Here is a 144,179-nt window from a genome sequence, read left to right as displayed (position 1 = left end):
TTGGGATCAAGGTTGTGTTTCTTGAGTAAAGGTTGGACAATTGCATGTTTGAGGCAGGCTGGGACAGAACCAAATGTCAGACAAGAGTTAATAATGAGTTGTAGGGAGGGGCCAACAACGTCAAAGGCTTCCTTTAAAATGGGACATGGAACCTCATCACCTGGGGATGAGGTGGTTTTCATATGGAGGACAATGTCCTTTGAGTCGACCAGGGAGACAGGGTTAAAGTGACAGAAAGTAGCTATAGGGTGTGGGGGTATGTGAGGAGATGGATCAGGAGGAGGGAACAGAGCTCTGATGTTCTCAATTTTCTCAATAAAAAAATGTAGGAAGTTCTCGCAGATATCTGAATTTATAATGGGGGCTGGAGAAAGAGGTGGGTTCAAACTTAAACTGAACTGAAACTGAACTTCATGGTAGAGTTTATTGTGTTAAACAAAATTTTAGGTCTATTGGAATGCCGGTTAATGATATCTGAAAAATATCTGGCTCTGGCTTCTTTGGCAGCTGCCTGAAAGGATGATGAAGCAGATTTGAAGATTTGAAAGTAGTCAGTCTTTCTTCCATCTCCTTTCAGCTCTGTGACAGGCCTGCCTGAGTGAGCGAGTATGGTCATCGAGCCTCACTTTAGGTTTAAAATTGGGATATTTATATCTGAGAGGGGCCACTAAATCCAAGATCTCTGAGCAGGATGAGTTAAATAAAACAATTAAATCATCAGAACTACATGAGGCATCAGCAGCTGCAGTCATAGCTGAGGCAACATCTTTACTTAAACAGTCCGTGAACTGGGCTATAGCCTGTGGGTTTAAACGACTGAAATAATGTCCAGGGGCTTTGACTATCTGAACAGGATGAGCAATGTTGATGTTAAAGACGGGCTTATGATCAGAAAAAGTAGCATCGGCAACTGAGATGTTCTCAACAGAAAAACCATAAGAAAGGACAAGGTCCAGAGTATGACCCAGTATATGGGTGGCTTGGTCAATGTGTTGGGTGAGCCCAAACGCATCCAATACGTCGCACAACTTCTTGACCATGGGCTTATCCGGACAGCATACGTGGATATTAAAATCGCCCAGCAACAGCAGACGATCATACATCGACACACAATCAGACAAAAAAGATAAATTCTGCAATAAAATCTTTATCTGGCTTGGGAGGTCTATAAATCAATACACACAACAGTGGATTGCGTTTTGATTCCACAGTAACGCATTGGAGTTCAAAGGTGGAAAAAGTTCTCACGGAAAGCGGCTGGATTTTTAAAACATTATTATAAAAAAGAGCTACTCCACCACCACGTCCGGAGCGCCTTGGGGTGCTAATGAATGAGCAGTTTGTAGGGCACAGTTCACCAAAGGCAGAGGACTCACCAACTCCGGCAGAAATCCAGGTCTCAGTTAAAAATAATAAATCCAGATCATGACGGAAGAAAAGGTCATTCAGTATGAATGTCTTATTTAACACTGATCTGCTGTTGACAAGCGCCACTTTTGCCTCTGTGTGTGTCGCGACCTGCACACAACGAGAGAATTCCAACAGTCGAATGTTATCTGGGTTTACCCCACCGCTGCAAATGCGGGGTCACAGTCGGATGGGAATGACGGGTACCGAGGGAAGCCGTAGGACAATGGGTACATGGCAGGAGTAGTTCAGGTCCCAGGATCGCTGTGTCGGGAAGAAATCAACCCAACTTGTGTGGAGTAAGCGGCGACAGCGGGAGCCTGACCATGGCTGTGAAACAGCGAGACGGGCCCAGGCCTTGACCTTCACTCGGAGACCTCCACGTTTACCCCGCCGCTTCTGACGTTTCTTGCAGTGAGCAGAGCAGCAGGGGAGCCGGAGAACGCACTCCACAGGCAGGTGAGAGAATGTCGGATGGTGTCTGAAACTGACAGCAGGATTTCCACTCGTGTACTGCTCGAAACAGTCCTTGATATGCAGCAGAGACTGGCGATCATAAGTATGAAAAGCCTCGGAGTGTTCACAGAGCAGCAGAAAAATTAGCAGAGAGAGACACAACAAACGAACAGGTAGGAGCTCATGGAGCAGACGGCAGGCCGACAAACACACTGGTGCCATCTTGCTGTCATTGTGACCAACCTCCTTCTAAAATGTGAGCGTATGAATGTCAGTGCACATTTTTTGTCTTTATCGTCATTACTAACAAGTTCGGACTATCGTTACTATTTACTGCAACAATTACAATGACTTACCGCGGTATGTTGGGCCTTCTATTTCTCATCACTTTCTTCTGTCACCTACTGAGTGGATTATGTGACCACCAAGGGCCTTTCCAATATGGCCGCGATTTCCTGCTGCTTCTACGGGACAACAACCCTGGCAGTGTGGATCCCTCATCCACCTTCCCTGTGGAGATCATCCGTCCAGTATACATCAGCGGTAGCCAGGGCTGGGGTCCCAGGCCATTGAGGAAGAGGGGGAGACGGGGTAGTGTGTGCCAGAGACTGAAGAGGCAAGGTCACCGCCGGATTCCTCTGCCCACTGTCATCTTAGCCAATGTCCAGTCACTTCACAACAAGATTGACGAGCTCCAGGCAAACGTCAAGTTTTCACATGAGTATAAGAACGCTTGTCTCCTTGCCTTGACTGAGACATGGCTCAAAGATCATGACCCCCAGTCCGATTTGGGGATCGACAGCTTTGAGGAGCCTGTTCGCTTGGACAGAGATCCCTCGGTCACAGGTAAATCACTGGGGGGAGGCTTATGTCTCTAGGTTAATAAGAACTGGTGCAGCATGGTGATAATCAGAGAGTCACTATGTACCCCCGACATTGAATTGTTGTCTGTGTCCCTTCGTCCATTTTATTTACCAAGGGAATTTCCACAGTTATTTGTAACACTTGTCTACATTCACCTGAAAGCTAATGCAGAGTTAGCAACCCAGGTTATAGTCAAGGTGCTGCAGTGGCTACAAGGGATTTCCCCGGATGCGCCGGTCCTTGTCATGGACGATTTTAACCATTGTAAACCAGGGAAGTCCCTGTGTAATTTTTACCAGTATGTGACTTGTCCGACTCGCCCTGGAAAATGTCTGGACCTCTGTTACGGTTCTGTGAAGGGTGCTTACAAGTCCTTGCGCAGAGCCCCACTTGGTTTGTCGGATCACAGCGCCGTGTATTTACTTCCGTCCTATAAACCAGTCCTGAAGGAACACAAGCCAGTGAAACGTTTGGTTCCGGTTTGGTCAGAGGAATCAATCCAAAGTCTACAGGACTGCTACAGCTGTACAGACTGGGCCTTGTTTAAGGAGGTCTGTACTGATCTAGATGATCTCACAGAGACTGTGTCAGCACATGTAATCTTCTGTGAGGACTTGGTTATTCCACTCAAACAGGTTTCTTTCTTTCCGAACAACAAACCATGGATTTCAAAATCAGTTCAAAACTTAATAAATCAGCATAACATTTGTTTTTATCAGGGGGACACTACTAAGTATAGAGAGCTACAAAAACAAGTTAAGAAAGAACTTAAGCTTGCCAAGTGTAGCTATAGAGTGGAGAACCTGCTTTGCGCCGGTCGCTCCCGCCCTGCATGGGAAGGGGTGAAATCCATGATGGGTATGAAAACCAAAAAATGTCTTATTTCCCATGGCAACATGTCTGACCATGAACTTTCAAATGAACTGAATGTTTTTTATAACCGTTTTAATACACACAACTTTGCAGTGGAACAATCCCATTTTAAGGCTGTGACAGCGGACCAAAATCCCGTCCACATTGAGGAGGGTATGGTCCGGAGACTTTTCCAGGGTGTGAAGGAGAGGAAAAGTCCAGGACCTGATGGTATCAGTGACCGCTTACTCAAGAATCGTGCAGATCAGTTGTCTGATATTTTTTGCTATATTTTTAGACGCTCCCTCCATCTCAATAAGGTCCCTTGCTCATGGAAAGATTCCATTATTGTCCCTGTCCCTAAAAACAGAGCTCCAAAACAGCTGAATGACTACAGGCCCATTGCCCTTACATCCCTTGTTATGAAGTCATTTGAGAAGATAGTTAAGAATGCACTATTATCCACTGTGAAAACCGGCTTGGACCCATTGGAATTCACCTATAGGCCAGGTAGAGGGGTGGACGATGCCATATGCACTTTACTGAACTTGGTGCTCTCACACCTTGAGGCAGCTAACACCTTTGCATGTCTTTTTATTGATTTTTCCTCTGCTTTTAACTGTATCCAGCCACATATTTTAGCTAATAGGTTAAAGAACACACATAACATTGACCCTGGTCTTATTTCTTGGTTGATGGATTTTTAACCGCCAGATCCCAACGTGTCAGGGTCAACGATGTTTTATCTGATGCTCTGCTCTCCTCCACTGGTTCACCGCAGGGTTGTATTCTCTCCCCCCTTTTATTTGTTTTATACACAAATTTGTGTCAAAGCCAGCACACAGGACGACATATTTTAAAGTTTGCTGACAACTCTGTTATTGTGTCTCTTTTAAAGTCAGATGATCCTGATTATGGCTCAGTGGTGTCTGATTTTATTAACTGGTGCAAGTCGTCCTTTTTAGACATAAATGTCAGCAAAACTAAAGAAATGATCATTGATTTTAGAAAAAACAAATGTCATCTCCCCTGTATATATTAGTGATCAGGTAGTTGAAGTTGTGGAGGAGTATAAATACTTGGGTACCATAATCGACTACAGATTTACTTTTGACAAACATGTGGACACTGTATGCAAGAAAGCTCACCAACGTATGCATTTTTATCTTAAACTGAGGAATTTTAACATGGATGGCAGTTTTATGAGAATGTTTTACAGTTGTTTTATTGAATCTGTTCTTACTTTTTATCTGCTGGTTTGGGTTGCTGACACAGAAAAACAAGAACCGTATTTTTAACATCAGTCTCTGTAGCAAAATTGCCAATACTCCCCTGAACAAGATCTCCACTCTCCATAAAATCAGGTCACTCGAAAAAGCACAGGCAATTTTAGCTGACCCCAGTCACCCCCTGTTCTCAGAGTTCTCCCTTTTACCATCCAGACGCAGATTTCTTTTAAAAGGTTGTAGAACCAACAGATTCAAAAACTCATTTTTACCTGCTGTAACCGTCCTTTTAAAACACTTCTTGATGAATGTTTTTATTGTTCTAATTATTTATGGTTGGTTTATGTCTCAATTGTGACTGTATTTATTGTTGGTGCGTGTTTTTTCTGCTGGCTGCAAAGTTAATTGCCCTCAGGGGACATTAAAAATACCTTGAACCTTTCACCACCACGTCCATGAATGGATATTTGTACTCACAGGTAGCTTGAATATTTAAGGTCAAGGTCAACTTTATTATCAAATCAAGTTTATTTGTACAGCGCTTTTAACAATAAACATTGTCGCAAAGCAGCTTTACAGAATTTGAATGACTTAAAACATGAGCTAATTTTATCCCTAATCTATCCCCAATGAGCAAGCCTGTGGCGACGGTGGCAAGGAAAAACTCCCTCAGACGACATGAGGAAGAAACCTCGAGAGGAACCAGACTCAAAAGGGAACCCATCCTCATTTGGGCAACAACAGACAGCCTGACTATAATATTAACAGTTTTAACAGGTATAACCCTCAACTGTCCTCATGGGGCCGTCCTTCACAGGAGTGGGGCGATAAAACTCCGACCAGACACAGGGCACCAGGATGGATCAAGCAGGTCCGAGGGGCAGAAGAGGCCAGCATCTCAATCCCAGGATCAACATGTAACTCAGAGGGACAGATGGGGGGGGGAGAGAGAAAGAAAACATGTTGTTAGGTATGCCCTAAAAATGACAAGTATTAAATCTGTGTGGTAGGCTCGCAGAGACGAGAGTCTTTACATCAGGCATGACACACAATGGCATGTTAATATGGTAAAAAAAATATATCATGACCTGCTCTGGCTGGATGCTTGATTGGGTGATGGGAGCACACTCCTCAGCAATGATGAGATGCAGATGGGACCCTTAGGCCTGGCCAAGACAATTCAGTTACATTTCACCGGGTCTGGGACATGCGACAGAATGTCTGACGGCCGATTCCCTGCAGGCTACGATAGCCAGTCGAGGTCCCCACCGTCTCCACCAAAAGATTTCCTGTTGACTCCATGTAACTCAGAGGGACAGATTTGGAGTGGGGGGGGGAAGAAAACACAGGTGGTTAGGTATGCCCAATGTCACCTGAATAAGTAGGAACAGTATACATATTGCACCGAGTACAAGCAGGGACTCCGGCAACTAACTATGACAGCATAACTAAAAGGAGAGAGCCAGAAGGTAACACAGGCATGAGGGAGCCCCGGGACATAAAGCAGCCAGCCACTGCACCGTCAAAAAACTTGAGTGAGCAAGCGAGTGGGGACTGACAGCATCCATACATCCCAGTTTACCAAAACACTCTATGTCTGAGGACCCTCCAGATCTACTCCTTTACCTCATAAACACCATTAACAAAAGGCTTGACTAAACAGATATGTTTTCAGCCTAGACTTAAATGCTGAGACTGTGTCTGATTCCCGAACATTACTTGGAAGGCTGTTCCATAACAGTGGGGCTTTGTAAGAAAAGGCTCTGCCCCCTGATGTAGCCTTCACTATAGGAGGTACCAGCAGATAGCCTGCACCTTTTGATCTAAGTAGGCGTGGCGGGTCATAGAGGAGCAGAAGTTCACTCAGGTACTGTGGTGCGAGACCATTTAGTGCTTTAAAGGTCAATAGTAGTATTTTATAATCAATACGAAATTTGATTGGGAGCCAATGCAGTGTGGATAAGACAGGCGTGATGTGGTCATATTTTCTAGTTCTAGTAAGGACTCTTGCTGCGGCATTTTGAACTAACTGGAGCTTGTTTATGCACTTATTGGAACATCCAGACAGTAAGGCATTACAATAATCCAACCTGGAGGTAACGAAAGCATGGACTAGTTTTTCTGCATCATGCAATGACATTAAATTTCTTATCTTTGCAATATTTCTGAGATGAAAGAAAGCTATCCGGGTGATGTTATCAATGTGAGTTTCGAATGAAAGACTGGGGTCAATAATCATTCCGAGGTCTTTTACTGCTGCACGTGAAGAAACAGAAAGGCCATCCAGAGTTACTGTGTAATCAGAAAACTTACTTCTAGCTGTATGTGGTCTTAGCACAAGTACTTCAGTCTTGCCAGAGTTAAGCAGAAGGAAATTTATAAGCATCCAGTGTCTAATGTCCTTAACACATTCCTCAATTTTATTAAGCTGGTGTCTCTCATCAGGTTTTGCAGAGACATACAACTGTGTGTCATCAGCATAACAGTGGAAACTAATACAATGTTTACGAATAATATCGCCCAGAGGTAACATATATAGAGAAAAAAGCAGTGGACCCAAGACAGAACCTTGTGGAACACCAAACTTTACCTCGGTACGTCTAGAAATATCACCATTTATATCAACATACTGATAACGATCAGTTAGATAAGACCTGAGCCAGGAGAGGGCCATTCCCTTAACTCCCACAACATTTTCTAGTCTATCCAGAAGAATGGAATGATCAATGGTATCAAATGCTGCACTAAGGTCAAGCAACACAAGTAGCAAGACACAGCCCTGATCAGACGCCAACAGTAGGTCGTTTACTACTTTAACCAGAGCTGTCTCTGTGCTATGATGAGGTCTAAATCCTGACTGATACATTTCATGGATGTTATTCCTATGTAAATATGAGCATAACTGCTGTGCCACAGCTTTTTCAAGGATCTTGGAGATAAAGGGGAGGTTTGATATTGGCCGATAATTGGACAGCTGACAGGGATCAAGGTCAGGTTTTTTAATCAGGGGTTTGATAACTGCTAGTTTAAAGGATTTGGGTACATAGCCAATCATAAGAGAAGAATTTATTATTTTTAGAAGCGGTTCAATTTCTCCAGGCATTATCTGTTTGAATAGATGTGTCGGTAAGGTATCTAGTACGCAAGTTGAGGCTTTTGATGTAGAGATTAATGAAAGTAATTCAGTTTCTTTTAGGGGAGTAAAACATTCTAACTGATGATCTGATACAGTTATATTGTTAACTACAAGGTCACTTTCATTGTCTAACCTTAAATTAGTAGTTTGAATTTTTTGTCGGATATTCTCAATTTTGTCATTAAAAAAATTCATGAAGTCGTTGCTACTACATACTGCAGGTGTGCATGTGTTGATAGTGGACTTATTCCTGGTTAATTTTGCTACAGTATTAAATAGGAATCTAGGATTATTTTTGTTATCTTCTATTAGGGAGGAGAAATATGTTGATCTCGCAGCACTAAGAGCTTTTCTATACTTCAGGAAGCTCTCCTTCCACGCCAATTTGAACACTACCAATTTTGTTTGACGCCATTTACGTTCCAATTTTCGAGTGGTCTGTTTTAATGTGCGAGTGTCATCATTATACCAGGGTGCTAATTTTTTGTCTCTGACCATTTTCCTTTTTAGAGGAGCTACATTATCTAAAGTATGGCGGAATGTTGACTCTAAGCATTCAGTTGCCTGATCGAGTTCTGCAGGGGCTGACAGTGACCCAATCAAAGTTGATAACTCTGGGAGATCATTTATAAAGCTCTGTGCAGTAGTTGACGTGAAAGTACGTTTAATACAGTAGCGTGGTGAGGTGCATATATTATTACTCAGACATATTTTGAATGAGATGAGACAATGATCTGAGATAACTTCAGACTGTGGAAGTATGAGTATATTGTCTACGTTTAATCTGAATGTTAGTATTAGATCAAGGGTGTGACCACCATTATGGGTCGGTCCTATGACATTCTGCTTAATCCCGACTGAATCTAAGATGGACACAAACGCTGTTTTTAAAGGGTCTTCTGGGTTATCAAAGTGAATATTAAAATCTCCGACAACTAAAGCTTTGTCTAAGGAAATAACCCAATCTGAGATAAAATCTGCAAATTCAGAAAGAAATTCAGAATATGGCCCCGGGGGCCTGTAAATAATAAGCAATGGAATTAACTGGGTAGACTTATTTTTCGAGGCTACATACATTATATGAGTATGAAGAACTTCAAATGTATTAAATTTATAACCAGGTTTGTGTGTTACACCTAGATAATCGTTATAAATAACCGCGACGCCTCCTCCTCTGCCAGTTAGACGAGGCTGGTGTATATAACTGTATCCAGGAGGACTCGCTTCATTTAATGCTATATATTCATTTGGCTTAATCCATGTTTCTGTTAAACACAGTACATTAAACTCCTGATCAGTAATGAGTTCATTAACCATTAGCGCTTTAGATGTAAGAGATCTAATATTTAATAGCCCCATCTTTAGATCAAAGGTGCTGGCAGCAGCTGTACAGTCAGTCTGATCTAATTTTATATTGATTAGGTTACTGGAACAAACTCTCTGAAAATTTCTACCTTTTTGTTGAGCTCGGGGAACAGACACAGTCTCGATGTAGTGGGCCCTGAGTGACGACTCTGTGCAGCTAGCAGACAGTCGGTTTAGCCTGTTCGTCTGCTCCCTGGCCTTGGCTCTGGATTGTCAGAAATTAACTAGGCCTGTTCTGAGACTATGACCTATGCTGCAGGAAATGAGAGCAGCACCTTCCCGAGTGGGATGGATACCGTCCCGCCCTAACAGGCCAGCAGTGCCCTCAAAATTAGCCCAATTATCTATAAAGCCCACACTGTTTTCAGAGCACCACCTGGACAGCCAGCAGTTCAGCGACCATAACCTGCTGTAAGCTACATCGCCACGCCGCATTGGGATGGGGCCAGAGCATACTACAGCATCGGACATCGCCTTCGCTAATTTAAACACCTCTACAAAGTTACTCTTAGTAACCTCAGACTGACGAAGGCGTATATCATTAGCTCCTGCGTGGATAACTATCTTTGAGAACCTGTGCTTGCCTAGGACCCTAAGATTACCTGCTATGTCCGGCGCCCTGGCTCCCGGTATACACCTGACTAAAGCTGCTGGTGCCCCTAAAGGCTGAGCTAATTTCACGTGCCGTATGATAGAGTCCCCTATAACCAGAGCTCTTTCAGGTTTCTCAGTGGGTGCATCACTAAGGAGAGCAAACCTGTTCGACACGTGACGCGGAGAGGAGTGGTGCTCCCGTGGGCGAGCCTCTGCGGTAGCTTTGGCTCTACGCTTATGCCGTCGAGCCGTCACCCATTCGCCCCGCTGTAAGGGCTCTAATGCCGGAGTTGGGGGATTGCTAACTCCACCTAGGGCGTCCAGACTTTCCCTAACAGAAACTACACTGTTCTCACGCTCACTAACCTGCTCTAAAGCCTGGACACGCGCTTCTAGCACTGAAATCTTCTCCGTCAGAGAGCTAACTAATCTGCACTTATCACAAGTAAAGCTAATAGAGCTATCGCTAGTGACGGAGGAAGAATGACTAAACATCCTGCACTCAGCACACTGAACAGGCTGAAGGTGTGCCATGATGAAAAGATTCACGTACCTTAAATGAAGATCTGTTGATATTAAAGCAGCATGATCTGTTGATCTGTTGATATTAAGATCTGTTGATATTAAAGTGCCATGATGAAAAGATTCACGTACCTTAAATGAAGATCTGTTGATATTATCCCCAGGGGGAAACTCAAGTGGTCCCTATTGCACATCTCCTCAAAACATACCAAAGACATATAGACAGACAGACAATAGACATACCACATTAAAATAAATCTATGATAAAAAGTATGAATGTAAGATAAAAATGAGATAAAAACTGTGCGCTACAGGGTCATTCCATGTCAAGTCACACAAATGCCCAAAACCTCCCCAGTGACACCTCTTCAATTTGCCTTATTTTTATTTTCTTAGTGCCTTATGATGTCAAATGAAAGAATCCAAAATTTTAGCTTCCTAGCTCAAAAGTTTTTTGAGTTATGGCCCTTCAAAGTTTGGGTGCCATGCCCACTTTTGGGGTCCGGGAATTGCACACTTAATTTGCAAGCATTTTTGGAGGCCCATATTTTTTATTTCGATTACGTTCATTATGTCTATATTAAATATAGTTAGTTTTTTTTTTTCTTTTTTATCAGACTGTGAGGGAACCGATCAGTAAGGCATAAGGACACAAGGAGGTTTAGTTCAAAGTAAAGGGTTTTTATTACCCAGAAAATGATTCAAAGATAAATAAAAGCCACAAACTGAAAATTAGGCCTATAAAATAAATCAACAAAAGTATGAAGACATAAGACACAAAACTAACGTGACTTTAACTAAACAAAGACTGACTTAACACAATGAGACAAAAGGGAAGATATATCGGCTTGGCCAAACCAAAAAGACACAAAAAGGGGATAAACTAAATACATAAGCTTAAATCATAACACAGAACAAAGCAACTAAGGCCAAATTCCCCCCTCAGGCACACGGGAGATATAGTACGGCCCAATTCGTCGGCGCCGAGACTTAGGTTTTCTCAGCCCTCAGCCACGCCTTTGCCCAAACAGGAAGGGACCGCCCCCAACACTCAACCAGGTAACTCAAGACAAAAAAACCACATGATTAGTGCCAAACAAATAATATAACCTTACAGTGTTAAAATGTGTGCACCCATATAAAACAGTGTAAGGCTAAAGAAAGTAAACTAATAAAATAAATAAATAAAACAAAATGTGAACTGAGTTATTTAAGCATGATAGCACATGTGACTGCAAACAACAAAATGTGCAGCAAATCTATAATGTACCAAAAGAAATTAATAATGTGCATTGGAAGAGTGAGGGCTGATGTTACCATGTGTGGCTGGAGCCATCACACAGACATCTAGTTTTTGGGTTTGTTTACCTGACATGTTTCGACGTACGACTGTCGTCTTCCTCAGAGTGTCACCGGATGTTAATTGGTGACGCATCTTTTATCAGCTGATGTTTCTGAAGGAAGGAAGAAGGAAGGTTTCGCTATGGGAGACCCACTATCAGCCATCATGTGCGGCTTTTTCATGGAAGATCTGGAGCAGAAAGCACTCACTACAATACCAGCAGAATACAGGCCAACACTCTGGAAACGTTACGTGGATGACATACTAGAAAAAGTGAAGAGGGGACACACTCAACAACTCACCGACCATCTCAACACCATAGACAATACCAGCAATATAAAATTCACGCATGAAGAAGAAACGGAGCAGTCAATAGCATTTTTGGACTTAAAAATACATCACACAGAAGATGGGGACATCAAAATAAAAGTACACAGAAAACCCACACACACCGACCAATATTTAAACTGGACTTCCGAACACCCCATAATGCACAAAATATCAGTAGTCAGAACATTACATGAACGCACAGCAATAATTACAGATCCACAGGACAAAGAACAGGAGAAACAACATATACAACACGCACTGAAGGCATGTCAATATCCACAATGGGCAATATCAAAAGGGGCGGAACAGGTTAAGAACAACAAAACACAGAAGAAAGAGAAAAAACAAACCAACAAACAAGAACACGGGAGTAGTTGCATTACCATACATTAGGGGAATAACTGAACGCATTCAAAGAGCAATGAGGAAACACAACATTAACACACCTGTCAAACCATACACAACACTCCGTCAGATCCTGGTTCATCCCAAAGACAGAATACATCCGGACAACAGATGCAACACCATATATGAGATTCCATGTCAATTATGCAATAAAACTTACATTGGGGAGACAGGAAGGAGTTTCAACACAAGAAAAAATGAACATAAGAAAGAGTGCGAAAAGGAGACAGCTACAAGACAAACCCGAACAATAAAAGAAAAGGCACAACAGGAAAATTATAAGTCAGCTATAACAGATCACTGCAAAAGGGAAAATCATATTATGGACTGGGGGAATGCCAGAGTCATCCGCACAGAAGATAACAAACATCAGCGCTGGATCAGGGAGGCCATGGAGATCCGTAAGCGAAGCCCGAAGACCATCAACCGGGATGAGGGAGCATACATGCTCTCCCACACCTGGAGTGCCATCTTGCAGCGGACGAACAGACAGTAGAAGGCGTGACCGACCTGTCAATCCAGACAGGAAGGCCACGCCTTCAGAAACATCAGCTGATAAAAGATGCGTCACCAATTAACATCCGGTGACACTCTGAGGAAGACGACAGTCGTACGTCGAAACATGTCAGGTAAACAAACCCAAAAACTAGATGTCTGATAAAAAAGAAAAAAAAACCTGGCCCATATTTTTTGTTCTAAGGGGGATATAGACCTGTAAATTGCTATATCTATGTATTCTGGCCCTGTCTATCAGATTCTGCACCTAAAAATAGCACAAGTTTACTAACTTTAGAGATATTAACCCCTTAAAAGTGGATTTTTTAATGACAATTTTTTTGACATTCTGGGGGTCCATATCTTGGAAAGTTTTTATGTTGATGGGGTTTCAACTGATTTATCATCATATTTGGGAACTCTACTGTGTACTTAGAGAGTTTCAGGGCACTCAGAGCTTTGGTGGGGGTACAGGAGGGCCCCAAATATGGCTTTGGGACAAATTACCATTTGGTACGCCCTACTTCAGGCCATTAGTTGGCCATGTGGGCACATGATGACTGGAATGAACCTTTAACCCTATCAACAGACACCTTTTATCAAACTTTTAAGCCAATAAAAACTTTGATTATCCAACTCCTTCAATATAAACTAAGCATTTGTATATGGTACTATTTTTGCATATTTTCTGAAAAATCCTAAGTCCGGAAAGTAGGTCAACTGTTGTTTTGACTGCCTATTCATGTTTAAGGTAGTAAAAGCACACCCATATAGTGATTTTAATCTATGGGAAGATTATTTATCCCCAATACCCCATTAGTTATATTGACAATTACAAGGGATAAACCCTTTCCCGGCTGTTTCACGATGCTGTTTTTTTTTTTTTTACATTTGACACCTTTCCCTGTATCCAACCAAACTCTGACCACTATACACTTAATAGTTAAACGCATCTTTTAAACAGGAAAGGGAAAGATGCAAACAAGGGGATGATCCCAAGAAAAACATCCTGGTTGCTTTACTACATTTGTTCTGACATCCGATCTGGAAGTTAAACCTAGACTCATCAGGTTTTTTTTTTTTCAAGAAAAGGGGAAGGGGCCCCTAGCCACTCATGTGGGGAAAATTTAGGGCCCCTTCCCCTTTTCTTGAAAAAAAAAAAACCTGATGAGTCTAGGTTTAACTTCCAGATGAGATGTCAGAACAAATGTAGTAAAGCAACCAGGATGTTTTTCTTGGGATCATCCCCTTGTTTGCATCTTTCCCTTTCCTGTTTGAAAGACGCATTTAACTATTAAGTGTATAGTGGTCAGAGTTTGGTTGGATACAGGGAAAGGTGTCAAATGTAAAAAAAAAACAGCATCGTGAAACAGCCGGGAAAGGGCTTATCCCTTGTAATTGTCAATATAACTAATGGGGTATTGGGTATAAATAATCTTCCCATAGATTAAAATCACTATATGGGTGTGCTTTTACTACCTTAAACATGAATAAGCAGTCAAAACAACAGTTGACCTACTTTCCGGACTTAGGATTTTTCAGAAAATATGCAAAAATAGTACCATATGCAAATGCTTAGTTTATATTGAAGGAGTTGGATAATCAAAGTTTTTATTGGCTTAAAAGTTTGATAAAAGATGTCTGTTGATAGGGTTAAAGGTTCATTCCAGTCATCATGTGGCCACATGGCCAACTAATGGCCTGAATTAGGGCGTACCAAATGGTACTTTTGTCCCGAAGCCATATTTGGGGCCCTCCTGTACCCCCACCAAAGCTCTGAGTGCCCTGAAACTCTCTAAGTACACAGTAGAGTTCCCAAATATGATGATAAATCAGTTGAAACCCCATCAACATAAAAACTTTCCAAGATATGGACCCCTGAAATGTCAAAAAAAATTGTCATTAAAAAAATCCATTTTTAAGGGGTTAATATCTCTAAAGTTAGTAAACTTGTGCTATTTTTAGGTGCAGAATCAGATAGACAGGGTCAGAATACATAGATATAGCAATTTACAGGTCTATATTCCCCTTAGAACAAAAGATATGGGCCTCCAAAAATGCTTGCAAATCAAGTGTACAATTCCCGGACCCCAAAAGTGGGTGTGGCACCCAAACTTTGAAGGGCCAAAATTCAAAAACCATTCGAGCTAGGAAGCTAAAATTTTGGATTCTTTCATTTGACATCATAAGGCACTAAGAAAATAAATATCAGGCAAATTGAAGAGGTGTCACTGGGGAGGGTGTGTGAATTGACATGGAATGACCCTACATAAAATAAATAAAATTCATAAAAGGAAATTTGTACAGATGAGTGAACTAAAGTGCAACAGATGCTTTTGGTTTGTTATTGTGTAGTCTTATTGCTGTGGGTACAAATGATTTGTGGTACCTCGCTGTCCTGATTGGCCTCTGCAGAAATCTGTTATTAGACCTGGTGCTTCTTAAAAACTTTGGAAACAGAGGATGTGTTGGGTCAGTTAAAATTTGATCCATCTTTCTTAAAATAAGCTCATTGTACAGCTCAACTGCAGATGTCTGGTCCACACCAATAACCCGGCTGGCTGATTTAATGATACGCTGCAATTTTTTGTGGTCCTGTACGTGCATATTTCCATAGAGGTAGATTAGCCCAAATGATAATACTCTGTAAAAGTGATTTATAAAACAATTGGAGAATACTGCAGTCTAATCTAAAATCTTTGAGTTTCCTAAGAAAGAACATCCTCTGTTGTAGCTTCTTACATTTGGTCTGTGCACACTGGTTAAAACACAATCTATCGTCTATCTCTATTCCCAAATACTTGTAAGATGAGACCCGTTCTATCTGTTTGCCATTAATCTTGGATGGGGAGACAAGTATTCCTTTTTTTGCTAAAATCTATCACCATTTCCTTTGTCTTTTTAACATTGACCAATAAAAAGTTGTCTGTACACCACCTAATAAAACCCTGAACTTCCCTTTCAAAACCTTCAACGGATAAGGTGTCAGAATGTAGGAAGTCCACCAGTGCTGTATCGTCGGCGTACTTAAAAAGGGCATGAGCTGGGGAGGATGCCTGGCAGTCATTGGTGTACAGTGTGTATAAAATTGGTGAGAGAACGCAACCTTGCGGTGCTCCAGTATTAATTGTTTTCAGTGAGGAGATGTGGGAGTTAAATCTTACTTGCTGACTGCGTTCAGTTAAAAAAGCATTAATCCACAGTATGAGTCTGGGATTTACTCCTAGGTGTAGAAGCTTTCTCACCATCAAATGTGGTTGTATTGTGTTAAAAGCACTGCTAAAATCAATAAAAACAATTTTTACCAGACTCCTTGGGTGTTCAAGATGCTCATACACGTTGTTGGTCAAGGTAAGGAGCGCATCTTCGACCCCCCTCTTGGCACGGTAAGCAAACTGATTGGGGTCTAGAGAATGTGATACCTCAGAGAGAGAAGTTGGTTTAGAACGATTTTTTCAAAACACTTCATTACAGTGGATGTGAGTGCAACAGGGCGCAAGCCATTAAGTTCCCTGGGTCTGTTGTTTTTAGGCACTGGCACTATTAACGATCGTTTCCAAAGACTGGGGACCACACCAATGTCAAGGGACCATTGGAAGAGCCTTTGGAAGGGCTGTGCCAGCTCATTTGCACACATTTTTAAGGTTCCGTTGCTGATACCATCAGGCCCAGTAGCCTTACGTGGGTTTGTGCATCTAAAAAAGGATTTTACCTCATCAACAGAAATGTCCATACTTGCACCCTCAATACCCCTCACTTCCATACTAATCAAATGCTGCTCTGTTTTAAAATCATGTGTGTCAAACCTACAATAAGAATCATTTAACTCATTGGCCATGTCGAGCTCATTGTCTACTGCCATCAGATGGTTCTTAGGCTTGTAACCTGTAATTGTCTGTACCCCCCGCCATGCTCTTCTAGGGTCACTGTTGAAAAAAACCTTCAAGTTTGCATTTATACGTGGATTTACAGTCTTTAATCAGGTTTTTGATCTTTTTCTGTACATTTTTTTTTTGTCTTCTGTAGTTCCACCCGATTTAAATAGACTCTTCTTCTGATTGAGAAGTTGCTTTAATTCCGGAGTCACCCAGGGTTTATTGTTGGGGAACATTTTAATAGTCTTTTTGGGTATGATTGTGTCCTCGCAGAATTGTATATATCCGGCAATGGCAAACGCCGCATCGTTGACGTCATCTGTTATTACATTCCAATCCGTGCTCGCAAAGCAATCCTGAAGTGCGCCAGTCACGGTAGCAGTCCAGCATTTAACGTCCACGCGCCTGAGCCTGGGCACATAGGCAGGGCTTAATTTAATCATATTATGGTCCGAGTTCCCTAGACCGGGTAGTGCTTTAGAGTAAAAGGCATCCGATATGTTACCATAACAGTGGTCAAGGCAGGCTTTATCGCGAGTGGGACAAGTGACATATTGCTGGTACGTGGGTAAAAGTTCCTTTAGACTGCAAAGGTTGAAGTCTCCCATTATGAAATTAGCCGCATCAGGAGCCTCTGTCTCTGCCTGTGACACCAGTTCATGAAGCAGAGTGGCAGCAGCCTGTGTGTCGACTGAGGGTGAAATATACACAAGAAAAAGTCTGATTTGGTGTATTTCCCGAGGCAAGTGATAGGGCCTTAGGCACAGCAAAAGCAATTCAATGTCCTTTGTGCAAACTTTGTGCTTCATTGTTGTGTGCAGGGTAACAGTACTTATTGCTCACAAACACACATGCCCCCACCTCTCTTTTTCCCAGAGTTTTGATTGCGGTCCATTCTCACCAGCGTGAAGCCCTCCAGGTCAACTGATGAGTCGGGATCCGTGTCCGTGAGCCAGCTCTCGGTCAAGCAGATGAGGCAGGACTGCCGGTAGTCCGAAAGGTATTGGCTGCTGGCTTGCAGCTCATCCACCTTGTTCCTTAAACTTTGGACATTGCCCAGCATGATCGATGGAAGTGGTTGTCAGTAGGGTTGCCTTTTAATCCGCTCCCGGATCCCACCTTTCCTTCCGTGTTTCCTTGCTTTAGAGTTCTTACTTTTGACACAATCGAGTGATAGCAGGGGCGGCACGGTGGTGTAGTGGTTAGCGCTGTCGCCTCACAGCAAGAAGGTCCTGGGTTCGAGCCCCGTGGCCGGCGAGGGCCTTTCTGTGCGGAGTTTGCATGTTCTCCCCGTGTCCGCGTGGGTTTCCTCCGGGTGCTCCGGTTTCCCCCACAGTCCAAAGACATGCAGGTTAGGTTAACTGGTGACTCTAAATTGACCGTAGGTGTGAATGTGAGTGTGAATGGTTGTCTGTGTCTATGTGTCAGCCCTGTGATGACCTGGCGACTTGTCCAGGGTGTACCCCGCCTTTCGCCCGTAGTCAGCTGGGATAGGCTCCAGCTTGCCTGCGACCCTGTAGAAGGATAAAGCGGCTAGAGATAATGAGATGAGATGAGATGAGTGATAGCAGCGATGTGTCATCCAAGCAAGGGAATGCAGGAGATGGTCAGACATTCAGCAGAAATTCCCTTGTGTAGGTGATGCGATTTGCTCGGCAATCATACATATTAGAGTTGTAGCCAACTGCATGTCTGACAAGATCAACTAGAAAAGTGATCAAGATCACCAGTAGAATGACTGAGTTCAGTTTCATTTTGTAGCTTACACGCTGACGATTCAGGAACTTAAATGGTTGCTGTTTTTGTTGTGTATAAAAAGACACGATTTAAAACAAACAAAACAGGTAAGGAGACACACAACAGACCGTGTCGCCGCTCGCGCATGCGCCACATATTTAAAAAGTATACCTGCCTTTCCTGTTAATGTAATCTGTGGAATTGGCTGAAGGTTGTTTTATCTCTGTGTGTGTGCACCACCTACAGCACCTAGACACTGGGGGAGGCCATGCGCTTGCTGAAATCCGTGCACAAGCTGTTGGACAGCAGTTTCTGTTGTCGGCAGTCGTATGTACTTAGGACCAAGATGCACAGTAATCGCTTTACACACTTGTCTGATTATTATGAAAACCATCGACCTAGAGAGCCCGAATGTATTTGCCATTTTCCGTATTCTACCCTCATCAGCTAAATAATATAGGGTGCAGGCTACTTTTGTCAATACACTGACTGGGTTCCGCAGTCATCTGGCCTTCAATGTAGGGATGCAGTAACTCCACAAGCGAGAGCAGCAATGACTGCAACATTCGGAAGTTCTCGTGCCATTCCTCTGGGAGAACAACTTCATTTGTGAAGTTTAGCCACCAGGCAGCAGTTCGCCCGGGTCGGATCCAAAAGCGGCGGTGACGTTGGTAAGCAGCAAGCCTTTGTCTTGGCGGGAGGAAAAGCGCCTGAAAAACTGCAACCCTGTTAGGTTTATATAAGTATTATTCTTGACCAAGAAGGCAGTAATTTATTAAAATGGTGACAAAATTAAGGATCAACTTCGGTTCAGTTAAAAATGACCTTCTGTCTTGGCTGGACATTGTTTGGGAACATTTTGTTTATTTTGGTATGAAATGTGTATTTTTGATCAGAGATGTGTCTGAACGACGCCAAGGTCTGTTTTGATGTCAGATCGACCCACACACACTTTAATGTTGGATGTAATGGTAGCCTTATTGCTGAACAAAGAGTTAAGACTTTATATTTTTGGATTATTGCATATACTATGGCAGTGATTTAAATTTAATTGTTAGATCTAAGATGCATTCAATGATTTTAGTTTTATAGTTTTAAGTTAGTTTTATAATTACAGAATATAATTTGGGGCTGTTAAGACCTAATGTTAAGACTTCATGAGTTTAATCCTGAATCCTGTTTGACCTTTCTCTGGTGAAGTAACATTTCTTTGCTTTGCCAGACATATTCTTATTTTTCGTATGACTGTCTTTTAGGTTTGTTCTTATTTACTTATAACAGAAGGATAAAGCGGCTAGAGATAATGAGATGAGATATCTTTGTTGAAAGATTCCGTATGTGTGTAAGCAATGACCTTGTTATGATTATTTGACCTGCCCCAAGATCAAGCTGCTCACTTGCTCGCAAGTCAACCACACACACACACACACACACACATACATCTGAACACTCCATCAGAACAGTGATGTAATTAAAATGTGACCTGCTCTCTCACACACACACACACACAGATATCAAAATGATGTCACTCACTCACACCCTCCCATAGACACATACACACACACACCCCTCTCTGAGGTCACATACAAACACACACACATTCGACAGACACAATAGCCGTTTGGAGAGATTATGATTTGTTATAAAAGGTGTTTGTAATCTTTCATCTTTGGCGAGAATACTGCGATTAAACAGCAGTTAAACCGATCTCTGGTTCTCTTTTTTTGCGGTGTTCCGTCCCAGACGTCTGGGTGGTACGAGGGCGGGGGTCCCGAGAAATAAGTTGACCGATTGACCATTTCAGACTGGGTTGAACCCCAACAATTTGGTGGCCCGTACGGGGACCTCCCAATCAGGTAAGGTTTAATTGATTAGTTTGATTGGTTGGACTTCCGCCTGGTTGGAGGTCTCAGAAAAAAAAAAAACCCAGTTGTTTATTATTTTGGTTATGTTATTGGTAATCCGTGGTAGAGGCATGGGACGTTTTTATTTTGGGGATCCTCGTGGACTTTTGTTTACGGGAAGAGCCACGGGAAGATTGGTTAAACCTCGTGTAAAAGCACGGGAAGGCTATCCTCGTAATTTGTTTACGGGAAGGTGACCCTCGTGAAGTGAAGGAGCTGTCACGGGAAGAGCGCGCTTTTTATGTTAAACCCATAATAATTACCCTAATTAATCTTGGGACTGATTCCTTCGTGCCACCATGGGGGGGAAAAATTGTATTATATTAATTGTATTATTGTATTAAGGTACCCGGACCCCGAGAAAAAACCCACGGGATTGGATGAATTGCTGTGGTTTAGCATTCTACACAAATTCTAGACAATTTGGCTGGCTCAGTTTGATTTATTCTTATTCAGGTATTTGCAATCTCTAGGAGCTGTGTAATGTATCTTTAATTGTTATAGCATTTATATAAGGCATTACTGGATATGCACAGAATAATGAAACAACAAATCAGTACTCTGGACATGAACTGTGTTCCTGGTGTGCATAAATGTTAAACCTTTGGTCAATCAAACCTGTATAACCAACTTCCAAAATACTTATAAGATGCAAATTAAAATGATTTACCTAAAATTTGAATGATAATTAACAATGATATATCCCAGGTACTTTTTATTCAATATCAAATCAAGTTTATTTGTATAGCACTTTTAACAATAAACATTGTCGCAAAGCAGCTTTACAGAATTTGAACAACTTAAAACATGAGCTAATTTTATCCCTAATCTATCCCCAATGAGCAAGCCTGTGGCGACGGTGGCAAGGAAAAACTCCCTCAGACGACATGAGGAAGAAACCTCGAGAGGAACCAGACTCAAAAGGGAACCCATCCTCATTTGGGCAACAACAGACAGCCTGACTATAATATTAACAGTTTTAACAGGTATAACCCTCAACTGTCCTCATGGGGCCGTCCTTCACAGGAGCGGTGTGATAAAACTCCGACCAGACACAGGGCACCAGGATGGATCAAGCAGGTCCGAGGGGAAGAAGAGGCCAGCATCTCAATCCGAGGATCAACATGTAACTCAGAGGGACAGATTGGGGGGGGGAGAGAGAGAAAGAAAACACAGGTTGTTAGGTATGCCCTAAAAATGACAAGTATTAAATCTGTGTGGTAGGCTCGCAGAGACGAGAGTCTTTACATCAGGCATAACACACAACAATGGCATGTTAATATGGTAAAAAATATCATGACCTGCTCTGGCTGGATGCTTGATTGGGTGATGGGAGCACACTCCTCAGCAATGATGAGATGCAGATGGGACCCTTAGGGCTGGCCAAGACAATTCAGTTACATTTCACCGGGTCTGGGACATGCGACAGAATGTCTGACGGCCGATTCCCTGCAGGCTACGATAGCCAGTCGAGGTCTCCACCGTCTCCACCAAAAGATTTCCTGTTGACTCCATGTAACTCAGAGGGACAGATTTGGGGTGGGGGGAGAGAAAGAAAACACAGGTTGTTAGGTATGCCCAATGTCACCTGAATAAGTAGGAGCAGTATGCATATTGCACCGAGTACACGCAGGGACTCTGGCAACTAACTATGACAGCATAACTAAAAGGAGAGAGCCAGAAGGTAACACAGGCATGAGGGAGCCCCAGGACATAAAGCAGCCAGCCACTACACTGTCAACAAACTCGAGTGAGCAAGCGAGTGGGGACTGACAGCATCCATACATCCCAGTTTACCAAAACACTCTATGTCTGAGGACCCTCCAGATCTACTCCTTTACCTCATAAACACCATTAACAAAAGGCTTGACTAAACAGATATGTTTTCAGCCTAGACTTAAATGCTGAGACTGTGTCTGATTCCCGAACACTACTTGGAAGGCTGTTCCATAACTCTGGGGCTTTGTAAGAAAAGGCTCTGCCCCCTGATGTAGCCTTCACTATACGAGGTACCAGCAGATAGCCTGCACCTTTTGATCTAAGTAGGCGTGGCGGGTCATAGAGGAGCAGAAGTTCACTCAGGTACTGTGGTGCAAGACCATTTAGTGCTTTAAAGGTCAATAGTAGTATTTTATAATCAGTACGAAATTTGATTGGGAGCCAATGCAGTGTGGATAAAACAGGCGTGATGTGGTCATATTTTCTAGTTCTAGTAAGGACTCTTGCTGCTGCATTTTGAACTAACTGGAGCTTGTTTATGCACTTATTGGAACATCCAGACAGTAAGGCATTACAATAATCCAACCTGTAGGTAACGAAAGCATGGACTAATTTTTCTGCATCATGCAATGACATTAAATTTCTTATCTTTGCAATATTTCTGAGATGAAAGAAAGCTATCCGGGTAATGTTATCAATGTGAGTTTCGAATGAAAGACTGGGGTCAATAATCACTCCGAGGTCTTTTACTGCTGCACGTGAAGAAACAGAAAGGCCATCCAGAGTCACTGTGTAATCAGAAAACTTACTTCTAGCTGTATGTGGTCCTAGCACAAGTACTTCAGTCTTGTCAGAGTTAAGCAGAAGGAAATTAATAAGCATCCAGTGTCTAATGTCCTTAACACATTCCTCAATTCTATTAAGCTGGTGTCTCTCATCAGGTTTTGCAGAGACATACAACTGTGTGTCATCAGCATAACAGTGGAAACTAATACAATGTTTACGAATAATATCGCCCAGAGGTAACATGTATAGAGAAAAAAGCAGTGGACCCAAGACAGAACTTTGTGGAACACCAAACTTTACCTCGGTACGTCTAGAAATATCACCATTTATATCAACATACTGATAACGATCAGTTAGATAAGACCTGAGCCAGGAGAGGGCCATTCCCTTAACTCCCACAACATTTTCTAGTCTATCCAGAAGAATGGAATGATCAATGGTATCAAATGCTGCACTAAGGTCAAGCAACACAAGCAGCGAGACACAGCCCTGATCAGATGCCAACAGTAGGTCGTTTACTACTTTAACCAGTGCTGTCTCTGTGCTATGATGAGGTCTAAATCCTGACTGATACATTTCATGGATGTTATTCCTATGTAAATATGAGCATAACTGCTGTGCCACAGCTTTTTCAAGGATCTTGGAGATAAAGGGGAGGTTTGATATTGGCCGATAATTGGACAGCTGACAGGGATCAAGGTCAGGTTTTTTAATCAGGGGTTTGATAACTGCTAGTTTAAAGGATTTGGGTACATAGCCAATCATAAGAGAAGAATTTATTATTTTTAGAAGCGGTTCAATTACTCCAGGCATTATCTGTTTGAATAGATGTGTCGGTAAGGGATCTAGTACGCAAGTTGAGGCTTTTGATGTAGAGATTAATGAAAGTAATTCAGTTTCTTTTAGGGGAGTAAAACATTCTTACTGATGATCTGATACAGTTATATTAACTACAAGGTCACTTTCATTGTCTAACCTTAAAATTAGTAGTTTGAATTTTTTGTCGGATATTCTCAATTTTGTCATTAAACAAATTCATGAAGTCGTTGCTACTCCATACTGCAGGTGTGCATGTGTTGATAGTGGACTTATTCCTGGTTAATTTTGCTACAGTATTAAATAGGAATCTAGGATTATTTTTGTTATCTTCTATTAGGGAGGAGAGATATGTTGATCTCGCAGCACTAAGAGCTTTTCTATACTTCAGGAAGCTCTCCTTCCACGCCAATTTGAACACTACCAATTTTGTTTGACGCCATTTACGTTCCAATTTTCGAGTGGTCTGTTTTAATGTGCGAGTGTCATCATTATACCAGGGTGCTAATTTTTTTTTGTCTCTGACCATTTTCCTTTTAAGAGGAGCTACATTATCTAAAGTATGGCGGAATGTTGACTCTAAGCATTCAGTTGCCTGATCAAGTTCTGCAGGGGCTGACAGTGACCCAATCAAAGTTGATAACTCTGGGAGATCATTTATAAAGCTCTGTGCAGTAGTTGACGTGAATGTACGTTTAATACAGTAGCGTGGTGAGGTGCATATATTATTACTCAGACATAGTTTGAATGAGATGAGATAATGATCTGAGAACTTCAGACTGTGGAAGTATGACTATATTGTCTACGTTTAATCTAAATGTTCGTATTAGATCGAGGGTGTGACCACCATTATGGGTCGGTCCTATGACATTCTGCTTAATCCCGACTGAATCTAAGATGGACACAAACGCTGTTTTTAAAGGGTCTTCTGGGTTATCGAAGTGAATATTAAAATCTCCGACAACTAAAGCTTTGTCAAAGTCAATATTAATAATAATAAACTTTAAGAATGAATATACGGCTTCAATGTTTGACAATGTTATGTGCTCTTTTATCATCGTGGGAATTGATTATAGCTCTAAATAAACATTGAAGGGTTTTTTGTTAAAAAGAATCCGTATAACTTTATTTGTACGCCCGTATACTATGTTTATTGAATCAAATCCGTATAAAATACGGACATTCTGTATATTGTGCATTTTAATCTCAACGAAAGCTTCACTGAATCGATTCTTTAGAACAAACTCGCATGCGTGTGAATCAATTTACTTGATTCACTCTTGATTCTTGACTCAGAAACTACGGTCCTTATTTGTATTCCTGTTTTCAAATTGTAAACAATAATCACACTCTCATGCTGCATTAAATTAAAGTATGAACTTTCCTCAAACCATTACGTGTGCATGAACTCAACAAATGCAGTCCATGCGTCTGTATCGATTCGCTCGATCGAGTCATTTTTATGTTTCGTCCCGAAAAAGATCCGAATCGTTTGTGAATCTCATCACTGTTAGAGATCCTCTTCCCTTAACACAGAATGGAATCATCAGAGGAAAAATCTGCTTCTTAATCAATTAGTTTCAGCGTTTGGTGAGTAGATCATCTGCATTTTATTTTTATATTCCTTGTGTGTTGATAGTCCGAAACTTGTAACTGGAAAGTTATCAGGAAAGTCCAGAGTGGTCCGCGAGCACTCTACAGGACTATTAATGTGTTTTAATAATTAATAGTGCAGCTATTAATGCAGTTTCATGTCTAGATCTTATAAATGATGAATACGAAGTTTTCAAAATTGTGATGAACTCCAGTTCCCATGATGCTTGTGAACTGGGCATGCGCACTGGATAAAAGAAAAAGCAGCTCTTTAGGGCAAAACTCTCGTCTCATTAGATTCGGGCAGTAATTCTATGCGGTCAGACCTTAAATAATGAAATAACTGTACAAGCAAATACAACACAAAAACCATTTTTAAAAACATTTCACTTAAATTAAACAGACATGGTAAAAACAGAAGAAATATATTTAAGGCTTAGAGTTTGATTAATTCAGCCAAATCAAATATCACTTTCAGATTTGAAGATATTTATCAGGAATCATTTTTAAAATATTGAGTATTATACCACTTCCTGTTTAAAGGCATAATAAAAGGCATCAAATATATTTACCCTACATGTGAATGGAAATGCCGAAAAGTTTAATGTTTAACCTAATGTTTAATGTTGATCTAAAACATTTTAAAACTGATAGTGTAGTGGTATTTTTATTAATCATATGTAATTCTAACCTTTAAATATCCTATATACTCCTGTTTCGAACACGTTTTAGCGAAATGTGGACTTGTCTTGTAAGCATGAAATTAGTTCAACAGCAAGCTAACCCGCTCTTTACTTCATTTTTGACATTTTTTGAATAATTGTCGTCCTATTATAAATAATTTTTTGAATAATTGTTCCGTCTCTATAGTCTCTCTGTCTCTTTCTCAGTCAGCATTGAGATAAGACTCCCAGACTGTTACAGATAGCTATAATATAAACAAACAACTCATGCAAGCATGGCAGGCAAGGACAGCCACAGATATCTGCAATGGGCAGAGAAAATCATTATTTTTGGCACTTTCTCACAATAATAAATTTAATAAGCAATCTCTTTATATTAATAAGTAAATTCCATATACATAAAGTCAAAATGTCCAAGACAACCAATTCTCATTAATACTGTTAATTGAATTAAAAATGTATTTTCAGTCTCTGTCACATATCAAATCCAACAGAGAGTGCTTATCAGCTATTCAATTTTATTCAAATTACATTCAGTGAAATTGTTTGTCATTTCAATTTGCCCTGTTTTTATCTCCTTTTCTTTCTTTAAACTTATTGCTCCTTATGAGGCCAAGCTTAAACATGTTCCTCCTAATTTCGAACTATTGATATGAAATGCTTTGATTAACTGTTTGCTGAGTTTTAAACCTCCATACTTTTGCCTTTAAAAACCACAGAGGATATGGAATGGATAGGCTTTTAATGCATTTAGTTAACCATAATTTTTTCCAGCAAGAAACAGAGTTAACAAACGTTTACTTGAAAACTTTTTGTTTATAAATCGGAGACTTGGGTTTATCTTTGTTTAACCATTAAGAAAAAAACTTCATAAATTATCATGATTATGATACATTGGCTTGTATAAGTATTCATTGTCCTTGAACCTTTCCGCATTCTGTTGCACTGCAACCTGGAACTTAAATTGACATGAAACTACACAAAATATGATTTAATAAGCAGTACCTCTCTCTCTGGATGTCATCCTACAGTCTCTTCTCGAGCAAGGCGTGGTGAGACACTTTACACAAGATTTACGTAAGATTAATGAATTGATTGTTTCTTCTGTAATATCACAGGTTCCTGCCATTAATGATCTCTGTTCTGCCTTTTTTTTCACGCACATGAGGGGATAGCGTTTGGACTCAGGTTTCATTTGACTCTCCTGCTGTTTTTTTTTTTTTCAGCTGTAATTCATAACGCGCTCTGTGACCTTCTCCCTCCCTCAGGACTCAGTGGTCTGTGTTCTGGTATCTGCTGAATCACCAGAAATCTGCCAAGACACTGACGCTTGCGCCTGCTTGAACATCTGGCGCATAAGGGCTTTAAGGTTTCCAGAACCAAGGTGCAGTATTGCATGGACACTTAAGTATTTGAACTTTTGAAGTTTTGAACTTTCAAGGCTGTCATTCTAGACACAAAACGCCCTGCAGTTAAACATGCACTGATGTCTTTTCTGGGTCAGAAAATGGATCCCTGACTGCTCTTTATATGATGAGCTTCTCCGTTCTGCAATCTCTCATCACGATCCACTGCAACATCCTTTGACCTGGACTGACGCTATGGTGGTCGCTTATCACTCCCTCAAAAGCACCCTTCGTTCCGCCCCTGGGGTTACCTGCTCACTTCAAGCCCTTCCACCTCTATGCCTGTGGACACCAAGGCACAGCCTCTGGGGAGCATGGGGGGGGGAATGCATCATTGTGCGTTTTTATCCAAAACATTAGACATTGTTGCTCTAGGCTTACCTGCGTGTCTGGGGGCTGTCTCCGCATGTGCTTTGATGGTTTAAGATGCGGAAAAATTGGATTTGTCTCACCCACTGATCTTGCACTCGTCACATCAAGTTAAACAGGTGTTGCAAAATTTACAGACCCATTAAATTAACTTAAGCAGTAATTTAATAGATAATTAAATTAACATATGACTGTTTATTCTCTGTTCTACTAACAATCTCAAAATACATGTCACATCCTCTTTTGATAATGTAGGTCGCGCTCTCGCACGCCTCCTTAATTCTCGGGATGATACTTGGGATGACATTGATATTGTCTGTCTAAAAATCGTACATACTACTAGTATCAGGTCTGATCTCTCCTCCAGCCCTCTAGGGATGGGGGAAGTACTCTTTGTTTTGATGGTTCTTGTTCTAAACGGTTCTTGTTTTATAATTTATGATATTTATCAATACCTCTGTGGTTACCCTGATATTCTGCATGAGGCATACGCTCTCTCATTTGATTTGTCATCTTGATTGTGGACAAATTCTCTAAATGGGTAGAAGTTTTTCCCTGTTCTTGAGAGAACACGAAGGTAGTTCACTCGTACTCTGGCAAAAGAAATAATACCTAGTTATAATAATGATATATTTTATTTATAAGTGCCTTTCAAGGTACCTAAGAACACTGGACAGTAAAAAAAGAAAAACAAACAAAAGCAGAACAATAACAATAAAATAATAAGAAATCAATAATAATTATTGTTATAGTTATGGGGTTTCAAATGCCATAGACTCAGACAAGGGTACCCCTTTCACCTCAAAAGTCACACAAAAACTTTGTAAGTATCTCTAAACTAAACTGGTGTTTTCACATTCCTCAATCCTCTGGTATCGTAGAACGTACTAATCGAACATTGAAAGACAAATTAAGGTCAAGCAGGACACAGGTTTGGTTTTGTAATCCATAATTCATTCTGGCTGAAATTCGTGTGACACCAAGAAACTATTTTTTGGAAGAAATTATTCTCCCCTGGAAGAAGGGAACTCCGGCTCCGGGTACCTCTGATTTGAAAATGCATATGGATGAGTATTCTGCAGCCCTTATAGATAAGTTGCATAAAATTTGTACCAAGGTCAATAGTACAATATTATCTCCTCCACACACCCCTTTCACATGGGAGACAAGTGCTGGTGTGACTTTTTAGAGTAATGATTTGGACAATTGGGAAAACCTAAATATAGTGGGCCTGCAGACATAGTCGCCATTACTTTTACTGCTGTTTTAACTGATCTTTTTCCACAGTGGATCCATGCCACACGATTGAAGAAGGCTCCATAACAAAGTTGTGTTACAATAACAAGTTTGCTGCTATTAACGCTTTTTGTGTCCCTATCTAGTCTCCCTCTGGCTAGTTTTCTCTCTCTCTCTGTCTCTCTATTTCTGAGCTCTACACAGATTCGACTGAGAATCTTCAAGACGTTGTGAACAACGAGGGGAAGAGATCTTGCGCCCCGTTTGGAACCAATCATCCTCACTATAACCATGACAGTCCTCATCATGGGTTTCGTGACTTCATTGTTGCTCGGGGCAGGGCTACCCGCCCGAGCCTTCGTGACTGCTTCATCTTCGCTCGGGGCAGGGTTACCCGCACGAGCCTTCTGGACCACTTCATTGCTCGGAGCAGGGCTACCCGCTCGAGCTGGACTTCGAGACAACATCTTCTGGACTAACTTCGCTAACTGGACTGCACAAGCGCACACCACACGAATGTGTTATGTCTTTCATCTGATGCCGTCTTCTACTATTATTACACATCTCTATGCTCTGAAACTCTGTATTCTTACAGGACTCTGTTCTCACTATAGGTCGATATGCCCTATAATTCCCTTATAGTACCCTTCTAATTTCATTTTTCCCCTCACTGTTTTAGAACAAATTACTCTGAAGGAAGTAGCGTGTATTTGGGACGAATTAAGAGGTTTTGAGTTTCTCCAAGTTCTGATGAGGTGGGACGAGGGCTGATCGGGCATGCCCGCCCTCTGAGCACCAATATACGTCAAGAAGGGCAAAGATTAACTCAAGATTAATTCTCGATGTAATCACATATATGATCATGAGGTGATAATATATGGTCCTAGGATTTGATAATAGTGATACTATTATCAAAAGGGGGGGATTGTTAGGTTTATATAAGTATTATTCTTGACCAAGAAGGCAGTAATTTATTAAAATGGTGACAAAATTAAGGATTAACTTCAGTTCAGTTAAAAATGACCTTCTGTCTTGGCTGGACATTGTTTGGGAACATTTTGTTTATTTTGATATGAAATGTGTATTTTTGATCAGAGATGTGTCTGAATGACGCCAAGGTCTGTTTTGATGTCAGATCGACCCACACACACTTTAATGTTGGATGTAATGGTAGCCTTATTGCTGAACAAAGAGTTAAGACTTTATATTTTTGGATTATTGCATATGCTATGGCAGTGATTTAAATTTAATTGTTAGATCTAAGATGCATTCAATGATTTAAGTTAGTTTAAAGTTTTATAATTACAGAATATAATTTAGGGTTGCTAAGACCTAATGTTAAGACTTCATGAGTTTAATCCTGAATCCTGTTTGACCTTTCTCTGTTGAAGTAGCATTTCTTTGCTTTGCCAGACATATTCTTATTTTTCGTATGACTGTCTTTTAGGTTTGTTCTTATTTACTTATATCTTTGTTGCAGTGGCGGCTCCTGAATTTTTCAGGGGGGGCAATTTTCCCCCGTTATGTCTACACGGACCATAAATGTCCACAGGACTGAAGTAAATTGACCTAGGTAGCAAATCAATTTGCCGAACTTGTTTTTGCTTGGTAAATTCAGATATCAATATAGACAATATCTCTTCTCTCCACTAGGTGGCAACACTGAACAAGTTAAAGGTGGCAAACTAAGGTAGCCTAGTAAACTAGACCCACCCGCCTAGCGGCCAAAAATATTTTTGCCTACGAGTGGCAAATATTCACATTTAGTCTGGCTTGCCAGGCTAAAACTAAGGAAGATTCATTGTGAAGCCTCCAAAGCAAAACATTTGGCATCACGATCAATTAATATTACATTACTCATTTATTTTCTCATATTATTCCAGTATTCTATAATAAGTAGACACAAATTCTTAAGTATAAACATATTCTAATTTCTTCATTCTAAAGAATGCAATTAAAGTGGCAGGATATAAATCCAAAACAAGTGTTTATTTAAGTTTTGAAAAAGATGAAGAAAAGCATAACCATCAAACAAACGTGCAGCTTAATTGTGCGTGTGTTTTTTTTATATATGGAACTGCACCATTTTAACAACAAATAATAATTCTAAATAAATTCTGCAGTTTTTTTCCCAAGAATTCTTCCAGAAAGCCATGCCTTAAAAGGAAATTTAAAGTATTACAAGCATGTCAATGAACACAAAAGGCTTTAGTTATTTAGCTATATACACACAAGGTTACACAAGGTTTTGTAGTCAGTGCAACTTGGCTTAACAAGTTGGAAAAAGGTAAGGTGCTGCTGGCTCCAATGAACACATACTGTACAATATATAAAAACTGAAAATATACTTAATTTACACCAAGTCAGAGAGAACTTGAGGCTACTGAAATATTCCAAGCATGGCAATGTTAAACTGCCATTGGTAACACACACACACACAAACACAACTTTTACCTAGTAAATTCAAATATCAGATATCACTGTACCGTCTGCTGTGCTACTTCCAGGGTGGAAGAGAACGCAAGGGTAGCAAAAACGAGCATTGACTACATCACAGCCAGCTAGCCAAGTTTTCTGGTGGTACCAGTTCTTGTTAAAACCTCTTGAGTAGGTCTTCTCCCCCTTCGTAGACACTTGTTTGATGTTTAAATTCGGTCTAGGAGGTCCTAGCTGTTTGATTGCCGTTTTCTCCTCATTGGTATGACAACTAAAGGGAACTTCTTTCAGAGACGCTATCGTATTGTTGCACTCAACACTCGCCATCTTCTTCATAGAATGTTCACACATTTCCCACGCAAGTTGCGTTTTCCAGCCCAAAATTATGTTCAAAACCCGCTAAAATGCACTTAAAACCCCCAATCTGGCAACACTTGGGCGGCGCAACAGGCGTATGACGTAAGCACGCTGCTTGTGCGAGCACATAAAACCTAATAGAAAATGCATTGGGAGCATGATTTTCGAAAAAAACGTACGTACCATTAGTGTCAATGGGAGATTTTGGGGCAAATCTGAACCTGACAGAAATCGCCCCAAAAGGGCGTGGCTACACCAGGCGCGACCTTAGCCTGATTGGACAATGACATTACTGTTGCCGTGGTAGTAGGAGTAGATAAAAAAAAAAAAAAATCTCCCTCCCTGTTTGGGAGTGCGTCGCCCAAATCGCCCCTATTGACGAGCCGCCAGTGCTTTGTTGAAAGATTCCGTATGTGTGTAAGCAATGACCTTATGATTATTTGACCTGCCCCAAGATCAAGCTGCTCACTTGCTCGCAAGTCAACCACACACACACATACATCTGAACAGTGATGTAATTAAAACGTGACCTGCTCTCACACACAGATATCAAAATGTCGTCACTCACTCACACCCTCCCATAGACACACACACACACACACACACACCCCTCTCTGAGGTCACATACAAACACACACACATTCGACAGACACAATAGCCGTTTGGAGAGATTATGATTTGTTATAAAAGGTGTTTGTAATCTTTCATCTTTGGCGAGAATACTGTGAATAAACAGCAGTTAAACCGATCTCTGGTTCTCTGTTTTTTTGCGGTGTTCCGTCCCAGACGTCTGGGTGGTACGAGGGCGGGGGTCCCGAGAAATAAGTTGACCGATTGACCGTTTCAGACTGGGTTGAACCCCAACAGACCCTCCTCGCAGTCCTTCTCCTCTGCTCCTCATAAAGCAGTTGTAGTCCTATTTGCAAATGCAAACAAACCAAAAAAAAGTGTTTGCAAATATGTAAAAAGGACGACCACCCGTGTTGCATCCATGAGACCATCAAACCAAAATATTGAGCGCCTGACGCAAATATTGTTCTGTGACGCATATCGTGACGTCGGGAAAACCTAAAACTCCATTTTCCACTATTTACACGCAGGCATGAAAACTGTTTTCAAAGATATCCGTTTTCAGTGAACGAAACCTCCGTTTACGTGTAAATGAGAGGTGCAACCGCATAAATAAACATGCGTCTTCATAGATATCCGGCTACGTGTAAACGCACCATGAGAACGCGTGTCGCTTTATAGCTCTGCGGAACACTGGGAGCTGTTTGAGATGCACTATCTTGGGGTTTAATATTGAAGGCACGTTCACGCTGTCCCTCTTCTTCCTCGTCACCCGCTTCCTCCTTTTCATCACTTTGTTCGCACTGAACCCATTTTATAACGCCATCCAAGAAGTCTTTGTAAAACTGAAATTTTGGTTCGTACCAGTCTGTATGATCGGCCTCTCTTTCATAGTCCTCTTTTATCAATCTCTGTACTGATGCTTGCAAGTTATTAAACTCAATGAAAAATCCCTCAAATAACTTAATTTGTTTCTCAACAGTTTCTTTATCTTGGCCAGATTCAATAAGGCTGTTGATTTCGTTACGTTTATGTGTTAGAACACCAAGCTTCCCTCTGCGTGTTGCAATTAACTTACAGTTCTCATTCATTTGAGAAATCCTGGTCTTCAGTCTCTTCCTCAGTCATATTGAAACTTAACTCAAAAGCTTTAAACACAAGTTCGTTACTAACTTAAAAAGGTTGAACACAGTACAGTAGGAAAGGCAGCGCACGCACAGGCCGGTTCAGTTTGTAAAGTGCGCGCGATGGCTCAAGTTCAAATGCGAGCACGGTGGCCCGTTCAGCCTTATTGTCACCAACCAGAAAAGTTAGTCAATCCTACAAGCATGTAAATCCACATCCACAAACTCCCGACAAGTAATCCACAAGCTTGCAACAACGCATCTTCCAATCTTCCAAAACCGTGTGCCTGCTGGCGTCTCCAAGCTTCTAAACTTTCCATACACCCTTGAACACTCACACGCGCTCCGCTAATTAGCGCAGGTGAACCAATTAACCCTTTCATGTACCAGGCTCCACTTAAGGCCAACATCTCATCATCTCTAGCCGCTTTATCCTGTTCTACAGGGTTGCAGGCAAGCTGGAGCCTATGTTGCAACAGAAGGCTTGGCTCGTCTTAGAAATGGTCAATGCACGACATAGGGGATGGCGTACGAATCCCCAAGAACGTCACAAGAAAATAAATTGCTATACAGCATAATTTTTTGACACTGAATTTTCCCGATTCAGGGATTATTCTTTTGAGTACAAATTCCAACTCTGGACCCACCAGAAAGAGAGAGAGAGAGAGAGAGAGAGAGAGAGAGAGAGGGGTGGGCAGGCAGGCATCCATCCATCTATCTATCTAAATTGTATCAGTCATTGGTCAAGGGGTTGGCTTGGGAAACAGAGAATTTTGAGGTCAAAAACCGCAATCATTGCTGATCAGTGGTGAAGGTTTTGGGTTAAGAAGCAGAACATTTAGAGTTTAAGAATGCAATTATGGCTAGTTAAGTGGTTAAGGTCATGGGTCAAGAATTAGAAGGTTTTGAGGTTAAAACAGCAATCATTGCTAGTAAAGGGGTCAAGGTATTGTATACAGAATTAGAAGGCTCCGAGTGTAAGCAGCCAATTAAGCCAAGTGTATCGTATGAAGAATTGGAAGGCTCTGAGTGTAAGCAGACAATTAAGCCTAGTGGGGGTATCCAGTCAATCAGACTTGTTTTAAGGGCTATTCCCCACAACCCCCGAACCTAACCACAACCTCTACACCTAAACTTAACCGTGATCCCAGTACCTAACCCTAACCCCAACCCTCTCAACCCTTAAACCTAATCTCAACCACTAAAATCAAATCTTGGATCTAGACCTTCCCCTCATCCCGTTCCCGAACCCTGGTTGAGGACCATCAGACTGATCACCAACCCCTTCGACCAACATCCAGATTAAGGTACAGAAAGATTGTTTGCTCGGGAGTGTGGTGTCTGGGCTGTAGGGGATAAGAGAGTAGATGGACTTTGGACAGGCCCGTGCAGAACGCAGGCCCCAGCTTTTGCTGGGGCAACAGAAAACTTTCACCCTCACCCTACCCTAATCCTAACCAGAGGTAGCCTATTTTGGGGAGTGGGCCAAAGATAGCACCTTCTGGAACACCAAACTTTACTTTAGCATGCATACGAAAGTCACCATTTACGTATACAAACTGACAATGACCAGTTAAATAAGACCTGAGCCAGCAGAGGACCATTTCTTTACCTCCAATGACATTTTCTTGTCTATCCAGCAGAATGGAATGATCAGTGGTGTCAAAAGCTGCACTAAGGTTGAGCAGCACAAGCAAGGAGACACACCCCTGATCAGGAGCCATTAGTTGGTCATTTACTACTTTAACCAGTGCTGTGGCTCTACTATGATGAGATCTAAATCCTGATTGATACCTTTTATGGATGTTATTCCCATGTAGATATGAGCATAACTGTTATGCCACAGTTTTTTCTAGGATTTTGGAGATAAAAGGGAGGTTTAATATTGGCCTATAATGAATTTTGAACAAAACAATTCAGATGCAGTCGAAGTTCAGACTTTCAGCTTTAATTCAGTGGGTTGAACAAAATGACTGCATAAAAATGTGAGGAACTAAAGCATTTTTTAAACACAATCCCTTCATTTCAGGGGCTCAAAAGTAATTGGACAAATTAAATAAAATGTTCATTTCTAATACTTGGTTGAAACCCTTTGTTGGCAATGACTGCCTGAAGTCTTGAACTCATGGACGACATCAGACGCTGTGTTTCCTCCTTTTTAATGCTCTGCCAGGCCTTTACTGCAGCGGTTTTCAGTTGCTGTTTGTTTGTGGGCCTTTCTGTCTGAAGTTTAGTCTTTAACAAGTGAAATGCTGCTCAATTGGGTTGAGATCAGGTGACTGACTTGGCCATTCAAGAATATTCCACGTCTTTGCTTTAATAAACTCCTGGGTTGCTTTGGCTTTATGTTTTGGGTCATTGTCCATCTGTATTATGAAACGCCGACCAATCAGTTTGGCTGCATTTGAGCACACAGTACGTCTCTGAATACCTCAGAATTCATCCGGCTGCTTCTGTCCTGTGTCACATCATCAATAAACACTAGTGACCCAGTGCCACTGGCAGCCATGCATGCCCAAGCCATCACACTGCCTCCACCGTGTTTTACAGATGATGTGGTATGCTTTGGATCATGAGCTGTACCACGCCTTCGCCATACTTTTTTCTTGTCATCATTCTGGTAGAGGTTGATCTTGGTTTCATCTGTCCAGAGAATGTTCTTCCAGAACTGTGCTGGCTTTTTTAGACGTTTTTTAGCAAAGTCCAATCTAACCTTTTTATTCTTGAGGCTTATGAGTGGCTTGCACCGTGCAGTGAACCATTTGTATTTACTTTCATGCAGTCTTCTCTTTATGGTAGATTTGGATATTGATGCGCCTACCTCCTGGAGAGTGTTGTTCACTTGGTTGGCTGTTATGAAGGGGTTTCTCTTCACCATGGAAATTATTCTGCGATCATCCACTACTGTTGTCTTCTGTGGGCGTCCAGGTCTTTTTGCATTGATGAGTTCACCAGTGCTTTCTTTCTTTCTCAGGATGTACCAAACTGTAGATTTTGCCACTCCTAATATTGTAGCAATTTCTCAGATGGGTTTTTTCTGTTTTCGCAGCTTAAGGATGGCTTGTTTCACCTGCATGGAGAGCTCCTTTGACCGCATGTTTTATTCACAGCAAAATCTTCCAAATGCAAGCAACACACCTCAAATCAACTCCAGGCCTTTTATCTGCTTAATTGAGAATGACAAAGGAATTGCCCACACCTGCCCATGAAATAGCCTTTGAGCCAATTGTCCAATTACTTTTGGTCCCTTTAAAAACAGGGTGGCACATGTTAAGGAGCTGAAACTCCTAAACACTTCATCCAATTTTAATGTGGATACCCTCAAATGAAAGCTGAAAGTCTGGACTTTATGTCCATTATATAACTATAACTTGAATATGTTTCAGTAAACAGGTAAAAAAAAAAGCAAAATTTGTGTCAGCGTCCAAATATATATATGGACCTAACTAAGTATAAAATTTAAAATATCTTGGAAGCCATAGCTAATCAGCTGATTAACTGTCACTTCTAATTCGACACACCAAATTTCATAATAGCCAATTTCATCTCTGAAGCAGACAACTTCTGAAAAATTGGTGACCAGTGTAACATGAACAATAAAGTTCAAAGTACAGGTCATTTTCAGCCAAAACTGTAACAACTATATTTAATTTGACAACTTTAAAATCATGCAATGTCTGAGTTAGTGCACATGAAGGTCTTAAATGTAACTAAACAAGCAAACATCTTCCCACACTGTGAGCAGTGATACGGCTTCTATCCTGTGTGAATGCGCTGGTGTGTTTGGAGATTACTCTGCTGAGTAAAACTCTTCCCACACAGTGTGAATGCGCTGGTGTCGTCGGAGATGACGCTGTTCAGTAAAACTCTTTCCACACTGTGTGCAGTGATGCGGGTTCTCTCGTGTGTGAATGCGCTGGTGTGTTCGGAGATCACTCCGCTGAGTAAAACTCTTCCCACACAGTGAGCAGAGATACGGCTTCTCTCCTGTGTGAATGCGCTGGTGTCGTCGGAGATGACTCTGATGAGTAAAACTCTTCCCACACAGTGAGCACTGATACGGCTTCTCTCCTGTATGAATGCGCTGGTGTGTTTGGAGAGTACTCTTATGAGTAAAACTCTTCCCACACTGTGAGCAGTGAAACGGCTTCTCTCCTGTGTGAATGCGCTGGTGTGTTTGGAGATCACTCTGCTGAGTAAAACTCTTCCCACACAGTGAGCAGAGATACGGCTTCTCTCCTGTGTGAATGCGCTGGTGTTGTTGGATATGACTCTGCTGAGTAAAACTCTTCCCACACAGTGAGCAGTGATACGGCTTCTCTCCTGTGTGAATGCGCTGGTGTGTTTGGAGATCACTCTGCTGAGTAAAACTCTTCCCACACAGTGAGCAGTGATACGGCTTCTCTCCTGTGTGAATGCGCTGGTGTCGTTGGAGATCACTCTGACGAGTAAAACTCTTCCCACACTGTGAGCAGTGATGCGGCTTCTCTCCTGTGTGAATGCGCTGGTGTTGTTGAAGATGACTCTGCTGAGTAAAACTCTTCCCACACAGTAAGCAGTGATGCGGCTTCTCTCCTGTGTGAATGCGCTGGTGTGTTTGGAGATCACGCCGCTGATTAAAACTCTTCCCACACTGTGAGCAGTGATGCGGCTTCTCCCGTGTGAATGCGCTGGTGTAGTCGGAGATTACGCTGATGAGTAAAACTCTTCCCACACTGTGAGCAGTGATCCGGCTTCTCTCCTGTGTGAATGCGCTGGTGTCGTCGGAGAGCAGTCTGATGAGTAAAACTCTTCCCACACTGTGTGCAGTGATACGGCTTCTCTCCTGTGTGAATGCGCTGGTGTCGTCGGAGAGCAGTCTGATGAGTAAAACTCTTCCCACACTGTGTGCAGTGATACGGCTTCTCTCCTGTGTGAATGCGCTGGTGTTGTTGGAGAGCAGTCTGATGACTAAAACTCTTCCCACACTGTGAGCAGTGAAACGGCTTCTCTCCTGTGTGAATGCGCTGGTGTGTTTGGAGATTACTCCGATGACTAAAACTCTTCCCACACTGTGAGCAGTGAAACGGCTTCTCTCCTGTGTGAATGCGCTGGTGTGTTTGGAGAGTACTCCGATGACTAAAACTCTTCCCACACTGTGAGCAGTGATACGGCTTCTCTCCTGTGTGAATGCGCTGGTGTCGTCGGAGATTACGCTGCTGAGTAAAACTCTTCCCACACTGTGAGCAGTGATACGGCTTCTCTCCTGTGTGAATGCGCTGGTGTCGTCGGAGAGCAGTCTGATGACTAAAACTCTTCCCACACTGTGAGCAGAGATACGGATTCTCTCCTGTGTGAATGCGCTGGTGTTGTTGGAGATGACTCCGATGAGTAAAACTCTTCCCACACTGTGAGCAGTGATACGGCTTCTCTCCTGTGTGAATGCGCTGGTGTGTTTGGAGATGACTCTGACGAGTAAAACTCTTCCCACACTGTGAGCAGTGATACGGCTTCTCTCCTGTGTGAATGCGCTGGTGTTGTTGGAGATGACTCCGATGAGTAAAACTCTTCCCACACTGTGAGCAGTGATACGGCTTCTCTCCTGTGTGAATGCGCTGGTGTGTTTGGAGAGTACTCTGCCGAGTAAAACTCTTCCCACACTGTGAGCAGTGAAACGGCTTCTCTCCTGTGTGAATGCGCTGGTGTCGTCGGAGATCACCCCGTTCAGTAAAACTCTTCCCACACTGTGAGCAGTGATACGGCTTTTCCCCTGTGTGAATGCGCTGGTGTGTCTTGAGTGCATTCTGATAACTAAAACTCTTTCCACAATCTGAGCTGTGGTGAATTTCCTTCTGTATATCATTATGGGAAGTATCAGAATGGATATCAGTTGATGTTGGTTGACGACTGCAGCATTTGGAGGGGATCTGAAGCTTATATTTAATCTCTCCTGATTCTCGCAGTCTCACGTACTCTTCATAGTGGCATCTCTGGATATGCTTGTCGAGGTAAATTGGAGATGCATCGGAACGAGGGCATGTGGAGCATGAAAAGACTTGCAGCAGAGTGTTCTTTACTTCTGGAGAAATGAAAGGACAAAAATAAATTGAACATGAAATGCAACAAGATTATAAAATATAACAACACTAACCCAATGTAAGGAGTGCTTTTACTGAAAATCAAGATTCTACATGAATTAAGACTGAGACAAAAACAAAAGGTTGCGGACTAAGATATAGCAGCCTCTAGCTTGGAATACTGGGAGATTCAATAAGGTCCTGGAACAGCAGCTATGCACAGCATTGGCCATAGCCCCGTGGGTCTGAGCGACCAAAGGGGAGTTGTTGGTTCCTGTTGGACATCATGTCAAGTCTAGGTAATGGCAAGCCTCGCCTTATTTACATCTCATCCAGGATTGAGAAGGAAACTCAGCCCTCACATTCAAGGTTCTAAAAGATCCAAAAATGGGCCTTATTTATCAAACTGGATATGGATAGATTTATTTGCAAATCGTTTCTAGTAGCATTTATACAAGCAAATCTGTATTTTCTATCTGGATTTTTTATATGGATTAGGCTGTCAAATTTAAAACACTTATTAATTTCAATTACACACTAATTTCATGAAATTAAGTTTTGTGGGATTTTGTGAAGCCCCATATTAATGTAATTGATGAAAGCAAGCCAACATCCATAAATTAAGACATATAACAATAGTCATTTAATTTAAATGTAGGCGTATAAAAAAAAAAAGGGACACACTGCATCGGTTCAGATGGCATTCAAGTAGGTCTGCAGCAGTAGGAATTTCCTTACTGCAGTATTTGAAGAATGCCACGGTGTGATTTGTAGTACTAAAGCAACCAAACCTCCATGTGTTTAATTGTTTGTTAATTCATCAGACACTGTCTGTTCCTTAACATGTTGAAGTTCTTCAGCTGCAAGAGTTTAAAGTGCATATCCTGGACCTATTTATTTTATACATGAAAAGTATGTCCCTTTACACACTCATCCAGAAGGGTAATTTTGCACAAAACCATCTGTCGACAGCAGAAAAAAATAAAATAAAACGCGTCTGGAAAAATCCCAAGGGAGTCTGGAGCCAGATTCGTGACGTCACCTGCGGAAGCGCCAGCAGGCTGCGAGAGCTTGCACGGTTTCAGTGCACAGCCTGTGTAGACCAAGCGCTCCCATTTCTCTCTTTGTCCGGTCTTTTGGGAAACCATGAGTACTAATCCCATCATGATTGGTGTTGCTACACCCTCCTACGATACATCTGTTAACCATTTTAATAATTACGTGATGACGTTGAAGAAATTTGCAGAAAACCACCAGGTCGTTTTCTCATAAACAAACCAGTGCGGACGTAGGATTCAGAGGGAGGCGTTCCGCATGCGACAACACGAAAATCAGTGTCTGCCGGGAAATTCAAATGCCAAGTTTTTCCAGAGGCGGACCGATTCGCCTCAAATGGCTTGATTTCAACTGAATTTTTCTGGTATTGCGCAAGGTAAAAAAATTTCAGAGAATGCAGAATGTTATAGATATTTGACCAAAGTTTAATATAAAATAGGAGAATTACATTGATCTTGCTCCTGAATTTACCTGTAATATGCACTTTAAGGAGCTAAAATTTAACATAAATTAAAGAGAAGTTCTCCATGATATGACTCTTGTAGAATTATTCAGTTCAGTTGGTCGGGTTCAATGCCCGAACTGATGATCACATCATCAGTTTTTCTTTGGCTAATCAGACACAAGGCTAATCAGACACCACTCTTGCCGGAGCAGTTGGGGGTTCAGGTGCCTTGCTCAAGGGCACTTAAGTCAATCCTGCTAGTCTGGGGAATCGAACCAGCAACCTTTTGGTCCCAAAGCTGTTTCTCTAACCATTAGGCCATGACTTCCCCTTAGAATTATTGAATTCCATAAAAATACTAAAATTGTTATTGCTTGTTAAATTGCTCGATAATATAACCATCACACATGCTCCTGTAATAAAGCAAATGTGTTGCAATTGATTTGTATAATGGTTGATGGATTTGACTGACATCTGCATTATCCAATTAACAACTTTGCTTGGTTCAGACACACTGCATGTGTGTTCAACTAACTTCTTTCCAGCCAGCTGGTTATATTGCACTGAAGGTATTATAATGCCGCGCCCCAGTGTTTCTGTAATATGGGGAGGTCTGACATTATCCTATATTATGTGTTTGCTGTGACAGGGCATCCCCCCGATTTCTCCCCAATTTTCTCCCTAATTTAGCCATGGCCAATTCCCACCCATCAGACTCCTCTCCAGTATCACATAACAGCTACCAACCAGGGAGGGCTATCATGTGCTTCCTCCAAGACAAGAAACACCAGTTGACCACGTTTAACTCATACAATGTCAGGGGGCTGCAAAGCACACTCGGACGAAAGCCCAATCCACTTACTTCCTATTAAAATGTGCTTTCACACACCCAAGACTGGCCAGTGTAACTGACAGGGCAGAGAAGAGAGCATGCCATCTCTCCCTCCCAGAGAGCCCAGACAATTTTGCTCTCTTGAGCTCCCAAACACAGATGATTGTGGCGTCATCAGGATTTGAAAGCGGCAATATCTGGATGATGGGGAGGATGACGGGGACAACACTTTTCTGCTGTGCCACCTGGGATCCACAGGGCATGCATTTTACACTACTTCTGGTTAAACTGGGCATGATGAATAAAACTACAACAATATCTTGTGGTTTACTATATACAGTGGTGCTTGAAAGTTTGTGAACCTTTTAGAATTTTCTATTTCTGCATAAATATGACCTAAAACATCATCAGATTTTCACACAAGTCCTAAAAGTAGATAAAGAGAACCCAGTTAAACAAATGAGACAAAAATATTATACTTGGTCATTTATTTATTGAGGAAAATGATCCAATATTACATATCTGTGAGTGGCAAAAGTATGTGAACCTCTAGGATTAGCAGTTAATTTGAAGGTGAAATTAGAGTCAGGTGTTTTCAATCAATGGGATGACAATCAGGTGTGAGTGGGCACCCTGTTTTATTTAAAGAACAGGTATATATTAAAGTCTGACCTTCACAACACGTTTGTGAAAGTGTATCATGGCATGAACAAAGGAGATTTCTGAGGACCTCAGAAAAAGCATTGTTGATGCTCATCAGGCTGGAAAAGGTTACAAAACCGTCTCGAAAGAGTTTGGACTACACCAATCCACAGTCAGACAGATTGTGTACAAGTAGAGGAAATTCAAGACCGTTGTTACCCTCCCCAGGAGTGGTCAACTAACAGAGATCACTCCAAGAGCAAGGCGTGTAATAGTCAGCGAAGTCACAAAGGACCCCAGAGTAACTTCTAAGCAACTGAAGGCCTCTCTCACATCGGCTAATGCTACTGTTCATGAGTCCACCATCAGGAGAACACTGAAAAACAAATGGTGTGCATGGTAGGGCTGCAAGGAGAAAGCCACTGCTCTCCAAAAAGAATATTGCTGCTCGTCTGCAGTTTGCTAAAGATCATGTGGACAAGCCAGAAAGCTATTGGAAAAATGTTTTGTGGACGGATGAGACCAAAATAGAACTTTTTGGTTTAAATGAGAAGCGTTATGTTTGGAGAAAAGAAAACACTGCATTCCAGCATAAGAACCTTATCCCATCTGTGAAACATGGGGTTGGTACTATCATGGTTTGGGCCTGTTTTGCTGCATCTGGGCCAGGACAGCTTGCCATCATTGATGGAACAATGAATTCTGAATTATACCAGTGAATTCTAAAGGAAAATGTCAGGACATCTGTCCATGAACTGAATCTCAAGAGAAGGTGGGTCATGCAGCAAGACAACGACCCTAAGCATACAAGTTGTTCGACCAAAGAATGGTTAAAGAAGAATAAAGTTAATGTTTTGGAATGGCCAAGTCAAAGTCCTGACCTTAATCCAATCAAAATGTTGTGGAAGGACCTGAAGCGAGCAGTTCATGTGAGGAAACCCACCAACATCCCAGAGTCGAAGCTGTTCTGTATGGAGGAACGGGCTAAAATTCCTCCAAGCCAGTGTGCAGGACTGATCAACAGTTACCAGAAATGTTTAGTTGCAGTTATTCCTGCACAAGGGGGTCAACACCAGATACTGAAAGCAAAGGTTCACATATTTTTGCCACTTACAGATATGCAATATTGGATCATTTTCCTCAATAAATAAATGACCAAGTATATTATTTTTGTCTCATTTGTTTAACTGGGTTCTCTTTATCTACTTTTAGGACTTATGTGAAAATCTGATGATGTTTTAGGTCATATTTATGCAGAAATATAGAAAATTCTAAAGGGTTCACAAACTTTCAAGCACCACTGTAGTCAGTTTTGCAATAGCAAGATATGCAGTGGGCGGACTTCACGTGTCTCAAAGGAAGCTGATAGACTTCACCCTCTCTGGTTGGTCATGGTCATATGATCAAGAAGACCTACCTGGTTGGTGGAACAGGCCACAATGAGTTCTCTGGGGAATGCTCTAGTTATTGCAGACTGCATTGTACAACAGCTTTCATCCCAGAAACACTGGTAGGCTCAGAAACATCACGAAATGATGCAGAAAATAACATCTATAACCTCTTAGACAAAAGTAACACCTTGCTGTCTGGTTGTTCCTGTAGGTGCAGGACTGAGTTCTTTGGTGTGCTCCTCTTCATACCACACCAAGAGCTCCTGTCCTGGGCTAATGGATTGACAGCAACGATACAGAATTCCCCCTTGATACTCAAATGCCACAAGATTCTGTTCTTCTTCATTACGGGCACAATTCACATACCTAAAAGAGTGAGGCAACGTTTCAGAAAAAGGTAAAAAATTACATCAGAGTTACAGACTTGGAGAAAGCATGGTGGAGATATCAATGACATGAAGATAAAGTTCTTCCAACAAATGAGGAGCTGTAAAATCAAAATCACTAAAACGACCCAACAGCTGGTGTACTGCTCACCTCATCCAATTCACATGCGTCTCTCTTTTGGCATCGATGTATTCTTCACACTGCATGCTCCTGCATACCTGTAGAAAAATACCACATTTACATTTTTTTTATACACAAAATCAATACAGTGGGGCAAAAAAGTATTTAGTCAGCCACCAATTGTGCAAGTTTTCCCACTTAAAAAGATGAGAGAGGCCTGTAATTTTCATCATAGGTACACTTCAACTATGAGAGACAGAATGGGGGGAAAGAATCCAGGAAATCACATTGTAGGATTTTTAATGAATTAATTGGTAAATTCCTCGGTAAAATAAGTATTTGGTCACCTACAAGCAAGCAAGATTTCTGGCTCTCACAGACCTGTAACAACTTCTTTAAGAGGCTCCTCTGTCCTCCACTCGTTACCTGTATTAATGGCACCTGTTTGAACTCGTTATCGGTATAAAAGACACCCGTCCACAACTTCAAACAGTCACACTCCAAACTCCACTATGGCCAAGACCAAAGAGCTGTCAAAGGACACCAGAAACCAAGTTGTAGACCTGCACCAGGCTGGGAAGACTGAATCTGCAATAGGTAAGCAGCTTGGTGTGAAGAAATCAACTGTGGGAGCAATTATTAGAAAATGGAAGACATACAAGACCACTGATAATCTCCCTCGATCTGGGGCTCCACGCAAGATCTCACCCCGTGGGGTCAAAATGATCACAAGAACGGTGAGCAAAAATCCCAGAACCACACGGGGGGACCTAGTGAATGACCTGCAGAGAGCTGGGACCAAAGTAACAAAGGCTACCATCAGTAACACACTACGCCGCCAGGGACTCAAATCCTGCAGTGCCAGACGTGTCCCCCTGCTTAAGCCAGTACATGTCCAGGCCCATCTGAAGTTTGCTCGAGAGCATTTGGATGATCCAGAAGAGGATTGGGAGAATGTCATATGGTCAGATGAAACCAAAATAGAACTTTTTGGTAAAAACTCAACTTGTCATGTTTGGAGGAGAAAGAATGCTGAGCTGCATCCAAAGAACACCATACCTACTGTGAAGCATGGGGGTGGAAACATCATGCTTTGGGGCTGTTTTTCTGCAAAGGGACCAGGACGACTGATCCGTGTAAAGGAAAGAATGAATGGGGCCATGTATCGTGAGATTTTGAGTGAAAACCTCCTTCCATCGGCAAGGGCATTGAAGATGAAACGTGGCTGGGTCTTTCAGCATGACAATGATCCCAAACACACCGCCCGGGCAACGAAGGAGTGGCTTCGTAAGAAGCATTTCAAGGTCCTGGAGTGGCCTAGCCAGTCTCCAGATCTCAACCCCATAGAAAATCTTTGGAGGGAGTTGAGAGTCCGTGTTGCCCAGCGATAGCCCCAAAACATCACTGCTCTAGAGGAGATCTGCATGGAGGAATGGGCCAAAATACCAGCAACAGTGTGTGAAAACCTTGTGAAGACTTACAGAAAACGTTTGACCTCTGTCATTGCCAACAAAGAGTATATAACAAAGTATTGAGATGAACTTTTGTTATTGACCAAATACTTATTTTCCACCATAAGTTGCAAATAAATTCTTTAAAAATCAGACAATGTAATTTTCTTTTCTCATTTTGTCTCTCATAGTTGAAGTGTACCTATGATGAAAATTACAGGCCTCTCTCATCTTTTTAAGTGGGAGAACTTGCACAATTGGTGACTGACTAAATACTTTTTTGCCCCACTGTATATGGCTTTAAATGAGGTTTACAGAAACAAGAACAATGTCTCATGCCAATATTATTAAGCCTCATGAAGGCTGAATTAAAGGTTTTTGACTATATCGTAAGATTCACAAAACAGCTGACAAGCTCCAAGATGAATTTAGTAACTATAGGAAAATGCAGGCAAGGCTTTATCAGAGTTTAGGCAAAGGAAAGGTTTCTCATAAAAGGCTTTACTTCTGACATGGCAAAGCTGTGCTGTGAATCAGACCTCTCTGATAAATATCTGTCCCTTGTGTTTTGGTCTCTAAACAGACAGCTACAAAAATACACAACTTTAGAAGTCAGTTCTGTCTCTAAATGGGTTTTATATAAAATATTTTTTATCTGTACAAGTAATATTTATTTGGGTGCCAATGTTGTTTTAGTTCAGTGTAGCAGTGTTCATCTTTAATTTAAATGATTTTAAATTTACTTTTAGTCTTGTGTCCTGAAAATAGTAGTTACATTTTAGTCTTTTTTTTTTTTGGTCAAGATTTCATCAATGGAACTCAATTTTAGTCTATCAATGTTTTAATCATAATTTCCTCAGATAGTTGCATGGTACTTGTAAAATATGCCCTGCAGTTTTAAGAGGGCCTGTTGCAGCAGGGGTTTAGCCGGATTCCCCCCCAGCATATGGCTGTTTTTATCACTATGCAGAAGTTACAGTACTCAGCGTAAATGAGTACACCCCCTTTGAAAAGTAACATTTTAAACAATCTCAACAAACACAAACAATTTCCAAAATGTTGACAAGACAAAGTTTAATATAACATCTGTTTAACTTAGGATGAAATAAACACCGAAGATGCTTTGCTACAAGCAGAGACTGCAGGAGCAACTAAGGATGTGAAAGTTAAAGATCAAACTGGTGGAATGTTGTGGTGTTCCTAGGGACCCCTTCTGCATCCTCAGCAGGCATCTCAGGGTCACAGGTGTTTCGCCCCTAAACCTGTACACCTCTCCTGAGTGGGGCAGCAAAGGCTGAGTTAGCCTTCACCTGCAGAAGGGGTCCAGCTACGATTCCTTGACAGCCACAGCCACCTGGAACTAGTTTCGGCCACTGTGGCTATCTCCCTGATGGCCTTCCGCAGTTGCTTGGGATCAAGCCCAATCTTCTGCAGGAAACTGTGCAACGACGTTGCGGGGAAACCCCGAGCGCCGACCTCGATTGGATAGAGGGTGGCATGCCACCCGACAAGGCTCGCCTCTTCCACTATGCCCTGGTACTTAGCCTTCTTTGCCTGGTGGGATATGGCTAGCCTGTCTTCCCAGGGAACAGAGTGTTCGGCTAGGCTGACGGACTTTGAACTCCTAGAAAGAAGGATCATATCCGGTCGGAGGGTAGTTGCCACGACCTCCTGAGGAAAGACCAGCTTCTTCTTGAGATCCACGCACAGCTCCCAATCTGTTGCACAGTGCAGCAGAGATGGTAGGTTGTTGGGTCTTTTTCCCTTCGGAACCTTGCTGCCCTCTAGATGGAAGCTTGTGAATCTTGGTGGTGCTGGCGGCTGTTTGTTGACATTGCCTCTCTGCAATTCGACCCACTTGGCGACCTCGGTGAGGACTTTGTCGTGTCTCCACCTGTAGCGCCCAGCCGCGAAAGCTTTTGGGCAACTGGTCAAAATGTGGTTCAGTGTGCAGAGGCTGGCGCCGCACTGACTGCAAGATGCCTCCTGCTCCTTGCCCCAGATCTTCAAATTGCTTGGTGTGGGTCGGAGATCGGCCACAGCACGCAGCAGGAAGTTCAGCTTGCCTTGGTCAGTAGCCCACAGCTCTTTCCAAGACAGTGGCCTCTTGAGCACCTCTTCCCACTGCATCCAACGCACCTGGGAGCCCAGCCCCGCCGCTTTAATACGACGGTCTTCTTCGGCTGTCTCCCGGACCCTTTGCACCACCAAGTCCCTTCTATCTAATGTGCTGCTTTTCGCCCAGCTTTTGACGCTGTAGTTGCCGAGCCCTAAACGTCCCCGACACACAGTGCCCAAGATTTCCTGATGCCTCCAGTAGGCTTCTGCTTCCTTCACCGCTTCCAGGGGTTTCCACTTCCTGCCGCAGCTGATAGCGGTGCTTGCATGCCTGACTTTTGTGTCCTTGGAGAGTAAAAGCGTGCACGCTACCCTTGCCTTGGTTACCTTAAATTCTTCAACGATGGAGGAGCATGGTAAACGGAGTATTGATGACTTGCTGTAGAGGTTGACTGAGCTAAACGCTGGAGGGACACCCAGCCATTTCCAGATAAACCTACTACAGACTCTCTCCATTGCTTCTACCCTGGTTAGTGGGAAGTCATAAAGCAGAAATGGCCACTGGAGTCTTGGTATGATGCCATGCTGGAAGCACCATACCTTGAACCTGCCCAGCAGCAAACTCTTGTCGATTCTCCTCAGCCACTCCTTTAGTTGGGCTGAGGTGTCCTCGAGGTTCCCTCTGTCCTTCAGGGCACTGTCGTAGCTTTTCCCCAAGCACTGGATTCGCTCCTCCTGAATGTTGCATGGTACTTGTGAAATATGCCCTGCAGTTTTAAGAGGGCCTGTTGCAGCAGGGGTTCAGCCGGATTCCCCCCCCAGCATATGGCTGGTTTTGTCACTATGCAGAAGTTACAGTACTCGGCGTAAATGAGTACACCCCCTTTGAAAAGTAACATTTTAAACAATCTCAATGAACAGAAACAATTTCCAAAATGTTGACAAGACAAAGTTTAATATAACATGTTTAACTTATTACGTGAAAGTAAGGTTAATAATATAACTTAGATTACACGTTTTTTTCAGTTTTACTCAAATTAGGGTGGTGCAAAAATGAGTACACCCCACAACAAAAACTACTACATCTAGTACTTTGTATGACCTCCATGATTTTTAAATGACAGCACCAAGTCTTCTAGACATGGAATGAACAAGTTGGAGATATTTTGCAACATCACTCTTTTTCCATTCTTCAACAATGACCTCTTTTAGTGACTGGATGCTGGATGGAGAGTGATGCTCAACTTGTCTCTTCAGAATTCCCCAAAGAAAATAATTTCTTTACACCACAAAGGTGAAGGCTACAAGATGATCAGCAAAGCTTTCCTTATCAGTCAGAATACTGTAGCAAAAGTGGTCCAAAAATTTAAGAAAGATGGAACTGCAACCATCTCACAGAGACGTCCAGGTCGTCCACGGAAGTTAACACTTCGACAGGAGCTTCTTCTGATGAGAAGGGTTGAAGAAAATTGGCATGCAAGTTCACTGCAGTTACCTAAAGAAGTAGAAAGCCAAACTGGGGTGACTATTTCTGGTGACACAATACAGCGTACACTGCAGAGGAGTGGCATGCATGGATGCCGTCCACGAAAGAAGCCTCTCCTAAAGCCCAGGCACAAAAAAGCCCGCCTCGAGTTTGCCAGGGCCCATGCTGACAAAGATGACTACTGGGACTCTATACTCTGGAGTGATGAGGTCAAGATAAATGTTTTTGGAACTGATTGCTTCAAAACTGTATGGCGTCGCAAAGGTGAGGAATACAAAGAAAAATGCATGGTGCCTACAGTGAAACATGGTGGTGGCAGTGTCCTTATGTGGGGCTGCATAAGTGCTGCTGGTGTCAGGGAGCTGCATTTCATTGATGGCATCATGAATTCACAGATGTATTGCTCTATCCTGAAAGAGAAGATGCTACCATCACTCCCTGCCCTTGGTTGTCATGCACTTTTCCAACATGACTAAACACACATCTAAGGCCACTGTTGGATTTCTGAAGAAGAACAGGGTGAAAGTGATTCAGTGGCCAAGTATGTCTCCTGATCTGAACCCAAACAAACACCTATGGGGAATTCTGAAGAGACAAGTTGAGCATCACTCTCCATCCAGCATCCAGTCACTAAAAGAGGTCGTTGTTGAAGAATGGAAAAAGACTGATGTTGCAAAATGTTGCCAACTTGTTCATTCCATGCCTAGAAGACTTGGTGCTGTCATTAAAAATCATGGAGGCCATACAAAGTACTAGATGTAGTAGTTTTTGTTGTGGGGTGTACTCATTTTTGCACCACCCTAATTTGAGTAAAACTGAAAAATGTGTAATCTAAGTTATATTATTAACCTTACTTTCACGTTATAAAGTTACAGATGTTATTTTAAACTTTGTCTTGTCAACATTTTGGAAATTGTGTTCATTGAGATATTGTTTAAAATGTTACTTTTCAAAGGGGGTGTACTCATTTACGCTGAGCACTGTATGTGGAGTTAGCAAAGACTGTAATGGTGATGAGCGCTATTTTCATATGAAGACGTTACTTTGTTCAGACCAATGCCGTGTGTGTCCTGACTCATATACCCGTTAGAATCCAGGAGCATTATGAAAGCCATGAGAGCAGGGAAGTGAGCAAGTCTAGCAAACCGGATTCACTCCCGCTTCCCAACTACGGTCAGGAACGTGAAAAAGAGGGAAGGCAACATACTGGAATGGATTTTGCTCAGGATATTTCCCCTAGCTGTAAAAATTCCCTTGAGAAGTAAGCTAGGATGACTGTCTAAACAGAACCAGCTATCTTGGGTCACGTTTATTCGTCAGGGCATAATGAACAGAGATTTTGTTTTGCCGTGCTTTTACTAGCCCTCTCGGTGGGCCTGTCATTTCAGGTTCACATGACAGCATACGTGTTCTCACCAGTCAATCACAACCAAGTTAGCTAATGCACATTAACATTCTACACTAATGCAAAAGCAGTGTGCAGCAGTGAAACAAAAGCCATGGAAAGGTCAAAAATTAAAGGAGGGGCCAAAAAAACAAACAAACCAGGCATTAGAGGCATAGGCTTCCAAATGTTTAAAAAAAATAAATAAATCTACAAACTGTTTGGGCATCAGCACCCTGAATTGGCCTGCAATGCCATTTTCAAGGACCAGAATGAAGAGCTTAAAATGGACATTAAAACATAGCTATAGACTAGGCTGTTGCCTCTCGCGGTTACCAGAGGACTAGCCCTCCTGTAACCCTAGCTGTATAGGTGAGAGGCCGAGGGCTATGGAAACGAAGGTCAGTGCCGCCCAATGCGCCTGACTGCATGGAGTGGGAAGGACTTTAGAGATGGGCTAGGCTGCATGTTCATTTAAAACTGCTGTAACTTGCCCAACCATAACTGACTATCATATGTACCAGAGATTTCCAAGCTTGTTGGGGCTGAAGCACATCAAAGGTCAAATCAGAATGTCAAGGCACACCAAATTAAAGTTGGCTATCGATTATGAAGAATGTCACACACACATTATGATGGGCTAGAAGGTCATTTGCAAAATTTGACCCAGATTGCACTACAGCAGATTGTCAAATAATTATTAAAACAGATAGGTAAATCAGACAGGCAATTGTATAATTTATTATAAACGTGAGGCAACGCTCATTACAGTGTTTTGCATGAGTTACCTAGACTGTAGTGAGTGACGGAAGCATTTTCAGAACACAAACATCATTTGATTTGAGACTGATAACATTCAGTGCGTTTACATGCACATAGAGAAAATCGAATTTCTGCCGTTGCTCGTCTGAAATCGAAGTTCTAAATGGCATGTAAACACCTTAGCTCGGATGAAATTGAACCGAACTTGATTTCTCGCAATCGAGCTACACGACCTAGATTATGCGATTTCTGCCGAGCTACTTAGTGCATGTATACCCTATCGAGCTACGTATTCGATCTACTTACTTCAGCACTGCCCCTTCCGGAAGTGACGAGTGACGAGACCACAAGCGGGAAACACAACAGCCTCGGTCGGCATGACACTTCACCTTAGCCGCCCACTTTATTAGGAACACTTCTGTTCGTACATACAAACTACAAACACTCTTCTTAGAGTTTATTTTATTTTTAAAAGGGACAGTGTACAAATTAAACATTATCCTTGTGGTATGGACAGATGTCTGTACCAGGTTATAGCAGTACATGCTAATTTCCGCCTGTAGTCCCTTTGTTTATACTCTTGAATAGCTCTTCTTCATGACGACAACCGGAAGTGTACCAACACGATAGGGCGTGTAGCGCCACCTGTGGCTCGGGTGCACAATGCACCTCACTCAATAGCTCGATTTCACAGTATGCATGTAGGATTGGATTTCTCTGGCACCCCTGCTGGGACCCTTTGCTCGATTACCGACAGCAGCTCGATTTGGATGCGCATGTACTGAGTAAGTGTCCACTCCAGTCATCCACTAGTCCAAACACAATACGATGGTCATCAATTTGAAACAGCAAACAGATAACATCAATGGAGAAGTTAGCATTGATAATTAGCATTCATCAAACTTGAGCTTAGAGAACGTTAACATCAGCATGTCCGACTCTCATCTCCTCGCTTTAAAACAGTGCACGGTTAAATTTGTAGAGTTTTAGCTTATTTGAGTCGGAAAAGCTGCTAACACATCCGGTAGCATGTATTCGTCATTCAAAACACAAGTGCATGCTCTAACCAGAGTTCAAAATAGGTTTATTTTTGGCTAAAATGAAATTATTCTCCATGTTCTCTATTCAACATTTTAAATTTTCTAAAAAAATAAATAAAACCAGTTAAACACAGGTAACCACTTCTGCTTCATTTCTTTGAGGGCTAAAATGTATGCTCTAGTCATTTTTTTAATCGTTTATGAACTGTTAAACTCCTTAACCATGCTTTGCGGGTGTGGCCTTTTTGCTGTGGCATCACCATTCATATTGATACAACCAGTGTTTATGCTTAAATTACTAAAGCACAAAATTGTTTTGTGCAAGGTCTTCATAGATCTAAAACTCTTAATTTTGCTCTCAATGTGCACCAGTTTGATACATTTAACTTTAAAATAAACAAAATTCTCTCACAGGGGAGCATGCCCCCAGAGCGAGGGCCACTGACCCTAGTTTCACAAAATCCTGAGGGAAACACTATTATTCTGTCTTTTTTTTTTTTTAAATAACTGCTGCCAGAGGAAAAGCTACCTGTTCTTTTGCAAGTTAGGGTAGCTGTGAAAGAAATCTCTCTCAGCTCAAACGTAGAAGTAGGTGACCGTGATTATGCAACATATCCTAGAAGCATGATGTTCAAAAATAAACTTGACGGGTCGTGAACTAAATGTGGCAAGTGTGTGTGGAAGGAGAAATTATGAGACGGAGAGCTCCACTTTTGAATATAAAAATGTGTTATTGCATATCGTACAACGAAATTGGATGCCATCCTACCAGTGCAACATCTGCTTATTAAAAATAAAGAAATATGTCCACATAATATATATTAACAACTCAAAAAAGACACACAAAACATTCACACACTGCTGTTTTTTTTTTTTTTTTAATTGCACGGTCCCTTTAAAACAAGCACTGTTTAGTGCAGTTATGGCTCTTGGGTAGAAGCTCTTTTTCGGTCTATAGACCCCTTACACTGACATCACATTTACGTTAGCAACGGTCACTACCCTACCCTATACCTGGGGGACAAGCAAACTTTGTTTACATACTGAAGCCAAGCAAAGATGTCAGACGTCCGTTGCTGTTGTCTGAAGAAAACTACAACTAAAAAAGCTCTACTAACGGATTACTTGGATAATCTTAGTTATAAAGAAGAAGTGAAGGATACAAGGAAATTAGAGTTTATTAGTGGCTATGATCTGTACAAAATTCCTCAAAACCAATGGAGTGACGGTGCAGATATGTGGCCTAGTGTTAGCTACATGTTGGAATGTACTTTCCTTTTCCTGAAGAATCCGGACATGGAAGAACAGTTTAAAAAAAAAAAACCGCACACTCCACTACATAAACAAAAAAACCTTTGTGTAAAGAATTTTTACCAGCATCAGCTTTAGGGAACAGAATGCTGCAAAAGCCTGAGCATTTATTCTCAAAGGACTATTACTTGAACTGTGGGCTAGATGGTATTCCCGGCCCGCCATGTCTCAACAACCTCAAGGACATCAAGTTACAGAGCCATTTGCACTCATTACTACATTGATATTTATGATTTGTTAAAAAAAGAAACAAATCTCTGAAGTATTATTTGTAAAATAACGTTATCTTGCTCTAGACTTTCAATGTTGTAAAATTTCATTTTAATTTTATCTAATAGTGGATGGTACAATAATTACAAATGCAAACAGAATCAGCACATTCCAGTTGTAGCTGTAGTCATATAGCTAACTATAATCATATAGTTAACTAAAATCACCCTTGTAATAATAATTTCAATAAACTTCATATTCAGTTCCCTCATCATTTATTCTCTATTCAAAAAGGCACAACTGAGTCACAAAGGTTGATAAGTGTGCAACAGACAGTAACAATTTTATCCAAAATAGTTTTTCCTGCCTTATTTCCATCTCACATGCCTGCAGCTGTTGTAAAGTTCAGTGCATTTGTGTAGAACACTCTCAAACTGTAGGTTCATTACTACACTCTGGCTCCAGGTTGACATTTTGCACAGGACTGAGTTCCTCTGATAACAGAAGCAAAGCTTCAGCACTTTTTGCTCTTAATCTTTTCTGTTCTTTCAGGATGCATCAGGAGCATGTCACTCCTTGTTGTTGTTTTTTAACAAATTATGTCAGCGTTGTTTGTTTGGTGCCCAATCTGGGTTTTCCATGTCGAATGAGGAAGTTGGTTCATCTGGAAGAAAAATCATTTGATTTTGTCCGAACACTTTCATGAAGAAGCTAATTCAAATGTGAGCAGAAATAAAAGATTCTTAAACAAACTCTTCCATACTCTGTTGCGCCTGTCTACAACCCCGATTCCAAAAAAGTTGGGACAAAGTACAAATTGTAAATAAAAATGGAATGCAATGATGTGGAAGCTTCAAAATTCCATATTTTATTCAAAATAGAACATAGATGACATATTAAATGTTTAAACTGAGAAAATGTATCATTTAAAGAGAAAAATTAGGTGATTTTAAAATTTCATGACAACAACACATCTCAAAAAAGTTGGGACAAGGCCATGTTTACCACCGAGACATCCCCTTTTCTCTTTACAACAGTCTGTAAACATCTGGGGACTGAGGAGACAAGTTGCTCAAGTTTAGGGAGAGGAATGTTAACCCATTCTTGTCTAATGTAGGATTCTAGTTGCTCAACTGTCTTAGGTCTTTTTTGTCGTATCTTCCGTTTTATGATGCACCAAATGTTTTCTATGGGTGAAAGATCTGGACTGCAGGCTGGCCAGTTCAGTACCCGGACCCTTCTTCTACACAGCCATGATGCTGCAATTGATGCAGTATGTGGTTTGGCATTGTCATGTTGGAAAATGCAAGGTCTTCCCTGAAAGAGATGTCCTCTGGATGGGAGCATATGTTGCTCTAGAACCTGGATATACCTTTCAGCATTGATGGTGTCTTTCCAGATGTGTAAGCTGCCCATGCCACACGCACTAATGCAACCTCATACCATCAGAGATGCAGGCTTCTGAACTGAGCGCTGATAACAACTTGGGTCGTCCTTCTCCTCTTTAGTCCGAATGACACGGCGTCCCTGATTTCCATAAAGAACTTCAAATTTTGATTCGTCTGACCACAGAACAGTTTTCCACTTTGCCACAGTCCATTTTAAATGAGCCTTGGCCCAGAGAAGACGTCTGCGCTTCTGGATCATGTTTAGATACGGCTTCTTCTTTGAACTATAGAGTTTTAGCTGGCAACGGCGGATGGCACGGTGAATTGTGTTCACAGATAATGTTCCCTGGAAATATTCCTGAGCCCATTTTGTGATTTCCAATACAGAAGCATGCCTGTATGTGATGCAGTGCCGTCTAAGGGCCCGAAGATCACGGGCACCCAGTATGGTTTTCCGGCCTTGACCCTTACGCACAGAGATTCTTCCAGGTTCTCTGAATCTTTTGATGATATTATGCACTGTAGATGATGATATGTTCAAACTCTTTGCAATTTTACACTGTCGAACTCCTTTCTGATATTGCTCCACTATTTGTCGGCACAGAATTAGGGGGATTGGTGATCCTCTTCCCATCTTTACTTCTGAGAGCCGCTGCCACTCCAAGATGCTCTTTTTATACCCAGTCATGTTAATGACCTATTGCCAATTGACCTAATGAGTTGCAATTTGGTCCTCCAGCTGTTCCTTTTTTGTACCTTTAACTTTTCCAGCCTCTTATTGCCCCTGTCCCAAATTTTTTGAGATGTGTTGCTGTCATGAAATTTCAAATGAGCCTATATTTGGCATGAAATTTCAAAATGTCTCACTTTCGACATTTGATATGTTGTCTATGTTCTATTGTGAATACAATATCAGTTTTTGAGATTTGTAAATTATTGCATTCCGTTTTTATTTACAATTTGTACTTTGTCCCAACTTTTTTGGAATCGGGGTTGTATTTTAAAAAAAATACATTTTAAATCGTCGCAAATTTCTCTGGAGTTTTCAGGGTTAGCTCCTCTCGCTGTATTCTCTTTCACCACTCATTTCTTCATTGTTCTTGAAGCATTTGCTTCTCTTTGTTAACATTTTTCTTCATAGCAGGGAAATGGTAATATCTTTTATCTATTCCTCGATTTAAATGATTGGAACAACCAAAAACAGCAGAAAAATAAACCATATTTAAGACTGGTTAAGCCTTGCTTACACGAAAACTGGTGTCTTTTCACCTGGGGGTCAATTATCACATGATGCATAATGTCATGTGCAAGGGGTCTATTTGTCCATTTCTTAACTGACCTGAACTGCCTGCCCAAGGGCAGCAGTTCAAACAGAATTTATGGGGTGGGACGGATCTTTTAATATACTGAGGGTTCTTTTGAGGCAGCAGAAACCGTAAAGCTCTTCCAGGCAGGGAAGAGGGCATCCGATGATGATCTGGGTGGTGGTGACAACCCTCTGGAGAACTTTTCTCTCTGCTCCTGTGCAGCTGACAAACCACACACTGATGCAGTATGTAAGTATGTTCTCTATGGAGCAACAATAGAAGGACACAAGCAGTTTTTGATGGAGGTCATTCATCCTGAGGATCATCAGGAAGTAAAGTCTCTGCTGTGCTTTCTTCATCACTGTGTGGCATTAGAGCTCCAGGTCAGCTCCTCCTCTATGTGCACACCAAAGAACCAGAAGTCCAGGATCCTCTCCACACATTGAGCACTGATGAGAATAGGCTGAAAGTCCGTTTTCTTTTTCCTGAAGTCTATGATCAGCTCCTTGGCTTTGGTGGTTGAGGACCAGGTTTGTTGTCTCAGCACCACCCAGACAGCTGCTCAACCTTGTGCTGATAAGCAGACTCCTTCCCCCCCAGAGATGAGCCCCACTATGGTAGTATCATCCGCAAATATGATGCCATTACGGGAGCCAGCAGGGTGCAGTTGTAAGTGTAGAAGAACTACTTTTTTAATCCTAGAAAAAGCCATGACACAGCAGTTATGCTCATATTTACATAGGAATAACATCCATGAAATGTATCAGTCAGGATTTAGACCTCATCATAGCAAAGAGACAGCTCTGGTTGAAGGAGTAAACAACCTACTGTTGGCGTCTGATCAGGGCTGTGTCTCGCTGCTTGAGTTGCTTGACTTTAGTTCAGCATTTGATACCATTGATCATTCCATTCTTCTGGATAGACTAGAAAATGTTGTGGGAGTTAAGGGAACGGCCCTCTCCTGGCTCAGCTCTTATTTAACTGATCGGCTATCAGTGTGCTGATGTAAATGGTGATTTTTCTAGACATACTGAGGTAAAGCTTGGTGTTCCACAAGGTTCTGTCTTGGGTCCACTGCATTTTTATTTATTTATATATATATACACATATATACACACATATATACATATATACACATATACACATATACACACACACACACATACACACACACACACATACACACACACACACATACACACACACACACACACATACATACACACACACATACATACACACACACACACACGATTCCAAAAAAGTTGGGACAAAAGTACAAATTGTAAATAAAAACGGAATGCAATAATTTACAAATCTCAAAAACTGATATTGTATTCACAATAGAACATAGACAACATATCAAATGTCGAAAGTGAGACATTTTGAAATTTCATGCCAAATATTGGCTCATTTGAAATTTCATGACAGCAACACATCTCAAAAAATTTGGGACAGGGGCAATAAGAGGCTGGAAAAGTTAAAGGTACAAAAAAGGAACAGCTGGAGGGCCAAATTGCAACTCATTAGGTCAATTGGCAATAGGTCATTAACATGACTGGGTATAAAAAGAGCATCTTGGAGTGGCAGCGGCTCTCAGAAGTAAAGATGGGAAGAGGATCACCAATCCCCCTAATTCTGCGCCGACAAATAGTGGAGCAATATCAGAAAGGAGTTCGATAGTGTAAAATTGCAAAGAGTTTGAACATATCATCATCTACAGTGCATAATATCAAAAGATTCAGAGAATCTGGAAGAATCTCTGTGCGTAAGGGTCAAGGCTGGAAAACCATACTGGGTGCCCGTGATCTTCGGGCCCTAAGACGGCACTGCATCACATACAGGCATGCTTCTGTATTGGAAATCACAAAATGGGCTCAGGAATATTTCCAGAGAACATTATCTGTGAACACAATTCACCGTGCCATCTGCCGTTCCCAGCTAAAACTCTATAGTTTAAAGAAGAAGCCGTATCTAAACATGATCCAGAAGCGCAGACGTCTTCTCTGGGCCAAGGCTCATTTAAAATGGACTGTGGCAAAGTGGAAAACTGTTCTGTGGTCAGACAAATCAAAATTTGAAGTTCTTTATGGAAATCGGGGACGCCGCGTCATTCGGACTAAAGAGGAGAAGGACGACCCAAGTTATCGGCGCTCAGTTCAGAAGCCTGCATCTCTGATGGTATGGGGTTGCATTAGTGCAGTGGTTCCCAAACTTTTTGGCTGGGGACCCCCTTTTGGACTTCAGAATATTTTTGGGACCCCCTGACATCGACCCCCCCACCACCCATTATGCAGTGTGTAGTGTAGTAATAATAATATGCAAAATACGATAGGGGTATCGCACCTGGCTCACCTCTACAGGTACTCGGCCCTGCACCATCTGTGAGCCAGTGGCATCGCTCTCTCTCTTTCTCCTTCCCTCAAGGCACCAGCGGGGCTCTGCGTGGCAGGGCGCCCTCCTCCCTAAGCCAAGACGAAGCTTGACTGCATGCCACAACTAGACAAGAGTTGGCTGGCTTCAGCAGGTTGTCAAATGGGCACCCCCCTTCACTGGTGTTTCATCGATTTAAGCCCATGACACCTCGGAGGGGCTCGACGGCAGAACCAGCATCCTGGCTCTACCCCCGCTTGAACGCCACCCAACTCTATGCCTTCAGTTCTTCAGTAGGCCGGCTCTACCACCGCACCTCCCTTTGGATCCAAATCCAGCGTGACGCTTCTTCTGCCCGCTTGGTGGTGTTGGCCACCAGCTGCTTCCTAGCTGACCCTTCAATTCCCAACAGTCCAAGGGCTCTCCAGAGCGACCGCCCAGCAAAACCCCTGCAGCCCACCTCCACCGGCAAGTTCCAGGCCTTCCATCCATTATGCTGGATCTCGAGGATGAGGGCTTGATATTTTTTAAGCTTACGCTCATATGCCTCCTCCATCCTCTCTTCCCAGGGAACCGTCAGTTCTATGAGCACCACCTGTTTGGTACCTTTAGACCACAGTACGATGTCTGGTCTCAGGCTAGTGTGGACTATCTCCTCTGGGAATTTGAGCTGCTTTTTCAGGTCAGCCCGCATCTCCCAGTCGCTTGCTGTGGCAAGGACCCCTTTGCTCCTCCCTCCTGCTACAGAGCTTTCTCCCGCTCTGACAAAATGGATGAAGCGAGGCCCCCTGGAAAGCTGTCTTGCCTTTTTCCTCGCCTGCTCAACACCATCGACCAACTGTGCGAGGATCTGGTCATGTCGCCATCGGAACTTCCCGTCTGCAAGGCTTGAGTGACACGAGGAGAGGACATGCTCTAGGTTAGCTGTCCTTCCGCAGAGCTTACAGCTCGGGCTCTCTACCATTCCCCAGGTGTAGAGGTTCGATGGAGTCGGCAGGACATCATATGTGGAACGCAACAGGAACTTAATCCGGTGGCCTTCCATGCTCCAGATGTCCCGCCAAGATAAAGCTCTCTCCCTCGCTCCCTCCCATTTAGTCCAGCTGCCTTGTTTGCTCATGGCCACGGCCTTGACATGCCGGCTTTCCTCCTCTGCCTTCCGCAGCTCCCTTTGCACCAAGCCTCGACGCTCCTTTGGATCGGCTTTGTTCCAGCTTGTTCTGGTGAAGCAACCCAGCCCAAGCTTTCCCTGGGCTACTGACCCAATGATGTCAGCATGATGCAGTCGATCTTCCACCTCCTTCAGTGCTGTACTGGCTGACCATTTCCGGCCTGTTCTGACAACAATGCCCGCCTGCCGCACTCTCTCATCTCTACTATCTCGTAGCATCATGGCCTGCCGTATCTTTGCGACCTTATACTCCTCCACCACCGATGTTATTGGCAGCTGTAGCTTGCTGCCTGAGCTGTACAGGCCAATGGAGCAGAAGCTTCTTGGGACACCCAACCATCTCCTCAAGTAAGTGTTCAGCTTCCTCTCCAGCCTCTCCACTGTGGAAACAGGTAATAATAATATAATATAATAATAATAATAATAATAATAATAATAATAAGACGGATATTAAAGTTGCTATTTTTTATTCACAGAAGAGCATTATCCACAAAAGAGCATTGCACATCATAATAAAACAGAACATTACACAGAACATCAGAATATTTTTTCAGTGACTTGTGTGTGCTTGCTTTTCAGTACAGAGTTTTTCAAATCTTGGTGATAACTGTGAGATCGCCACCCTTAGTTCGTTTTCAATGTTCAACTTTGCCCTGTATTTGGTCTTGATGGAGGCCACTGCAGAAAAGCCCACCTCACAGAGGTAGGATGTGGCAAAAGGGAGGAGTATGGCCACAGCCTTTCCACCCAACAGTGGGTAGTCTTTTTCCACCCCAATCCAAAAGGCAGACAGTGACTTGGCCCTAAACTGCTGTTTGTATCCTATGTCTGAGGTCACATCAATGAACTGTTCCTGTTCAGTAGCACTGAGATGAGCAGGTGGCCTTGTATTGAAGGGGTCTGTGATCCATTCATAGTGTGCCAAATCCATAACAGGAAAGTACCTCTGAAAATGTTGTTGGAGGGCAAAAATGTGTGAACGAATGCATGGCATGATTGTGTTGTGACTGTTGGTGTTATGGAGAAATGAATGCAAGTTCTGAAAGCAATCTGTTGTTCCCTCCTCAATCATCTTTCCCCACAGTTCCAATTTCCTTGTAAATGACTGCATTTTAGCGACAAGCTGAGGGAGATGGGTGTTGGGTCCTTGCATTTGCAGATTCAGTTCGTTCAGTTTTTGGAAAATGTCACTGAGGTAGGCAACTGTCATCAGGAACCGTTCGTCGTTGTAACAGAGTGCCAGTGCATGATTCTCCTCCTCGAGAAAAATCCGTATCTCCTCTCGCAGCTCAAACACCCTGTTCAATACCTTCCCACGTGACAGCCATCGCGCTTCGCTGTGAAACAGAACTGCCGTGTGTTTGGAGCCCATTTCTTCACGGAGAGCAGCAAAGAGTCGAGCTTTAACAGGGCGCGTTTTGATATAATTGACAGTGGCGATTACGTCCGTCATCACCTTGTTCAGTTCGGTACTCAGCTGCTTCGATGCCAACGCTTCTCGGTGAATCATACAGTGGGTCCACTGCACACTGGGGGACACGCGCTTTATGAGCGCTTGTAGCCCACTGCGCTTCCCAGCCATAGCCTGAGCCCCGTCCGTACACACTCCAACACAGCACTCCCACTTCAATTTTGCCTCTTGCAAATAAGTGTCAAATCACTCGGAACAGTTCATCAGCAGTGGCTCGTGTTTTCACCTCCTTGCAGAATAGCAGATCCTCTCTCATGTCCTCTGTATCAACAAAACGGATGTACGTGATTAATAAACAGTCTCGGTTGCTGTCAGTGGCTTCGTCGACCTGCAGAGCAAACCGGGTGCTTGCACGTACTCGGTCGGTGAGCTGCTCCTCAATGTCGCCAGCGATGTCATGTATGCGTCTTCCAATCGTATTATTTGAGAGGGGGATCGCCCGTAACTTGTTTGCTGTTGCCTCGTCGACCATGGTCCTCACCATTTCAATGGCACAGGGCAGGATCACCTCATCCGCTTCTGTGTGTGGCTTCTTGCTCTGCGCAAGGAGGTAGGCCACTTTGTAGGAGGCAAGCTGGGCATTGACATTGACAGACGCAACTTTAGTGAAGTTCACCCGTTGTGCCTGAAAGTTCAAAAGTTTCCGCCGAAAGAATTCAACCGGCTTGTCCTTGTGCTCGGGGTGTGCCGTGTCCAGGTGACGCTTCAGCTTGTTTGGCTTTAAACTTTGTCGCCAGCACCTTCAGACAGAGAACACACTGCGGTCGTTCCTCACCACCCACCAATGTGCTCGTAAAGCCCATTTCGATGTATGCATCATCATACCGCCTTATCGTTTTCGCTGCCGAAGTGCATGGGAACTCGTCCTGTGCAGCAGCCTTGCGTTTTGTAGGAAGCACGCGTAGAAACTTGTCCATGTTGTCATAAAGTCGCCGTCCGATGTTTTGTTCTGAATCTCAAAATAGGGACCTGTTTTATACAGTTTGTATTCACAGGAGGAGGGTTTGCTAATAACAACAATATCAGAGCAATCCAACAGATTGGCGGTTTAGCATAAATTGAATAGAATTAATATTCAAGGGCGGAGCGCGATTACTGAGTGAAAGGGAGCAATTCCAATGCCCGTTTTTTTTTCTGTGTTATGCAAACAGTCCCGTCCCTCCGCGACCCCCAAAGGGGTCGCGACCCCCACTTTGGGAACCGCTGCATTAGTGCATGTGGCATGGGCAGCTTACACATCTGGAAAGACACCAATGCTGAAAGGTATATCCAGGTTCTAGAGCAACATATGCTCCCATCCAGATCCAGGTCATCTTTCAGGGAAGACCTTGCATTTTCCAACATGACAATGCCAAACCACATACTGCATCAATTACAGCATCACGGCTGCGTAGAAGAAGGGTCCGGGTACTGAACTGGCCAGCCTGCAGTCCAGATCCTTCACCCATAGAAAACATTTGGCGCATCATAAAATGGAAGTTACGACAAAAAAGACCCAAGACAGTTGAGCAACTAGAATCCTACATTAGACAAGAATGGGTTAACATTCCTCTCCCTAAACTTGAGCAACTTGTCTCCTCAGTCCCCAGACGTTTACAGACTGTTGTAAAGAGAAAAGGGGATGTCTCTCAGTGGTAAACATGGCCTTGTCCCAACTTTGAGATGTGTTGCTGTCATGAAATTTAAAAATCACCTAGTTTTTCTCTTTAAATGACATTTTCTCAGTTTAAACATTTGATATGTCATCTATGTTCTATTCTGAATAAAATATGGAATTTTGAAACTTCCACATCATTGCATTCCGTTTTTATTTACAATTTGTACTTTGTCCCAACTTTTTTGGAATCTGGGTTATATTATATACACACACTAAAATTTTTTATATTTATATATATATATATATATATATATATATATATATATATATCCGGCGGCACGGTGGTGTAGTGGTTAGCGCTGTCGCCTCACAGCAAGAAGGGCAAGAAGGTCCTGGGTTCGAGCCCCGGGGCTGGCGAGGGCCTTTCTGTGCGGAGTTTGCATGTTCTCCCCGTGTCCGCGTGGGTTTCCTCCGGGTGCTCCGGTTTCCCCCACAGTCCAAAGACATGCAGGTTAGGTTAACTGGTGACTCTAAATTGACCGTAGGTGTGAATGTGAATGGTTGTCTGTGTCTATGTGTCAGCCCTGTGATGACCTGGCGACTTGTCCAGGGTGAACCCCGCCTTTCGCCCGTAGTCAGCTGGGATAGGCTCCAGCTTGCCTGCGACCCTGTAGAAGGATAAAGTGGCTACAGATAATGAGATGAGATGAGATATATATCTCCCCCCTCTGGGTGATATTGTTCATAAACATGATTAGTTTCCACTGTTATGCTGATGACACACAGTTGTATGTTTCTACAAAACCTGATGAGACACCAGCTTAATAGAATTGAGAAATGTGTGAAGGACATTAGACACTGGATGCTTATTAACTTCCTTCTGCTTAACTCTGACAAGACTGAAGTACTTGTACTTGGACCACATGCAGCTAGAAGTAAGTTTTCTGATTACACAGTAACTCTGGATGGCCTTTCTGTTTCTTTACGTGCAGCAGTAAAAGACCTCGAGGTGATTATTGACCCCAGACTTTCATTCAAAACTCACATCAATAACATTACCCGGTTAGCTTTCTTTCATCTCAAATATTTCTAAGAGAAAAAATTCAATGTCACTACACGATGCAGAAAAATTAGTTCATGCTTGTTACCTCCAGGTTGGATTATTGTAATGCCTTACTGTCTGGATGTTCCAATAAGTGTATAAACAAGCTCCAGTTAGTTCAAAATGCAGCAGCAAGAGTCCTTACTAGAACTAGAAAATATGACCCCATCACCCCCATCGGCTCCCAGTCAAATTTCACATTGATTGTAAAATACCATTATTGACCTTGAAAGCACCGAATGGTCTCGCACCACAGTACCTGAGTGAACTTCTGGTCCTCTATGACCCACCACGCCTACTTAGATCAAAAGGTGCAGGCTATCTGCTGGTACCTCCCATAGTGAAGGCTACATCAGGGGGCAGAACCTTTTCTTACAAAGCCCCACAGTTATGGAACAGCCTTCCAAGTAGTGTTCGGGAATCAGAACCAGTTCATGTTTAAGTCTAGGCTGAACGCATATCTGTTTAGCCAAGCCTTTTGTTAAGTGTGTTTGAGGGAAAGGAGTAGACCTGGAAGGTCCTCAGACAGTGTTTTGGTAAACTGCGATGTATGGATGCTGTCAGTCCCCCACTCGCTTGCTCGCTCAAGTTTGTTGATCCTGTAGTGGCTGCTGCTTTATGTCCTGGGGCGCCCTCATGCCTGTGTTGCCTTCTGGCTCTCCCCTTTTAGTTATGCTGTCCTAGTTAGTTTTGCCAGAGTCCCTGCTTGGGACTCTGGCAAAACTCAGTGCAAAATGTATACTGTTCCTACTCATCAGGTGACATTGGGCATACCCAACAACCTATGTTTTCTCCCTTTCTCTCCCCCCATCTGTCCCTCTGAATTACATGGCAATCCTGACCGCTTCTGCTCCTCAGACCTGCCTGATCCTTTCTGATGCCCTACACCTGGTTGGAGTCTCATCACATCGCTCCTGTGGAGGATGGCCCCATATGGACAGTTGAAAGTCACACTTGCAAGATGCTCTGGACACTTGCAGTAATGCTTTTATGGCTGAGGACTACAGCTGACTTGATAACTTTAGGACTGCAGTTGTCATGAACAGTTCTGCACTCAAGTTTCCATCGGTGAAGAATTAGAACATCAACAAAACTGACTTCATATTAAAAATGTTATAATCACATTGTCTATCACCCAAATGAGGATGGATTCCCTTTTGAGTCTGGTTCCTCTCGAGGTTTCTCTCTCATGTCATCTGAGGGAGGTTTTCCTTGCCACAGGTTTGCTCATTAAGGATAGATTAGGGATAGAATTAGCTCATGTTTTAAGTCGTTCAAATTCTGTAAAGCTGCTTTGCAACTATGTCTATTGTTAAAAGCACTATAAAAATAAACTTGACTAGAGGGTGAAGAGAGGGGAGCCATTGCTGAGGCGATGTGGGGGCCTTCTCTCACCCTCTATGAGCGATCAGACAGGAAGTCCTTTATCCAGAGGCAGATGGATTAAGACAGTCCCAGGTCTGTCAGGTTGGACACCAGTCTGCGAGGGAGAATGGTGTTGAATGCTGAGCTAAAGTCCACAAAGAACAGCCTAGCATAGCTCTCCTGCTGCTCAAGGTGAGTGAGGGCAGTGTGGAGAGTTGTAGCTATGGCGTCCTCTGTAGACCCGTTAGCTCTATAACCATACTGGTGTCTGTCTAACATGGGTGGGGGACTTGAGATGATGCAAGTCTGAACCAGTTGCTCAAAGCGCTTCATGATGACGGGAGTAAGTGCCACTGGACAGTGGCCATTCAGGCTGCTAATGGTCTTTTTTTGGCAATGGAAGACGGTAGAGGACTTCAGGCAGGGTGGGATGGTGGACTGGGATAGGGACTGATTGACTTATGTGACATCCTATGCTCTGTACATAACATGGTTCTAGATGTTGTTTTATTTTACTACAAGATACATGCCTATCAGAAATACTGGCCAGAGGTGGTCAATTACTGCAGGAGTCTTGGTCAAGGTGGCTCATTGCTATTTAGCCCCTAATGTTCTCCAAGCTTAAACATTAACAGCCCCATGCACTCTGGCAAGGCTCCGTGGACCTGGCAACAACTAAAGCGACTGCCTTTTCTGGTCGCTACAATAATCCTCCTCCCTGGACCCAAATTTATTTTCAAAATGGGATTAAAGGCCATTTAGATTAAACAAAAAAATGTAAAAGTTAAGTGACTACCTACAAACATTTTTAATGAAAAAGTACAGTCATTGTTGTATTTTAAAAAAATATTATTTCATGAGCCTGCATAAAAATGCATGGGGTTGCTCAAAATTCCACAGAACACTTCACTTTGTCTCACAGCACACTGGGTATATACTGTACATATCTAAATCAACCCTCACTGAACCGATGTTCAAATTATATTTTGTCTGCATTTGTGAATTCACAAAAATGAAACAACGTCACACCAACTGCAGACCCCAGCATCAAACCAACTCGCATAGGTGGCAAATTTTGTGGCATCGAAAACCATTGGCTCGTTGGTGTGGTAACAAGTTTTATATTAACTTTAGCATTAAATTATAGTTAACAGTATCTGCTCAGATCCTGTAGTGTCATGCTTCTCTGTTTATCCTTGACCAGGGTTTCCCCAGGTTTGACCACCATAAATTTAAGACTTTAAGACCTTTTTAAGACCACTTAAATGAGAATCAAGACCTACATCGCACCCATTATGCGGTCGTAGAACACCAGATCAAATTCCCAATAATGACAAATGTTTCAAGTAAAAATACTTTTATTATAAAAGTTATATACTTAAGTCATTATGTGCATTGCTTGTTGAATCTTCATATTCAAGACAAAAAAAACAAGTCTAAACCTGGAAGAAAGGAGCACAACGTAGGGTCCAAGTCATGGCCTTAAAAGGTACACAAAAATGCAATAGGCATACCAACACATTAATGCCAAAGGTGTGCACTCACCAGTCAAAAAGCCAAACTGAGGGCCTCACTCGAGGCCTAAAGAACTGTCTCTGAACTAATTATGACCATGCACCCAGAGATGATACTTAAAATAAAAAAGTGATGTGGGTGTATTTTTTTTTAAATAAAATATCAAAAACATTCACAACACTCTAAACAGACAAACTCTTTGTCTTAGTTTCCCAGCACTTGCTTCAACCATTTTACATTTTGTACCCTTGTAAATGAGGGAGGGAGAGAGATACAGAGGGGCATAGATAAGAGATGAGGGGATAGATGGGAAGAGAGAGAGATAGAAAAGAGGTAAGCCTAAAGTCTCTTAAAGGTGCACAAAAATGCAATTGGCGTACCAATACATTGGTACAAAGGTGTGCACTCACCAGTCAAAAAGCCAAACTGAGGGCCCAACTCAAGGCCCAAAGAACGGTCTCTAAACTAGTTATGACCATGCACCCAGAGATGATAAACAAACTCTTTGTCTTAGTTTCCCAGCATTCAACTTGCTTCAACCATTTTACATTTTGAAGAATAAAAAGAAATGTAAATACTCCTAGTAAACAAGGGAGGGAGGGAAGACATAGATGTGGAGGTGGATAGATAAGAGACACAATGAGATAAATAGATAGATAGGAAAGAGGTATACAGATGGATAAGAGATTGATAGGAGAGAGCGATAGACATAATATAGATAGATAACAGAGTGGTAGACGGACATAAGAGATAGATAGGAGAGAGGAGAGGAAAGATAAAAAGATATAGATAGAATAGTGAGATATATACAGGGTTCCTACACATTTTCAAATTTAAAATTCCAGACTTTTTCCATACTCAAATTCTCAGGTTTGGAGACTTCAGCGAACAAACAACTACTCATATATTTAAAAGAATTACTTGAAAATCAAACAGGTACTCACATTATGACATACCACCAAAATGCATACCATATTTAGCTTGGCCTAAAATTTGTATCAGTGCCCTGTTTTTGTCATAAATATATATACACATTACACAAAATACAGGATGCCACTCTGACGCACACGTATCGGATGCACACTTCAAGACATTAAAACACAGGTGTGTGAAGATGTCAACCACATACAGGATGTCCCGAAAAAAAATGTATACACACTTTTAATCACTGTAAAGTACTGTATGTGTTTATTAAAATCCATGTAATTTTCAAAGAGTAATAGAATTTACAGACATTTTATTATTTAGTCACCGCCTGTTCTCAAACTGACATCCATTCTGGTCCAGTCACTGCTGACAATGCAAATCACATTCAATTCTCTTGGTATTTTTGGACATTCACTTTCAGTGACTGTTGCAGGTCTCATAGCGTAGACTATAAATATCAGTTAGAGGCAGTGATAAAACAAAGTGATGTCTGTAAATTCTATTACACCTTGAAAATGAAATTAATTTTAATAAACACCTACTTCACAATGATTCAAAGTGTGTATACATTTTTTCGGGACACCCTGTATGTTGTGCACACACAGAAGTTTACTGAAGCTTCTAATTTGAAAACAGTCATTATGGCATTTTTTGTATTTACTATTGTGTTTTATGAAGGCCCTGTGTTAGTTCCACTGTAGATCACATTTTGTCCACATACCAAGAGATGGCAGACGTGGCCGAGACGTGGCCACCCTAACCAGTATGTCATGGCTGCAGTGCCCTTGAGCAAGGCATTGAACCCCACATTGCTCCAGGTTGTAACCATGTTGTACCCTGTAATAACTAAGTGGCTTTGGATAAAAGCGACAACTAAATGTAATGTAATTATAATAATAATGTAATAACAGCATTGTTCAGTTTATATGTACGTTTGCGTACACAGCCTTCATATTTTTGTTGGCAGGTTTTTTTGTCTTGGGTCGCTTGTTTTCAGGGTCCATGTGCCTTATTTTTCTAGCAAATTCTGGCAACACTGCCAAATAAGCCATAAGCATTTTTACACTGACTGGAGCTATGATGTGTGTTCATGCGTGTTCAAGAGGCGTTTTGTAGCAGGGGGTTTTCCTGCGTCTTGTCCAAAGTCTTGCAAGAAGCAAGCAGGTTCAGGGGGTGTGGCGGAGCGCATGCCAGTACAACAGAACACCCGTTTCCCTCCCTCCGCATTTCAACACATTTCTTTGGCAAAATTCAACTGAATGTCGGAATGTTGAGCTTCATTTTACTATGTAGCAGCAAAGGTCTGGAAACACAAATATTTCTCCATACCCTAATTTCCATTTTCCATACTTTTCCAGACCTGGAAAATACTAAAATCAAATTCCATACTTTTCCATACTGCGTAGGAACCCTGTATATAGATGGATAGGACAGACAGAGAGGTAGACAGTTAAGAGAGAGAGACAGACCGACAGATAGATAGGAGATAGACAGACAGGAGAGAGCGAGCGAGCGACAGACAAATATATATATGTGAGAGAGAGAGAGAGAGAGAGAGAGGACAGATAGATAGGAGAGTGGTCCATTTGTTTACTTTTCGTCGTCTTGTTTAGACTTTCGAACATTACGACGAATCCACCACTTGCCTCGTTAACGTCTTTGACCAACTCCTTCGTTATATAAGGAGCAAGACCGAATTTTATGTAAGACGTTTTGTTTTTTCCACAGGAGAATGTTGTAGCGACTTCCGAGTCTGGGAACACAGCCTTAAAGAGTTCGCTTATGCCCTCATTCGAGCTGTACGAGTGGTGTTCCGTAATTGTTTTTAAAATTCAGAGCACCTCTGCCCGAAGTGTCGGGGTTCCACCGACGCCCATCATGCCACTGCTCGGCCCTTGTGTTGTTGATAGCCTTGCCGATGGTGTCTGGCTTGGCTGATGCTGCTGACGTTCGACAGTGGTGCTCGTGCCAACTCCAGGTGCATTCGGAGATTAAACCGTGCAGAACTGAGCGATGTGCTGGTGGCGGTGGAGGGCAGATGCAATGTGCTTTGAGCTCTGCATGTGAGACTCTAAAGCGAAATGACCTATAGTGGACAACTTGAAGGTCTTTCGACAAACACAGCATCTTGTTTCAACGCTTCCAGGAACCTCCCTCACCCGATCACAATATCTTTCATCTGAAAGCCACTGCTGATTAAAACGACACTTCCCCATGCTGCGATTTGCAAAGTCTCCTCTCCACCACGGACTCCGATGATTGCGCCGGTGCGAAAATGTATCAATATTGTTTCTCTCTTTGCGCATACTCCAAGAAATTCACTGATGTTACGCAAAACCCACGTTTTCACATTGTAGAATAGTATGAGTAAATTTAAGACCTTTGTTTAAAAAATTAAGACTTGGGCAAAGCAATTTAAGACTTTTTAAGGCCTTAATTTTGGAATATTAAATTTAAGACTTTTAAGACCCCGCGGCTACCATGTTGACATTTAGAAAAGAAACATACCAAGTGTAAATGAATACGTTTCTTGTTTTTTTTTTTTTGTGTGTGTGTGTGTGTGTGTGTGTGTGTGTGTGTGTGTGTGTGTGAGAGAGAGAAGCTACCATGTTGTGCATGCAGCAGTGTCGAGGAAAACTTGGTACAGTTTTTCTCAACTGCATTTGGGAAAACAGACTATAATGGAATGTTGTTGATGACGACTAATATGTGTACAGGGTTTCTGCAGGCTTGAACAAGTTCAATGTAAGACTTTTTAAGACCATAACAGGTTAAATTTAAGACTTATGCTGCACAAAAAAAAAAAAAAAAAAAAATTGGGAGAGCCTGAATTACAGTACTTTCGAAATAAAATTTATCATCATTCACCAATGAACTCATTACATCCCTAGGGTGCGCTCTTGCATTAATGAGGAACTAAGTTGCAGTGGAGCCAAAGACATCCCGCAAATCACTTGAGGATGAGGCATTCGATTCCGTACGGTTTGCGTGTTGTAACGTTACAGTTTGCACGGAGTTAGCTGATACACCGTCTCGAGATGTGCTTGGACCTGACAACGGTGAACAAAATTGAGTGATGGCATGCGAATGTTGCAGACTTTTATGGGCAGCCTGGTGCTTCTCCGCTTTCGCGTGCGATTCTGGTGCCTTTACACCCAGGGTGCTGAGTTTGAGTGTTCTTTTGCACAATGTGCAGTACGCCTCAAACGGATTGTTTGGTACACGTTTTAACCAGTCTACGAAATCAGTGTTCAAGCCAGCAGTCGTTAAACTTGCATTTGCCCATTTTGCTACAAACCGTGACAATAGGGCTGTGCGATATGGGAAAAAATGAATATCCCGATACATTTTCTCCATTTCACGATATACGATATATATATCTCGATATATTTAAATCTCCTCTAAAGGACCCCATGAAATCTAACTTTTACTCTTTACTGTTTTCACTACAATCCCTGCAGATTAAATAACATTCTTGGTTAACTTTACAGGTGGTTTTCAACAACACATTTTAAACTTTCATGTTGGTGATTAATCACAATTGAATTGAAATAAGACTATTTTTATTCAACAAAGATGTGGCACAAACAAAGGGGCAATACAATACAGAGCTGCTCAGAGCTCAAAATCAATAAAGTGCAAGCTCAACACTGAGAAAGACATTTAGCCTAAATAAGAAAAGTGCTCTTTCATCAAGTTATTTAAAAAAAAAAAATAGATCTCCAAGCTATTAACCCGACTACTGAGAACCACCAACATTCACAATAGAGAGAGAGATCTGCAAAACATAATTTCTCTCTTGGCACACTTTTGAACTGAGTGTTTTCTGGCTCTGCCTCTCAGATGTGTAGAATTCCGGTATTGCCTTCTCTGTAAAATGTCTGCGACCAGGCAACTCATATTTGGGATCAAGTGTGTTTAGTAATTTTTGGAAGCCTGGTTTTTCCACTATACTAACTGGGATCATGTCTTCGGCAATGAAGTTAGTGATTGCATCCGTTATAGCTCTCCATCTCTGACTCGTTTTCTCATATGGGGGGCTTTGGAGAACGAGGCTGCTATGGTCATTTGTTTAGCTCGTGGTGGGTTTTAGCTCGTGGGCAAGTAGTTCAGAGTTTAAGAGACTCTTCATACTGTACCGGGTGAGTTTTCAGGTGATGGAACATATTTGTCGTACTGCTACCTTTCGCGATGACAGGTTTATTTGCACACTTTACAAACTGACATTTGCTGTTCCACGTCCTCCTTGTGATATCCAAAAAATGCCAGATGACTGACCCCTTACTAGTTCTTTTAGGAACCAATTCGTCCGCTTCCATTTTTAATTTGTCGCTGAAATTGACAGAGCTTACACGGTAGCCTACGCAACACCAGCAATTGCACGAACTGAGTCAGCACTGTAAACCGGAACCAGGAAATCTTCCCCCCGGCAGTGTTGCCAGATACTGCTGACGTTTTCCAGCCCAAAATATGTTCAAAACCCGCCAAAATGCACTTAAAACCGCCCAATTTGGCAACACAACCGAAACTAGAAAGTCTTCCCGGAAGTTCCTTTCAGCACCTAGATGCCAACCAATCCCGGGTGACATCTAGGTGCTGAAAGGAACTTCCGGGAAGATTTTCTACGTGCAGAATAATTCTGCACGTAACCTAGGTCTTAAATTACCCAAATGAGACTTTAGACCAACAGTGCAAAATATCTCTGTATTTTAGACTTTTTTAGGCCTAAAATTGAAAATGTGTAATTTTAGACTTTTTTAGACTCCGCGGACACCCTGTGTGTAATACAGGAAGCTGACCATGTTTAGGAGTCGTTATGGGAGGACCTATGTTGGTGACTACCTGGGTTTGTGATTTTATGGGACTTTCATGAATAATTATACAATAAAAGAAATATTTGCTTGAGCATTACTTTATTTACTTGAGCACTGAGGTGTTACTAGTATTTTTATTAACAGGTAAGTTCCACCACACTGGCTAAAAGAACCAATGTCGGACTGCATTGTGCTCAAACTTGCGATTTACACCACTACTCCACATATCTGCGAGAAGAAATTGATATTAATTGGAGCTACCTTCATCTAGTCATCATATTTTGTTATATAAAAATATACAATATTTATAATAAAATTTATGACAAACTCACAACCGAGGAGTCTCCACTGTTCTTGGCTTCCTCTCGGTTCACCAGCTCTCCCTGGCAGGGGCCGAAGTGTGCACCTACTGGAACAGTCTCCCCCTTATTAAACACTCCCAGGCCTGCATCAGGAATACTGGACTTCTGGATTTCTAGCCCAGGAGGAAGTGTTTGTCTGGCTCGGTCAGGGACTCCCATGGGAACAGGAGTATCGGGGATGAAGAGGGGTGGCCCATGAACCTCGCATTTGTTGAGGAAGAAGGATTTGCAAACTTCACAGTCTGGGAGTAGAGAAAACACAACAGGAAGAAATGAGGCCCAAATGTGCATGTCTATCTAAGACCATATACGGTACATTAGTACTGTATAAAGATTATCCTAAGAAAGCTTGTGTAGGTACAATCACAGTTACTATTAATATTAAGTGATCAATCTCATTAAATCAGTCTCATTCAATTTGAAGGTTAATTATATTGAATCAATCCCATTGAATTGTTAATTTGACTCATTTGAATCATACCATAGAATCATTCAAGTGAATCATTCAGTGAATCGTTTAGTGAATCATTCAATGAATCATTTAGTGAATTGTTTCATTAATCCTGGATAAATTGCCAAACAGCTAAATTATGGTACATTTCCAAATTATTATTGATCACTTACCATATTACATAAATCATCTGCACCTTTTTGAATTCTTTGAGAGATTGGGGACTTCGGAAATATTTATTGGAACACAAATAAAACACTGTTCAATAAATGAATTTATTATAAAGATAAAAATTAAATGAATAATGTCAGCAGATATATTCAAATATGATGGTCATGTGTGTGTAAGAGAGCGCGTGTGTGTGTGTGTGTGTGTGTGTGTGTGTGAGAGAGAGAGAGGGCTATAAAAGTTTGGAATGTTCTGTGAAAGGGAGAGCCAGGGTGTGTGGGGAATGTTATCTGAGGTGTTGGGGGGAAGGTGAGTCCCCCTCGTGATTTGCCTTGAGACAAAGGAATTCCACCTACTTTATAACATTATCAAATTCACTGAAATCTTGATAAGGTCAAAATGTATAATAAGAATGAAATTGAGGATATTAGTAAGGAATAAGAGAGAGAGAGACATGCACAGCCTATCTAATTGAGATATTAAAACAAAACAGATCAATTCAACATGCTGCGTGTTTAACAGTGTAACAGATAAACCTGGGTTTAAATTCACACTATTTCAATAAAAGCTAAATTCCTAAGACTATCTTAATTTATGCCCAAATATATTTTACTCAATATCTTGCCTCTAGCAAAGTTCTGAGATGATGTTCGCCGTTGCAGAGCTTCGCTGTTCATGAAGCACGCGAGTCGATTCCATGGACGGAGAACTTCTCTTGATCCGACACGTCGTGGCTCGTGATGAGGAGGAAAGTCTCTGATCAGAATAATATGCACGGCACCTTTGAGTTAAAAAGGATTCAATCGCTTCTTAACTTTTAATTAAAACTGTGTTTGAGTGGCAGTCGTGATGTCACTTCTAATACGAATGAACCGGTTGTAACTCACTGAGTTTAAAATCGCGCGACTCTAGAGTTTATCTTGGCCAAGGGTAAGAAATCGGGCTGAATGATGGATCTTGCAAGAAAGGAAGAAAAAGACGTCTTTATGGTGGAGGGCATCTCTATATGCGTCTAGATGGCTCGGATCCAAATGCGAGAGACAAAGAGCTGGGAGCTTCCGCCTGGACTTATGCCCTCCTGGAGGATGACGTAGATGATCCCGCCCAGGCGTGACGTAGGTCATGCGGAAGTTGTAGTTCTTAGACACAAAACGGCGGACTGTACCTACACTTGCCAGTAAGGTTCACTGAGCATCTGGTTGAGACTAGAGGTGTCCATCAGGACTGGGATCAAACAGGACACAACAAGGTACCAGTATTGGCAAAAAATATGGAAACGCCTACCAAACTGACAAAACACAATTTGACCTTTTGTTCTCAAGTTCTCTTAATAAACTAAACATTTTCATCATAACAAATGTTACAAGTAACCAGAGTAAATCATTCTAAAATATTATCAATATTTGGTATGGAACCCCTTGACACTGAAGTGCACCGACACGATCAGGCATGCCATCATAAAGTTTATGAATAAAATCAAGTGGAATTGATCTCCATACGTCTTGCAACACTTCCCAGAGCTGTGGCAGATTTGAAGGAGCCCTTTTCACCTTCTCTCGCTCCATGTAGTTCCAGACTTGCTCAATTATATTCATGTCAGGACTTTGGGCTGGCCAATCAAGAATTGTCAAGCTGACATCTTGTTCTTTGTTTTGTAAATACTGTTTAACCATCCTGGCTGTGTGTTTTGGGTCCTTATCTTGCTGGAAGATAAAGTTGTTGCCAATGAGAGCTCTTCCAGAAGGCACAGCATGATGGATAAGGATTTGTCTGTACTTGTCAGCAGTGAGGGTCCCATCTATTTTGTAGAGATGACCAACTCCATTGTAAGTGATGGCTCCCCATACTTGCAGGACCCCTCCGCCATGTTTTACTGTGGGAGAAATACAGTTTTGCCTTGTATCTTTCTCCCTTTCTGCACCTGACTTACTGTTGCATAGCGTTGCCAAATAATTCAAATCTCTTCTCATCTGAGAACATGACCCTTTACCACTGCTCAGAAGTCCAACTCCTGTGAATTTTTGCCCAGTTAAGTCTCTTCTGCTTATTTCCACCTTTCAACAAAAGTTTTGCGCACCGACACATGACCTTTGAGGCCTTCTGCGGAGAGAGTCTTCCTAACCAGGTGTGGGGAGACATCCTTGCCTGTAGCATCTTGGAGGTCCTGTGCCAGTTCCTTGCTGGATTTCTTCCTCTCTCGTAGGGATGTAGTCTTGAGGTACTGGACATCAGCTTTAGTCAACTACTACTTCCTTCCTCTGTCTGAAATGTTCTTGAAGTTCACAGTCTTCTGGTGATGCTTGAGGCATTTCCAGACAGCACTGTGGGTCACATGCAGTTTCTTTGCTATGGCTCATTATGAATGGCCCTCCTCCCACAAAACTTTCATCCTGTTGCCTGGCTGTAGTCAGAGGATAAATATTTTTCTAATGAATTCTTTGTAGAGACCACATGATTTCATACCTGCCAACCTTGAAAACATTTTATGAGTACAATTTTACAATTTCATGAGTACCCCCCCTCGCGTCAACCTCACCCCAACCCGGTGCGCATGCGCCCCCACAGACCACAACCAGCAGACCAAAAACACACTTTCAATCCAGTTGTATTGATTGACCTTGGGAACATAGTTCAGTTTTGTAAAACATTCCTATTGATAGACTTTGGGAAACTGTTATTGATGGCTCTTGGGAACTTCCTTCTGTTTTGAAAAGCACAACAAACACTAAATGCATGTGCAAATGAAATGAAATTAAACCAGAGCCACTCTTTCAAAATAAATAACACCACATTAAATTAATACAGTATGTAAAAAAGGCACTTTCAACACAAAACATGGTATGCACAAATTTCCCATGCAATAGGGTTAGACTTTGGATTTTTTAACATGTTGGAAGTATATTGCATTATACAGTAAAAATATTGCATTATACAGTACACTGCAGTATTTTGTAGTATGCCTTTTTCATGTGCAAACTATTGCATTTGCATTCGAAATACTGCATTTACTGCCGTAATACTGAAGAAAAAAGCATTTGATACTGCAGTACCACGCAGGTTTTTTCATAAGAGGGATGACCAATTTTCGACTTCACATCATCTGCAAACATTCTAGGTTACCACTGACAGACGTTACCGACTGCCCTTAAGATATACAACACGCTACGTTTTGTTGAGCACATCAATAAAGTGGTACTTATCATAGTGATTCAATGAGAGCGCGAGAGGAATTGTAATCAGGTTTTGTTGGTTACCGCATCATATATGCAACCTCGAGTGACGGCTTCGAAGTTAAATGAAGAACTAGCCTGTACTGTTGGTGTTGTAAATGCACAAAATAACGGCTAGGAAGCTCGAGTACACGTGAAACACAACCGTTTCTGTTACAAATATAGGAAGGCCGTGCATAACAGTAAAAGTGTTACGCACTGCCTTCCAGTTAGCTAAAACTTCTTATTGCAGTACTTTAACGGGCGTGTGGGACGGTGTTCGCATACCTGTTGCTCCTTGGTGACTGATGTCTATATCAATCTTGCACACCGTGCAGAATGCGTGGCTGGGTAACTGCGACCGTGTGAGACAAGGCCACCTCTCCCGATAGCTTTCCAGAAATCTTTGGGGTTTCCGAACACGTTTGGCGCTCGGTTCGGGCTCCATATGTTCAGTTTTTGTCTGAAACATGCATGTGGGAAAGCCTGAAGTATTGCAGCATATTGAGTTGGTGAACGAGTATAACGTTCACGAGGGGTTAACAATGTCGGTTTATTGGGCTGACCTAATGTTTTTATTTTACCTTTCCAGTGATCTTTGCAGAATGGATTGTTGACCATCATTGATGAAATCTCTCTTCTCTAACCGACGTTTCAATCCCCGACTCGCTCTAGCCACCTGGCTGCACCGCTGCACTCAAGTCAGCGACGCGAAGGAGGAAGGGGAGGGGGTGAAGAGGACAGAGCCACACGCTCTGGAAGAGGGGCGGGGGGATTGGGCAAAGCGTTCCATTCTGGCTTTGAGTTTTCTCACAGATCAGCGGTATCAACTTCAGCGAGAACTTGACTGAAATGCGAGTTCGGATGATATGCGTACTGAAATGCGAGTTCGGACGATATGCGTACTTTTTAATGTGAAAACGTACAGCCGTACAATGAGGTAAAAATTCGTAGCGGCTACGCAAGATGCGTACAGGTTGGCAGGTATGCGATTTAGTTAATGGTTTTCACCTGTGGAATAATTAGCATATCAGGGTAGGATTGCCCAACAAGGAGTGATTAAGGTTGGTTTTGGGGCTAAACTAAAAGAGAGATACCATTTCCAATATTTTATGATGTTTATCACACAACGATGGCCAAAACTGCTAGTGTTTTCATGGTTAAAGTATAAAATTGTGGTTAAAAGGTGTCTCTGTATCTTCATAATAAATTTCAGTTGTCTTCAGTGCAGATTCTGATGTCATTTGCATGGATTAAGTATGCAAAAATCGATCTTTTCCTAGGCATTTCCATATTTTGTGCCAGTACTGGATACGAGTATGAAGGGTTTTTTTTTACTTCCTTGTGGGAGTAAACAAAATGGTCAGATACGAAGCTTGCAGGGCAAAATAAGACGAATGTTCATTAACATGACTGTGGCACTGCATGATGTATTTACAGTATTCTCTTAGGACTTGCCTGGTCAGGGTTGTTTTAAATTCAGCTACTTGTTTGCTTATCTTCTGGGGAACAGAATTTCCCAAATTTGTTATGAAATCACATGCAGGTACAAACAAAATTAACTGTCCACACAGTAAGAAAGAAAGTAAGTAAATAAAAATAGTCCAATGCACATCACTATTTGAGCTTGCTGACAATTATGGCATTTCTAAATCTAGACATTTCCCCCCCCCCAATGCCATACATATAGGATTTATATTTAATTAACCCCCCCCCCCCCCCACACACACACACACACCCCAAATGGCAATTTAAGCATAACTAATTTGCTGAAGAAGAAAACCATTGGACCCAGAGGAAACCTACACTGACGGGGGAGAACTTGCAAAACTTCACACAGACAGCAACCCGAGCTTAGAATCGAATCCAGGACCCTGGAGCTGTGCCACTGTGATGCCCCGAAATCCGTATATTTGGACTCCTGTCTCTCACACCCACTGTCTCTTATTGAACATCCCATTCCAGGGGCATAATGAGGGGCATACTCTCTGTCCCCTATTAAATCACAGCTGGTTGGGATCTTCTGCGAGCTTATGCATGTGGTGAACAGAGCACATAGCACTGTCCTCCAGGTGTGTTTTGCTATCATGACACAGTATAGCGAACCCCAGCCAGACAATGATGAAGCTTACTGATGTTTCAAGAAGCATTTATTATGTTCAGCCGTCATCCTTAATTTGAACACAAATATACTTCCTTTCCTTCACAAACACCGTAAGAGCTGCAGATGGATAAATAAAATAAGCTCTCACAAGCATAAACCTTTCCATAATGCCAGTTAGCCACACGTGTACATTTATCAAATATTCACTCACATATAAAATAGGTCAAAGCACATGAAAAGCTAGAAAACCAGCATTAACACGACATTACAGCTTATCCATGTAGCACCCTTTCGCATAAGCTAACCTTAGCATGGCTAATACGACAACGATATATGTAAACACCCTTTCGGCAGTTAATTAGGATAACACGTCACAGCAGTCATAAAACAAGTTGAAACACACAATACCTTGTTCCCATTTCCAGCAAGGCGCTTAATTATCCATAATGAAACTTTACATTGCAAGGCAACATCTTCAAAACACCTTTTCCTTCCATACACTCTTCAATTAGCTGCCGTTCATGTGTGAACGCCTATGGGCAAGTTGCTGACTCTCAGATGAGAGTACGCCAGAAGGGCTTCAAAATAAAAACTGAAAACGTAAAAGGCACTAACAAAAATAAAACTTACAGGAAGTAGTTAACTTGCTTATATACCATCAATAGAGATCTTGCAGTCACGTGACCGGAAAGTACACAACCGCCATCTTGTCGGTCAAAAACACCGCTGAATACTGCTGCACTCGTGTACAGAATGGATCAATTTCAACCGACGGACTACACGGCTCATTTTTCTAATGAACAGATAGATATATGTCTAAAATAAACGATCTACAGATTTGTGACCTTTATGGCTTTCCGGACAGAATTTTTACGACCGGATTTTGAACTGCCAGCGGAATACCCAGACGTGTATGATTACCTCATCAACTTTCCCTCGCTGTTCAGTGGTGAAGCACTGCGTGCTTATAAATCTCTGGACAGTTATCTCTACAGAAATTCAGGATTTGTCAGCGACTCAGATGTGGCATCTTGTAAACAAGAAAATGATCCTCACTGGATGGGTAAGTCACTGTTGTTTACATGGATCTGGCGTTGGAGAGGTAGAGGCTTGGCAGTGGAGGTTTGAGTGGCTGTTTTCTGAGCTTAGTCAACAGGCCGGCTCTGCCTGTAGTCTCGCTTTTGCTTCGGCTCCCGGCGCTGCCTCCTTCGCTTTGCTTCCGATAACAATCCACGGAGACCCCGCTGGTCTCGCAATCTGGTCTCGTCCAGAATGTGTTTTGTTTTTTTTCTCGTCCGGAATGTTGTGCATGCGATGGAAATCGCTACAAACCGTAATTTTCTGCTGGAAACCAATGTCCAGTAAGTCCATACGGTTGTAGTGGATACTGAAGTCCGGTACAGACGAACAACACGCAAAAATACACACAAAAAACAAAAACCGTGCACAGGTAGGGAGAGCTTGTAGCCGCAGCCGTTGTAGTAGAATTGTATATTGAGGTATTTCACTCACGTGACCAAGTCATGTGATGCTGCCATTTTGGACGGCACGGCTCGAATCAGTTTGAATGCGAGGAAGGCGACAAACGAAAAACATAAAAGAAAAAGGAGCGAGATGTAGAAAACACCTTCACTATCCAGCGACGCAGGGCATTTACAGGGCGAGCAGAGGGAGAGGTATTTGCAAAAATTGAGGTTAGCAGGCTTAGAGAACGATGTTTACCTGCTTCCACAAGGATTGCTCACTGACGTACGGAAGTACACGAAGCCCTCGTCTTTACCTGACTTCGGCCCACATGATCTGTATACCTATGTCGTTAAAAACCCATCGCCATACACAGGTATTGATCTGAAAGCGTATAAGAGTTTGGATGGCTACAAATATTTTGTCAGGCTGGGTAACATGCCTACATCAGCGGGTCGTCCCTGGAGCCGGTGGTCGCCATCTGATTACAGCTAAGGTTTGTTCACATTTTCATTTACTTTCGGTCCTCAGGATAAACAAAATGTTATTAAATGTCATTGAAATAACTTCTTAGTCTGTTGAGACATGGCCTGTTATAAATTTGCTGTTACCAGGCAATGACTAAGAACTGTATTATTAGGGTCGGTGTCTGTGTTGTAGCAGTGTACTAGCAGCTAGCTGTTAGCACTAGCTAATGTCAACATCGTAGCTGGTATGTTACTGTAGCAATATTTACGTTCAGTCATTTGGATGACTGTTAAAACCTTTCAGTCTCAAGTTTTTCCTTTACTGGATTTACTAGTTTACGGAGCCATCGCGCGCTCTCCGGCCGGGCCGGGAGCCATCGCGCGCTCTCCGGCCGGGCCGGGAGCCATCGCGCGCTCTCCGGCCGGGCCGGGAGCCATCGCGCGCTCTCCGGCCGGGCCGGGAGCCATCGCGCGCTCTCCGGCCGGGCCGGGAGCCATCGCGCGCTCTCCGGCCGGGCCGGGAGCCATCGCGCGCTCTCCGGCCGGGCCGGGAGCCATCGCGCGCTCTCCGGCCGGGCCGGGAGCCATCGCGCGCTCTCCGGCCGGGCCGGGAGCCATCGCGCGCTCTCCGGCCGGGCCGGGAGCCATCGCGCGCTCTCCGGCCGGGCCGGGAGCCATCGCGCGCTCTCCGGCCGGGCCGGGAGCCATCGCGCGCTCTCCGGCCGGGCCGGGAGCCATCGCGCGCTAGCTCAGTAAACTAGTAAATCCAGTAAAGGAAAAACTTGAGACTGAAAGGTTTTAACAGTCATCCAAATGACTGAACGTAAATATTGCTACAGTAACATACTTGCTACTGTTGTTGACATTAGCTAGCTTGCCGTCCAAAATGGTGGACACCGGGGCGTCACGTGACCCTGTGACGTCAGGTGAAATACCTCAATAGTAGGGTTTTGCAGAAGAAAAGGTAGAAGTAGAACCAGAAGTAGAAGGCGGAATATGGCGTTTGACCTACAAGATGGCGTCTGTCACAATCTGGATCGGCTGTGACGTCACATGCAAGATCTCTATAAGAGTCATTTACACTACCACCAATCATGAGTAAATAATGGAACAGTATACGGTTTACATCAAGCACGAATGATTTCAAACTGAAAATGACCTTCCCTATACAAATAACTTGTTTAGAAGGTGGAAAACCCTTTTAAACCATGAACTATGAGCTTACAAGCTATAGCTAGAAGGTATTATTAACTATAGGGTGAACAGGCTTAAATCAGTCGACAGCAGCAAGACTAGCTTCTGAACTGGGTGTTCCACTTCAGACATCTTGGGGAGACGCTCCTCTTTCTTGCCAAGCTTCATGTCATCGAGGCAGACCTTAAAGGAACAGTCCACCGTACTTCCATAATGAAATATGCTCTTATCTGAATTGAGACGAGCTGCTCCGTACCTATCCGAGCTTTGCGCGACCTCCCAGTCAGTCAGACACGCTGTCACTCCTGTTAGCAATGTAGCTAGGCTCAGCATGGCCAATGGTATTTTTTGGGGCTGTAGTTAGATGCGACCAAACTCTTCCGCGTTTTTCCTGTTTACATAGGTTTATATGACCAGTGATATGAAACAAGTTCAGTTACACAAATTGAAACGTAGCGATTTTCTATGCTATGGAAAGTCCGCACTATAATGACGACAGGCGTACTAACACCTTCTGCGCGCTTCGACAGCGCATTGATATCTGAGCTCTGTATCAATGCGCTGTCGAAGCGCGCAGAAGGTGTTAGTACGCCTGTCATTATAGTGCGGACTTTCCATAGCATAGAAAATCGCTATGTTTCAATTTGTGTAACTGAACTTGTTTCATATCACTGGTCATATAAACCTATGTAAACAGGAAAAACGCGGAAGAGTTTGGTCGCATCTAACTACAGCCCCAAAAAATACCATTGGCCATACTGAGCCTAGCTACATTGCTAACAGGAGTGACAGCGTGTCTGACTGCGTCTGACTGACTGGGAGGTCGCGCAAAGCTCGGATAGGTACGGAGCAGCTCGTCTCAATTCAGATAAGAGCATTTTTCATTATGGAAGTACAGTGGACTGTTCCTTTAACTCTCCTTACTAGTCCGTCTTTGTCAGTAGTGGTTTCTGAAACTCTGCCCAACCTCCACTCGTTCCTGTGCACATCCTCTCCTTTCATCATTACGATATCTCCAACTTGCAGATTTCTCCTGGGAGTATGCCAGCGCTGTCTGAGGGCAATGTTGGCCAGGTATTCCTTTCGCCATCGACTCCAAAACTGTTCTGCCAGGTATTGAACATGTCCCCACCTTTTCTTGCTATACATGTCTTCTCTGATGAACTCACCTGGAAGAGGCAAGGCCTTGACAGGTTTCATAGTTAGGAGATGATTAGGGGTGAGTGGCTCGAGGCTGTGTGTGTGTGTGGGGGGGGGGGTGTCACTGAGGTTGTTAACAGTCAGTGGACAGCTGTTGACGATTGCCATAGCTTCATAGAGGAAAGCTCGTAGCGAAGCATAATTTAGCCTACCAGAAGAAAGAGCAAGCGTGGCCTTAGGATGCCTTTCACTGTTCTAATCTGTCTCTCCCACACCCCTCCGACATGCCTCGAATAGGGTGCATTCATGCTGAACTCGCATTGTTTCTCAGCAAGAAATGCAGCCAGCCAGTCTGCACTGACTTTTTAAAGCTTCGAGTTCATTTTTGGCTCCAACAAAGTTGCTTCCTTGATCAGACTTGATTTGACAAACAGTGCCACGTATGGCAATAAAAGCATCGTAGGTCATTTATGAGGGCGTCGGTGGACATGTCATCAAGCATCTCAATACGGATGGCACGGGAGCTAAGGCAAGTGAAGAGAAGACCATACACCTCTTGTTCTCCTTTCTACCCTGCTTTGTAAAAAATGGACCAAAGTAGTCCATTCCACAGAAGGTGGGGGGGGGGGTGATGGTTCCACGAGTTCAGGGGGTAGATCAGCCATTCTTTGGTCTTCCGTTGGTTTCCAAAGCAGTCTACAGGTAACGCATTGACAAACGTAGGATGCTACTGCCCAATTGATGCCAGGAATCCATGGGACCTGATGTCATGAATGGTAAGACCTTTGCCTTGATGTTTCATCCTTTCATGGTGATGAGCAATGATCATCTTTGCAATGTGATGATCCTTGGGGACGACTGCAGGGTGCTTGATGGAGTCGGGAAGAGAAGAGCTGCACAGCCTACCTCCCACCCCTGAGGATGCCATCTTTGTCGAGGAAGGCATCAAGCGAGTATAATGGATTTTGAGATGGTAGGGGGATCCCTTTGCTCAGCAGTTTCAACTCCTCTTGATACACATTTTTCTGCAGGTCTATGATTATGCAATGTTCTGCATGTTCTCGTTCTGTTACAGTGGTGAGACTGTTTGATCTGTTCTTGCTGATGCACCTTAGTATGCGTGCAACAGCTTGAGTAGCCAGTGACCAAGATGAGAGCTTAGACAAGCAATCAACAAGGCTTACTCATTCTGTGGTTCTTGTGCTAAGCACTAGAGCACTTCTGACCTCTGGACCTCCAATCATTAACTCTGCAATCTCAGCAACAGGCAGCTTCATTTCCTTGTTCCATAAGAACTTGGGTCCAGTGAGCCAGGTGGATGAACGAAGCTCGCTGGGAGTCAAGCCCCTAGAAGCATGGTCAGCAGGATTCTCCTTGGTTGGGATGCATCTCCATTGCTGAGGGGGCGAGCTGAGATGAATCTTCTGAATGCGATTAGCCACAAAAGGTGTGGAATCGTCATGCTTCATCGCTGATGTATCCTAAGATCACCTTAGAATCAGTCCAGAAGAACTCCGCAGTCCCAGTAGATGCAAATTCATCCCTGAGCATGTTGCTTATCTTCACAGAAACAACTGCGGCTGTTAGTTCCAATCTCGGAACAGTTGTGACCTTGGATGGTAAGACGCGTGCCTTTCCTACAACTAAGGCACAGTGAACATCTCCCTCTTCATTTTGAAGTCTCAAGTACGAGCACTGGCCATAACCCTTAAGGCTAGCATCCGAGAAATGATGCAGCTCTGCCTTTGTGACCTTTCCAAATCCAGCAGGTGAGTAGGTACGGGATATGGTAACATTATCTAATTGGGCTAGATCACTTCTCCACTGTTCCCATTCTGGACGAAGTTCGTCTGGGAGAGGATCGTCCCAGCCTGTGCCTCGCCTACACATCTCCTGAAGAATGATCTTCACTTTGAGCAGAACAGGCGCCACAAACCTGAGAGGGTCATAGAAGGAAGCCACTACAGACAGGATGCCGCGGCGTGTTGCAGCCTGATCCTTTAGGCTGACATTAAGCCGGAAGTGGTCAGATTCCACATCCCACTGAATCCCTAGGACTCTCTCAAGTGGCAGGTTGTCGAAGGTGAGGTCCAGATTTTTCACATTAGTTGCTCGTTCTGAGGGTGGTATACTCTCTAGAACATCTCTGTCGTTCGACACAAACTTGTGTAGTCGCAGACCACCCGTGGTGCACAGTTTGCGAGCTTCTCTGGCAAGCTGAATAGCATCTTCAGTGCTTTCAACACTGGCAAGCCCGTCGTCTACATAAAAATCCCTCATGATGAACCGGGAGCCTTTAGGGTAGAGGCAGCATTTCTGCTAGAAAAAAATTCTGCCAGTCAAAGTGACCGGCAGAGGTTTCACCTTCCGGACATTTTGATAACATGCCGGTCAAATATTCCATCGTTCCTAATTAGCCTAGTGCAGAAAAATTGGAAGTAGACTAGTAGCTTAAAGAATGACAATTTAAATGGAGCGCGGACACATGATCATAGCCAAAGCAATGTTCAATTAGAGCAGACATTCTCATATTTTTCGATCCTCTTGTGAATCCATTGCGTCGTCCAGTCTTTTCACAGTGCGAACTGAACATTGTTTCGTTACCACCAATTACCTCACATCTCAGCCATGGGAACTTTTCACTCCATTCCGAACGAAACCCCCGACACTTTTGCTTTTTCTCTGGAGGTGGAGCTGTCAGCACATCTGGGACAGAGCGTTGATCATGGGATTCACCATCACCTCTCTTGTGAGTCGCATCTGGCCTCTGAAAAAAAAACTTTTCAGGCTAGTCTGCCTGGGACCGGCCATATTTTAACTTAGCCTAGGTATTTGTTAGCAGAAAACGTTAGCCGCGTTCACTAAAAGTGGTTGTCATGTTTATTTTTACGCAGATTACGCTGTAGAATCTTTGCTGCAAACAAACGCTGGTCAGCCAATCACACGTTCCTTCCGATGTGTTTTTATTAGGTTAAATTATTTTATTTTAATATTGTGTTACTACATTAGACCTAAAAGGTAGTATTATTCTGAAATTCAAATTGCGTTAGAGAGACGGGATTATTAGTCAATTTCAATCGGACAATTTGACCGGTGAGATTTCATTTTCTCTGACTTTTTTTTTTTCCCGGCCAATGTCCGGTAATTACCGGACAACGGAATGTCTGGGTAGAGGTTGCTATTCTCTTTAGCTAGATGCTTCAGCCCGTAGTTTGCACGTCCAGGAGAGGAAGCAGCACCGAACAGATGCACCTTCATCCGGAGCTCGCTGGGTGGTGAGTTCAAGTCTCCTTGCTTCCGACAGAGAAAGAGCAGGTAGTTGCAATCAGCCTCGTTCACATGAAATTGATGGAACATTTTTTCCAAATGTCGCACATCAGAGCAACAGGGTGTTGTCAAAAGCAAATGAGAACACCACTCAACTTGTTCAGCATGTCAGGACCAGAGAGGAGGTGGTCATTTAGGCTGGTTCCTTTGCATCTGGCGGCGCAATTGAACACTACACGAAGCTTTTCCGGCTTCTTTGCATGACGAACACTGTGATGGGGAATGTACCATCTCTCACCTTCACTCCCACCATCTTCAACCTGCTCTGCATCTCCCTTCTCGATTACCTCCTCCATGAACTCGACATACCGCTCCTTATACCTTTCGTCCCGTTGCAGTTTCCTTTTGGGGTGGTTGAGGCGCATCATGGCTGAGTCTTTGTTGTCAGGCAAGCTAGGTCTGTTTTTGAAGGGCAAGGGCATTTCATAGTGGCCATGCGTGTTTTTCCGTATACCCTCGCCTAGCTTATGGAGGAAGGCGATGTCGTCTTGTGACACTGCTTTGCTGTCTTCACTGCCATCCTTGAAGTCAGATTCTAGAATGCAAATAGCATTGGCAGAAGTTACCAGAGGCAGCTCTTTAACCGTGATTTTGTGACACAGGCGACTTGTGCTCAACGGATCATGGCCTTGGGATGAGCGCCCCACAATAGTCCATCCCAAGTCTGTCCATATTGCACAGGGTTCCTCAGCTCCTCCTAGGATGACCTGCCTTGGTGCCATGGCTCTGGAACAGTTGTAGCCTATAAGAAGTCCTACTTCACAGTCCTTTAGTGGTTGGATTTCGTCTGCTAGTTCTCTGAGATAACTCCATTGTTTAGCCATCTCACAAGTGGGAATGTGAGCATGGTTAACGGGTATGCAATCCTTTGTGTAGGCAACTGGAAGATCAACCTGAATAGCAGAACTATCCCCTTACACAAAGGCCAGACACACACTCACTTGGGAGAACTGTGTTTTTTTCCCCCCCACTCATGGTGGTCAACTTCAACTTCACTGGATACTTGTCAGCAATTAGACTGTCGCTCACTTCTTGGCCGACGAATGTTGTATCACTTTGAGTGTCGAGTAGAGGACAGACAAGCATCTCAGCTGTTGAATTGTTTTTAGTTGACACCCACACTGGTATTACCATCGATGTGTAGGATGAGCCTTCGCCTGTTACACTGAGTGATGTTGCAGCAGCAGCACTTGGATTCATCCCTGTTTCAGATGAACACCTTTCCTTTCCATAGTTGTAGTCATGGAAGACTGTAGGATGCCTTCCTTTGCAGTTGTCCCAGCAGTGACTATGACGACAGTCTTTTGCACCGTGTCCAGATTTTAAGCATCCCTAACAATTTCTTCTCCTTTACGTAGTTCTGTCGTTCTGCCAACATCATCCCTGTGAACTTGGGACATGCATGAAGTTGGTGTCTGTTATCTTGACAAAGGATGCATGGAGCTTTAGCCCTTTTCTGGCCTGACCTTTGATTTGTGTTGTCTGTAGCTGTGTGAGTGGTGAGAACACTGGCCTTGTTTCTCTTTGTGTCTCAGATTTCTCTTCTCAATGTTCGAGTCTGATGAATGAACATGAAGCAATGTAATTGGATTGCAGGCAATCTCAGCTTCAGTTGACACAAATGTTGCAAGTCCTTGAAACTTGGAAATTCTTGCTTCTCGTTCAGGCATTGGGTGACTTGTCGGTTCCAGTGTGAAGCTGCCCAGTCTGGTAGTTTGTGGGCAAGCTTCTGGTTCTCCTCACAGTCATTTAGTATGTCAAGACCCTTGACATGAAGCATGGCATCTTGACAGGCATTCAGAAAATCTGAGAAGTTTGAGTCCTTGAACATCCTTAGGTTGAATCCTTGGCCAATTGGTGAGCTTCTCTCTGAATGCTCGCTGAATGGTGAATGGCTGGCCAAAGCGAGGATTCAGCTTGTTCCAGGCCTCCCGATAGGCTTCATCACCATTCCGGAAGAAAGTGCCTTCTAGCACCTGGCATACTGGACCACCAACGTATTTCTTCAGATAATAGTTTTTTTCAACTGGTGTGATTGCTCTTTGGTCAATGAGTGAGGTAAACGCTGCTTTCCATTCAATAGTAGACCATGTTCTCTACCTCCATTGTGGACGCAGCTGTTCGGAGCTGTGGCCGCAAGGTCTCGGGTGCCTGTCGAGGCGTCAATCCCCGAACCCGGTGGTGGACACCAGAAGTAAGGGATGCCGTCAAGCTGAAGGAGTCTTATCGGGCCATGTTGACCTCCAGGACTCCTGAGTCAGCTGATGGGTATCGGCAGGCCAGGCGTGCTGCAGCTTGGGCAGTTGTGGAGGCAAAAACTTGGAACTGGGAGGAGTTCGGGGAGGCCATGGAGACGGACTATCGGTCGGCCTCGAAGAAATTCTGGCAAACCGTCCGGTGCCTCAGGAGGGGGAAGCAGTACTCTGCCAACACTGTTTACAGTGCGGGTGGGGAGCTGTTGACCTCGACTGGGGACATTGTTGGGCGGTGGAAGGAATACTTTGAGGATCTCCTCAATCCCACCGTCATGTCTTCCATTGAGGAGACTGAGGCTGATGACTCAGAGGTGGACTCGTCCATTACCCAAGCCGAAGTCACTGAGGTGGTTTGCAAGCTCCTCGGTGGCAAGGCACCGGGGGTGGACGAGATCCGCCCTGAGTATCTCAAGTCTCTGGATGTTGTGGGGCTGTCTTGGTTGACACGCCTCTGCAACATTGCGTGGTGGTCGGGGACAGTGCCTCTGGAGTGGCAGACTGGGGTGGTGGTCCCTCTTTTTAAGAAAGGGGACCAGAGTGTGTGCTCCAATTATAGGGGAATCACACTTCTCAGCCTCCCAGGGAAGGTTTACTCCAGGGTACTGGAAAGGAGAATTCGACTGATAGTCGACCCTCGGATCCTGGAGGAACAATGCGGTTTTCGTCCTGGTTGCGGAACACTGGACCAGCTCTATACCCTTCATAGGGTGCTCGAGGGTTCATGGGAGTTTGTGCAACCAGTCCATGTGCTTTGTGGATCTGGAGAAGGCATTCGACCGTGTCCCCAGTGGTATTCTGTGGGGGGTGCTTCGGGAGTATGGGGTTCGGGGCTCTTTGCTAAGGGCTGTCCGGTCCCTGTACGAACGGAACAGGAGTCTGGTTCGCATTGCCGGCAGCAAGTCAGACCTGTTCCCAGTGCATGTTGGACTCCGGCAGGGCTGCCCTTTGTCACCGGTTCTGTTCATAATTTTTATGGACAGAATTTCTAGGCGCAGCCAGGGGCTGGAAGGAATCATGTTTGGGAACCACAGGATTTCATCTCTTTTTGCGGATGATGTTGTCCTGTTGGCTTCGTCAAACCAGGACCTTCAGCATGCACTGGGACGGTTTGCAGTCGAGTGTGAAGCAGCTGGGATGAGAATCGGCACCTCCAAGTCCAAGGCCATGGTTTTCGGCCAGAAAAGGGTGGCTTGCCCTCTTCAGGTTGGTGGAGAAGTCCTGCCTCAAGTGGAGAAGTTTAAGTATCTCGGGATCTGGTTCACGAGTGAGGGAAGGATGGAGCGCAAGATCGACAGGCAGATCGGTGCAGCCTCCGCAGTGATGTGGTCACTTTACCGGTCCATCGTGGTGAAGGAGCTGAGCCAAAAGGTGAAGCTCTCAATTTACCGGTCGATCTACGTTCCGACTCTCACCTATGGTCATGAGCTTTGGGTAACGACCGAAAGAACAAGATCACGGATACAAGCGGCTGAAATGAGTTTCCTTCGCAGGGTGGCTGGGCGCTCCCTTAGAGATAGATTGAGAAGCACAGTCACTCGGGAGGAGCTCGGAGTAGAGCCGCTGCTCCTCCACATCGAGAGAAATCAGCTGAGGTGGCTCGGGCATCTCTTTCGGATGCCTCCTGGACGCCTCCCTGGGGAGGTGTTCCAGGCATTTCCCCCCGGGAGGAGGCCCCGGGGAAGACCCAGGACACGCTGGAGGGACTGTCTCTCGGCTGGCCTGGGAACGCCTCGGTGTTCTTCCTGTGGAGCTGGCCGAGGTGTCTGGGGAAAGGGAAGTTTGGGCTTCCATGCTTAGACTGCTGCCTCCGCGACCCGGTCCCAGATAAAGCGGAAGACGACGAGAATAGCAAGCAAATCACTATGGTTTGAGGAGAATCATGCACTTTGGGCCATGCTGTTATATGAAAATATAAATCACGTGGCATATATTTTTACACACACCCATCGTGTGATATTCCATACTTTTTTTTATTCAGGTTAATCAGTTTTTAATGACTAAAGTGGTTGCGCGGGAGCAGGCCGAGAGGCTGAGCAGGAGCAGACCGAGAGGTAGCGCGGGAACGGGCCGCGTAACAACAACCAATGCAATGCCCCCGAAGAAAGCTCCTACGGTCGAGGAGATAGACGATATTAAAAAATCCCTCGACTTTCTGGGTGAAGAAATCTCTGCTGTTAGGATGCAGCAGAAGACCATCCTGGACCTGGTAGAAAAGGTCAAAGCTCTGAGGCTGCAGAACACGGAGAAGGAAAAGAGGATCGCCATTCTCGAGAACCGAGTGGAGGAGCTGGAGCAGTACACCCGGATAAATGACATCATTGTGACCGGACTGCAAATTCAACCCCGCTCATATGCTGGAGCAGTGGCGAGAAGAGATGGAGAGGAACTGAACGAGGAGGATGCTAACTCTGTGGAGCAACAGGTGTTAGCATTCCTGCACTCCAAGGGGATTGAGGTAAAAAGCACCAACATCGAAGCATGTCACCCTCTCCCACGGAGAAGCAACACAGGCAAACCGGCGGTAATAATGAGATTTGCCAACAGAAAGCATAAGATGCAACTGTTAAAACAAGGGAAGAAACTGAAAGGCTCAGATGTTTTTTTTAAATGAGCACCTAACCAAAAAAAATGCAGACATTGCAAAAAAGGCGAGACTCCTAAGGAAACAGGGGAAAATCCAAAACACTTGGACACAAAACTGCAAGATTTTCATCAAGCTGAAGGGATCTCCAGAAGAGGCCAAGATCTTGGTCATCCGAGATATTGGGGAACTGGACAAATTCTGAGGGAGCCAATCAAAGCAATTTACAATCATGACACAAGAACTGGACACTTTCCTTTATACTGAGCACAAAACATGGAAAATAATATTGATCCGGAAAATAATCTTTTCAGCAACATCAATATCAGCTGCCGGTATTACACTGAATATCAATACAATGCAAAGATCAGAGACGGAAATAAGATATCAATTATTCATTTCAATACCAGAAGTCTGTATGCCAGTTTCCATAAAATGAAGGAATATCTCAGTCAGTTCAATACTCCATTCAATATAATAACCATATCAGAAACTTGGATCAACGATGAGATGGGAGTAGGTTTTGAGCTGAACGGGTATGAATTAAATTATATCAATAGAAAGAACAAAAGAGGAGGGGGAGTGGCAATATGTTGATAATAGTTTGGAATATAAAATTAATAATAAAATGACGGTAGCTGTTGATGATTGGATGGAGTGTATTACAATAGAAATATGCTGTGAAAAAATGAAAAATATAACGGTGAGCTGTATATACAGATGTCCTGGATCAAGCATAGAAGTTTATGGTATAAAATCAACTCAGAAGGTCATGTACATCTGTAGTGATTTTAACATCGACCTCTTTAATCATAAGAAACACAAAATGACAGAAGAGTTCATTAACTCAATGTTCAGTATGGGACTGTACCCAACTATTACCAGACCAAGCAGGATCACTTCTCACAGCACCACTTTAATAGATAATATATTTACTAATATCCTGGAAAATAATAGAGAGTGGACTACTATTAACAGACATCAGTGACCACCTACCTATTTTTAATGTATATTACTGTAATTATAGCAAGAAAAAGGATACTAAAAATTATAAAAGAGTGAAAACTGAAGAAACCATGATTGCACTAAAAAATGACTTAATACAGGACTGGAATGTAGCTTATAAAGAAAAAGATGTTGATAAAGCATATGAGGAATTTTTAATAATATTCAATGAACTATATAATAAAAATTGTCCTATAAAGAAATACAGTAATATACATAAATATACAAATAGTCCGTGGGTCACCAAGGGGCTACAAAATGCCTGCAAAAAGAAAAATATATTATACAGAAAATTCTTAAAGCATCGAACTATAGAGGCAGAGGAAAAATATAAAAAATATAAAAATAAATTAATATTATGAGGATATGTAAGAAAGACTATTACAATAAATTAGTGGAGAAAAATAAAAACAATATTAAAGGTATATGGACTGTACTAAATGGTATTGTGAGAAATGGATCCAAAACTACAAATTACCCAGAGTACTACACTGAAAATGATAAGACCAAAAATAATATGGAGGATGATGAGGGATAAATAGAATAGGGTTGATTGTTATATTAGAACTAACTTAGTATATGGTATATATTTATTAATGGGGATAGATATCTTCATATTTACAGGGATAGGTATGTAGTAGATATATATTTTTGTAATTATATATTTATATGGATATTTATGAAGTGTATATATGGAATGAAGTATATCCCTAAATCCATTTGACCACTTTTTGAGAAAAAGGCCATTTTTTAATCAGGCCTTCATATTTAAGTATAGAAAGCTAGTTTTATTTTAAATCACAAGGTTATTAGTTAGTGAAAAATATATGTTAATCTCACAAATGTTACTTCAGCCAAATTACTATTTAGCAATTATTTTTTTATTTAGTGTCAAAACCAGCCAAATCCCTATGTGGTTTGTGTGCAAAAACCTCTAAATCCATTTTTTCCTTACAGACATAGGTAAGTGTTACAAAACCACCAAAGATACAATTGAAAATATTGAAAATTATGATACCACACATATGGGGTGGTTGTGATGGTGGTGTGGTTGGCTCACTCATAGCTAATTTAATATGGGACCTATGATCATGAGCAAATTGCACCATATTTTTAGGTAATACCTAATAATACCAACACCTCTCTTCATAAATGAAGGCAGAAGGCCTGTCATGTCAAAATTTAAGAAATTCAAAATCCACACAGTGTAATCACAATGCCAATAGGTTTATTTTCTTCACATCAGTGGACTTTCTAAGCAGGTGATACAAAGTACTACACCCAATAAAATACATTGAAATAAAACTAAAGTGCAATATAAAAATCTTATGTAAACAACATGAAAATCTATACACAAAATATACAGCAGCAAGCAACGTTCTGCCAAGAAAGGTAAGTTTATGTCAGTACATTAACACAGTAACAGCAATAACAATAAAAACAGCAGTGCAAAGAACTTAGATGGGTATAAATAAGTTAATGATGAAGATGAAATTGAGGTACAAGCCATCAAATTTATACTATGAACAAAAGATTATTTAAGATGACAAAACTATTTTAGGTTTTTTTAAGATTATGAAACAGGTATGATAAGTTACATATTAAAAAAAACCACAATGTTAAAAGTTCACATCAACTCAGCTTGTTCACCTGACGCGTAGTCTCTGAGTAAGCTTACGAGGCTGCTGCGTTTTTGTGTGAGAGTGTGTCTGAGTGTTTGTGTGTATTCTGCATGGTGAGTGTGTGTGTGCCCCTGAGAATGTGTGTGTAGTAGGAGTGTGCGCGTGTGTGCATGCATAATGTGTGTGTGTTCAAATGTGTCAGGTATCTCTCACATACTTCAGGATCCAAGAGCCCGTCCTTGGCGTATGCCACTCATCAAGCAAGGCTGGCTCATCTCATCTCATTATCTCTAGCCGCTTTATCCTGTTCTACAGGGTCACAGGCAAGCTGGAGCCTATCCCAGCTGACTACGGGCGAAAGGCGGGGTACACCCTGGACAAGTCGCCAGGTCATCACAGGGCTGACACAGACAACCATTCACACTCACATTCACACCTACGCTCAATTTAGAGTCACCAGTTAACCTAACCTGCATGTCTTTGGACTGTGGGGGAAACCGGAGCACCCGGAGGAAACCCACGCGGACACGGGGAGAACATGCAAACTCCGCACAGAAAGGCCCTCGCCGGCCACGGGGCTCGAACCCGGACCTTCTTGCTGTGAGGCGAAAGCGCTAACCACCACCACCATGCCGCCCTGGTTGGCTCATTAAAAATAAATAAATAAATAAATGATGAAGATGAAGTTGGAGGTACAAGCCATCAAATTCACAGTATGAACAAAAGATTATTTAAGATGACAAACATGTTTTAGGCAATGACAATTATCAAACTCAGGTATGACGATGAGGTATGTAGTAATGTAGTGATACACACAGAATTATGCATCTGACACGTATGTAGTCTCCGAGTATGCTTACGAAGCTGCTGCGTCTGAGTGTGTTTGTGTGTGTATTCTGCATGATGAGCGCGTGTGTGCCCCTGAGAATGCGCGTGTGTGGGAGTGTGTGTGTGCAGGGAAGGCAGGAGAGTCATTGGAAACAATTTACTCATCCTTCAGATCTTGTGCAATGTCCCTGTCACCTGCACTTGACAAGACATCATTGTAAAACTCCTGCACAGTTGCAGGCACTCCCAACTCACACAACAGCTTCAGCACATCCCTCTTCTTTGCCAGCTTCACACAGTTGGCATCAGGTAGAGGAGCCACCTCTTCCCTCTTTTCAGCACGGAATGCTGAGTAAAATCCCCGGCAAAAGAAGACTTGACATCCAGCCTTTCCCCACATATTTGAATGACCCTGGCGTCACTAATTTTGAAAGATCGTTGCTGGGTGGTGAAGGCGGCGGCTTCCTTCCTGAAATCATAGCACTGCCAATCTCTCCCATATTGATGGATATTGCCATGCCTGTGAAGTATGGATGCGTATTCGTCTGGCAGCAGAATGGTGGCGTGCTTTCTGAGGTCTCGTTTGATCCTGCCGAACACCCTGTCAGCTGGGAGGAAGCGGTGTCCTCGTACCGGAAAAAAAATAGTTGATGGTGAGGTGGGGGAACAGCTGTGACCGGAGGCCAAACAGCATAGACAGCACATTAATGTTCTTGTTTTGGCCATAGCACGAGTCGGAGAACAGGCGCAGGCACTGACACAGGTGGAGGTTGTCTGCAGCTACAGCTGTGAAATAGTGTTGGAGAGCTGAGGCAATCATGTTGCTGTCCTTCGCGTTCTCATACTCAAGCCATGTGTACAGGTGGATATCATGCCTACTTTGGGATTCTCCTCTGCCATGGTGACGCACCACTCCAAAGACATAGTAGTAGAGTTGCCTGGAGTAGTACGTCTGAACTATGGCAGATTTCGGCAGGACAAGGTTCTCCATGACGTCAAAGCAGACAGTGAAGGAATCCCCCACGTCATTCAGGATATTGTAGAACTGACGGGCACGGCGTCTGTGGAGGGAGTATTGCAGGATTTTCTCTCGTTTCTCTTCTTCTTTTAAGCCAAGGTCATTCATCGCCATCCGGGACTTAACACACACGGAACATACATCCTTTGCCGGATGTCCGAAGGCCAAGTTGAAATCATATACGAAAATGCTCCAATATAGCGAGTAAGTCACTTGAAGGTGATTCTGCTCCGAAAAAAGGCGATGCATTTTTGCAACACTTGGGTCACTAGGCAGATACTTTCTGCCTGGAGCACCACGTCGGGCGTAATGGCTTGCTCTGCAGGCAAAGGACTTAATGTGACCTCTGATGACCTCCTTCTTGGCAGTTATTTCAGGATTTGGTCTTGAGCCTCCTCTTTTTCTGGGCGTGCCTTGCCAGTTTGTAACCAGTGCCTGGCAATGCCCTGGACTCTCTTTCTTGACACCTATAATGACAATAAATGAGAAAGAAAGTTGAGAATTAAAATTAAGCTGACTGACTGTTCATTCTTGCTGTGAAAAATCAGGAGGAAGAAAAATTTTTCATTCATTCATGCAAATGATTTCAAAATATTTGAGATATGAAATGTCACAAATGCTTTGACCTTTTTTCATCTCCCATTTTTATACTTAATGATAGCATAAGATAATTAAACATGCCTTGACTTTTGATAGTTCTAAGTTAACTCTTTTTCTTTTATTTCATTTATGGTCTATGGTGATGTGTATCCAAGGTTGTGGTGGGGTGGGTAGGTGTTGGTCACTGAAACAGTACTGAGGTGGGGGTATGCAAAGGGGTGGGACGCCCACCACAGACTGCACTGATTTAAAACTGTCTACTGATCTACTGTATTAGCCTACACAAGCATCAGGGCATGGACAACTTAGGCAGAGACAGCACAAACTCGTGAAGGAAGAAACTGTATTGTACTTACAGAAAATGCTCATGAAGGACGCCTGGCAGACAGGAACCCTTGTTTTAGCTTCCTTCAGAACGGAGTATTTGATGGTCACGTCTCTCTGCCGTCTCTTGTCTTCATCATCAACTTGTTCCCTCCTCCGTTGAACCGGCATAATCTCCAAGTGGGACAGAAGTATAGCGTCCTGTTCAACTTTATCTTTAGATGTGTATAGCTGATTTTTAAAGTATGCCAGGTCGTTCTGAGTTAAGCTTGCCGCAGCGCACATCAACCTGTTGTGATTGCAAGCTATTCCATTTTCAGTATTTTCGCCACTATATCGGTTCATTTTCGCTTTATAGCAAACATGATTTTCAACAACGCGACGTTTTCTCCGCCCATTCACTGTCTGGAGAACAGGTTCATCCATGCCATTGTAATCCATGTTGGTATTATCTGCCATTTCACGAAATCTCCCTCTGAATAAAGTTGCAGCTTCCTTGATGAGACTTTGTTTACTAGCGTTAAAGCACATGAGTCCAAGTGACGTTCTGATTGGTTGTTGAATATAGAGGCTTTTGTTGCTAAATCGAAGCGGCGTTTAGAGGGGTTTGATATTAAACCGATTTTTTAGACAAGACGGGGAGTGGTTTTTATTTTTTTTACAAAAATGTTTTCATTTACATATACTAGATGTAACCAGGATTCACACAACATCCTTAACTCATTTTTTCACGGAGATGGCGTTTAGAGGGTTTTGCATCTGAACTCTATACATACATGCATGTATGTATAGAGTTCAGAGTATGTATAGAGTTCATGCGCGCGCACACACAGTATATATAAGATATGGTATGTAGTATCTATTTTTGTAATTATATATTTATATGGATAATTATGAAGTGTATATATGGTATATATTTTTATAGGTGTATTAATGTAGTTTGGATTTCAGGGTAGTTAAAAAGGGGTGGGAAATAAAAAAAAAAAATTATACTTCTTCCCACTCCTTTTTCGAACAATGTGCGGTGCATTGTAATGTATTAGCTCTTGGTTATTTTATTTATTCTTTTTTTGTCACTTTTTTTCATTTTCTTTCTTTTGTATGTACAAATAGTTACATACATTTTTATACATGTTCGAAAATGTTCGAAAATAAAATAAATTCATCATTCATTCATAAAGTATTTTAAATAAATAAATATGTTTCTCTCACTCCTCGCTATCATGTTACACGCTCGATAAACAAAGTTCATACTTTAATCAATAAAAAAATCTAAATTTCAATGTCACAATTTGTTGATTAAAATAAGAGACTGAGGCTACATCCCAAATGTACTGTATTGCACTTTTAGTGCACCAGATAGTGTGCAGGGTAGAATAAACAGTGAGTGTTACTGAGCACCAGAATGGCCTAATGTCTTACAGAGATAGTCTTTATCGTCAGGATCTTCCACTTTAACAGAAAGGCCTTCAGGTGGGTTGTCGAGACCGTCTCCATAGTTGTAGATGCTCAGCTCCAGCGTCTCCTCTTTCTTCACACAGGCTTCTGAGGTCTCTCCATCCATGGATGTCTCCGTTTTCATGTCCTCACACAGCTAAAGATCAAACAAATAATCTGTTAGGGCGGGACGGTATCCATCCCACTCGGGAAGATGCTGCTCTCATTTCTCGCAGCATAGCTCGTAGTTTCAGAACAGGCCTAGTTGATCTGTGACAATCCAGAGCCAAGGCCAGGGAGCAGACGGACAGGCTAAACTGTCTGTCTGCTACCTGCACAGAGTCATCACACAGGTACCATTACATTGAAGCACGAACTGTTAATGAACTTCTTACTGATCAGCAGTTTAATGTACTGTGTTTAAACAGAAACATGGATTAAACCAAATGAGTCTGTAGCATTAAATGAAACTAGTCCTCCTGGTTGCAGTTATAGACACCAGCCTCGTCTAACTGGCAGAGGAGGCATCGCGATTCTTTATAATGATCATCTCGGCATGACACAAAAACCTGGACAGTTAGTATGAAGAACTTCAAACGCATTTGTGGCAGTGGGGGCGTGGCTTAGTGTCAGTTTGTGAATGTAAGGCGGGGCCAGGGAAGGTGAGTAGCAAAGTCAATGCACCTGTTGTCAATTAATGTTGTGTGTTTGTTGCAGTGACTGTGGAGAACAGAAAAGGAGGGAGAGCAGAGATTTCCCCAGACCAAAACACAACTGTGTGTATGCACATGTCTGGGTACCTAAATGGACATTAAAGCTGAAAAAAAAAAAAGTGGTGTGTGAACGTCATCTCTCGCCTGCCATGCTGTCAGACATAGTTCAGGCTGTTTGGAGGTAAAACTTGTTGCAAGATGGCGCGCAGATTTTATGTGCGTCGGATGATTCAGGACAGTGATTCCATTCATGATTCAGGACAGCGATTCAATTCAATTTTGAGAACTGTGACCCTGATGAACAGTGCCTTTATTTTTAAACTTCAACTCGATCCAGCCAAAGATCAAAGGTAAGTGTAAATATTTCTTCTATTTCTGGTGAGCAGATTGGTTGGTGCGCGCGCTGTAGTGCATACACAGGAAAAAATTTTCCAGAGTTAACAGACCATGGAAAATTCTTGTTGTGATAAAAATGCTAATCTGTAGCAATCTAAAATATAAATAAGAAACATTTATATATAAAATGTAGGCATTTGTGGACTGTTTTGCGATTCAAAAACTGTCTCCAATCTATCCAGACGGGTCCCGACCACATGCCCCAAATATTTTAGCCACGCTGTCCCACACACCAATTTCACACTGATGCAAGAATTCACACGACACACTGCATGATTTCTTCTTCTCGTGATGGCACAAAGAAGCACATCATCTTTCTTCAAGAAAGACAACCTGCCTAACAAGAATCCTCCAGTTACAGAAACTTCTAGTAGTTCACTATCAACAGATCTCACTTTGGATGATGAATGCGCAGAAATAGAGCTCAACAACCACCACCCTCATCACAAGGAGGAGGATTCTGTAAAAAAAAAAAAAAAACCCACACACGATTCCACCCCAAACCAAACTTGGACCCAACAACGGGTTAGTCTAAATCTTGAGTGGCTTTTTTTTTGTGTGTGTGACCACCAAGTACCTATGTACTGCAAAATATATAATGTTTTTGTGACCTCTATCAGGGTTCTCCACTTTTCAAAAATAAAAGGTGGTGGCAGGGGTTTGGGGGCTGGGGGGCAAAGCCCCCCCCCTTGAAGCTGACAGACTTTGGGCTTTTTTTGACAGTGAAACTGGCCAATAATGGATAGGAATTGCTAAATCATTGTTAAAATCATTTTATAAAAAATTAACACTCTTACTGTACATGTCATCTGATGGACAACGGCCAAAGATAGAACTTTTAATACAATGTTTTATTGGGTCTGGTTTCCCAAAGTAGCACCAGAAATTTAACACAAACTAAATTATAATAAAAGTTCAAGTAATTATTACCAAAAAAAAAATAAACCCTGTCTATAAAATGAATACTGTATTGCACCATGTTTGCACCACCTGATTACATGCACATTACATGACCACTACATAACACACAGCGCCATGACCCAACTAATCCACCTCCCTTCAGAGGGCTAGATATAGTGGCCTGTCCCCACCCACTGGAAGATACCAATTACTTTATATTACCAACATTGCATAAACCATACATTTACATAATCTCGGGTCTAAGTGCATGCCAATAATCTCTATAATTCAAACAAAATACCCAGTTACAATAAATGCTGCTTTTAAAAAAAAAAAATACGCATACAGCGCTCGAAACTAACGGTGTCCCGATGTCCCGGGGACCATAAAAAATGTCATCGGGACACAAAATTATCATATCTGGGACAATCCCGGGACAATGGAAAAAAATAGATCTAGAAAAAAAGTTCTACATTAATATTATTTACAAAGCCGTAACACATACGTAGACATTCACCTAATTTGTCAATTTTAATTTTAAAACGTTAACAGCGAAACATACATAGTAGCTACACTTTCGATGCACCTGCATCCGTAGGCTACAGAGCAGCGCATTCTGTTCTAGAATCTTCGGCCGGAGTCCGCATTATATGGACTTGGAATGGAATTGCTACCGCACACGCTGCGCCGACTCTTGCCAGAACAAAAATGCTGAAGTGGTTGAAGCGGACCGACCGCGGGGAAGAAACTGAAAGCCCAGACATAACGTCTCCGGGACCTTCAGGATCCAAAGTGTCATCGCCTGGTCTGCAGGCAACGCTAGCAACTGAATGAGCTTAATGAACACTGTTAGACACGTTATAAAATACAACAGGAATGATGTGGATGATATTGACGGAAGATACCGTTCAACAGAATAAGTGAGTTTTCTTGGTGTCTTTCTAGTTCAGAAAGTTTAGTCAGTCAGCAGCACAACTAGGCTCGGACCTGCCACTATGCTGATGTTGCTAACATTTGCACCCGGCAGCGAAAGTTCATAAAATGGATAACGGAAAGTTCATAAAATGGATAACGGAAAGTTCATAAAATGGATAACGGAAAGTTCATAAAATGGATAACGGAAAGTTCATAAAATGGATAACGGTAATGGATAACGGAAAGTTCATAAAAATGGATAACGGTAATGGTGAAAATTATAAGTTGGCCTTATAAGTGCCAACAGATGTTCAAGGTATAAGTAGATGAAATGAACATACAGTAAAAGGGATCTTATTTTCAACTAAAGTGTACTGCAGATGTAGGGAGTTGAAACATTTTCTGAATGAGCTCGTTGGCCCCTTTAAATAAACGGGTATCTATTCATACAGTGAGATCGCCAAAGTTTAATAAACTGAAAATGCAATAACTGTCATTTTGAAGTAGATGATGTATAGGACATGTGTCGCTTGTGTCTTGTGACCAGGGCTGGAGTGGGCCCTGTTTTCAGTCCGGGAGTACATTTGAGTACATTAAAAAAGATAAAACAAATAACTGTTCTTTCACAATGCTTTTTATTTGGTTTAAATTCAGGTAGTGACAATGTATGTTGTTCGTCGTTCTCTGCATTACTTTAGGGTTAATAAAACTTCCATTACGCGGTAGTTTAATGACCACAAACGTAATGCAGAGACCGACGAACGATTTCATCTAGTATGAGACGGGGCTCCACTTAAAATTGGATGGTGTGTGGCCGCGTGTCTAATCCGCATATACATTTATCTGTGTCACCAACATGTCCCAAAGTTCCTTAGTGAAAATATTTGAAAACACATCCAAAGGACATGCATCTTCAGAAATCGGCATCTTCGGCCCGGGTGTGGGAATGAACTTTTACGTCGGGGGCGAAATCCAGCTGACTGCCACTCCAAATAGCAAAGCAGCGAGTATGGCTGATTGTTTCACGTTATTTAAGATGAATTACACAACACATTTTTAGTCATATAATCTTAAAATAACGAAAGCACCCATCTCGCGTGCATTTGAACCAATGCTTGTGCATTACATGCCGCATACGCCTCGAAAATAATGGCAAATCAACAATGCTGGGTACTCAGCAACCGGCAGATAAAGCATGAGGGCGCATTAGGCAACTCAAAAATGGTTAAATGAAATGTAGACTAAAGCAAGTGTTCGATTCTGCTTAGAATATTAGCATACGCATACACTTCTTCTAAGTTATATATTTAACAACAATTATTTAACATCAAATATGACTTCTAGGCCTGTGTGTTCATAACCACAATGTGCGCACGCCTGTGGAAATGCACGGTGTGACAGCGAGATGAAATAGGCTGGATGAGGAAATAACGCGCAACAGCACATTTGGGACCTGTTCATCTAAAATTGTTAATAACTGAGATGTAAAGCAATGTCCGGTTCGTCTTAGAATTAAGACATACACCACATCTATACCGTGTAAATTGCGAGATTTCACATGACATCAAAAAGCTGAATTGACATCGCAAACTATCGACACATTATAGGCCTAGCATAGACTGATAAAATCGACAAACAGGGTTATCATACTCCATATCTTTCGTAACCTACCAGCTGGTCTTGAGAACATATCTGTCAATTTGGCACATTTTGCTGCCACCTCCTTCCTTTTTTTAAGCTCCGCCCTTTCGGTTCCACCTGGCCTCTTTCTGCCCTCCATCACTGACGCGTGCTGTTTCGCGCCAATGTTGTTTAAGTTCCCCGCAATACAGAGGAGGAGTCGGGGGCGTCGTGGCTCAGGTGGTTAAGGCGCCATGCCATGAATGCGGGCGACCCGGGTTCGATTCCGGCCCGAGGTCATTTCCCGATCCCTTCCCGTCTCTCTCCCGCTCATTTCCTGTCTCTAACACTGTCCTATCCAATAAAGGTGCAAAAAGCCCAAAAAAAATATCTTAAAAAAAAAAAAAAATACAGAGGAGGAGTCTTGGACCAAACCAACTGCAATAGAGGGGAGGGGAGAATTTCCTTATTTGGTAGCGCCTATTTAATCTGCTGCAATGCTGTTGGCGTCTGGGCTGCCATGTGAAAATGCAGAGTGCAGTTGAATTGATGATTAATGCAAGAATAAGATCAGTGACCAAAATTAGTGAAAATTATTTTCCCCATGCTCCAAGCAGGCCACCATTGATGGTTTGGGCCGGGGATGGTCCCGGCTAAATATAGGGCCACCCCAGCATTGCTTGTGACTTATTGTAAAAATGATATAAAGGGTTCAAAATCACATAGTTACAAATATAATAGTAACTTCATATGATAATATTAACCACTGGTTATTTCAGAGAGGAAAAAAATGGGGACACTATTGCTTCCATTCGGGACAATACAACACAGAATTCGGGACCACTGGGGGACACAAAGAAAAAAAGTTAATTTCGAGCCCTGTACGCATAATGTTAATGGGGTGAAACCACTACAGTCCATGTGCACCAGCTTGTGCATGCCCAAGACTGGCACTACAAAGCCACCCCGGCCTTCATAGTTTGGGTCCTTTGACCCAGGAACCTGGAAGTCCTGCAGTAAACAAACAGTAAAGCAACAGGAAAACGCAGTTCTCACCTACACAATCACAGATACGTAAAATAAAAGACTTGAACTTGTGTGCGCGTGTGCACGCCGTTATATGATCACTGTAACTGTGTATGGTCAGAAAAGACGATAGATAAGCGTAACCGTTGCACAATAACGCTACAAACAATCTGCGTGTGCACTGCAAAGTTACTTAGCTGCTGGCTAGCTGCAGCTTCCAACGTTGCCATGTGTCAGTATGGTGTAATGTGGTGCGGTGTAGTGTAATGCAGGGATAGACCTCAATCTGCAGAGCTCTGTGTCACAATCTGTATGCAGCCGGCTGGATGTTTTTCTATTGCAATCGCATGGCCACTTCGCATAGCCCCATAAGCATTCATTTAATGGTCTTCTGCATGTTAAATAGTTAAATTATAATAAAGTAAATACTTTACGATTTATTTGGTGCATACTGATGAAGTTACTTTTTTGGCCAAGGGAAGGGTGGCAGGCCAGAATTATAATGTGGCGGTGCGCCACTTTAAAAGCACCCGTGGAGAACACAGCCTATATTTGTTACGTTATAATCTAGATGAAATATTGGGTCGTGAAAAACACTAATCCTTTGATCAAAAAGGAACTTAACTAAATTTCAAACTAACAATGAGTATTTTGTCTGTGAAAGATGTACTGTGTTGCTTTTGATTAATATTCAAATACAGCAAGATTCTGTCCATGCAGTAGGTACAGGGTTTGACGAAGACGTTCAAATTTTCAAGTCCCTATACTCCATGGTCTTTCAAAAATGGAGTCCTTTATGGTTTTGTAGAGCATTTTCCCAATGGGGACTGCTTTAAGTCCAACCCTGCATTACTAAGAAATGTTTTTATATATGCTTTAATAGAAGAAACCACTGGAAAAGCAAAGTTCTGCCAAGAGACCAAGGCAGACTGATGGAAAGAAAAACTTCAGGTTGTCATTATCAAGCACAAGCCAAATGGCATTATTTTATGAAAGTACTTCATTTAATTAATGTGTGCACCTTGTTTTCAGTATCTTTACATATGAAGTAATCAGCTGTTAATAAATAAATGAATAAATTAAAATGTGCTGGAACTCAATTTTACTGGCTTTCAGTATAAAATGTTACTACATGACTAAATATTAAAGTTTTGTTTTCTTAAATATTTAAAATTTTATTTTATAGCAGAGCAATTCCAGCGTTATGGACGTGACACTTGAACTCAAAATGGCAACAAATGACCCAGTGCATGTTTTATTGTCTCCCAGTATTTAAACAGGTGTTGCATATTTTAAGGCTGTACCATACTGGAGAAGTGATAGAACAAGAACAATTCCCATAGTACACCTAGGGCATGCCAGAAAACGCCAATAAAAGATGCATTATGGATGTGACAGAAAAAGTATCACTTTTCTTGGGTGACTGTACATTTTTTTTTATCAAAAACTGTGAAATTGTAAACCTAATGTCGAAATGGAGATATCCATTTGATAGAGGGGTCCAAGGTGAATATTAAAAAAATCTTTGTTTAAAATATTTTGTATTTCATGCAGAGTTTCGGAAGGAAAAGTCAGCGTTATGGATGTGACGCGTCCGAAATAGACATGGCATATGTTTTGAAAATCAGCAATTTAACCACCATAACCCTTTGAAAAACTCTCTAAATATCAGCTAAAACTATCAAAGTTCTTAAATAATATTTAGGATGGCTATTGTTTTGCGGATTTTAGCATACATTTCTGTGGCTTGTGGCAATAATATAGAATTGTACATGATCATAGTTGATTTTAGCTTGGGTTTTACATTATAAGAAAAAAACTGACAGTGACATATTAGGTTGGTTACAAATTGGTTCAACTTATTCACATCTGTAAAATACAGGCCTAGGTGAGATCTCTGGGAGTGGTTTTGATGTATTACATGTTGCTTTATTTTTGCATGGTGAGGTTGACATTTACATGGAATTGCCCAGCACCAAGACTCTTAAAGGAACAGTCCACCGTATTTCCATAATGAAATATGCTCTTATCTGAATTGAGACGAGCTGCTCCGTACCTATCCGAGCTCTGCGCGACCTCCCAGTCAGTCAGACGCAGTCAGACTCGCTGTCACTCCTGTTAGCAATGTAGCTAGGCTCAGTATGGCCAACGGTATTTTTTGGGGCTGTAGTTAGATGCGACCAAACTCTTCCACGTTTTTCCTGTTTACATAGGTTTATATGACCAGTGATATGAAACAAGTTCAGTTACACAAATTGAAACGTGGCGATTTTCTATGCTATGGAAAGTCCGCACTATAATGACAGGCGTACTAACACCTTCTGCGCGCTTCGGCAGCGCATTGATATCTGAGCTCCGTATCATTGCGCTACCGAAGCGCGCAGAAGGTGTTAGTACGCCTGTCATTATAGTGCGGACTTTCCATAGCAAATGTACATTCCACCAGAACAAGCAGGTTTCAGAACCCAGCACGACACAGTAGAACAAGTTCTAGCTCTCACCTCCTACACTGAATCAGGATATGAAAACAAACAGAAAATTGGTGCCATCTTTGTAGACCTGTCAGCCACCTATGATACAGTGTGGCACGAGGGGCTCATGTTTAAGCTGTCGTCATATGTAAAACGTAGAGCCACACTGAGGCTGCTTTACAAAATGACAGGAAACCGTAGCTACTTTGTACGCATCGCTGACCAGATGAGCAAACCCAAACAAATACAGAACGGAGTCCCCCAGGGTTCAGTGCTTGCACCTACTCTTTAACATTTATATAAGTGACATGCCACCCACGGAATCCCTAAAATTTGGATACGCAGATGACCTAGCTACTGCCACACAGGCACGTTCATTTGAAATATTAGAAAATACCCTAACAAGAGACATGGAAAAACACTACACATCTTTTTTTAATAAATGGTACCTGAAAACGAATGTCACAAAGACTGTTAGCTCTGTATTTCACTTAAAAAACACTCAGCAAATCAGACACTGCAAGTCCATGATAACATTGGAGGAAATATTTTGCCTTCAGACTTAACCCCAAAATACCTGGGGGTTACTTTAGATCGAGCGCCAACATTGCGAGGCCACAACACAGAAGCTCAAAAAGTGATGTGCAATAATAAGAAAACTAGCTGGTACCAACCGGGGAGCATCACAGTCTGTCTTGTGGACTTCAGCTCTTGTACTGTGCTACAGTGCTGCTGAGTACTGTGCTCCAGTCTGGAGCCGCTGCTCCCATACCAACAAAATAGATGTTCAGCTGAACTCAGCCATGAGAATAATCACAGGTTCCATCAAAGCCACACCTACAGCCTGGCTCCCTGTGATGGCATCAATCGCCCCGCCACACCTGCGCAGGGAACAAGCAACCCAGCGCCAACATGAGCGTATACAACTGCTGGACGAATCTACCCCGGTGAGAAGGGTACTTGACTCTGCCCCTAATATCAACAGACTAAAATCACGAAAACCCTTCTTCAAAACAAGTAATCCAAATTTCAACATAAATGAATCCTGGAAAAGAGAATGGGATTCGAACATACCACAGGGAGGAGAAATAATTACAAACCCAACAGACCCACTCCCAGGCTTTTCGGCCCTCTCAAGACGTGAGTGGGTCCAATCCAATAGAATTTTATCAAAAAGTGGACGAACCGCTGTGAATCTCTACCAATGGGGGTATCGTGACACTCCAACATGTCCAAAATGCCAACAGGCACCACAAGACATGGACCACCTGGTCCTTCGCTGCCCACAAACAGCTATACCTGGAGGTTACAATTCAATTTATGAGGCGGGCCCAATATTCCAACAATGGTGCACTAACAGAGGTGTGAAATAAACCATACGAAACTACATCAAAGCCATAAAACATAACACTACAACAAGTGTTTTGTAGAAAACAATACATTTAAAAAAAAGTACATGAAAACAGGTTTTGACTCCAGAAGGTGCCGCAGTGCTGCAGGTTATTAAAAGCCTTTCAGAAGTACATGAAATAGAACAGACGAAACAAAGTACCCCTCAAAAACAAGACTCCCCTAGTCAGGACTGAATGCCAATCTAAAAAAGTGGGTCTTCAACTTCGATTTAAAAAGGCCGAGATCAATGGTGGTGCAAATGCCGGGGGGGCAGATTATTCCACAGTCTGGGGAGCAGCGACAGCAAAAGAACGATCACCCCACTGTTTAGATCTCGACCTTGGGACTTCTAACAGAAGCTGACCCGAAGAATGCAGGGCCCTACCATGATCACGGATAGTTAAAATCTCAGACAAGTAAGAGGGAGCCAGGCTATTGATGGCATTAAAAGCAAACAGAAGTTTAAAATCAATTCTAAAATGGACTGGAAGCCAGTGGAGTGACAACAGCACAGGAGTAGTGTGTTCACGTCTGGACGTGCTTGTTAAAAATCGGGCCGCAGCGTTCTGTACAAGCTGAAGACGTAAAATTGAAGACTGGCTGAGGCCAACACAAGGGGCATTACAGTAGTCCAGTCTCTAACTGATGAATGCATGGATTGCCTTCTCGAGATCCTGCCGACTGAGAAACGGCTTCACTTTAGAGGTCTGCGCGGGACAGAATTTTCAGTTACCCTAACCCACCATATTTTGTCCCGCTCCGGCCCGCAAATCCCGCATGATGCAGACGTTCGCGTTATTTCTCACGAAAGTTCTTGTCATTGGCTTGGGGAATTAAACATGCTGAGCTTAGCTGAGCTCTCCACTGACCGATCCTTCACCTAGCGCATGTGGCGAGGGTGCGCGTTGCCAGGTGGCATGTGAAGCTGAGGCTTTACAGAGATACCCATTGTGAGCTTCACTAGAGGAGCTCTGCTCTTCTGCCATGATCGGAGATCTCAAACACGGAAGAGCGGAAAGGAATCGGAAACGTACGCGAGATTAGATCACTGTGGCAGCGGGGGCGTGGCCAAGCAGCAGTCTGTGAATGGAGGGCGGGGTCGGGGAAGGTAAGTGGCTAGGTCATTACACCTGATGTCAATTTGATAGATAGTTTACATACGTTTCTATTGATAGATAGTTTACATCAGTAATACAATCCAGTAACTTAGTAAGTGCCGTATTTTCATTGGGTCTCATGGGCAAATATATCTGCAAATCAGCATAAAAGTGAAGACAGATTGTGTTTGTTTTTTTAATAATTGATCCCAGAGGTAGCATGTACAATGAAAACAGAATAGGGCTGAGAATAGAACCTTGTGGCACCCCACAAGAGAGGGATGCATATGAAAAACAGAGGTCACCAATCATCACAGCGAAGCTCCTATTTGCCAAGAATGACCTAAACCATTGGAAAGCAGTGCCACGGATGCCGACATGCTGCTCTAGGCGAGATAAAAGGACCGCACGGTCAACTGTATCAAAGGCCGCTGTGAGGTTGAGCAGCACCAGCATGGCAGGATTCCTGGCATCCACAGACAGAGCGATATCATTGTGCACCTTTAACAGTGCTGACTCAGTGCTATGTCGGGATCTGAAACCAGACTAGAATTTCTCTCTAAAAATGAATAATTGAATAAAAACTTTTTCTAAGACCTTAGAAAGAAAAGGCAAAATGGGAGACAGGCCTAAAATTGGACAGAACAGAGGGGTCAAGATGTGTTTTGTTTTTTTTTTAAAGGAGGGGCCTAACTACAGCATGTTTGAAGGCAGCTGGGACAGACCCTGAATTAAGACAAGTGTTTATAAAAACAAGCAGACTTGACCCAACAGAATTAAAAACCTCCAAAAACTTGGCCGGAATGACATCCAAGGGGCAGTTAGTGGGTTTCATGCCACTAACCACCTTTGTGAAAAATGACAGAGAAATAGTCTCAAACTGGTCAAAAACAGCAGACTGTGTAAAAAGAGCATCCACGTTATCAAGGGACATATCAATGTTACTGATATTCTGTCTGACTGATGCCACTTTGTCAGTAAAGAAAAACTCTTCACAGGTTGCGGCGAAGGCATCAGACAGAACAGTGGGGAGTGGATTAATAACAGAGTCAACAGTATTAAAAAGCAGTCTTGGCAGGGCTCGAAATTAACTTTTTTTCTTTGTGTCCCCCAGTGGTCCCGAATTCTGTGTTGTATTGTCCCGAATGGAAGCAATAGTGTCCCCATTTTTTTCCTCTCTGAAATAACCAGTGGTTAATATTATCATATGAAGTCTCATCTCATCTCATTATCTCTAGCCGCTTTATCCTGCCCTACAGGGTCGCAGGCAAGCCGGAGCCCATCCCAGCTGACCACGGGCGAAAGGCGGGGTACACCCTGGACAAGTCGCCAGGTCATCACAGGGCTGACACAGACACAGACAACCATTCACACTCACATTCACACCTACGCTCAATTTAGAGTCACCAGTTAACCTAACCTGCATGTCTTTGGACTGTGGGGGAAACCGGAGCACCCGGAGGAAACCCACGCGGACATGGGGAGAACATGCAAACTCCACACAGAAAGGCCCTCGCCGGCCCCGGGGCTTGAACCCAGGACCTTCTTGCTGTGAGGCGACAGCGCTAACCACTACACCACCGTGCCGCCCATCATATGAAGTTACTATTATATTTGTAACTATGTGATTTTGAACCCTTTATATCATTATTACAATAAGTCACAAGACACAAGCGACACGTCCTATACATCATCTACTTCAAAATTACAGTTATTGCATTTTCAGTTTATTAAACTTTGGCGATCTCACTGTATGAATAGATACATACAATAGATGTTTATTTAAAGGGGCCAACTAGCTCATTCAGAAAATGTTTCAACTCCCTACATCTGCAGTACACTTTAGTTGAAAATAAGACCCCTTTTATGTTCATTTCATCTACTTATACCTTGAATATCTGTTGGCACTTATAAGGCCAACTTATAATTTTCACCATTACCGTTATCCATTTTTATGAACTTTCCGTTATCCATTACCGTTATCCATTTTTATGAACTTTCCGTTATCCATTACCGTTATCCATTATTATGAACTTTCCGTTATCCATTACCGTTATCCATTTTTATGAACTTTCCGTTATCCATTACCGTTATCCATTTTTATGAACTTTCCGTTATCCATTACCGTTATCCATTTTTATGAACTTTCCGTTATCCATTACCGTTATCCATTTTTATGAACTTTCGCTGCCGGGTGCAAACGTTAGCAATATCAGCACAGTGGCAGGTCCGAGCCTAGCTGTGCTGCTGACTGACTAAATTTTCTGAACTAGAAAGACACCAAGAAAACTCACTTATTCTGTCGAACGGTATCTTCCGTCAATATCATCCACATCATTCCTGTTGTATTTTATAACGTGTCTAACAGTGTTCATTAAGTTCATTCAGTTGCTAGCGTTGCCTGCAGACCAGGCGATGACACTTTGGATCCTGAAGGTCCCGGAGACGTTATGTCTGGGCTTTCAGTTTCTTCCCCGCGGTCGGTCCGCTTCAACCACTTCAGCATTTTTGTTCTGGCAAGAGTCGGCGCAGCGTGTGCGGTAGCAATTCCATTCCAAGTCCATATAATGCGGACACCGGCCGAAGATTCTAGAACAGAATGCGCTGCTCTGTAGCCTACGGATGCAGGTGCATCGAAAGTGTAGCTACTATGTATTTTTCGCTGTTAACGTTTTAAAATTAAAATTGACAAATTAGGTGAATGTCTATGTATGTGTTACGGCTTTGTAAATAATATTAACGTAGAACTTTTTTCTAGATCTATTTTTTTCCATTGTCCCGGGATTGTCCCAGATATGATAATTTTGTGTCCCGGTGACATTTTTTATGGTCCCCGGGACATCGGGACACCGTTAGTTTCGAGCGCTGAGTCTTGGATGATGAGAGCTATTGGCTATAATGGAAGACAGATATTTGGACTTGGCTTCCTTCAGCGATCTCTGGTAAGCAGCGAAACTGTCCCTTAACCAGCCCAGGGATACATGCAGTTTGTCCTTTTTCCACGGCCGTTCAGCCTGTCTACAATATTGCCTAAGCAGACGGGTGTGGTCATTCAACCAGGGATCTGTCTTGATGCTTCTTTGCCGAAAAGGGGCAACAGAATCCAGAATCACAGAACAAGTAGAATGGAAAGTGGAGAGTAGACTCTCTAGGCAAAGGGAAGGAACCAGCCCACTGTCAGCATGCAGCTGAGGGTCCCTAAAGGCAACAGTAAACTCTCCAGCCGTCGACGAAGTAAAGATACGGCATCTGCGAGCTGGGGAAACGGGCTTATTGGCGGGGGGAGCAGCAAAATCAAAAAACAATGGGGAGGTGATCCGAAATGGCAGTGTCCACTATTTCTCGGAGGGAAACTGAAAGCCCGTGAGAAATAAGATAGAGAGTGTGCCCATGCTCATGTGTTGGTGCATTAAGAGACTGGGTGAGACCAAAGGAATCCAAAAGGCCTTTAAACTCATTAGCCAGTTGACTTGCTGCACAACAAACATGAATATTAAAGTCTCCACAAATCAATAGTTTATCAAACTTTACAATAAAATCAGACAAACTCAGAACTCTTGAATAAAGTCCTTATTAAATTTGGGAGGACGATAGACTGTGGCACACAGCACGGGGCAGGCGAGGTCGATCACAAACAGCTGCAGTTCAAAGCTGGAATAACTAAGCGGTTAACATTCAGCATCTGAAACTCTCCTTAAATATAGCAGCCAGACCGCCGCCACGACCAGCAGCTCGCGGGGTGCTGAAAAAAAGAACAGCCGGGAGGGAGGAGCTCCAAAAAGACGCTGTTCTCACCTGGTTTCAACCAGGTCTCTGTCAGCAAGAGGAAATCCAGATCATGTGTTGTAAAGAAGTCATTCAGAATAAATGTCTTATTTGTGAGAGATCTGGTGCTAATCAGCGCAGTATGAGCTGAGCAACAGCCAGACTGGTGAGAGGAGCGGGTGAGCGAGCGAAGATTCCCCAACGCACAGCCCCGCTGACAGGTCCACACTAGCCGACAACATGGGAAAAGCACCCCGGTATCATGGAGAACCGGTCAGAGCCACAGATACCTGTACTCCGTGGAACTCCGCAGATCGTAGCCCCTGGAGGATCCGGCTAATAAACGACAGGGATCGTGACGAGAAGAAGCCAGGTAAGATTTAAGTTTAATGAGAACTCCTCCTCACTTTCCACGTCTTCTGTGGCGACTGCTGCAAGGTAGCCAGCAGGAAAGATGCCGCAGATGTGGCGATATGAACACCAGAAAAGGCGGCAGCATCTCTGAATGTCCATCAGAGCCGCAGATCGACAGTTTTTCCAAAGACTCATGAATATTAAGAAGTGTCAGGCGATCATACACCTGCAGCGGTGAGACACTCCGTATAACAAACAACAGACTTGAGAAAAACAGCAGCACACTCAACAGAGGGAGATGGCCAGCCAAACACACAGGTGCCATCTTCCCACCCATCTTGAGCAAGGCATCTAACCCCTAATTGCTCTCTGGGTGCTGTAGCATCGCTGCCCACTGCTCTCAGTATGGGTATGTGCTCATTGCTTATTTTGTGCTCATTGCTTAGAAGAAAATGCATTTTGTTCTTTCAGGAAATATCCAGGCGGCACGGTGGTGTAGTGGTTAGCGCTGTCGCCTCACAGCAAGAAGGTCTGGGTTCGAGCCAGCCCCGGGGTCGGCGAGGGCCTTTCTGTGCGGAGTTTGCATGTTCTCCCCACGTCCGCGTGGGTTTCCTCCGGGTGCTCCGGTTTCCCCCACAGTCCAAAGACATGCAGGTTAGGTTAACTGGTGACTCTAAATTGACCGTAGGTGCGAGTGTGAATGGTTGTCTGTGTCTATGTGTCGGCCCTGTGATGACCTGGCGACTTGTCCAGGGTGTACCCCGCCTTTCGCCCGTAGTCAGCTGGGATAGGATCCAGCTCGCCTGCGACCCTGTAGGACAGGATAAAGTGAATGACCTTGACATCACAGCAGGAAGGCTATCGGGCTCATCGCCATTTTCGCTATACTAAAACACCGAGCTGACTGCAACTTCAATCCTCCATTTTGAGCTCATTTATCGCCATGCCACATAGATGTGTTGCTGTGCAGCAACACAAAAGAAGGTGGATTTGTGTTGCTGTGCAGCAACACAACAGAAGGTGGATTTATGTTGCACTCATGGCCCAAGAATGTTCAAAAGGCAATGATTTGGATGCGTTTTGCGAGAAATTCACGGGCACATTTTACTGAGGACTTGTACGAAACCTCTGATCTGTTGAGGAGCGTTGGCTATAAGCCTGTATTGAAAGAGAGTGCAGTACCAACAATTAAAGGAAAAGAAAACTACAAGAAAAGGAAAGCAAGTTCAGTTGCACCAGTTCTCCCGGAGTGTGAGCCAAGCAGTAATGGCGGAGTACTCAGCATGGAGAAAATGGAGAATGAGTGAACCAGTCGTCAGATTTCTCCACTGGATATACTTGCCTCAACAGCAATCTCTTACCCTTGTGTGGAAGAAGCGAATGAACGGAGAACTGAAAGTCAGATTGTTTTGAAATGATCGGCCTTCAAGAAGCGAGAGCACAGACGGGTAAGCGCCGACTCTCATTTCACTCATAACATGTTTACCTGCATTTAGATTAATCCATGTAACTTGCATTGTGTGTTTAAGTTACCGGTATAAGATTATTTAATTTGCTTCAGAATGTGATTGTCTCAGTCCATCTGATTATTTAATTAGCCTTTTACGTTTTCAGTGAAAATGCATGCACGTACGTTGCATAAGTTATAACACCTATCCTGTTTTAATGAGTCACAGAAGACTGTCAGTTCAATTCCATCCAGTTCTCTAGACGGCTTTGTTCTCTGGCTTTATTTCGTAAGGTGAGGGCCTCCGTGGCCGACGTGTTCCTATCGGATTCACTTTCAGATGGTTCGAACTGATACGGTTCTACGTGTATAGCAGTAGCATGTACACACACTCCAATTTCAGGACTATTGCAGTCAGGTGTATTACTATCTGAGAATCTGAAGAATCTCCAATAAATCCAAACGAAGAGGCCATTGCAACCGCTCTCGCCTGCAGAGTCTGGCTTTGGTCTATAGCTGTCAAAGACCTCGACCTTAAAGTGCATATCCTGGACCAATTTCGTGGTTTTTTTTTTTTTTATCTGAAAGTATGCCCCTTTACACACTCATCCAGAAGGGTAATTTTGCACAAGGCCATCTGTCTACAGCAGAAAAAATTAAAATAAAACACATCTGGAAAAATCCCAAGGGAGTCTGGAGCCAGATTCGTGATGTCACATGCGGATCCGCCAACAGGCTGAGAGAGCTTGCATGGGTTCAGTGCACAGTCCGTGTAGACCAAGTTTAGCAGCTAGCGATTTTGCATTGAAATATGGAATTGTTGCCTGAGCTGCTAAACCCATGGATTCATGCATCAATGCTCATCTACCTGTTGTTACATAAATCATATTTTGTCTATTTACTATTATGCATTTATACATTTCTTCATTTAGAAGAGTACTGGCTACTACAGGAAAAAGATTTCATAAGCTACACACATGGAATCGGCTAAGCAGGGTTGTATATACACAGCCCTTTAAATTACACCTTGGCCAGGCCATTTAATGGTGTGCCCAAATTAAATGCGCCCAAATTAGCGTCCCCAAATTAATCAAGGAAAAAAGGGCGCATCTTTATCACACCTTGATCGTTCCGATTTCCGATCAAAACAATTAAGTTATTTCCAAAATCGACCAAAAATGTCAAGCAAGCGACAGAACATTACCTATAACCCACTCAAAGGTACCAGTCTCTTTCCTGATGGGCGGAAGTTGGATTCCTGAGGTTTGATTGGTTAAGGCATCTGCCATTGACTCGTATGCTAGCGTTTCTGCTTTGATTTTCTGGAAGCCATGATGCCACGAAGACGGCCCATTACTACAGGACGCTCACACAACAAGCAAAGCGACACTTACGAGAGCCGCCGTCTGGCAAGGCTTCAGCCCGAAAGCGAGAAACAAACTGGGCCTTTGGACTGATTTTTAAGTGCAAGGCAAGGCTCATCAATTACAACACTACCACTCCCAACAGCAAGCGTGTCCAACTGCAACAACAAGACTTCGGGAGACGACAAGGTGCATCCAATAACAACTTCCTTTATTTACATTGAAAACGAAAGAAATTTGCCGTTGTCATTTTATTATAATATATATCACCAGAAGTCTATTAATAGACTTCTGATATCACAATAAATATTAAATAAATGTACTAAATTTTATCCTATGAGCCCATGGGCAGTCACAAGGGGATTTAAATATGACTACATGCAGATATGCCTAGTAGTCTACCAAATTAATTGTTATTTATGTGATCTCGGAAAGTTCATAATACTTCTACCGCTACATCAATTCATATTTAAACTTCATAATGCTCATGTGTCTGAACCACTTGCATGAAAATTATTGGGTGATCTTAAAGTGCTAGTCCAGACTATAGTGAGTTTCTTAAAAAATAAAATGAAAGTTAAAAAAAAAAAAAAAAAATTGGCTAGAAAATACCCTGATTAGGCCAAAAAAAAAAAAAAAAAAAAAGTGTGTTTCCGGTTACCCGACCGACCCTAATCCGTACCGCCTGACCCCAAACTTTTTTTTCGTTTTTTTCCCCAGTCGCGACTTTTACATATAACCCAACCGCGTGAACCGGAAGTTTTTGTCACTCACTGGGAAAATCAGGGCTTTCCACAAGCACCGGCTGCCGGCCATACAGCCGACTACACAATTAAGTCCAGCTAGCTACTTTAATGACTTATTTTTGTAGCCCACAGGCTCTAAATATTAATTTTCTATTTTAATAAAATTAAATGTTTATCTAACGGACTGACAATAATGTCAAACTGAACCGCACATGCGGTGTATGCGCGCACACTCAGCGGCGGCAGTAGTGTGTCGGGGCCGTCGGAGGGAACAGAAGCAGAGATGACGCTTATTTTGTCTTTCACCTAGAGACATGATTCAAACTTTAAAACGGAGACAAAATTCTCCTGTGTGGATCTGGCATTCAACTTTTTTGCTAGGCTCTATACTTTTTGATCAGTCACAGATCAAACACCATGAGCACATCTGGAGAAATTCAGACTTTATAATGGGTGTCTATTGCGTTACACACCAGTGGAGTTTAGAGTGTAGGCAGCTTGACAAGACAAAAAAAAAAAAAAAAAAAAAAAAGCTCTCTCTCATTTAAACTGTTTTCTCAGCCACAATTTTCACTCTACACACACAACTTTCTCAAAAGTTGTAGTCACACATTGTGTGAATCAAGACAAGTGTCTCCCTGAGCGATAGGATTTACAGTTTTTGAATGAGAAGCCTGAAAGTAAGGAGAGGACAGGCGCGCTGCCCCATAGACTCACATTATAAACGTGGCAGCGCTTTTACTGCAAAATCAGAAAAGTCACTTGTTTTTAACTCGCTCTAGTGTCCACATTTTTTACACTAGGGACAAAAAAAAAAAAAATTTACATTAATGTGTTCATGGGAGCCTTGTAGCGCTCAATGTGAAAGAATTTTGTGAATAGCTCCTTCCGTTTCCGTGTAAATCAGCGTTGTTCGAGGAGAGGGAACTCTGAGAAAAAGCCCTGTTTGCTTGTTATATTGTGTCTTTTCCCTGCACCGTTACCGAGGCGACGAGCTGTACTCAGGGAGCAGAGAGGGGCGGGGCTGCTCGCTCTCTCTCTCATGGTGTATAGAGATCTTGCAGTCACGTGACCGGAAAGTACACAGACGCCATCTTGTCGGGCAACAACACAGCTGAATACTGCTGCACTCGTGTACAGAATGGATCACTTTCAACCGACGGACTACACGGCTCATTTTTCTAATGCACAGATAATTAGATATATGTCTAAAATAAACGGTCTACAGATTTGTGACCCTTATGGCTTACCGGACGGAGTTTTCACGACCGTGTCAGTGGATCTTGAACTGCCGGAGGTGGAATACCCAGACGTGTATAATTACCTAATCAACTTTCCTTCGCTGTTAAGTATAATTTAAAACTACAAACATTACATGAAGCATACAAAGACGGTGTAATTCATCATACACATTATCTGTAAAAACCATGCACAATGTTCACTTCATACATACTAGATTTTCATAAATTTGTATGAGGATAATGCAAAAAGCGCCACTTTCAGGAGTAAATCATACATGGCATATATATTTATTTATAAGTCCTTATAAGGATTGATCCTTATATTTATAAGGATTTACTACTAAGACAGTGGTAAATTCTTATAAGTTCTTTACTGTTTTTTTTCGTACCACACCGCTAAAGACCCAATCCACCCCCCCCGCCCCAACCCTCTTTTCTCAGGCTCCCACTTCCCGGAATTTTTTTATTAGAGCAAGTCATAAACTTATGCTGCAAATAACCACATGGATATACTGAAATAAATACATGACGAACCGGAGATGAAATGGTCACTGCACAGGCGCCAGCGATCGCTCCTTCCAGTCGGTACCCATGCCTTGTTCTTGTTGTTTGGATCAGCCCGGCCGATAGCAGCAATCCATTTTGCGCGCCTGTCAGGGTCCCGTGGCAGCCTATGAAACTTTCTTCCTGTTTTCTGACCTCTCCTGTTGTGGCATTTATATGCCATGCAAGTATCCGGCATTGTGGCACGGTAATTTTTGAATATTTCGGCAAAAAAAAAAAAATGAAAGTCAGCGTCGGAAAGGCGGCGGAAATATGGCGCTTGACCGCCAAGATGGCGTTTGTCTACGATCTGGAGCGGATGTGACGTCACATGCAAGTGCTCCATTGAGCTGTTATAGTTACAGAAAAATTCATGTTAAAAAGGTGTCTCATGCTGCATCAGATTCATCAGAAGGTGGTAACTCAGGTGACCTGCAAAGAAATTAATTATATTTTGTGAAATTATTCCTGTCTAAATATAGGTTATGGCAGCCATCTTGAAAAAAAAAATTTCAAAAAAAAAAAAAAGCATGCCTACCGACCCTAGTTTTGAAATCTACGTAACCAGAAACACACTTTTTTTGGCCTTACAGAGCTTGCAGACTAAACTCATTTTCATTAATTTTGAGGACAGAAACAGGGGATTTTTTTTTTTAATTTAATATTTTTTATTTCTTACAGCAGGCCTCTGATGTAAGAGAGTTAAATGAAGATGTGGGTGATATTGCTGGTCCATCAAGTAGTCCTGTTCAGCCGATGGAAATAGATCTTCCTGGTGACAAGCAAGGTATACATGATGATGTATCTGTTGATCTGAGACAGAGAAATAATGACTGGCTACTACAGCAGTATCCACAATTTATGTCATGTCTGGAACAGGAATTATTTGCAAAGTGTGTTCTGCTTATGCAAGCCAACAAGACAGAAATAATATATCCCTTCAGCCATTCATTGTCGGTGGTTCCAACCTTGGTGTTCACCCAACAAGGAGGCTCGAAGCTCACCTGAAAGCTGAGTTACATAAACGCAGTGAAGCAAACGAATCAATGGTCCATCGCATTATTGCGGGGGGGGGGATGGCTGGGCTTCTTGACAAAGGCTATGCAAATAATGTTTCTGAAAATCGCCAGTACATTTCTCACCTCATCAAGTCTCTTGATTACATGATAAAACGCCAAATTGCCAAGTCCCAGATGAAAGACTTTATTTCATTCTTAGCCAACGGCCTTAATGAACCCGTGACAAGGAACTTTGTCAAAGAATTCTAGTTATGCCACATACATCACTGGACCCTCAGTTGAGGAGCTGTTGTCATCATATAGCCTGTGGTGTGAGCAAAAAACTAACATGAGTTTGGAAAAGGCCACAATGCTCACCTACTACAGTGACTACGTTTACATGCACATCCAAATCGAGCTGCTGTCGGTAATCGAGCTGAAGGTCCCAGCAGGGTGCCAGAGAAATCCAATCATACATGCACACAATGAAATGGGGCTATTGTGTGAGGTGCATTGTGCACCCGAGCCACAGGTGGCGCTACACGCCCCATCGTGTTGGTACACTTCCGGTTGTCGTCATGAAGAGCTATTCAAGAGTGTAAACAAAGTTATCAGTTCCGTGTTCTCCATTGCGCGTTTTTCTCCCGTCCATGAATTTTAATATATTCAACTCCTTAAGCTGAATGAGCATGAACTCTGTCTCCTCATTGCTCCAGAAGTGCACGTTTCTGCTTGCCTGTGGCAGTGGGGGCGTGGTCAAGCGCCGGTCTGTGACAGGAGGGCGGAGCCAGGGAAGGTGAGTGGCAGAATCACGACACCTGACGGTAATTAACCTGTGTTTGTGTGTCTTCCCAGTTACCGCACCCTATTTAAGGAGGCAGAGGGGAGAGCTCATGCCAGGACTAGAACACAGCGTGCACATGTTTTTTTTTTCTCTCAAGAATAAAAGTAGGCTGTTAAACTGAAAAGTCTGACAATAAAAAGCCTATTAGTACCAGAAGCTTTGTCCTGCCGTCCTCTGTGCTCCACCCACACTTCAGAGAGCTCTACATCGCCATTTTCTCTTCTTCGTTTGTTCCTCCTGACCTCTTCTGCTGCTCGCTACTACTGTTGTCATGCCGACCGAAGCTGTTGTGTTTCCCGCTTGTGGTCTCGTCACTCCCGGAAGGGGCAGCAAGTAGCTCGACTACTCGCTCGATAGGGTATACATGCACTAAGTAGCTCGGCAGAAATCGCATAATCTAGGTCGTGTAGCTCGATTCCGAGAAATCAAGTTCAGTTCAATTTCAGCCGAATTAAGGTGTATACATGGTATTTTGAACTTCAATTTCAGTCGAGCAACGGCAGAAACTCGATTCTCTCTATGTGCATGTAAACGCACTGACTGATGCCAACAATGACCATGATGAGATGATTAGCTTTCTTTCCTGGGTGGATCCAGAGATGACATTGGGTGTTCTCATACCCCATGTCTTTCTTTCTATTGGCTCAAATGCATCAATGACCCAAGCACAAGGTGATTTTCCCACATCAACATCATTTGATGCCAAAAGCTTGTACAATGCTACGAGAGCAGTTTTTACAAAGAAAGGGGTAGATCCGTCACTTGTTAAATTTGTCTGTTTTGATGGCACACATGTAATGTCTGGCCAAAGAGGTGGGGTGCAAAAGCTTTGGAGGGATGATGTACCAAGCTCCGTCTGCATAAACTGTAGAAATCATCGACTGGCGCTTGTATTTGTGCACTTGAAAAAAAAAAACTCTACCAGGGTTTTTTCTAGAAAAATTTAGTATGAGGGCGCTCACCGTGGCGAGGGAGCGAAGCGGGGGTGGGGGGGGGGGGGGGTGGTGCCGGTTGTCCCCCGCCGTGCAAAGCCTTTGAAAAATGCTCCAATAGGACATTCTGAGGCTATCTGAGAGGGAAATTGTAACAAATTGTCTGTCAACATTGAAAAAGAAAGAAGTAAGGCCAAAAAAAAAAGGGTGTTTCCGGTAACATGAAATACTAAAATAAGGTCAGTAGGTAGGAAATTTTTTTTTTTTTTTTAATTTTGTTCGAAAAAATTAACACAAGTAAACATCTTACAAAATAGTATTTTGGCACAGAATCCTTTATACCACACATCATAATAAAATAAGTGTTTTAAATCTTTAAACGAATAAAAAAAAATATCGCGAGAGTTAGAGTTATGATCTACAGAAGCGATATTTCATGATATTTTCATGTAATAACGTGAAAACACCTTATCAAGAAATAACGTGAAAATAACGTCCTAGGCTAGGCTACTTCCATTAAAAGCAGACGGCCTAGCCTAGCCTACTGTAGAACTTGGGTCGAGCAAAAACATGGCTGAATCCTGAATGACTCCTATTTGTATAAATAGGGGACTACATAGGCGGCAAAATGTAGTGTTTTTCCCTGCCATGGAAGTGCACTTGTATACTGAAAAGGAAGCAATTTGCATTACAGCCTTGAATGAGGATTCAAAATGGCGGCTCGGCTCAGTTTATGCAGGAGGGCTGATAGAAGTGGCGAAACATTTTACTTTTTATCGTTTCTTTCACAACTTGAATGCGTTGAAACAAAATTATGACAAACTAACGCCGCTTACACTAAAATATCGAGGGAAATTTGTAATAAAAACTTTACGGTCGGCAATTTCGACGCAGAAATTCTCAATCGGTCGGGTTACCGGAAACACTCCATTTTTTTTTTTTATTTGGCCTAATCTTCTTCTGCCCCGGACAGTCTTTGGCTTTCTTCCGCTTCGTGCCGCGGGATGACATCTTTAAATGCCCAAGTGTCAACAAAAACAACTCGCGAACTACTTCTGTCAAAAGCTCCCGCGCTGGTGGGTGAAAGGTCATTCAGTCTTGAGAAATCTCGCGCTACAAGTCAGCTGACCTTGTATGTAACCCATGTCAAATCTCGCGAGAGCAGCCGCGACAAGTAAACAACTAAACAACATGGCGCCTCAGTCTGGAAAACGCCAATTCGGATTGTTTTTGCACCGTCTGGCGGTGTAGCTACTATGATTGGAATATTTTTGGAGCAATTATAACGTATTTGATGATCAGACACATTGTCACGTAGTGTTGCTGGGATGTTTTCACGGAGTCGGTAAGGGGGCGCACGCCGAGAGTAAGAGGGCGCAGCGCCCCTGTTCCCCCGTTTAGACGAAAGCCTGTCTACCCTCAAATCAGTGACTATGACCAGCTTTTGCTTGACATTTACTTAGCCATAGACTACAGTAAAGTTGCAAAATCAGTCTTTCAGTCAATCCAAGCCTTAAATGAGGAGAAGTGTCTCAAAATGGTGAAAGCTTGTTTAACAAGATGGGCTTCACATTTCAAAGCTTCCAAACGAATTTGAGACAGATACTCAGATCTCCTAACATTCACCACCCTGTTCCAGAAAAACGGAGACACCAAATATCTAAACATTTCTGAGAGATTAACAAATCCACAAAACATATGTACCTTGCTGTTGATGACTGATATCCTAGAAGAAACAAACAAGCTCTCCATTATTATGCAGGCTGATCATGTTAATATTGCACGCGTCATTCATGGATTAAAGCAAAAAAAAAAAACTGACTGAAAAAAAAAAAAAGCTCCATGTCGTTGGCCCCTACCATGTCAGCGATGCGTCAAATTTTAAACGCCGTGTTGTCCATTATCCCCTCGGCCCCTACTTATAGTACATTTACATAATTTTAACAATGACTAAAGCTAAGGCAAGACTTGACCATTGTCATTACTGGCTATTCATGATGAACCATCAAGTTTTCAGCACAAAGTGCAAATTTATTTCAACAATACTTTAGTAATGCACAACAGTGGTTAAGAGAAAAGTGCAAGTGCAGTCGAACTTGAACCATGCTTTCAAAAGGGTGGAACAGAAAGAAAAATAAGAAAATCTGTTGGAATAAAGCCAGGAAACAAGAAAAGTAAAGTGAAAGTTCACTTTTTCTGCTTCTTCGCAGTGAAGCCAAAGGCATCTAGTTTGGCAATACCTGATGCCTGTTTTTGTTTCTTTTTCCTTGGCACAGCAGGAGCTTGCCATTATCGCCCATTTCATTTCGCCAAGCCCATCTCCACTTATTCTTTACCGTTTTGTCGATGTCTGACACATCTGTGCCTTAATTTAAAAGAAGCGCGTCCATGCTGGCAAAATTGAAAGTAATTTGACGCGCTCTCAAATCATCCCCCTTATAAAACGGCCATCCCCCCCCCCCCATCACATCCCTTGGGCCATTTTACCAATTAATGTGGAAATGAGCCTACTATTATTTTAACAAATATTACTACCATTTCAACATTAGAGGCTTTGCGCAGTGATAGCCTACATGTAGCCGGATAAAAAAAGACGCATATTTATTTATTCGGTTGCACCTCTCATTCACACCTATACGGAGGTTTCAGTCACTGAAAACAGCTACTTTCGCAAACTCTGGGCAGAGTGGAGATTTCTGAAAACTTCATCTTCAGACACGCGTGTAAATCGGGAAAACGAAGCAGCAGTGGGCGAGAGGGCGCGCGCGAATATAATGAGTCATAGGTGTGAATCTTTCACCGAACGCCAATGGAGCACTTGCATGTGACGTCACAGCCGATCCAGATTGTGACAGACGCCATCTTGTCGGTCAAACGCCATATTCCGCCTTCTACTTCTACCTCTACCTTTTCTTCTGGAAAACCCTACTATATACAATTCTACTACAACGGCTGCGGCTACAAGCTCTCCCTACCTGTGCACGTTTATGGTTTTTGTGTGTATTTTTGCGTGTTGTTCATCTGTACTGGACTTCAATATCCACTACAACCGGAGGGTTTTTTCTAGAAAAATTTAGTATGAGGGCGCTCACCGTGGCGAGGGAGCGGGGGATGGTGCCGGTTGTCCCGCCCCCGCCGTGCAAAGCCTTTGAAAAATGCTCCAATAGGACATTCTGAGGCTATCTGAGAGGGAAATTGTAACAAATTGTCTGTCAACATTGAAAAAGTAAGGCCAAAAAAAAAAAAAAAGTGTGTTTCCGGTAACATGAAATACTAAAATAAGGTCGGTAGGTAGGAAAGTTTTTTTTTTTCTTAATTTTTTTTTTTTGTTCGAAAAAATTAACACAAGTAAACATCTTACAAAATAGTATTTTGGCACAGAATCCTTTATACCACACATCATAATAAAATAAGTGTTTTAAATCTTTAAACGAATAAAAAAAATATATATATATCGCGAGAGTTCGAGTTATGATCTACGGAAGCGATATTTCATGATATTTTCATGTAATAACGTGAAAACACCTCATCAAGAAATAACGTGAAAATAACGTCCTAGGCTAGGCTACTTCCATTAAAAGCAGACGGCCTAGCCTAGCCTACTGTAGAACTTGGGTCGAGCAAAAACATGGCTGAATCCTGAATGACTCCTATTTGTATAAATAGGGGACTACATAGGCAGCAAAATGTAGTGTTTTTCCCTGCCATGGAAGTGCACTTGTATACTGAAAAGGAAGCAATTTGCATTACAGCCTTGAATGAGGATTCAAAATGGCGGCTTGGCTCAGTTTATGCAGGAGGGCTGATAGAGGTGGCGAAACATTTTACTTTTTATCGTTTCTTTCACAACTTGAATGCGTTGAAACAAAAAATGACAAACTAACACCGCTTACACCAAAATATCGAGGGAAATATGTAATAAAAACTTTACAGTCGGCAATTTCGAAGCGGAAATTCTCGATCGGTCGGGTTACCGGAAACACTCCATTTTTTTTTTTTATTTGGCCTAATCTTCTTCTGCCCCGGACAGTCTTTGGCTTTCTTCCGCTTCATGCCGCGGGATGACATCTTTAAATGCCCAAGTGTCAACAAAAACAACTCGCGAACTACTTCTGTCAAAAACTCCCGTGCAGGTGGGTGAAAGGTCATTCAGTCTCGAGAAATCTCGCGCTACAAGTCAGCTGACCTTGTATGTAACCCATGTCAAATCTCGCGAGAGCAGCCGCGACAAGTAAACAACGAAACAACATGGCGCCTCAGTCTGGAAAATGCCAATTTGGATTGTTTTTGCACCGTCTGGCGGTGTATCTACTATGATTGGAATATTTTTGGAGCAATTATAACGTATTTGATGATCAGACACATTGTCACGTAGTGTTGCTGGGATGTTTTCACAGAGTCGGTAAGAGGGCGCAGCACCCCTGTTCCCCCGTTTAGACGAAAGCCTGCAACCGTATGGACTTACTGGACATTGGTTTCCAGCAGAAAATGACGGTTTGTAGCGATTTCAATCGCATGCACAACATTCCGGACGAGATAGCGAGACCAGCGGGATCTCCGTGGATTGTTATCGGAGGCAAAGTGAAGGAGGCGGTGTCAGGAGCGGAAGCAAAAGCGAGGCTGCAGAGCCGGCCTGTTGACTAAGCTCAGAAAACAGCCACTCAAATCTCCACTGCCAAGCCTCTACCTCTCCAACGCCAGATCCATGTAAACAAGACGGACGATTTGGAATTACAGCTGGAATTACCTTATTCTATTCTATAATCGGCTGGTCAGTGCTATATTCAATACTTAAGTGACTTACCCATCCAAATGAGGATTCTTGTTTACAAGATGCCACATCTGAGTTGCTGACAAATCCTGAATTTCTGTAAAGATAACTGTCCAGAGATTTATAAGCATGCAGTGCTTCACCACTGAACAGCGAGGGAAAGTTAATGAGGTAATTATACACGTCCGGGTATTCCACTGGCAGTTCAAAATCCAGTCGTGAAAACTCCGTCCGGTAAGCCATAAGGGTCACTAATCTGTAGATCGTTTATTTTAAACATATATCTAGTTCTCTGTTCATTAGAAAAATGAGCTGTGTAGTCTGTCGGTTGAAATTTATCCATTTTGTACACGAGTGCAGCAGTATTCAGCGGTGTTTTTGACCGACAAGATGGCGGTTGTGTACTTTCCGGTCACGTGACTGCAAGATCTCTATTGTCCCGGTTCTTCATGAAATCGCACGCACAAATTCATTCAGTTAACTTTCAAATAACTGTTCTTGTGCACTTGCGACACCGGAGCCACTTTCCTGAATTTTGAGCTTGAGTATTCGCTTCTTTATCTATTTAATCAATGAATTTGTCACATACATTAAATTACTAACGTAAAACATTAGTAGCCTGTTTAAGCAATAGCTGTTTTCTCCACTGTTTTCCGACCTTTTGTGTTTAGTGAATGAGACACTTCATTACACTCCACTGACCGACTTCCAATTCTGGACTTTTTTAAAAATGTAAAATATAGGCCTACGAGATGGTTTTTTTGGCACTTAATTCGCGTTGGTCCTTCACTATTAATTTGAGACTGACAAGGCACTAAATACTGTGGAATTATTTTCTCCTTACTGAGCAATTCCAGCGTTATGGACGCGACACTTGAACTCAAAATGGCAACAAATGACCCAGTGCATGTTTTATTGTCTCCCAGTATTTAAACAGGTGTTGCATATTTTAAGGCTGTACCATACTGGAGAAGTGATAGAACAAGAACAATTCCCATAGTACATCTAGGGCATGCCAGAAAATGGCAATAAAAGATGCGTTATGGATGTGACAGAAAAAGTATCACTTTTCTTGGGTGACTGTACATTTTTATCAAACTCTGTGAAATTGTAAACCTAATGTCGAAATGGAGATATCCGTTTGATAGAGGGGTCCAAGGTGAATATTAAAAAATCTTTGTTTAAAATATTTTGTATTTCATGCAGAGTTTTGGAAGGAAAAGTCAGCGTTATGGATGTGATGAAATTCCGTTATGGATGTGACGCGTCTGAAATAGACATGGCATATGTTTAGAAAATCAGCAATTTAACCACCATAACCCTTTGAAAAACTCTCTAAATATCAGCTAAAACTATCAAAGTTCTTAAATAATATTTAGGATGGCTATTGTTTTGCTGTTTTGTGGATTTTAGCATACATTTCTGTGGCTTGTGGCAATAATATAGAATTGTACATGATCAAAGTTGATTTTAGCTTGGGGTTTACATTATAAGAAAGAAAGACTGACAGTGACATATTAGGTTGGTTACAAATTGGTTCAACTTATTCACATCTGTAAAATACAGGCCTAGGTGATATCTCTGGGAGTGGTTTTGATGTATTACATGTTGCTTTATTTTTGCATGGTGAGGTTGACATTTACATGGAATTGCCCTACTATGAAGTTTGGCATCTTAAACAAGTGTCGGGAAATCTTGCAGCCCGACTCTGCAGCCTCCAATGCAGGCCCGGCGCCAGGAACAGTTTACTAAGGGGGCAAATATTTTTCATATAGTGTGTAGTAGTGATGGCGGTCTGACAACGTGTTTCAAACAATTAACTGCGCCAACCACAAAACCACGGCCCCGAAGGTTGCTTTAGTACGGGAAAATCATGTGACATATTACCAGGGCAGTTGCGCTTTATCAACTCCCGTGCCCACCTGTTAACCCTCCCCTCCGATTTTCTCACAGACACGCGTTACAACCGGAAAGATGCCAAACATAAAACACCACACACAAACCAACAGGCAAGTCCTTTAAATTTAAAATACATACAAATAGCTCCGCGGCATGAAAACAAAACGTCAATGCAAGTCTAAGGTACTTGGCTCGGCGGCCAAAATTATTAAAAAAAAAAAAAAAAAAAAAACAGACCCCGCGGCTGCACCAGTAATAGCCTTACTGACTCGCACCGAGTCAACGCTAACCACTTAATCCGCGATCCCAGTTTAGGCGTGTAGGGGACAAAACACTCTGAAGTGATGAATTTTCACCCCCGCTGCATGGGGGGTGACGTCAACGACACATTCTTACGCTAATTGTGCACAAAGCGGACCATATATGAACACATACACCAACATAAACGGAGATAAACTTAGCCTACAAAGAAAGAAAATGGATTCACAATATTGTGATCGAATTCGTTTAATTCGGTGGGGGAAAGACTACTCCCGTAAACTGACTGCATATTACAGGATATTGCAGAGACAGTGCACTTACAAGTGCACATGTAAAACCCCCGCCCGCATGACCCCTCCCCTTGTCCTTATCACAGGTCTGTGTGTGCGCGGCTGTCAGTATTTCACACATACACCCACAATAACTAGTAGTCTCCAGTAGTTAGGATTGATACATGTCTATAACAACCAATCAGATTTGTTCTACCGTGCCAGTTTTAGAAGTGATTTATGTGAAATGTACTTTTTGTGCAATGCGCAACCACTAGGGCTGTGCGGATAGACGATGCCATCGTCCATCGACGATGGTGGTCATCCATCACGATGGAGAGCCACCATCATGATACCACGCCCCCTCCTGTCATAAACATGCATATACGGTATCATCTGGGCCTATTTAACCTAAAAAGTTAGTTTTTTGTTAGTTTAGTTAGTTTTGTTTAATATATAACTATATTATATATATATATACACACACACACACAATTATATAAATCATTATAAAGTAATATCCTATTACCGCTTGTTCACGTAGGCTATGGTGCAGGGACGTGCTAGTGAACATAACGTGGTTACACAAATACAGTATGCTACTAATAATACATTTCGACTTCATTTTTTAGCCTACACTATACTTTTAATGTAAAATTTGTCATGTTGTTCAAACAAATAGCCACTATTAACGACTTCAGTCGGGAAATATTGCACCTTATCAAACGGCAGTGAAGCGCAGACTTCGGCAGAAGTCAAATAACTTTAATCTGGTAAATAGGCCTACTTTCAGACTCAAAATGGTCCACTCTAAGCCATAATGTCAAACCAAATGGAAGAATGAAGGTGATTCTGATAAATGTAAAGACAGTAAAAAAAAACAATATTAAATCATGATTTTAAAAGCGGCTGCAATAATTCAAACACTAATAAATTGGAAAAATTAGCGCGTTCAAGTGCGCACTAAAGGCCGAAACGCATCTTCAATTGATATGGTGTAAATAAACAATGAGTAATAGCTTAAGTGTAGTTTCTTCTCATAATTTGAATACTAGTCTTTCATTGTTAGAGCAGATTAATATCTTGCCGTGATCAGTGAGTGCTCGGGGAGGTTCATTTCCACCTGCGCTTTGCGCAGCTCATTTCTCCGAAGCCAGCTGTGCGCAAACGCAGTGTTGACTGCTCGGCAAACTCCAAACGCTCGGTCTGTACTGGCCCTCTGTTGCGCAAGCGAGTTGGTTATGGCCAGGTTCAAATTGTGCCCAAAACAACTTAACCACGGCCATTTCAATTGCCTGATGGCTGTGACAATATTCACCCCGTTGTTATGCAGGCGATCTTTTTCTCCTCTATTTTCCATTCGGCAAGTGTCTCGCGCAATGCGTCTTCTAAATTGTCCGCTGAATGTGTCTCTGGCATGAAACTCGTCTGCAGGCATTTGGACTGCATTGCCCACTCTCGGTCCACATAATGTACGGTAGCTGACATATAGGGCATCATGTTGCAGCTGGATCACATATCCGTTGTCAAGGCCAAATATTCCACATCACCTAGCGCTTTTTTTTTCCTTTACGTGCCAAAGCCTCGGATGAGTATCTAATACTTTTAATAATAATAATAATAATAATAATATATTTAATAACATGGTATTAAAATCCCCCCCCCCCCCCCGCCCACGATATCATCGTCCATCACGATGTTTGCACTGTAAGCATCGTCGATGCCAATTAAGGGGACATCGCACAGCCCTAGCAACCACTTAATATTTCGTAGATGCATATTATTAATACGTCTATAATACATTTTCATAAGAAAACAATTAAGTGATCCAAGTCTCCGTTGAGGGGGCGGGGCTGTAGCCATGAGGGGGCAACGCCCCCTTTTGCCCCCCCACGGCGCCGGGTCCGCTCCAATGTTTAAGCGAACTGCTGAAACCATAATGTTTAAAGATTAAATCGTAGGCTAATCAAACCAAAGAAAAACACAGCCTTTCCAGAACATTGTCTGCCGAAGCCTGTTTAACCTACAAAAGGCTTAATAGCATAGATCTTGCTGTGGCTTCAACAGGGCCGTTTGATTTTTCACCTGATCGCCTTTCAGTAGGCAAATATTATTATTATTATTACTACTACTACTACTATAGGCCTAGTATTAGTAGTAGGCAAGTAGTTGCCTAGTAGTAGGACAGCCAAATTGTTTCATCAGTGGAGCCGCCGTTAAAAGGAAACTGATGCGGAGCGCCACGGCTCGCCTCGGGGTGAATCGCGTCCCGAGGCGCGGGGCTGGCCCGCCCTGGCAGCGCTGGTTCGTTGGGGAGAGGGCAGAGGTCGCTAGCTGCCAAGTTTGGAAAGGCTGGGACCTCCCCTGGCCGAGTTACGAGTGTGCAAAGTCAGGCTGGAGCCGCCGATAGAAACGAAACAAGCCGAGCACCGCGACTCGCTGCCTACGCCCAACCTCCCCGGGACTAGACAGTAGCAGAGGCTGTATTTATTTATTTAGGCCTATCTAGCGCAACAACTTATTCCTTTACATATACTCAAACATAGCACAAGAAAGGGTCCAACAACAGGCAATCACAGCAGCTTGGTGAAGTTCTAAATCACATCGGTGTCAGACCTATGGGCGTACCCCCTTTTTTTCCTCGGATCTGCATCACTCTCATTATTGACCTTTAGCGCTCCCAGTTGACGGAAATCCGTCGTAGCGACGGAAAACTTTAATCCATGGTCATTGACTTTGTACAGCTTACCACAGACTTTGTGTTGTCTCTCCCAAACCAGAACAAGGGATACTACAGCCAGGTGGACACATACCTGGGGAAAGCAAAGCAGTACCAGTTGGAAAGTGAAGGCTTTGTAAGAGTATGTCGCAACTCAAACCGGAAAGAAGACTTCAATCGAGTTGAGTTTGAAGAACAAACTCAAACCATTGCGCAGATCACTTGTTGATGAGATGAAGGCCACTTTCTTTGATGATCAGCATACAGTTGTAGAAAGCCTGTTGAAGTTGTTTATTCAACCCATAAGCTGCCCCACCACCAATCTGAAACTGCTACAGCCAGACACAGCCTCCATCAAGCTCCATTCAGAAAGGTTGACAGAGTTTTACCAGGGCGACTTGTAGACCACAACCGAAGCCTTTACTGTTGAATATGAACGTTTTCTGAGACACTTGTGCCTCCTTAAACAGAAAACACAACAGGATGTTCAAAAACTTGTGGACACCCTTCAAACTAAACTAGATCTGGCCATACAGCAAAGACAAGCATCGCCACGGACTACCCCACAGTACAAAATTCGCCAAGCAGAGGCCCAGACGGCACAGGTGGAGTTGGAGAGGACTCTTACTACAGAGAAGGTACTGGCAGGTCTTGTAAAAGATGACCTAGTCAGGTTCTACCCATCCGTGTCCTTCCTGTTATCTCTATGCTGTATCCTGCCCCTTTCAAACGCCATTTCTGAAAGGGGCTTTAGCCACATGGCACTACAGTGCGGCCCCATCAAGCATCTATGAAAGATGAAATCTTGGAGAAACTACTGCGGATACGGCTGTTTCCCCTTTCACTGGAGGACAAATTCGTGGAGGAGGTGGTCGACATATTTGACACCAAGTTCAATAAGGACAGACATGTAAAATTACACCAGAAGTCTGAATGAAATGACAGATCTGGTTGTTTGAACACTGGTAGATACCATATGATAGTCTTTCAATTGACCTACAGCGCTGCCATAGTTAAATCAAACAGGCTGAGTACATAATAGCATACATAGGCTGTGTTGGGTTAGTTCAGCAATAGACTTGTACACATGTTTGCGAGTCTAATGCCGCTTTTCCACTACAAACGCGGCTGAGTTGGGCTGAGCCATGCCGTGCCGAGTTGGGCTGAGTCGAGCTGAGCGGGGCTATTGAAGTTGCATTTCGACTACAACCGCGCTGAACCGTGCTGGCTGGAAGTGGGTGGACACATTGGGTGGAGTTAGCGAAAGTGGATGGACGTCAGGTGATGTCGTTAAGCGGCGCAAACCATGACATCAGTGATCTTTTAAGCGGTAGTCTCACAACCCGGATAGTAAACAATAAACATGGAGGACATGGAGTCGTTAGTGTTGCTGGTCTTGGTGCTGTGGCTTGTTGTCACCGACAACGCCAACAGATACTGGCAAGAGCGTATAGATGAGGCGAGGCGCATAAGGCTTCATAATTCTCGTAATTCGTAATTCTCCTTCTTCCGGGTTTACGGTGTTTACAGATCCCAGCGTGCTCGCGGGGCGTGTGTGGGCATGTGAGGACACTCCTCCTCACCAATCAGTGCACAGGGGAGTGTCTCCTCACGCCCCCAGCCTCACTCGGCACGGTTTGGCTCGCTTCAGCCCCACTCCAAAACCGTGCGAGTTTTAGGGGCTAAGCAGGGCTGAAGCGAGCTGAGTCGTGCTGTTCTTTGGTAGTCGAAACGCGAGCCGTGTCGGGCTGAAGTGAGCTGAAGCGAGCTGAAAAAGGGTAGTGGAAAAGGGCCATAACGTTCATAATGCTCATACTAAGGAGATTTTTGTTTTAGGCATTTTGGGCATATTGTTTACTTTTTGTTCATCATTCCAGAAGCAAACTTCAGTGTTTCTTAAACCTGTTTTATTAAATAAATTTATATTATATATAGTTTACTTTATAGTTCATATGATATAAATCTTGTTGTGCCAAATATTCAACGTTCTGTAAGACTCATACTAAGGAGATTGTTTCATGTATTTATCGCTACACTCGTTCACGCAGTCGCTTCGCTCCTTTGATGTGCCCAAATTAGTGTAATCTAAAGGCCTGATATACATTTAATGTGTTTGACAGGTCCCAAGATCTCAAGCCCTGACACGCCATATATCCCTTGATACATGTGAAGTAAAATGCAAAGAAAATGTGACCTTGGGCGCTGTGTGAGATGGCTGCCTCTCCAGTAGCTCTGTAGTTTTTAGCTCTTTAAACCTCTTTCTTTTCCATGTTTTTACTTTTCTGCTCTTCTTACTAGGGATGGCAAAAACTAAAAATCTTGACCGACCACCAAGCCTCATTAGCCGGTTAACCTATGAATTTACAGGGATGCAAATGTTTTCGCGGAAGCTGCGCAAATGTGCGCAGCTTTCTGATTTACTGTTTTCTTCTCATATTTCCTATGTTTCATGGACTGTAACAGCATTTGCTTATTTAGTAATTTTAATACAGAATTTACTCTGATGAAATTATTCAGACACTCCAACGCCCCCCCTAAAAAAAAAATCGGATCTGCATGATTCAGCTGTGAAAAAGGCGGCATCTGCGCCTTTAGTTTGTGTGGAGAGATATGATCTGCAATAACATGCATTGTTGGCTACAGACCGAAACATACTTTCAGAATGCACTGGCCAAGGCAGGACTAAACTCGATGTGCCTTCTAATAATAATTTTAAAAAAAAAAAAGTAATTTGTAAGCTAAAAAGCCTGTGTCTACACTTTTCTTTCACCGAGTGGCAGCGGGAGGGCGGGACATGACTGAATGGGTGTTTCTGATTTGTCAGCTGTCTTTAACTGGGGCGGGAGGGCAGGACATGACTGAATGGGTGTTTCTGATTTGTCAGCTGTCATCCTTACATCGCATGGCGTGCCCCAAGCGTTTACAACACAGAATTCCAGGTTCTCCGCTCCAAAATCGGCAGTTTCAAAACGATTTTTTTTTTTTTTTTAACCGACAACCAAAAAAAAAAAACCGGTTGACGTTGATTCGGTCAACCACCGGTCAAACGGTCATCGGTTAACATCCCTACTTCTTACAAAGACTGTTTTTCTTCATATCCCATGGATATTTTTAACTTTAACACGCAACCAGGAGCCAGTTTTCTCGCTTATTCGATAGAGAACCTGCTGGCCCTGAAAACAATGGGACGAGCTGGGATACAACACCCCCTCCTGGTGGAGCTGAGGAGGAAACCCAGGGGCTGCAAAGCTGGGGCTAAGCTAAAGGCTAGGCTAGCGGACAACCGGTGGCGCTACAAACCATCCATTCCCTCCATTATCATGGGGAACGTGAACTCGCTGTCGAATAAGGTCGACGAGCTATCCGCACTGAACAACCAACGGATTTACCGGGAGAGCAGCTTATTTATTTTTACGGAGACATGGCTAACACACCTTGTACTGGATGCTAACGTGGACCTGCGGGGATTCACTGCTGTGAGAGCCAACAGAGACATTAAAGTATGCGGGAAAGGCAAAGGTGGGGGACTCATCATTTACGTGAGCAACTGCTGGTGTAACCCGGGACATTTCTCCATAAAGACAGTCTTATGTTGCCCGGACTTGGAGCCGCTAGCATCACCATCTGTGTTTCCATCCCTCCGAGGGCAGACGCAGCATGTGAGGGGATTCACTCTGTCACAGCAAGGCTGCAGACACAGCACCCTCAGGCATTTATCATCATTTCTGGGGACTTTAACCGTGCTACTTTGGACTCTACTTTGGCTGCTTTTTACCAGGCTGTGGACTGTATCTTTTTAATTTCCCTGAGGGAACCCTCACAAAGGGATCAATAAAGTTCTATCTAATCTAAGTAAGGGTATTATCGCCCAGCGCTTTCGTGTGCGTCAATAAATAACATTATCCGTGTACCACACAAACACAGGAACACCTAATTTAGAGTATAGTCTCTCTTATTTCTTACCCTGACAACAGTCGACTTGTGAATTGCCGATTTTCTTGGTCTTTTTCTTGGCTCTGCTTTGGTCCTCGGCTTTTCCTGGGTGCCTCGCACAAAGCGTTCCCATTTCTCTCTCGTTGTCCAGGCTTTTGGGAAACAATGAGTACTAATCCCATCATGATTGGTGTTGCTACAGCCTCCTACGATACATCTGTTAACCATTTTAATAATTACGCGATAACATTGAATAAGTTCGCAGAAAACCACCAGGTCGTTTTCTCAAACAAACCAGCGCTGACGTAGGATTCAGAGGGAGGCGTTCCGCACGCAATGTCACGAAAATCAATGTTTGCCAGGAAATCCAAATGCCAAGATTTTCAGAGGTGGACCAATTTGCCTCAAATGGCTTGATTTCAACTGAATTTTTCTGGTATTGTGCAAGGTAAAAAAAAAAATTGCACAAAACACAAAATGTGACAGATATTTGATAAAAGATTAATATAAAATAGGAGAATTACATTGATCTTGCTCCTGGCCTTTAGCCCTGAGTTAAAGTAAGAGGTTTCATTGCTGCCAGAGCTAATTGTTAGACACAATTCTCTCTCTCCAGAGATCAGAGGCTTCGAGCTCAACACCATACGATTCTTCCAACAACAAGACCTCCCGGTTCGGGAAACCATGCCTAAAACAGTCCCCTATGATTTCATCCATTTTCATTTTCAGTGTGTAAAGCTTTCTGCTCAACACACTGCAGAGGGGGTGATTCTGCCTGATTAGCTCAATAATAATAATAATAATAATAATAATAATAATAATAATAATAATAATAATTTTAAAAAATAAATAAAAACCCCGAGAAAAAAAAAGCCTGTGAGAAATCAAGTCGGAATTTTGAGAAATAAAATGTTGGAATTGCGAGGAAGTCGCAATTTAGAGAAAGAGGAAAAAAAAAACAACCCGTGATGGAAATGAACTTGAAGTGAAGCTTTAAATACTTTCAATATACAACTAAACAGGTTAGCCAAACTACAACTCTCTCCTGAGTGGATAAACAGTGCACTATCTAGGGTGCACACGGCATTATTTCATACTGAACGGAGTTCCTAAAACAGTAAAGTGGGGATATATTTGGGATTCGACCGCACACCTTCAGTTTAACTTACCTCAGGGTTTTAAATCCTCAGAGCCAGACACAATAACGCGTTTTTATTTTTATAACTCGAGGGGCTAAAACGGCTCAGACGAGCAACGGCTTTTTCTTCTCCAGTGTTTTCTGGCGGTTGGAGAAGCAGCTACTGGACGCGTTACTGCCACCACCTGGACTGGAGGACGCTTATCCCAACCTTCTTCTTCCTCCTTTTTAATTGCGGTTGGCAAACAACTTTTGGAAGCATTACCGCCACCTACCGAAATGGAGTGTGAGTCTGGATATCAAGTCAAGTCAAATCAACTTTATTGTCAAATATGCTATGCATGCTCGACATACAGCACAGATGAAATTTCAGTCCTCTCTGACCCACGGTGCAAACTGGCAATGCAATTAATAAAAATAGAATAAAAATAGAATAATTGAAAAAACAATATAACAGTATAAACACTCTAGATAGGAACTAGACAGACTAAACACTCAGACAATATAAACAGAAAAAATAAACAGTATAAACACTAGATAAGAACAAGACAGACTAAACACTCAGACAATATAAACAGTATAAAACACTCTAGATATGAACTAGACTAAACACTCCAACAATATAAACAGAATAAATAAACAGTATAAACACTAGATAAGACAGACTAAACACTCAAACAGACAATATAAACAGTATAAACACTCTAGATATTAACTAGACTGAACACTCATATACACACACACATAAATTGGTACAAATAACCAAACAGTCAAGGGCACTTGAGGTATATCAGGTAAACATGAAATAAGCAGAATAAACAAACTAGCAGCTGTTAAGGTGAGGTAGTGCGGAATAGTGCAAATGAGTGAGGTAAAGTGAGATGTGCAGTCCCTGAGTTCAGTGTGTTAATGAATGATGAGATGTATGTATGTGTGTGTGTGTGCTGGGGGGGGGGGAAACTGTGAGGATGACATGTCAGATGCTGAAGGGGGGGCAGGGGGGTGTGCGAGCAGAATCTGTGGCAGGGGGCAGAGGGGGGAGGAGGGGCAGAACAGGGAGGGAGTTGAGCCTTCTGACTGCCTGGTGAAAGAAACTGTTCTTGAGCCTGCTGGTTTTGGCCCGGAGACTCCGCAGTCTCCTCCCCGACGGCAGCAGGCTGAAGAGGCTGTGAGATGGGTGGGTGGGGTCACCTGCAATCCTGATGGCTTTGCGGGTGAGGCGGGAGTTATAGATATCCATAAGAGAAGGGAGAGAGACACCAATGATCTTCTCAGTTGCTCTCACGATGCGCTGCAGAGTCTTGCAGCAGGACACGGTGCAGGCGCCGTACCACACGGTGATGCAGCTGGTCAGAATGTTCTCGATGGTGCCTCTGTAGAATGTGTGCATGATGGGGGCCGGGACTCTTGCTCTCCTCAGTTTGCGGAGGAAGTACAGATGCTGTTGGGCTTTTTTGGCCAGTGATGCGGTGTTGTTGCTCCAGGACAGGTCTTCAGAGACGTGCACACCCAGAAACTTGGTGCTGCTAACCCTCTCCACTGCAGCACCATCGATAGATAGTGGAGCATGCTGGGTGTGCTCTCTCCTGAAGTCCACAACAATCTCCTTCGTCTTCTCCACGTTCAGACGGAGATTGTTGTCCTTGAACCACATGGCCAAGCGGCTCACCTCACTCCTGTAGATTGTGTCATCACCGTTGTTGATGAGACCCACCACAGTCGTGTCATCCGCAAACTTAATGAAGATATTTGAGCTGGATGTTGATGTGCAGTCGTGGGTCAGCAAAGTGAAGAGGAGGGGGCTTAGCACACATCCTTGGGGGGCCCCCGTGTTTAGTGTGATGGTGTTGGAGGAGTTGCTGCTGACCCGTACAGTCTGTGGTCTCCCCGTCAGGAAGTCCAGCAGCCAGTTGCACAGGGAGGTATTGAGTCCCAGCTGGTCCAGTTTGTGAATGAGCTGCTGAGGAATGATTGTGTTGAATGCTGAGCTAAAGTCTATGAACAGCATTCTGACATACGAGTCTTTTGTCTCCAGGTGGGTGAGGGCTGAGTGGAGGGCAGTGGAGATGGCATCATCGGTCAAACGGTTGCATTGATATGCAAACTGAAAAGGATCCAGGGCGGGGGTGAGGGCAGACTTGATATGCCTCATGACTAGCCGCTCGAAGCACTTCATGAGGATGGGAGTGAGTGCAACAGGGTGGTAGTCATTGAAGCAGGAGGGAGACTGCTTCTTCGGGACTGGGATGATGGTGGTAGCTTTGAGGCATGTGGGGACAACAGCCTGGCTCAACGAGATGTTGAAGATGTCTGTAAAGACATCTGTGAGCTCCTCGGCACAGTCTCTCAGGACACGACCAGGAATGTTATCAGGACCCGGGGCTTTTCATACATTTGTCGTCCTGAGAGCTCTCCTCACACTGTCTGGGGACAGCGTCAACACCTGGTCGCCAGGAGGTGGTGGGGTCTTCTGTGCCGTGGTGCTGTTGTCTGCCTCAAAGCGAGCGAAGAAGTCGTTCAACTGATTCAGCAGAGACGTGGAGTTGTCACAGGTCTGTGGTGAGGGCTTGTAGTCTGTGATGGTCTGAATCCCCCGCCACAAGTTCCTGGCGTCTCTGCTGTCGTTGAAATGGTCAGCAATGTGCCTGGAATACTGTCTCTTGGCCACCCTGATGCCTCGTGACAGATTGGCCCTAGCTGTCCTCAGGCCCACCTTGTCCCCAGCTCTGAAGGCGGCGTTTCGAGCCCACAGGAGCCTATAGACTTCCCCTGTCAGCCATGGCTTCTGATTGGCCTGAATGGAGACGGTTCTGGTGACCGTAACATCGTCCATGCACTTCCTCATGTAGGCAGTGACGGTCTCTGTGTATTCCTGGAGATCTGTGGTGTTGTTGTAGGTGGCCGCCTGTCTGAACATGCTCCAGTCAGTGGTGGAAAAACAGTCCTGGAGTGCCTCTGAGGACCCCTCTGGCCACACATGTATCTGCTTTTTAGCTGGTTTGGTGACTTTAAACAGCAGTCTGTATGCTGGCAGCATAACAGTGGAGTGATCTGAGGCCCCAAGGTGGGGGAGGAGTAGGGCTTTGTAGGCGTCTTTATGCATGGTGTAAACATTGTCCAGAGTATTGTTTCCACGTGTAGGAAAGTTGATATCTAAATAATATTTAAATACCCTAGTGTGGTTCTCTAGCTCCACCTCAGAGGAGAGGAAAGATCTGCAGTGGCTCATCAGGACTGCATCTAAAATCATTGGTACCCCTCTCCAATCCCTGGAACAGATCTACTCTGCCAGGCTGAGAAACAGAGCCACAAAGATTAGGACTGACTGCACTCACCCCAGACAATGTCTTTTTGACACCCTTCCCTCTGGAAGGCTTAGGGTCATAAAGTCACAAACAGCAAGACACCAAAATAGCTTCTTCCCCAGGGCTGTAAAAGCTCTGCTGGAGGCTTGATCTGGACTTGGACTCACACTCTGCACCTTACTGTTTGGCCACATTAAATAATTACATACTACAATTTATATGACTGCTTATATGCCATTATGCTGCTTTTAAAAGGTTGTGTGTGTGTATATATATATATATATATATATATATATATATATATATATATATATATATATATATATATTTATTTATTTATTGATATGCTGCTGTGATCTGAGCCCTCAAACAGTGTTTTGTTGTATAGTAATATGCAATGACAATAAAGACTCAATCAATGTTGTACCCCATTTGTTATAGAAAGTGCATCTTACAAATTTACTCAAAAATAACTTCATATTTTACAAAGAAAATACATACAATTCCTGATAAATCCCAAAGCCACCCCTCCTAGAACTGCCACCTTATTGTGGTGGAGGGGTTTGTGTGCTTGAATGATCCTAGGAGCTATATTGTTGGGGGCATTACACCCCTGTTAGGGTCTCCCAAGGCAGACAGGTCCTAGGTGACAGGCCAGACCAAGAGCAGTTCATCAAAACCCTTATGGAGGATAATCAATCAAGGACCGTGACCTCGCCCGGTATGGTGCAGCCGGGGCCCCACCCTGGAGCCAGGCCCGGGGTTGGGGCTCGTATACGAGCGCTTGGTGACCGGGCCTTTGCCCATGGGGCCCGGCCGGGCTCAGCCTGAAGCGGTGACGTAGGCCCAACCTCCTGTGGGTTCACCACCCACAGTGGTAGCCGTAGGGGGCCGGTGCAGTGTGGATTGGGTGGCAGTCAAAGGTAGAGGCCTCGACGACCTGATCCCCGGACACAGCGGCTGGCTGTTGGGACATGGAATGTCACTTCACTGGGGGGGAAGAGCCTGAACTTGTGCGGGAGGTTGAGAGGTACCAGCTAGAGATAGTTGGGCTCACCTCCATGCACAGCTTGGGCTCTGGAACCCAGCTCCTCGAGAGGGGCTGGACTCTCCACTTTTCTGGAGTAGCCCATGGTGAGTGGCGGCGGGCTGGTGTGGGTTTACTTATAGCTCCCAGCTCAGCTGCCATGTGTTGGAGTTTACCCCAGTGAACGAGAGGGTCGCATCTCTGCGCCTTCAGATTGGGGAGAGGGCTCTTGCTGTTGTTGACAAGTTAACAAGCGGAGCCCATCCACATCGGATCTGCTTTAATATCAACAGATCTTCATTTAAGGTACGTGAATCTTTTCAACATGGCACACTTTCAGCCTGTTCCGTGTGCTGAGTGCAGGATGTTTAGTCATTCTTCCTCCGTCACTAGTGATAGCTTTATTAGCTTTACTTGTGATAAGTGCAGATTAGTTAGCTCTCTGACGGAGAAGATTACAGTGCTAGAAGCGCATGTCCAGGCTTTAGAGCAGGTTAGTGAGCGTGAGAACAGTGTAGTTTCTGTTAGGGAAAGTCTGGAAGCCCTAGGTGGAGTTAGCAATCCCCCAACTCCGGCATTAGAGCCCTTACAGCGGGGCGAATGGGTGAGGGCTCGGCGGCATAAGCGTAGAGCCAAAGCTACTGCTGAGGCTCGCCCACAGGAGCACCACTCCTCTCCGCGTCACGTGTCGAACAGGTTTGCTCTCCTTAGTGATGCACCCACTGAGAAACCTGAAAGAGCTCTGGTTATAGGGGACTCTATCATACGGCACGTGAAATTAGCTCAGCCTTTAGGGGCACCAGCAGCTTTAGTCAGGTGTATACCGGGTGCCAGGGCGCCGGACATAGCGGGTAATCTTAGGGTCCTAGGCAAGCACAGGTTCTCAAAGATAGTTATCCATGCAGGAGCTAATGATATACGCCTTCGTCAGTCTGAGGTTACTAAGAGTAACTTTGTAGAGGTGTTTAAATTAGCGAAGGCGATGTCCGATGCTGTAGTATGCTCTGGCCCCATCCCAATGCGGCGTGGCGATGTAGCTTACAGCAGGTTATGGTCGCTGAACTGCTGGCTGTCCAGGTGGTGCTCTGAAAACAGTGTGGGCTTTATAGATAATTGGGCTAATTTTGAGGGCACTGCTGGACTGTTAGGGCGGGACAGTATCCATCCCACTCGGGAAGGTGCTGCTCTCATTTCCTGCAGCATAGGTCATAGTCTCAGAACAGGCCTAGTTCATTTCTGACAATCCAGAGCCAAGGCCAGGGAGCAGACGAACAGGCTAAACCGACTGTCTGCTAGCTGCACAGAGTCATCACTCAGGGCCCACTACATCGAGACTGTGTCTGTGTCAGAAAAGAGGCCTTAAGCCTTGTGTATGGTGTTAAGAAGTTTCACCAATACCTCTGGGGATGTAAATTCAACCTGGTCACAGACCATAGGCCATTATTGACTTTGCTCGGAGAACGCAAAGGGCTCCCCACAATGGCAGCAGCCCAGATCCAGAGGTGGGCCATTGTACTGTCGGCATACAACTACCATATTGTTTACTGTCAGTCAGAGAAGCATGGCAATGCTGATGGGTTGTCTCGTGTGCCGCTGTCAGATACCAAGGATGCGGGAACAGAGACAATCTCCGCCTACATCGACGCACTGATATGTGAACACCTAGAGGGCTTGCTGCTGACTGCAAAGCAGATTGCCAAGGTAACGAGAACTGACACAGAGCTGTCAAGGCTGCACAGATTCATCATGGAAGGGTGGCCAAAGGAAATTCCTGAAGAACTGAAAGCATACCACAAAAAGCGTGATGAACTCTCTGTGGAGCAGGGGTGTGTGCTGTGGGGCACGAGAGTGATTGCACCAACTAAGCTCCAAGCTGCTGTGCTTAAAGAAATCCACAGTAATAAGAAATAAGTAAGTAAGAAATCACACAGCAATATGTCTGGTGGCCACATATTGATATGGACATTGAGAAAGTGTGCAAAGGATGTGAAACGTGCCAGCTAGAGCAAAGCATGCTGCGCCATGTGCCACTACATCCCTGGGAATTTCCAGGAGATGTTTGGAAGAGGCTTCATATTGACTTTGCAGGGCCTTTCATGGGCCACATGTTCATGATTGTAGTTGACTCATTCTCAAAATGGCTGGAGGTTTACAAAATGACAAAAATAACCTCCACTGCAACCATCACCAGACTAAAGAGACTGTTCGCATCATATGGAGTCCCTGAACAGATTGTCACAGAGAATGCAACAACCTTTATGTCTGATGAGTTCCAGCAGTTCATGAGGAGAAATGGAATCCTCCACATGACCGGTGCCCCGAGGCACCCAGCCACGAACGTCCTAGCCGAGAGATACGTCTCAACGTTCAAGGCTAGCATGAAAAAGCTGGTGAGAGAAGATTTGAGCACTGAAGACAAAGTCTCTCACTTCCTGCTACGGTATCACACCACTCCCAACAGCACAACAAGCAAGACGCCTGCTGATGTGTTTTTGAAAAGACATGTCAGAACCAGACTGGACTTTTTGAAACCAAACATCCAAGAAACGGTGAGGAGAAAGCAGTATCTGCAGAAGGAAGGACATGACAGAAAGGCATTGGACAGACAGTTCAACGTCGAGGAGCAAGTCTACCTGTGAAACACTGCTGGCGAAACCCCAAGGTGGATCCCAGGAGTCATCACCCAGCAGTCAGGGCCTGTGTCATTCAAGGTCCGCGGTGAAGTGACAGATCAAGAATACCAACGCCCAGGAGACCAGCTGAGACCTTGCCGTTCTGCGGGGCTTCCAGATCAGCAACCTGAGGAAGTAGCTGAGGAGACCGGGCAGATGGAGAGCAGTTTCAAAGGATCCCCAGCACCTGAACTGTCAGAGCCAGCTGAGCTGCCTGATCCTGTAGTGATGACCCTGAGGTGCTCCCAGTGTACCCCAAAAGTGCCTCAACGTTACCAGGACTGAGTGAGGTGATAAGAGACTGAGTGCTGATGTTTAGTAAAAGTTATAGTTAAAGCATTCAGTTTATTCAGTTAAGCATTCAGTTAACTTTATTATGCAGTATGGGTAATGTTGACATTTCTAATCTTAATGCGCATAGTAAGGATATATTTTATGTTACAGTGTTTAGTTAGAATAATACATTAAGCTAACCTTAAAGTAAATGGGGAGATATATTTTATATGATTGGGATGTCTTTTCTAAGTTACCTTTAAAGTAAAGGGGGAGGTGATGTGGTATATTGAGCTTATGGGCTTACTATAGTTTCATGTGTGTTC

At 43.0% G+C, this 144,179-nt stretch overlaps 1 protein-coding gene and 1 pseudogene across 1 annotated transcript; both read right to left on the bottom strand.

Annotated features, from left to right (window-relative positions):
• Window positions 1-31,166: 31,166 nt before the first annotated feature.
• LOC132894677 (zinc finger protein 271-like) lies at window positions 31,167-135,533 on the bottom strand (annotated as a pseudogene).
• Window positions 95,146-98,539, bottom strand: LOC132894682 (uncharacterized). Its single transcript, XM_060934827.1, has 2 exons — window positions 97,418-98,539; window positions 95,146-96,928 (listed from the first exon to the last, which is right to left on the bottom strand). The coding sequence occupies exons 1-2, from the start codon at window positions 97,914-97,916 to the stop codon at window positions 96,048-96,050; spliced, it is 1,380 nt and encodes a 459-aa protein (XP_060790810.1). The 5' UTR covers window positions 97,917-98,539; the 3' UTR covers window positions 95,146-96,047.
• Window positions 135,534-144,179: the final 8,646 nt, after the last annotated feature.

The sequence above is a fragment of the Neoarius graeffei genome, chromosome 11, assembly GCF_027579695.1.
Source record: "Neoarius graeffei isolate fNeoGra1 chromosome 11, fNeoGra1.pri, whole genome shotgun sequence".
NCBI lineage: Eukaryota > Metazoa > Chordata > Actinopteri > Siluriformes > Ariidae > Neoarius > Neoarius graeffei.
Note: the sequence above shows the minus strand (reverse complement) of the source record. Positions and strands in the feature narration are given on the sequence as shown.

Coding starts and splice junctions, on each gene's coding strand:
- LOC132894682 (XM_060934827.1), bottom strand. CDS start 97,916: ATGTGCTTTAACGCTAGTAAACAAAGTCTCATCAAGGAAGCTGCAACT. Junction 96,929..97,417: donor GTCCTTCATGAGCATTTTCT/GTAAGTACAATA, acceptor TTGTCATTATAG/GTGTCAAGAAAGAGAGTCCA.